Source organism: Polypterus senegalus, chromosome 9 (genome assembly GCF_016835505.1).
Source record: "Polypterus senegalus isolate Bchr_013 chromosome 9, ASM1683550v1, whole genome shotgun sequence".
Taxonomy (NCBI): Eukaryota; Metazoa; Chordata; class Cladistia; order Polypteriformes; family Polypteridae; genus Polypterus; species Polypterus senegalus.
Genome location: NC_053162.1, coordinates 115,966,244 through 116,110,422, shown reverse-complemented (window position 1 = coordinate 116,110,422; position 144,179 = coordinate 115,966,244). Strand labels below are relative to the sequence as shown.

The 144,179-nt window shown below is 38.7% G+C and overlaps 2 protein-coding genes across 4 annotated transcripts in view; both read right to left on the bottom strand.

The window, feature by feature from the left end:
* Positions 1–6,522, bottom strand: part of glg1a (golgi glycoprotein 1a) — a 247,916-nt gene extending 241,394 nt beyond the window's left edge. Inside the window, exon 1 of the mRNA XM_039762406.1 lies at positions 6,122–6,522. Within this exon, the coding sequence (XP_039618340.1) occupies positions 6,122–6,412 (291 nt within the window). The 5' untranslated portion in view covers positions 6,413–6,522. The remainder of the gene's footprint in view (positions 1–6,121) is intronic.
* A 17,582-nt stretch (positions 6,523–24,104) lies between these two features.
* On the bottom strand, positions 24,105–121,865 carry LOC120535646 (fibulin-7-like). Of its 3 annotated transcripts, none has more exons than XM_039763599.1 (9): positions 121,764–121,865; positions 100,361–100,469; positions 90,121–90,277; positions 62,821–62,991; positions 58,489–58,614; positions 55,295–55,420; positions 28,977–29,114; positions 26,853–26,991; positions 24,105–25,680 (listed from the first exon to the last, which is right to left on the bottom strand). In XM_039763599.1, exons 2-9 carry the CDS (start codon positions 100,421–100,423, stop codon positions 25,320–25,322), a joined length of 1,281 nt encoding a protein of 426 aa, XP_039619533.1. In that variant the 5' UTR covers positions 100,424–100,469; positions 121,764–121,865; the 3' UTR covers positions 24,105–25,319. The 3 variants fall into 3 exon arrangements, with proteins under 3 accessions (XP_039619533.1, XP_039619534.1, XP_039619536.1); XM_039763600.1 differs by lacking the exon at positions 121,764–121,865 and adding an exon at positions 118,338–118,407; XM_039763602.1 differs by lacking the exon at positions 55,295–55,420.
* Positions 121,866–144,179: the final 22,314 nt, after the last annotated feature.

Sequence of the window (144,179 nt, the reverse complement as noted above, 5' to 3'; positions counted from 1 at the left end):
ACCTCCACAGGCTAAGCAACAGTACCCTGACTGCAGTTAGGTACCGGCGTGAAATCCTTAGACCCACTGTTAGAACTTACGCTAGTGCAGTGGGCCCTGGGTTCCTCCTGATGCAGGACAATGCCCTGCCTTGTGTGGCAGAGTTTGTAGGCAGTTCCTGGAAGACAAAGGCATTGATGGCATTGATGCCATTGAATGGCCCACACATTCCCCAGACCTGAATCCAATTGAGAACCTCTGGGATGTTATGTATCAGTGCAACTGACGTTGCTAATTAGTGCTACAGACTCTCTAGGAGCTCACTGATGCCCTGATCCAGGTCTGGGAGAGATCCACCATGACACCATCCGCTATCTTATCAGGAGCATGCCCAGACATACTACCGAGTCACATTATGAGTTGCCGTGATGAAATTCACACAAGTTGGTTCACCCTATGATTTCAATTTTTGACTTTGATTTTAGGTGTGATGTGAATCCAGTCCTCAGTGGGTTGATGATTTTGATTTCCATTAACCACTGTTACATCATTTTGTTCTCAACAAAATACATGGTAAAGATTTTCCAGTTGAATATAATTTTGTTCATTGAGGATCAAAATTCCCTTAATTATTTTCACCAGTTTATTTTACTCATTAGTTGGTATACCTTTACTATTCTGTATACTTATTTTAAAAAACACATAAAAATAAATATCAAACTGAAGAACCAGATTTCCTCATTTTTGGAAAATGGGCAATGATTAAATGTTTTAGATATACTGTTGCCCTCAGTACTCTGTTCTGCGACTCCCTGATGGGAGAATGATTACAGTTGATGTAAATTATTTAAAAAAAAAATATCTATGTACTATAAACATGTAATGATCTGATTTCCACAGTGATAAATGAAATGTTTTGTCTTTCGTTAAATAAATCAGTCAAACAAAGAAGAGAGAGCCATGTTTACTGACGGGCAAACACAGATGCCAGCAAGACAAGCAATACATTGTAATAAGACGGGTGGCAGCTCAACATGGCCGGGACGCCCTGAGGAAGGGGAAGAGACAGCAGCTTTTGAACACTGCCTCCCCAAAAAACTAGTTGGCAGCTCCCCTGGGACAGAACGGTGCCCCAGATTCCCGCAGGGCATCCTGGGACTTGGGAGTGTATTTTCTCAGCCCTGTTGGGTACCGCCAGGAGGAGCTGTAACAGGACCAAAGGAGCCATGCCTCATTCATAGCCTGGAAGGACACATGAGTCATGAGGATGGGAGGTCTGATATAATTCCAAGCTGAAGAAAAAACTCAAGCCCTCCATCTAAAAAGTCCTAAAAAGACAAACTAGCTGGACTTCAAGACTACGGGGCATGAGCTTTCAGAAAAAAGTGAAGAAGCTGAGCCTTTGCATTTTAAGCAAAAGGAGTTAAAGAAGATAAATGATAGAAGTGTTCAGACTTATGAAGTTAATTAGTATAATACTTTTAAGCTGTTACTTTAAAATTAGTTTTTTTTTTAACTAGAATAAAGAGGATGCAGATGGAAGTTGTTTAATGATGAAATTTTTACTAACCCTAGAAGCCCGCCCAAAACAGAGAATCACAGAAGTAGTGTGATGAATGAAAGTATTGAAAACCAGGCTGAATATTAGTTTTTAAAGCATAATAGTTGGGTTATATTGGATTAACTGGCCTGTTTGCATCAAAAATGATTATATGTTCTTATATTATCATGTTTGGTATGATAATATATGATTATCATATTTTCCTTGGGTATAGTGTTCCCTGTAACTATACCCCTTTTACTTCTGATTACCTTTATGCATAGAAACAACAAGTGCAATTTCCAGTACCTAGAGATAAGAATATACTATAATTCACTACAGGCATCACTGTAGCTTTCTGATAGAAATAACACAAAAAATGCAATGAGCCGTCTGTGCATGCAACCGATTTTATAATTATTCTTGAAAAAGTGATTTTTTTGTAATAAAGACTCACAGTGTGATATTAATGTTGCAACACCTATACAGTTAAATTTACTTAATTTATTGAGCTTGCCAATGTTTTATTGGTGTAAAAGCATAAAGTAAGGAAAGGAAACAGTCACAGACAATGCACTACTCACACTTTCCTACTGGATACAGACACAGCTTTCCATACCAGATTAGTCAAGTCCCAGGTTAACAACGACCACCACCAGTACTGTTAGCCAAAAAGGTGCTAGCGGAAACTGGGCTGCTGATGGCCAAAGAAGGAGAGAAGAGGGGGAGATTTGTCCAGAAGAAAAAAAGGAGAGGAGAAAGGTAAAGAAAGTGGAACTGAGGGTAGGAACTTTGAATGCTGTCAGTATGACTGGTAAGGGGAGTTAACCAATATAATGGAGAGAAGGAAGGTTGATATATTGTGAGTGTAAGAGAATAAATGGAAGGAGAGTAAGGCCAGATTGATTGGATTGTTCTATCATAGTGTGGATCGGAAGAGAAATGGGTTAGGGGTTATTCTGAAGGAACAGTATGTGAAGAGTATTTTGGAAGTGAAAGAGTGTTAGACAGAGTAATGATTATGAAGCTTGAAATTGGAGGTGTGATGAATGATGGCAATGCATATCCCCCGCAAGCCGAGTGTGCTATGGATGAGAAGGAAGATTTCTGGAGTGAGTTGGATGAAGTGATGGACAGTGTACCCAAGGGACAGAAAGTGGTGATTGGAGCGGATTTCAATGGGCAAGTTGGTGAAGGGAACATTGGAGACGAGGAGGTGTTGGTTAGGTATGGTGTCAAGGAGAGAAATGAACAAGTTCGGATGATAATGGATTTTATTTCACATAGAGTGACATAAAAGTGGAGGAAGATGCAATCAAGTAGATTATATCCTATGCAGAAAAGTCAATCTGAAGGAGATTTAAGACTGCAAAGTGGTGGCAGGGGAAAGTGTAGTTAGACAGCATAGGAAGGAGATCTACGAGAGTGAGGGCAGAGCCAAGGATCAAATGATGGAAGTTGAAAAAGGAAGACTGCAAGGTTGAGTTTAGTGAAGAGGTAAGACAGGCACTGGGTGGCAACGAAGAGTTACCAGACAGCTGAGCAATTACAGCAGAAGTGTGACAGCAAGAAAGGTGCTTGGCGCGACATGTGGACAGAGGAAGGAGGAAAACGAAACCTGGTGGTGGAATGGGGAAATACAGGAGAGTATACAGAGGAAGAGGATGGCAAAGAATTAGGATAGTGAGAGAGATGCAGAAAGTAGAAAAGAGTACAAGAAGATAAGGTGCAAGGTGAAGAGTGAGGTGGCAAAGGCTGAAAAAAGGTGTATGATAACACTAAGGAGGGAGAAAAGGACCTGTACCGATTGGCTAAGCAGAGGGACCGATCTGGGAAAGATGTGCAACAGGTTAGGGTCATAAAGCGTAAAGATAGGAAACATACTCACAAGCGAGAAGGATGTGTTGAGAATATAGAAAGAGTACTTCGAGAGGCTGATGAGAGAGAGAGAAGCTTGGATGATGTGGAGATAGTGAATCAGGAAGTGCAATGGATTAGCAAGGAGGAGGTAAGGACAGTTATGAAGAGGATGAAAAATGGAAAGACCGTTGGTCCAGATGACATACCTGTGGAAGCATGGAGGTGTTTAGGAGAGATGGCAGTGGAGTTTTTCACTAGATTGTTTAATGGAATCTTGGAAAGTGAGAGGATGCCTGAGGAGTGGAGAAGAAGTGTACTGGTACTGATTTTTAAGAATTGGGGGGGTGGGGATGTGTACAGCTGTAGTAGCTACAAGGGGATAAAATTGATGAGGTGGTGAATAATGAGCAGCAGTATGGTTCATGCCAAGAAAGAGCACCACAGATGCAATGTTTGCTCTGAGGGTGTTGATGAAGAAGTATAGAGAATGCCAGTAGGAGTTGCACTGCATCTTTGTGGACCTGGAGAAAGTATATGACAGGGTGCCTCAAGAGGAATTGTGGTATTGTATGAGCAAGTTGGTAGTGTCAGAGAAGTACGTAAGAGTTGTACAGGATATGTATGAGGGAAGTGTGACAGTGGGGAGGATTGCGGTAGGAGTGATGGATGGATTCAACGTGGAGGTGGGATTACATCAGGGATTGGCTCTAAATTCTTTCTTATTTGCAATGGTGATGGACAGGTTGCCAGACAAGATTAGACAGGAGTCCTGGTGGACTATGAAGTTTGCTGATGACATTGTGATCTGTAGCAAGAGTAGGGAGCAAGCTGAAGAAACCGTGGAGAGGTGGATATGTGCTCTTTAGGAGAGAGGAATGAAGGTCTGTAGGAACAAGACAGAATGTGTGTGTGTGAATGAGAAGAAGGTCAGTGGAATGGTGAGGATGCAGGGAGTAGAGTTGGCAAAGGTGGATGAGTTTAAATACTTGGGATCAACAGTACAGAGTAATGTGGATTGTGGAAGAGAGGCGAGAAAGAGAGTGCATGCAGGGTGGAATGGGTGGAGAAGAGTATCAGGATTAATTTATGACAGACCGTTATCAGCAAGAGAGAAAGGAAAAATCTATAGGACGGTAACGAGACCAGCTTTGTTATATGAGTTGCAGACAGTGGCACTGAGCAGAAAGCAAGAGACACATGCTAAGATTTGCACTGGGTGTGATGAAGATGGTCAGAATTAAAAATTAGTACATTAGAGGGTTGGCTCTGGTTGGACTGTTGGGAGACAAAGACAGAGAGGCCAGATTGTTTTGGTTTGGACACGTGCAGAGGAGAGATTCATTGGGAAAAGGATGTTAAAGACAGAGCGGCCAGGCAAGAGGAAAGCTTAAGAGAAGATTTATGGATGTGGGAAGAGAGGACATGCAGGTGATGGGTGTGACAGAGCAAGATGCAGAAGACAGGAAGATAATAGATGGTAAAAGATGATGGCTGATTCCGTATGGGGTTTCCACAGCACAAAAGAAAATTTTAATATTCAAAACACTTATTTCAACTACTAAAGAAACAATAGAATGTACTGCATGAGAATTAAATGTATTCAAAGGGAGGAAGAAAATAGTTTTTTTCTCATGAGCTTCAATTAGACATTAATGTCTTACAAAATAAACTTAAAAGTAAAGTAAACAATGCCTTCCACAAAAAACTGCCAAACGGAGTATAATTATCATCAATGATGATGGACAAGAGTTTTTGCTGCAACAATGAAAATGCCCATTCATTTAATGATTAGATTTTTGTATTGCCAAACATTCTGTTGTATTTCACTCCACAAAATGGTATATACATTTTAATAAACTTATGATTGCTACTCAGATTTTGCTTATTAAAAAATAATGCATTGTTCCACGACTATGGGTTAGGTGGAATTAAAAAAAAAAAAAAAACGGTCAGAAAATTAATGGACGGTCTACTTAAAATTGACCAAAAAGTATCAGAAAACTTGCTTCGTACTCTAAAAACTATGCCCAATACATAAATATTTAATCGGATTAAGGACATATTCAAGGTTTTATTTAAGTAAGCAACTCTACTATATTTTGCTAAGGTGTCCAAGAATATTAGTGGCTGGTTATTCATGTGAAGGAAATAAGATTTGCTAACATCTTCACCAAAGCAAAAGAGGTGTTTGAGATTTCTTTCTCTGTCAGAACTTGATACGTTAAACAACGTGACGAGGCGCTTTAATTTTTCCTTTCTCCTCAACAAATTCTGAACACAGATAGTACATCTCGAGGAAAAGACCAAATTCCACACTCTCCAGCAACGTCACTACAACAAGGAAGTAAGGATGTCATGAGATACGCGTGTCTTCAGCAAATCAGACCGTTTTTGTAAAGTATTCGAATATAACTTCAATTTTTTTTGTCCCATCCATCCTTCAAGAACATTCCGTCTCACTGCCATAATCACAAACACTTCTATAAACAGGTAAAAGAAAAAGATTCAGACTAGAGCTATACGATATTAACTTTGGCTTCTCTTTCCCCTGTAACAGCTCGTCTGTCACCAGTATTCTCCGTTATTTAGCAAATTCAGTGGGGCAGACGAGCTTGCAAGTCCATCAGGCATCCGCCTATCCATAACTGTACAGACGCCTCACTCATTCACTTCTCGATTCTACCCCTGTTCGCCAGTGGTCACCGGCCCACCCTGCCCATACATGAGTAATTGTGAACTCACGTCCTTCCGATCTTGAAGACACTCGAGCACGGCAAGGTTGTTGCCCCAGGTATGTTTGGGACACAAACGGGTCAGGTCTTCACGACAGGCCTCCTCATCGGCCAGCTTCCAGGCGTTAGTCCGGCGAGTCTGGGTGACCGGGCCCACGACAGCCTGTTCGGAGTTGGCAGCATTTGGTTTAAAGTTCGCACTGTTGAGAGCATTGGCAAGGCTTTCTTTCACTTCACACACGGCAACTAAAACCACCATCCATAGCAGTGAAAGCAATTGAACACGTCTGCACCCCGCCATCTTCGAGGAAACAGCTCCAGCTACTCACCACTCTTGGTAGTGACGCTGATTACGTATGCACCACGGTTAGCACTATACAGCTGCAGCGGCTCTTCAGTCGCACAGCCCCCTTTACCAAGATGGCGGAAAGTCTGCCAGGCGCGCTCAGCGCGTCACCGAATTTGTAGGCAGTTGCATAGACAGGCAGGCAGTCAATCCGCACGCAAGTCTGCGCTCGTCATCTTTTTCCGGATTATATCAGGTTTTAAGATCTTCCGGGTCCTGTGACTGCGGCTTAGTTCAAAACGTTTTCATTACTAAAAGCAGACGTTGTGCTCTTAAATATTTAAGTTGTATGTGACGGTTCCCAATTTATTTGTTCACTAAATAAAAACTGCCAAATAATAAACCTTCTACGCAAACTTTCACTGTAACAATTTTACTATCTTGCTCCATTTCACAAAATAAGTGTTGCAGTAAATTGGGTTCAAAATATACTACACATAGTAAATAACTCGACTTAGTTCAATTTCTATGCATTCTTTTTAACCTGTACTTTCCTAATTTAACAAACAATATCCTCTGGCATAAAAGCCATGTTTAGTTTCCCCAGAGGCCAATCCAATATTAGCCTAAGACATTGCTCTTTGTTATATTACTTTCTCATATTTTTTATCACCTCAAATCCTTCATCTTTTCTTTAATGAGCCCCTTTAACCTTTGATGAGCCCAAGATTATGTCTGCATTGGTCTCTGTTTCACTAACTGCAATTTTTCCCAAGGATTATTCTATTCCATTACTCTTCAGCTCAGTTCCGATTGGAAGCTTCACAAATTATCAAGTAAAAATATGTTAGTACTGCAGATGTACAAGTTCATCCTTGCAAAAAATAAAATACATTTAAACATACTGTCCATCCATCCATCATCCAACCCGCTATATCCTAATTACAGGGTCACGGGGGTCTGCTGGAGCCAATCCCAGCCAACACAGGGTGCAAGGCAGGAAACAAACCCCAAGCTGAGTGCCAGCCCACCGCAGGTTGCACACATACACACCCATACACCAAGCACACACTAGGGACAATTTAGAATCGCCAATGCACCTAACCTGCATGTCTATATTTCTACCAATGAATCTACAGTATTTTAAAATGTCACAATATTTTTCAAGGATAAATATATCATATTGCACTATACTGAAATGTATTGTAAAGCACGTTCAATACTTCTGTTTTTTGTATCTTAAAACATATTTTCCAAAATATTAAAATATACTTCTCAATATATTTTTAAATTGTTGGAATAATATAATGTAAAATATATTATATATTGTATTGGTTATAAAGCCTTGGACTTCAATACCTGAGGTCGTGTAACCATGAGCAAGTCACTTGACCTGTCTGTGCTGCAATTGGAAAACCAAAAGAAATGTAACCAATTGTATCTTAAATGTTGTATAAAGGTTTCGGACAAATAATAAAATGTGATGTTTTTAAAAAGTGCTGTTATCACCTGGTTATACCCAGAGACTAGGTAAAAAATAGCACGAACAAAGTTTGTGCGTAAACAGATAATTAGACATATGTTGTTGATGCCACAATTCTTTCAATTTGTTTTGCTTTATTTTTGTAAATTTGCTTTTCACATTAATGTGAAACAAGGATAATACTTTCAAACAAGCATTAGAAATGCAGTTAGGGAAACTACTTTTACTTTCATGCTTGAAGTGTAAAAATGACTGCTTTTATACTTTTACTTAAGTAAATTGTACTGACTGGTACTTCAGCTTTTACTGGAGCATTTTTCCAGTGGGTATTTGTACTTCCACTTAAGTAAAGAATTTTCAGACTTTTGCCACCTCTTTATTTTGTGGCGAAAACTCTATGTTCCTGTGCTTCCTGTTTTCAGAAAATATTTTTTATTTTTCATTTATTCAGGAATATGACAAAATACACAACATAATTTATCTGTTGTGTACAATGTATGCAAAAAGTGTATTAAACTGAAAAAATCTGTAAAATGCTAAGAACTGGCATTTACAGGGGATGAAAATTCCCAACTTTATATTCTCAGGAAATAAATTAATTTCTTTTTTTAGTACTTGTTTCATTGGATAAAATGCTCTGCTTTAAGGTGTGACATCTTATTGCAAAAAATACATTCACAACTGAACATTAAACGAAGGTCCTATAAATTTAAGTATTTGGACAGTGACACAATTTTCATAATTTTGGCTCTGTACGCCACCACAATGGATTTGAAATACAGCAATCATTATGTTATTGAACTATAGACTTTCAGTTTAATTCAAGGGGTTTAACAAAAATGTTATATTATCTGTTTAGAAACGACAGACATTTTTATACATACATACCTAATCATAAATATAATTATCATTTTTAAAATTTCGTTGAAAATCCTTCTAAGTCAATGACTGCCTGAAGTCTGGTATCCAAGATCATCTCCAAATGCTGGGTTTCCACACTGCTGATACTTTACCAAAACTTTAATGAAGCTGTCACCTGTTGCTGCTTGTTCGTTGAACTTTCTGCCATTTGTTTTGTCTTTAGCAAGTTAAATGTCTTTACTTTCATGAAGTCTTCTCTTGATTGTAGACTTTGGCAATAACAGGTCTACATCCCAGAGAGAGTTTTGGTTTGGCTAAATGTTGTGAAGTGGTTCTTTATTACCAGAGAGAATTCTGCAATCATCCAGCACAATTGTCTTCTGTGGTTTTCCAGGCCTTCTAGTTAGTGCTGAGTTCATCAGTGTGTTCCTTCTTTTTAAGTATATACCAAATGGTTAATTTGATCATTCACTGTGTTTCTAATTATGGACTGTTTTTACTTGAATGGGCAGCTCTTTGGAAATTATATATTGAGAGTTCACAGTGACAGCTTCCAAATGTAAATTCCACACTTGGAATCAATTCCAGAACTTTTACCTACTTAATAGTTAATAAATAATGAGTGAACTGCTCCCAGTTGACTATGTAATAGCTTGTCAATCAATTGTCCATATACCTTTGAGCCCCTGGAAATGGTGGAACTATGCAAAAAAATGGTGTCATACCTAAATGGATCGTACTATATTTCTGGTAAATTCCTTAACTTAAAGCTTACAATATACACTTCAATCACATAATAACATAATGATTGCTTTATTTCAAATTAATTGTGGTGCCAAAATTATAAAAACTGTCCAAATGCTTATAGACCTCACTGTATATTTGGTTTCAGGAAAATATCCATCCATCCATTTTCTAACCCGCTGAATCCAAATACAGAGTCACGGGGGTCTGCTGGAGCCAATCCCAGCCAACACAGGAACCAATCCTGGGCAGGGTGCCAACCCACCGCAGGACACACACAAACACACCCACACACCAAGGCCAATTTAGAATCGCCAATCCACCTAACCTGCATGTCTTTGGATTGTGGGAGGAAACCGAGCGCCCGGAGGAAACCCACGCAGACACGGGGAGAACATGCAAACTCCACGCAGGGAGGACCCGGGAAGCGAACCCAGGTCTCCTAACTGCGAGGCAGCAGCGCTACCACTGCGCCACAGTGCCACCCTCAGGAAAATATGCTAATTTTAAATTATTGCTTTTGTCAATGAAAAATTGCAAAATGTGTGGCAGATGTAGCCCCCATTTGGATAGAGCTGGTATGCATTTTATTTAAATGGGAGGACACACATTATGGTAAAACTTCCCAAATATTAAACTCAACTCTTAAATAAATGGCCTCAGCCAGTACATTTGACAATTACATGGAGAAAGTGACAGGTCATCATAGAGCACACTCATAAACATGCATATACTTTTCCAGTTTAGCGTCATTCATGATAAATAATTGTGTTATATTTATTTATTTATTTTACAAGACAAGTGGAAAGCCTTGCTTAATTGATGACATTATAATAACATGTGGTATAAAACTGTGCGTTACTCAGGATCAAGCTGGAGACTATTTTATATATAATTTCTCTACAAGATATATCATTTTAGTCTAGGCTACTCCCCACTGTGAGTGTTTGTTCATGTACTGAAAAATTTCCAACATTAAGATTCATGGTCATCAAGCATCCAGTAAGATGTACCTTTTTTCCAACTCCAAGAGTTTCACATTAGTTACTTGCAACTGCAAAATGTATGTCACTGTGAGTCAGAGGGCCAAAATGAAACAAAACACTGGAAGCTAACATCTTACAACAGAAGACAGTCATTATGGGCAAACTACAAAAACAATCCATCACTGTTCTGCAGAGACAACCCCATGGTAAATGACTACATGCAATGTCATGGGATCAAATTTAACAAGAGTTCTAACAAAATTCACTTTATTTTCTTTGGTGAAAAAATATATCTGTTCAAGCTGTTGGACAAGTCTGACTTAAGTCTGACTGAAGGTTAAGTAAGCTGACCATGCCAATACAAGAAGAATTACTAATTTCCTTCACAGCCAATGTCCTTGACACAATAATAATTGGTTTTCTTCACTATACTAGAGGTGTGATTTCTAACATAAAAGTTGTTGTGTGAACTTGTAAATTTTAAAATCCACAGACTGCACTTCAGATTTAATTTGTAATGCTTGAAATAACCTTTTCTGTCTAAAAAAAGATTTGTTAAAGTATAAATAGAGATGCACAAATAGCATTTTCTATTTTGAAAAATGTTTGTGCTGTTCATTATCATTGGTAGGATAGCATAATGGCATACAATTAAGTCATGCTGTTTTATAGGTCCAGAGCTCTGAGTTTCAGGTAAAGCATTTTTCTCCCTTACTAACATTTCTCAATGATCCTACCAAAAACGAACATTGCCACAAAAGTGGCCTTGGATAAAGTGGAAGCCTGTCCAGTGTTGTCAGACTAAACACTGGCTCACTATGACTCTGAATTGGATAAAGACTACAGAAACTGTATTGATGCATTTTTTATTTGTTCCATTCTAACCTCCACCTCTCCAGCTGCTCATTTTTAGAATTGTACCTGTTACCCTTTTTGTTCAAGTGATCTTGTGTCTCTTTCCATCAGTTAATTTTTTGGCCTTTCATAGGACTGTCCATAGATAGAAATTGGTATTTAGTTTGAAGCTCATGTCTGAAGTTAAGTTTAAATGCCATGAGTACATAATAAAATGAGTCTCACGTGGATATCTCCTCCCAACATTAAAACAATAGCAACAGACACACACATATAAATTGTATATTTGTTCTTCTGTTCATACCTGCATGCATAATTTGTTCTCAATCAAATCATAAGAAATTTCCTCTGATTTTTTTTCTAATTTTAGACTAACTCTCAGATAATTCTAAAATTCCTGTATCATGTTCTGGTCAGAATGTAGACTTTTTATTTAGTTAAAAGCATTGAAGAGACTAGAACTTGGATGTCTGTCCTGGACAGGCAGAGAACAAAGAAAGCTATTCTGTTTTGGAATATTGTGTGGTTACATAATAAAGTGGATAAGTCCTTTCGTAACATAAAGAGGAAAGGCGATTAACTAGTAGGTTGTGGAAGAAATGCATGATAGATCAAGGACATAACTTAAAGAAGGAACTGTGGTGAAAGTTTAACCATAATGGAAAAAACATGAAAAAAGAAGAGCCACCCATAATACAACCAAAGCAGCAGAAAAAGCTTCTTGATGACGATGGCTTAAGAGAGGAGAATGATGAGAGGTAAAGTAGCTAACTGGCAATTTGAACATAAGATGGGCATTGATCAGCTCCAACTGGGTCTCTTGGAGGAGGTTATAAGATGATGAAAGATCTAAAACACCAAATGACTCCAGGAACATCACTCAGGATGTGTCAAGAGGTGTATCAGCAGATATGTTATTAATATTGCTGATTCATCAGTGATGTCCAGAAAAGACTGGTTGACAACCACAAAAAGGGTGGTGACAACTGGAGAGGCAGTGACAGCAAACAAAAATGCCAACAGCAGCAGAAAACAGCCTACAACTCAACATGCATTCTCTGTGAGGAGGAGTCCAAGCAATCTACAGAGAACCCAAATGAAATGTAACCCCAGGGGTGACTTGGGGGAATTGAGCATTCCATCAGGACAGATCCACTAGGAGTTAATGTCAAAGGACAAACAGCGATGAGTGAAAGATGCCCATGAAGGAATATTTGCATGATCGAGACCTCAAGATCTGCCAAGCTGAGATGAAGCGTATGGAGGGAAACAGGTGTAATACAATGCACATATATTCGTCCTGGTGAGATGCCAGGGGGGCTATGGCTGGAGTGCCCCAGAGTGCCCAAAACAATAATCTTGAGTATTGCATGCAGTTTTGTCCAAAACTAAGACTGAGAGGAGGTTGATCATGTTGCCAGGATCCATCCTTACATCATTGTGGAGCCAGTTTGATTAGAACAGATCTAATCTTGGACGTGACAGTGTGTGGAAATGTCGATGTAAAGGTTCAATTCTTGACTGCGATTACAAGGTGTCTCATGGCAGAAAGGTTTTGAGAAGTGGAAAGAAGAAGAGCCAAACAACCTCACAGCACAAACCAAAAGCGAAAAATAGATAAACAACATCAGAAAGGAACTAAAGTCTCTAAAGCACCAGTCAAAACTGGAATAAATGTCTGGTACCATCATCAGCTACTGTGCAGCTAGGTATTTGCTAGTCAGTGCAAGGCCAGGAAACAACTGAAAAAAATATTTTTTTTCAAACATACCTGTTCTTTCAGCACCAATACTACATGCTTCTTTGAAACAGGAAGGCTATGTTGTTGGCTTCTTTGAAACAAAACAGAAGGGATACATGTGGTCTTCCTTACCAGTTTTCACAAAATTAGTGTGTTCTTCCTTAGTGTTTGGTGAAAATCTAGATGCTCTTTAATATTTTGTGAATAATGCATTCCTAATATTGATCTCCTTTATTCTTTTTTTCTATTGAATGTGGCTACCTTTAAGTGAGCACATGGCACTGGACTTCTCATAACTCTTCAATGGCATGTTCTTCATGGCCTCAAATGGGACAAGTTTGAACCTGAAGTGCAAATATGCAATTAAAAAAACAATAACAAAAGGCGATCCTCATTTTAATATGGGTGTGTTAACTCTGAATTGGAAACTTCAAGTCGGACATGTGCATACATGCACAAAGGTATAGAGAACACTGGAGGGCCAATTGGTCCAGCCCCTCAGTAGAAAACAAGTTTGTAGCACTGGCCAGGAAGACAACTTCACATAGTATAAAAAGAAGTAAAAAAAAATATATTGAGCAAATGATGAAAAATAGGAAAAAAATGTTTAAGACCACAAAGTTGAGGTATGTTATAACATTTTTATAATAAGATAAAATACTGATGGAAGTGTATTATTTTGCACATCTAGAAGGGTTATGCTCCTTTGGCATCTAATACTGAAACACCACTGAATGGAAGCATGCGCAGATGTTACCAGAAAAATCAGATATATGAGTAAAATATGATAAATTATGATTTCCTCTTCTTTTCAAGGATTGTCGATTTGTTCATCTTGTTCTGGATATAATTATTTTCAGCACTTTTTAACAATCATTGACATGATTTCAAAAAAATACATCACACATATTTTCTAGCAATGGCACATAAAGAGTCTTGAGGTACTTTAGTAAACTGTTGACCAAGTAAGCAGACATTGTTCACTCTTAAAGGATACTTCAGTATTTTTATATTTATGGTTATTTATTCACAATTATGGTGCACTGTTATTTGCCCTAGACTCTTACTTAGTTAAGTAAAGGTACAATATATTTAATAATCGTATTAAAATAAACATCCCAAGTAGCTTACAAAAGTCCAAATGTGAAACAAAAAGCTTGGTACAAAATTATAAACTAAATTAAATATTAATCACCATTTTTCTGCCCAATGGCATTTATTTCCATGATTTCAAGTGTTAGTTGAATCACAGTAATAATGTAAATTGTACAACTGGTAGGAATCATAGTTTCAGATTTAAAATTAGTATTTCTGTTTTGCGCCCTCCCTCAGCATAATCTATCATTTATGGGGGAGGAGTGAAAGCTTTAGATTCCTGAAAAAAATTGATCTCTGATTTTCAACGGATCTCAATGTTTAAGGGTCCTCTGTTACTGAAAACATTGGTACCTTGATCATGGCTGTGTGTCTGTGTGTGTCATAGTTTCTTGAGGACAGTCTAGATCTAAAATGGCTGGACAGAAAAATACCAAAAATGAAACTGAAGCCTGTTATGAGATGACAATGTGCTGATTAGTTCTTGAATCAAATTATGCAAGTGAAAGAGGCACTCCAGAGGAACCCTCAAATACTATAATTCCTATAGCATGAGAATTATTAATTTTTCTGATCAATTGCTATTGTAATGACCTATTTTATGATCAGAAAGATCAGCTTCAGAGTGGTAAATAATTACTGAAATGTTATAGAATAGTTTGGGTAACTTGGTTCCTAGGGCGCAAAGCCTACTGATGCGCATGTCTGAATTTTTTTCCATCACTCAGAGAGCATATTTAAAAATACCAAAGTAGTATACAGAAATTTCAGAATTATAAGACAAACAGTTATTGAACCAGAAGGATTAGATTAGTGAATTTCTACTGAAATTGTACTTATCAGATGTGCTCAACTCTTTTCGCATTAAACAAAAAAAAAGCATAAAAATTATTTTAATGGTTCATCCCCTCAACATTCAATCTGAGCAGGTTTGAGACTTAATTGTTAAGTTAGTTTCGATCAGTTTAATTGATGTTAAACCTTATTAACCGTACAATATGTAAATCATTTACTACTGGACAGACACTTTATATTAATAATGGATATTAGTCATATAAAAGTTTGAAACTCGTTAGGTACTCACAAAGGTACTTTAAACATTTTTTTTATTTATCTGTTCTCACTGGTGTAGTTTTTACTTCTTCAGAGACTGTACTTCTTGGTAAAATTGCAATTTCTGCCTGAGATGTCCCCTCTGAGAAAAACTCCACCTTCAGTTCACATATTGTTTTTTATCCCAGAAATGTTCTGAATATTTTCAAGGTTTTTAGCTCTCCAAATTAAGGAGAAATTAAAAATAAAATAATTTACATAAATAAATACAATCAGATGTTAAAAAATCAGGTACTTTTTGTATGTTAAAAAAAGTGTTCAAATTATTGAGCCTCCAGCAAGTCAATTGAGAAATGAAGAGAGTCAGCTATTCAACTAAATTTATGCCTTTTGATTTATGGGAATAAATGTAACTGTTAAAAATAAAGACGTACTGTACACGGTACATGTGGCACACAACTGAGATTAATACTTAGTTAATGATAATTATAATAATAATACATTTTATTTATACAAAGGTGCTTTTCTAAGCACTCACGGACACCGAACAAACAATAAATAAAAAGCACATTATAAACAGAACTAAAAGTACCAGAAAATACAGAAAAAATAAGAAGTTAAACCCAAACAAAGCCATTGTAACCATAGAGAAAAAGCCATTTTGAACAGATGGGTTTCAAGTTTACATTTGAAAGTTGAGAATGATTCAGTATTTCTAAGCTTAGTAGAGTTCCAGAGCTTGGGAGCAGAACGGCTGAATGCTCTTCTCCCAATGTTGTTTAGATAGGTAAGAGGGAAAGTCAGGTGGATGGAGGAAGAGGATCTAAGTTTACGGAAGGGAATGGCAACATGAAGAAGGTCAGACAGGTATGGAGGGGTGAGGTTATAAATGGCCTTAAATGTTAACAGAAGAATTTTAAAATCAATTTGAAACTTAATCAGGGGCCAATGAAATTGCTGCAAGACCACAGTAATATGGTGAATAGACGGGGTTCGAGTAATGATTCGGGCAGCAGAATTCCGGACCAGCTAAGGCTTATGCAGAAATTTATTAGAGAGACCAAAGAGGAGCAAATTGCAATAGTCCAGACGAGAAGTAACAAGACTGTGAACAAGGATGGCAGTTGTATGGGGAGTGAGGGAGGGGCAGATGCGATTAATGTTACGTAAGTGGAAGTAGGCAGACCAAAAGATGTTATTAATGTCAGACTGGAAAGATAGAGTACTATCAAGGATGACACCCAGACTCTGACCTGAGGTGAAGGGGAAACAAAGAAGTTATCAATAACAAGTGAAAGATTATCTGCTTTGGATAGTGTTGATTTTGTACCAATGAGGAGAACCTCAGTTTTTTCACTGTTTAATTTAAGAAAATTTGAAGAAAACCAGAATTTAATTTCAGTAAAGCAATCAATAAATGAAGATGGTGGAAAAGAAGAGTTAGGTTTACTAGTAATGTAGAGCTGGGTGTCATCAGCATAACAGTGAAAATTAATGTTACATTTATGAAAGATATTGCCAAGGGGAAGAAGGTAAAAAATAAAAAGAAGAGGCCACAATACAAATCCCTGAGGCACACCTGAAGTAACAGCGGTGGGTTGGGATGTGAAAGTTTTAAGCTGAATGAACTGAAATCAGAAGAACTATTAGAGCTGTAAAATGTTAGAATGTGTGTTCGTGGGATGCCATTGTGGTGTTTATTGATAGCTGCCAGTGATGGTACAATAGTGAGCTCCATTTATCCTGCAAATATAAATATTTGTTTGCTTCTTTTCTGCACCATTATACCATAACCATTTAGAGAACGGTATACTCTTGTATTAACCATTTGAATCCGTACTTTGTTTTGCTTTATTACCATTTAAATACAAAACACTCTTTATTACTCTGACCATTTTTTCATCCTTATATCCATCCATCTATTTTCAAACTCCCTTAATTCACAGGGATTGAGTCTCAGGATCCTTGGCCTCTCCAAGGAGTATTAGCTACTAGCAAGGACTCAAACCTGGACAGTAGCCATATTAATTTATCATAATTAAAATTGTAAAGTTTAATACTAGTAAAGAGTTTAATAATTAGATTTTATGTGTTTTGCTGAAGAATTGTGCACCAACATTTATTGGTAAAAGAGTTTTGCTTTAGGAGTCAGGAAGACTATTAAGCAAGTGACTGAGTATGTGCTGACTTAAAAAATAGTCAGTCAAAATGAGAATGAAACCTAGACAGAAGTTCCGGAGTGTGGACATTATTGGAGTGTGGACCTTCACAGCTGTTCTCCCCCCAAAGTACCAATCAAAAACAGATTGTATCACATACACTTCTGACCCAACCACAGAGATAGGAGGCGGGAAATGTTTACACACATAATAGGACTATGTCTGGATTAATCCTGGAGACTGGAAATGTGAAGTGAACATTAAAATATGCTGGTAAAACCAAGCTACACAACACAGGTCCTATAAGTCTCCTACCTAATTAGGGAGCAATATATCATGATACCAGTTTGTAGGATGATACTTTTAGGCAGATATCCCATATGACAAGCACACTCTCTGTCCTGTTTTAAGAACTGGAGCAGCTGTCGCTCATCATCTTTTAGATTCTCTCAAACTAGCTGCCAAATACAGAGTAATTGATTGACATACTCAGTAATGCTAGCCACTGAAGAGGGATGTTAATAAAAATCTAAGAGATAAAGGTGAAAACTATATACATTCTCAAAAGGAGACAATTTTAGTGCTGAATCTTATATAATATTCCTGGTGATTTCTGCCAATGATAGGAAGTCACTGTTATCATTGACGAGAATTAATAGTAAACTGGAGGTATTTTTCTAAATCATGGTTTAGTCTCTTTGTTTGCCTATTGACCTATGGGTGAAAACCTGACATTAAATGAATTGTGAATTCTAAACCTTTGCAAAAAATTCTCCAGAAGTGAGACATAAGCTGTAGTCCATGATCAGAAATAATTGTATTATGGAAACCATGCAAGCAAATTATATGTTTAAGAAATACAGTATGTTGGATAGTTCTTTCTCTGAGTGAATTTTCTTTTGCGAAGAACTAAATAAGCATATTTAAAGAAATGGCCCACTGTTACAAAAAGTAGTAGCATATCTACATGTATTGGAAGGAGGAAGGACAGCAATAAAATCCATAGGCATTACCTCCAAGGGACATGAGGGACCTGGATGTATTGTAATAACCTGATTGGTAATTCTTGGAAATATTTAGCTCAACTGCAAATCTCACACACAGAAACATAATATTGAGTGTCCAATACATTTGGTTCCCATTTAAAATGCCTTTTGAAGTTACGTAGCTGCCGAGAAACACCTGGGTGACTAAACATATTACTATTGTGAATCTAGTCAAAAACGTGACCTTGTAAATCAGGCAGTACATAAAAATACCTGGGGTTAACTTGAAACATGGGGATGTTCAGTCTTTTTGCTAATTTCAAATGTCAGGTTTTTATGATCTATATAAATTATGCACAGATATTTTGCTCCTTCTAACCAGTGTCTCCATTCTTCCGAAGCCAACTTAATCACTAAGAATTCCCAATTACCAACATCATAATTTAAATCCATTGGAGACAGTTTTTTTTTTTTTAATAGAAGGCGCACTGAGGCACCAACCAATGATGTTAATATTTTTGTGACAACACAGCCCCTGCTCCAATACTGGATGCATCAGCTGGTAGGATTGGTCAGGATGTCTCAAAATGGGAGCACTCGAAAACATTACTTTTTATTTTTCAACGACAACAACAACATTTATTTATATAGCAAATTTTCATACAAAAAATGTAGCTCAAAGTGCTTTACAAAATGAAGAATAGAAAAATAGAAAAAACCTTTCTGAGCCTGATGTGCTCTTTTAGCTTTCCATGTTAATGAAGTAATAGGAGCAATTACCGAACTAAATTTTCTAAACTGCCTGTAGTAGTTTACAAACCCTATATGGCAGTGCACCTGTTAAACACTCTGGTATTTTCCATTGACAACTGCCTTTGTGTAATCTCAAAACCAAAAAAACCCTACTGGCATTTTTTTTTTAAATTTCATGAATAAATAGTTAGCTTATAAGTGTCTCAGCACTTACCTAACATGTGAAATATATGTTTCCACATCATTAAGAGAAAAATCTTAATCCATCATGCTAAATTTCTTGAATGTATACTTTCATTGCTAAAGACTCAAGTCAGTTAAGCACATATATTTTTCCTTTAGGAAGAAAAGCATCAAGTAACAAAGCTATCGGGTAGATAGATAGATAGATAGATAGATAGATAGATAGATAGATAGATAGATAGATAGATAGATAGATACTTTATTAATCCCAAGGAGAAATTCACATACTCCAGCAGCAGCATACTGATAAAAACAATAAAAAACAATATTAAATTAAAGAGTGATAAAATGCAGGTAAAACAGACAATAACTTTGTATAATGTTAACTTTTAACATTAACACCCCCAAGGGGTGGAATTGAAGAGTTGCATAGTGTAGGGGAAGAACGATCTCCTCAGTCTGTCAGTGGAGCAGGACAGTGACAGCAGTCTGTCGCTGAAGCTGCTCCTCTGTCTGGAGATGATCCTGTTCAGTGGATGCAGTGGATTCTCCATTATTGACAGGAGCCTGCTCAGCGCCCGTTGCTCTGCCACGGATGTCAAACTGTCCAGCTCCATGCCTACAATAGAGCCTGCCTTCCTCACCAGTTTGTCCAGGTGTGAGGCTTCCCTCTTCTTTATGCTGCCTCCCCAGTACACCACCGTGTAGAAGAGGGCACTCGCCACAACCGTCTGATAGAACATCTTTAGCATCTTATTGCAGATGTTGAAGGACGCCAGTCTTCAAAGGAAGTATAGTCGGCTTTGTCCTCTCTTGCACAGAGCATCAGTATTGGCAGTCCAGTCCAATTTACCATCCAGCTGCATTCCCAGGTATTTATATGTCTTCACTCTCTGCACACAGTCGCCTCTGATAATCACAGGGTCCAGGAGGGGCCTGGGTCTCCTAAAATCCACCACCAGCTCCTTGGCTTTGCTGGTGTTCAGGTGTAAGTGGTTTGAGTTGCACCATTTAACAAAGTAATCATATTTTCTATAATATGGTAATATTTGAGACAACCAATTATTGAATACAACTTGAAACTCTCTACATTGTGGTAGAAGAAAGTTAATATTGGAACAAAGGACTATGGGATGGTCATTGATTTTTAACTATTTAAATGGCACATAGGACTCCACCTTGTAATATCTTTATTTTTCCAATTAATACATGGATTACGTTTTTTCAACCGGATCTTAAATAAGTACAGATATGGAAGAATGAGTGACAAAAAAGGTTATGGTTTCTTTATAAAATAGTCTTACTTGCAATTGCACAGGCTGAGAATTCAATTCTAATGATCTATTACCAACAGGCTTTCCATTGATTGACATCACCTGGGATTTCACTTTTATTTCTATTGGATGTATAACAAGCTCTTGAAATAAAGCTGCACTAAAAAAATTCTCTAGTGTGCCACAATTAATAAGTGTGAAAATGTTAATGTAATTCAGACTTGCTGGTACAATAATCATACTTTTGTTTGACTCCCTAAATTCACTTTCCCAATATTAACTAAATATTTCCACTATTCATCCCTGCAAGTCAGATCCTTTCCCAGGTAAGTTGTTCTTGTTTCTAGCCTTATTTTCTATTTTTCAGTGCTTACTTTTTCTCCCTAGGTACATTGATTTCTTTAGCTGGGGAGACTAAACATTATATGAATTACTGTAAAACACTGAGCCAATTCCAGGCACTTGTTCTGTTTCTTCAAAAAATGAGTTAAGGGTAGATACTGGAAGTCTACAATGCCAAATTGCTAACTAAAAATCAAAGGAGAAAAGTTTAAAGTTATATTCTATTGCCAGGAGTCACAAAAAATGAATCAGGAAATGAATCTCAGATAATTCATGAATATATGTGGTGATCTTTATATGGTCACATCAATAACATCACCTGTCATGTACTCCCAGTGCATCATGATATAAAATTGAATTCCATGTACAGTATCTGAAAAAACAAAAAATAAAATTAATTTTACAAAAATGTAATGAAAGGTGCCATTCATAACAAAATGTTTTTTGACCTATGAATTTTGATATAAATTAGATTTTTAAGTGAATTTTTTAGCTTTCAAGACTATTCTTTTGTCTTTTACCATTTTCTCATTGCATTTTTTTCTGTCCCTAATCATAAAAAAATCTGCTAAAGGACGGGTGAATGGCTTTTCTGGATGCTTTGAGTATGAACAATATAATTCAGACACATGCAAAATAATTAATGGATATGTTTGGTATTTTTCAAGTCAAAATGATTTCTTTACAATTATTGTATATACAGTATTATTTTGCCACATAAAAAAGCATTTTGAAGTGACGGATATTTTATAAATTAAAAAAGTAACTCCCCTGCTCTTCAATTTTATAATTCAGCAGTAGCGTACCAGGGTTCCAATGTGAAAAAAAACATTAATACTTACCTATTATGTCCCTTTTTCAAGTCAAAAATGTTATTGAGTATTGATCTGTGTCTTGATATTGCAAAGCAGTGTATTCATGTAGGTTTAAGAAGGAAAAAAGCAAAACATGTTTGTGAGATTTGCTAATTGCCTTCCTCTGCGGCTTGGCCTGGGGCATGGAATAACCTCAGAAAGTCCTCTTTAAGAGTTGTTATTGACATTATTGAATGTTGATGCCTAGATGTGAAATGCTGTATCTGTTTCTCTTGACAACTAGCCAAAAATAACATAATTATGATCACTCACAGTTTATCACTATAAAGAAACTTATTTCACTATTTTGAAAAGATATGGCTGTTTTTGCAACCAGAGCAAAAATGAGTTAAGGAATTATATAAATAGCTTGAATTCTGTATCTGTGGTATTCATTTGTAATGATCAATTTTGTACCCTTGTCCTGTAACATCTATTTCCCAAACAACCCCCAGACTGATGTTTACTCAATTAGGTGGACCTCCTTTGTAAGTTCCTTTGGATAAAAGCATCCAATAAGCAAATAGATATGAATGTAAATATAAATTATAATGTACTTCGGTGTTCTAGCAAGAGAAAGATTGAACATGAACATAGTATGCAATGTGTTATAGTTTATCAGAGGGACACACTACAAAAAATAATATAGGTAACCAAATGAGAAACACCAAGAAACATGTAAAGATGAAAAACCAAAAGTCCATCCATTCTTTTAAAGTATGAAATCTGTAATCAAAATTCGAAGTCCCAAGAAAAGTTGTCAGAAACAACATAGTGCCAAAATAGCAAAAGGATTCTGTGAATACTTTTAAAATATCTGGAAACATTGATAGTGAAGGAACAAATAGAGGTGAACTTTATGCCCTTGATTCTGATTATTTAAACACAAGACTTTCATGTCAACTACCTAGCAACCTACCCAAACTAATAACTCACATGGAAATTGTTAAAATTCACTAAATGGCATTCAAATGCCGTAAGGTGTAATAATACCTAAAATTATAACACAAGTGGCAAGTACTGAAGACATTACAGGTGTACATTTAGTTTTAATCATCCTGAAGTTCATTAAGCTTAGTACATGTTTTAGAATAGTTAGCTTGGTAACAGAGTGGTCTTACCTTACAGATCCAGGTTCTGCTTAGAGTTTGCACATGTTTATGGATTGATTCATACCAATGAGTGCCAGTGGGGTTGTTCACTCAAAAGTGTTCTCAGTTCTTTTACTACAATATTCTCAGCAAAAGTGACTCATCATGTGTTAAAAGTTCAATAACTGTTTTTTCGTACTTCTGTCTGTTTCATTGTGGTTTAACTCTATTGCTCATGCTGCATTTTTTTCATTTTCTGCACATTTTGTTTTATGTGTGTGCATGCCACACCATAGAAAGTGCAACATGTAGGTGGGTTGGCTCTTTCAAAAATGTATGGCTCTTATTAAACTACTACACAGTGTAATCAGTTCAATTCATAATTATTGTTATTTGTAGAAAGTACCATGAAACTCTTAAGTGCACTCTTCACTACCATGCTTTGACTTGGCATGAATTTCACTATGTAGGCTACTGTATGTAAAATAACACAATGTAATAGGAGAAAAGTAGGAGCTGCTTAGGATTTAAGTGACATCTGTCTGTTGTTAAAAGCAGTAGCCAAACATAATCACTGAAGAAACAGAATTCTATTGTATGCTGTGTACAATATTTCATGGGCTCTTTAGAAGGTATAAAAGTGTTATGTGGAAATATGAGTCATTTGAAAGAGCCACTCAAATCAAATAACATTTATTGTAATTTATAATCCGTGGAACTAAAATCATTGCATATATTTTAAATGTTACTTGTTCCTCTTTTGCTGTGAAAGCAGATAAAATGTCTCTACTTTTTAGGATGAAATATGGATATATTGTATAGTATAGAATTACATGTTACATTACATATAATACTTATTTTCTATGAACTGATTAATCAGAAGTTAAAGTCTAGTTTACAACAGGTAGAGTGGCCGTCAGAGCACCTGCTCTGTTGACAGTTTTAGAAAGTAAATTTGTATTTGAGAATCCATTGACAGAACATGATAGGAGATTTAATTTGACATTTACAGTGTCTTTCAGAAAGCTTTTAGCTTCTGGATTTCAAATTTGTTTACAGACCAAGGAAAAAGTCTAAACAAGGCAGCACATGTGGCAAATTTATCAACATGTTTTTAATTTACATTAGTGGTATTTATTCTGTTACATTAAGTAAGTTTGTGATATTGAAGATGATATAAAAATTGCAAAGACAGCAAAAACCATTAAAAAAGACCCAGACAATTTTCAAAATAGAAAAATGCTGTTTAATTTAGATAAGTGCAAAGTGTTACATGTAGGAAAAAACGAATGCTAATTCTAAATATATAAGCAAAAGAACTATAGAAAGATTTTAGGACTTTATATCGTTAAAAAAAATGTATAGAAGCAATTTAGAAGCCAAACACAGCGTTAAGTTTTTTTAAAATATCAATTGAATATCTATCAATTAATGTTATTCTCAAATTTCCCAATATTCAGGTAAGGCATCTTCTGGGGTACTGTTTACAGTTTAGGTAACTCTACTGCAAAAAGACAACTCTTCTAGAAGCTGTACAGAACAGAGCAGCCAAGTGCATCTGTGGATTTAAGAGCATGTCCTACTACAAAAAACAAACATAATTATGAGTAAACCTCCTTAGTCTTGAGCATGTAAGACTACTTATGACCTAATCCAGGTCTTCAAATGTACACAGAAAAGTGTATGGAGTAAACTCAGTTAAAACAGGGAATTGCATACTTTAAAGTATTAGAGAAAATTAAGAGAATCTGCCTTCCAAATAGGAATAACACAGCTCTTCTTTACACTAATGGTTAGTGGCTTTGGAATAAGCTATCAAGCGAAATCAATAGCTTCCAAAAAACTTCTGTATGAGAGTATGAGTGAGGGCATTGGGGTAGTAACTAAGTGAAGAATTTTTTTAAAATTTACATTCATATGACATAGCTCTTTTAAATGACTCAGAGGAAAAAAGCAATACTCTATCTATACACTGAATCAGACATCTTGAGTAATTTATTAACTGATGACATTGTTTGCCATCCATTCTCCCAACATAAACCCACATAATACATTTTAAAATTGCAGTGAGCTGCAGCCAACCCTGGATGCATTGGATGCAAGACAGAAGTCAGTACTAGACAGGACAATGAATATTTGTTTGTACATCAAAGCAGGCTTATTCAGTCATTTTTATTTCTTGACTCCACATATTACTGTAGATGCTTTTAACTATAATAATATTACTCCAAAATATGTTTCAGCACCTCAGATTTGTATACATTTGTCCAAGCAAATGTAAACAGCATGGTCTGATAAAACAAATGTGTTTACTACACCAATAAATCAATTACTGATTGGTTTTACTTTTCAAGACTGACCTGAAATACATGCTCTTAAGATAATCTATATGAAGCACTTTAATATCTGAATCATACAAAACTTTGTTCCTTTACCAGTCTCTGCTGTCTTACATAATAAGATTAGAAATCATACTGTGAAACAAAGACAATCACTTTGGAAATATATCTGCCCAACAAAACTCGCTTATCATACTCTGTCATTTCAAAGTCAGCTTCTAAGACTGTGGGCCCCAATACAGGGCTGACTAACACCAGTTCCCCAGTTAGCCTGTTTGCTCTCTGCACACCAAAGTGCCTACGACCCCGTCCTCCAACCACAGCAAAACGCAGGCTATCACCATGCTGGCGGATTGCAGACATCCTGAAGAGTACATGAGGAGTGGTGTAGTTAGAAACCAAAGACTGATAGTGGAAGGAGATGGAGGAGGTAGACTGTGCACAGACTTTGTTGCCCACTGGACATGGATTCCTTTCACATCGTCTGAAATTTCAAACAGGAGGGAAATAAAACAAATTCCTGCTAAATGTCATTAGACTATATTTACAGTGCTTTAGAAACACATTTATTGAGGGCAATACAGTATTCTAAGCCAAATTAGAGTTCCAGAACTGGAATAAAATTGCCTTATTTAAAGTAAAACACAAAAATGAACTTCATAATATACTAAGCAAAATTCAACATTTAATTGTTATCAAAATTCTTTTTAAGAAAGTCAGATGACTGATATTTGAAGAATCAAAGAACCTGTGTTATATACTGAAGAAATATTTAGATTCAAATCTCTAATATGCCCAGGTTTAAGTATGTTCTGAGGAAGTCTGTATTTTACACAGAATATTTTAATTACACTTGAGAAATGATATATTGTATTTGTGTAAATACAGAAAATGGAAAGAAGCACTGAGACAATGTGATATTTTATTACTATTTAATTTAATATTGTTTCTTTGTATCAGTATACTGCTGCTGGATTATGTGAATTTCCCCTTGGGATTAATAAAGAATCTATCTATCTATCTATCTATCTATCTATCTATCTATCTATCTATCTATCTATCTATCTATCTATCTTCAGTGTCGTTAGATGTGCGTCAGAATGGTCCTCAAATTAAGCAAGCTAGCCTAATAGTGATTTTAATAATAAATAAAAAGTTAATAATTAATAAAAAAAATATTTTAATAATAATTTGAATATCATCTTTGAGGAAATGGCTTGTTAATAGCCCATTAATTTCAAAATGACAATTTAATGTCATGAAGTATTTAGTTACTCAACATTAATTATACAATTGTATTGCCTCACTGTGGACACATTGCAAACATATTTGTTAATTATTTGTTTGAGGTTTTGTGACCATTATGATCTTTTTCTTAAATCCTCTTTGCCATTTCTCTTATCGTTAGCCAGCTGTAATTTCAGGAGTTATCATTTTGCAAATCTGTTGCTTCTATCCATGGAATGAGACATCACGGTGACTGAGAACCTGATCTGACATAACATTTTACAACAGTTTACACAGTTAAACATCATAAAATACCTTTATAACATTCATACATATATGGTAGAAATTTGTAGAATACCTGGGTGTTATAGCCACCCACTTGGCCTACATTGGTAAACCTCTAACTTTGCTTTCTTTCTCTTTACTTACACTGGGGATGTCTTGACGTAGCTAGTGTTATGGCGCGTTTTTGGACATTCAGGTCGAACACATTCAAAACCTCCAAATGTGTTCACACACAGTTCATCCTGGCTGCAGTTGTGCTGACGACCAGCACACTCATCCACATCTGCAACATATTTAAAATATAGTGTGAACTTATACTTCAGACGTAGACAAAATAGTATGAATGAATGACAAGAATAAGCATTTTAATATTAATTAAATGTTTGCTAATAGTTTGTTCTATTTTTGAAGATTATAATTGAATTATGATGTGGGAAAAACTGTATACATTACATTTCATGACATTTATACTAAAAAGGTTAAAATAAAGTAAAAATTTCCAGATGCTTAGTAGAGACAATAAACCTTACAAGACTGAAAGAGCAATATCTATCTATCTAAAAGAAAAACATTTCCATAATTTGAAAGTCATCAATGACCTTGAAGCATATTTTGAGTCATCAAAGCCTTCAAAGGTTATGCGCCCTGAGGCACATAAAATATTGAGATAGGTAGGGTACAACAGAAAAGGTTGCAAGGCCAGTATTAAGCATGTTTCTCCACTGAAACCATAGCCTTCCTGGAAAAAAAGAAATTCTCTGGTTATTGTAGGACAAGTTAGGTGTCTTCCTAGCCTTCTTCTAAATAACTTGCCATTAAAGTTGAGAAATATTAGTATTAATAACTGATTGATTAACTGATTGAAAAGAATTGTGATTTAAGTGTATAAATACAATGATACCACCTGCAATAGGAGCATAGTTCCGGAGGGCTGGAAAGAAATTTGTCCACAGTTTGTTTAGAAATTCAAAAATATTTCCACTTTCAGTATTTTCTTTAATTCTCACTATGGGAAAAATGTTTCTGTGGGTTCTTCAGTTTAGCACCAAATGATACCACTGGACTCTACAGAGAGGTAATCTGTTGATCATGATGGTGCATTGTTTCCATCAGTGTTTGAAATTTAGAAAAATCTTGCTTTGCTCAGTTTTGATTTCTTTTATGTCATTTTGTAGAGTACCAAGCTCAGCCTGGGAGTTTCGCTGTAGAATATTAAAAAATGGTAGACAACTGGCTGGCCACAAACAGCTTCATGTGCATATTCACACTCTGTCCTTCACGGAGCTGGAAACCTTCTTGAACCATATGCCATCTTTTGATTCTAGAGTTTTTTATATAAAAATGATGCAACTTGGACGAGGATGAGAGGTATAAAATTAGGAAAAAGCAAGCATGGGTGGGAAACTGCCTTAATATGTGCCCATAAACCACCAAGGGACATGATGTCTATGAGATATTCATGTGTTAATAGATTTTGTTATATTTAAGGCACAAATTGAAATGTAACTGAAGGAGAAAATACTTAAATAGACAATTATTTTGGAAGCAAAATGTTTCATGCTGGAAAAACCAAGGTGACAGCAGGAGGAAAAGAGGCATGAAGCAAGGAAAAGGTGGGTGCATGGCTGTGCAGCATGGGTGGTAAAGGCGTTGAGAGAAACTCATCCAATACATTTATGAGGAGTTCAGAATACTAATGCAGTAAATATAAACTTTGATATTGACAATAGAGTTGTTTTGGAGTTAAGAGAGGTGAAAGATCTTATGTTGAGGAGAAATTGACAAAGATGGTCTGGGCGTGTTCAACAAAAGGCAGAGGGTGGTTGGGTGAAGAGGTGTATACTGATGAAAGTGGAGGGGGGATGATGTTAAGAGGGAGGATAAAGAAGATGTGGCTAGGCTGTGAGGAACTAGGACCAATCCCAGCAGCACTAGGCAGGGATAATCTCTGTTTGAGAACCAGTTCACTCATGCACATACTAGCACTTCCAAACTGTGGGTCAGTTTAGAGTTACTATCTTGAGAAAAAACAACACAGACTCAGGAAGAACATCCAGATTCCATATTCCTTGTAAGGCAACAGTGTTAATAATGTGTCACCATTTCATTCTGTAAAACACTGTTATTCAATTAATGTATTTACTATTTTAGTATGTTACAAATACAATTTAAAACAGACATTTACTTTTAAACAAATATTGGAAGACAATATTTCCTTAACAGATCCAAGTCTTTCTGTTTAAAGAAAAATATTGGAAACAAACTGACCTTTGCAGAAACGATACCCAGGGCCAAGGTTGTATCCTGGAGGACATGTGCACCGGTAGGAGCCAGGAGTGTTAACACATGCATACATGCAGATGCGGGATAACCGTCCAGACTGGTAGAGCTCACACTCATCGACATCTAAAATGCATATCATATGCTTTATGTCATATGATATATACTTTATATTTCAAAGACAAGAACTATGCTTCATCTATTATCAATAAATGTTGTAAGCACTTATATATTACAGAGACAGAGCAGCATTGCATTAACATACTCCTCTAAAAGGAAAAAACATGGAAGATAGATGGGAAATTATTAAGATGTTATGATTTTCTTAAAACACTCTGTTAAAGTAAATTTACAAGAATGTTCTTTTTCAGAGTAGAATTATTTTATATATTTTGTTTTTTTGTACATTGTAATATTTTTAACTCAAGATCATCTTCCTCAGAAATACACCAATCAGCAATCATTATGGAACCTACTGAATCTCAAACCACCTAGTGCACATACCCAAATTGTGAAAATTAGGGTTGTTTACAAAATGTTGCAGGAAGCAAAAGAATGATATCATGCAAGAATACTTCAGTATAGCCCAAACAAATATGACAAAGTAATTTTGATCATGTGCATTACTAAAGGATATCAAACTCGAATTCCTTCTAGCATCATAACTTTGGAATGGTATGTTGTTCATTAACCTACAAACTATGCTGTCAGAAGCCTTTTGCTCTTAGTAGATTTACCATTGGCAAATTGATCTAAGGAGTGCAACCACATCTAGAGCATAAAAATACTAACAATCATATTAATTATAAAAACCTTGATGAAACCTTGCCGCAGAACACTGACACCAGGAATCATCTCTGGAACCCTGCTCAAGTTCAGCCAGTTGACACTACCGGAAACTAACATTTGGGTTCTCCAACTGCTATTAGTTAGTTTAGTGACTTTCACTGTTTTCCAATGAACACAATTCATCATTAAAAGATAAATACATATTTTATACATATACAGTATATATATACAGTATATATATATATATATATATATATATATATATATATATATATATATATATATATATATGATTCTGATATCTGATTCGCAGATTTCTGCAGACAATGTGCCTTTTAATTTATGGTACATGCTTCCTCAGTTTGTTTGCCCAGTTGATTTCATACAAGGGACGCTATTGGCGGATGGCTTAGAAGCTACCCAATCAGAGCATGTATTACATATTAAATAAAACTCCTCCGCATTCTTTGAAGAGCAAGATATGTTTGCATTCTTTTAATTGTGAGAAAGAACTGTCATCTCTGTCTTGTCATGGAGCACAGTTTAAACTTTTGACTAAAGGGTGTTATTTCATGTCTAGAGGGCTCTAATAATGTTAACAGTGTGGGAGAGTTTATAAGGGCTTAAAATATATAAAATAACCAAACAAACATTTGGTTTCTACTCGGATTTTCATCTATCGCGGGGGTTCTGGAACGCAACCCCTGCGATCGAGGAGGGATTACTGTATATATATATATATATATACATATATATATATATATATATATATATATATATATATATATATATATATATTATATACATATATACTGTCATGGATGGCTGGGCCCCCTGCCCAGCAGGGACGCCTCTGCCTTGGAAGGGCAAGGGAACAAGTGTGGACAGAGCATCACCTCCCCCAGAACGCTAGATGGCAAACCCACAATGGCATCGATACCTCGGACTCCCGCAGGGCTTCATGGGAATTGGAGTTCATTACAGCCTTTTTGGGATCCGGGGGTGCATCCAGGATGTGCTGCAATTGTGTGGGCGGTTCTTCCTCTACACCCGGAAGTGCTGCTAGAAGTGGGTCAATGAGTATCTGGAGCAATTCTGGGTGACCTCTATAAGGGACCAGCAGACAATACAGTAATCTCTCGTTACATCGCGCTTTGACTTTCGCGGCTTCACTCCATCGCGGATTTTAAATGTAAGCATATCTAAATATATATCACGGATTTTTCGCTGGTTCGCGGATTTCTGCGGACAATGGGTCTTTTAATTTAAAGTACGTGCTTCCTCAGTTTGTTTGCCCAGTTGATTTCATACAAGGGACGCTATTGGCGGATGGCTTAGAAGCTACCCAATCAGAGCATGTATTACATATTAACTAAAACTCCTCAATGATATACGATGTGCTTCCCCGAGCGGATTGTTTGCTTTTCTCGGTCTTTCTCTGACATTCTCTGCGCCTGACGGAGGGGGTTTGAGCAGAGGGGCTGTTTGCCTAGAAGATATGGACGCTACTCTAAGAAATGCTGCTTTATCGTGGTGGCCCAAAAGCACGTATTGATTTTTTGATTGTTTGCTTTAATCTCGCTCTCTCTCTGACGTTCTCTGCTCCTGACGGAGGGGGTGTGAGCAGAGGGGCTGTTTGCACAGAGGCTGTTTGTTAAGAAGATACGGAGGCTACTATTAAAAATGCTGAAACTACCTTCACATTGCTCCTTTCTTTGCGGCTGCTTTATCGCGGTGCTCATACTTAAAAGCCCAACAGCATGTATTGATTTTTATGATTGTTTGTTTTTCTGTCACGCTCTCTCTATCTCTCTGACATTCTCTGCTCCTGACGGTGCTCGTTTAAAGAGAAGATACGTTTGCATTCTTTTAATTGTGAGAAAGAACTGTAATCTCTGTCTTGTCATGGAGCACAGTTTAAACTTTTGACTATAGGGTGTTATTTCATGTCTAGAGGGCTCTAATAATGTTAACAGGATGGGAGAGTTTATAAGGGCTTAAAATATATAAAAATAACCATACAAACATATGGTTTCTACATCGCGGACTTTTCACCTAAAGGGGGGTCTGGAACGCAACCCCCGCGATCGAGGTCGGATAACTGTACTCCTGAAGCCAGAGTCTGGAGGAGAGGGACTAAGCTTGCCGGAGAGGAGTGGAGGAGATAAGAGATTTGATTGGTATTTATTTGAGTTTGTGCTTAATGTGGGACTGTGTTGTGTCTGTGAGTACGGGGAAGACGTGGTCCATTAATGAGGAAAATAAAAGTTTATTTCTTTTATAAGTGTGCCTTCGGTGTCAGTCTGTGTCAGGTCGGTGCCAACCAAGCGCTTCTGTTACTAGGGTATTGATGGGTACTAATGCCTCTCTTTCTCTTCATCCAGAAACAAAGATGACAAATAACTGCACTTACCTCTGTTCCAGAATCCAAAATGGCCGTTCCACCTTTCCACTTCTGTCCCTGCATTGATGATGTCACTCCCGGTCCCGCCGTGATGACATCCCATCCCGTTATATCATTTCTTGTAACATTCTTTTTTTTGTATAAATACCCCTCTGTACCTGAACCTGATGTCGAATGTTTATTTTGGGCACTATTTAAAATATTATGTTGACCTGTCCACTGGACATTATACAATTCCGTAAAACTTTGTGATGCATTGGAGTCAATTATTTATTGTATTACAATGGTGTAGTCGGCAGGATCAATTGTTCAAGTATGGCAGAGGAACTAGACTTGAATACCGTCTTGAGCACCATCATGACTGAGCTCCAGACAGTTGAAGTTTAGCTGGGAGAGACGAGGACCCAGTTAGTTGAGGCAGAGGTGTGGGCAGCAGCGGTGGTAAGATCGGAGACTGCTTAGTCTCTACCCCCTCTGTTAACTTACCTTACAGAGGGGGATGATATTAAGTCTTAGTTTTTGATATCCGAGCACACTGCAAAGTGCAATGCATGGCCGGCGTCGGAGTGGGTGTACATTTTAGTGCCATACTTGAAAGGGGAAGTGCAGTGGGCTTATTATACTGACTGCAAATTATGCCACCCTGAAATCAGAGGTTTATAAACGCTACAGCTTGTCTGTGGCTCAGCAGGCAAGGGGTTGGCAGGAGTGGCAATTTGCCCCAGAGTGGCCAATACGAACCCAGGCCTTCGTGGTTTGGGGAAAACTAGGGCACTGGCTACAGCCAGATATCAACCCCGCCCAACAAGCAGTCAAGCAGCTAGCCTCTTGGAGAATCTTGCCCAGCAGGTCCATAAGCAGGTATATTCCAATATGGATGCCCTGATCGAGGTGGTGGAGCGTCATTGGGCGGTTTGCAAATTAGAAGGGTCAGAAAGGTTTGTTTGCCAACCCATAGACAGGTATGTGTTGCAGCCCCTGAGCCCTCCCGACAAAACAATGAGTCTCTGATTAAAAAGAAGGAGAAATCGTTCATTCATCCCCACTGTTTTAAGTGTGAGTGGACTGGACATATGTTCCCAGTCTGCCTGATGGTGGAGCCTATGGATTATTCTCATGGCAAGCGAGAGAGGTACTGTGCCTTGATTAACCCTTCATCTCTACCTTACACAGGAGTAGTTTTAATACATGGTAATTGAGTAACAGCTATGTTTGACTTGGAGAGTCCATGTCCATTGTTGCTCACCGATATGTTTTAACACGACAGTGGCTTAAAATTAAGACCAGTCTGAGATGTATACATAGGAATACCTGTTTTTACAAATTCGCTACCTGTGTGATAAAAGTGGATGGTGCTATGACTCGCCTGGTTGTGGCTGTTTTGCCTGAACCACCATTTCCCGTAATAAAGGGGCGGGACTGGTCTGACACTATAAGTGGTAAGAACACTACTCCTGTACAGAAAGTGGGTTTATTAATGAACAGAGATACTTCTGAGCCATGTACAATGACCACTAGGACCCAGGCGTCAACACAGTGTGACGGAGTAAAAGGACCCGTGGACAACCTGGAAGTTACTACAACAGCCGGCTCTTTGCGGAGTTCCTAAAAACTGCCCATTGAGGTTGGCAGGGTTCCCATCCAGCGATTAAACTCTCAGTTCAGGTTAATGCCATCCTCCTTTAAATGGGAGCAATAGAATGATGATTCCTTAAGAAACAGAAGAAATGCAGTAGTTTAAGTTAATTGACTAATGTCCCAAGCTCCCAATCCACAATTGCTCTGCGTCGTCATTGCAAATGATCTCTTGTATCGAGTGGCTGAACACGAGGGAGGGGGGGGGTGGGGGCTGGGGTGAGGTCATTGTTGCTTATTCCGCGCACTAGTTAGACTAAACTTCGGACAGAAAGGCCCACAAACAAACAGCAACTGAAAGCCGCTGCAATAAAGGCCTGCTAGAGCATTAAAAAGGAGGAAACCCAGCATCTGGTGATGTCCATGAGTTCAAGACTTCAGGCTGTTATTGCCAGCAAAGGGTTTTCAACCAAGTATTAGAAACTAACATTTTATTTCCAGTTATTTAATTTGTCCAATTACTTTTGAGCCCCTGAAATAAAGGGATTGTGTTAAAAAAATGCTTTAGTTGCCTCACATTTTTATGTAATCGTTTTGTTCACCACACTGAATTAAAGCTGAAAGTCTGCACTTCAACTGCATCTGAGCTGTTTCATTTAAAATTCATTGTGGTAATGTACAGAACCAAAATTAGAAAAAAGTTGTCTTTGTCCAAGTATTTATGGACTTAACTGTTGTCACACACGTGCACATGGGAGGCAGCTAAAGGGCTTGAGTGAAGGCAGTTCTGAGGCATGCCGGGATGTGGCAGAGTGCACTGACTCTTTTTCTCCCTTTCCTGTAGACCATTCCCAGGAGATTCCACCTGGCTCTCTTGACATCACTTCCAGGACCGAGCCAATGGAAGTAGACCTTACCAGTTCCGGCCCCTCTGACGTCACGTCCAGACTCGATCCAATGAATGAAGAACATGTGCCCGATCCTTATGACCTCACTTCCTGTCTTCCTCTTTAAAAGCCTGCCCTTTTCCTTTTTCCCTCAGTCTCGTTCTGGACTCAGTTGGATGCACATTAGTGCTGTGTATTTGATAAAAACGACTTTGCAGCCAGGATACCATATTATACGGGTGGCTGCCCCAAACCTTTATCTGTTTACGTCTCGTTCTTGTGACACTGTATATATATAGATAGATAGATATATATATATACTTTACAATAATGGGCGCTAGAACAGTAGTGCATAAACATTAGTAGGAACAGTCTATATTAAATGGCAAGGGACCTTGTATGTGGCTGTAATATGCGTCACTGTATTGTGTGCTTTTAATTGTCTCTCTCAGTAATACTGGTATGTATTTCCGTAAAATGCCTGTAATTTTCTCTGACAGTAATACAGTGGAACCTTGGTTCAAGACCATAATTCGGTCCAAAAGTCTGGTTGTAACCCGATTTGGTCGTGAACCAAAGTAATTTCCCCCACGTATGTAAATACAATTAATCTGTTCCAGACCGTATGAACTGTATGTAAATATATATTTAAGTTTTTAAGCACAAATGTGTTAATTATACCATCGCGCGCGAGAGAGAGACACACACACACACAGGCACGCATGCCTCTGTATCTGTGTGTGTGTGTGTCTCTCTCTCTCTCTTGCCTCTGTGTGTGTGTGTGTCTCTTGCGCGCCTTTGTGCGTGTGTGTGTCTGTCTCGTGCGTGCCTGTGTGTGTGTGTGTCTGTCTCGCGCACACCTGTGTGTGTGTCTGTCTGTCTCGTGCGCGCCTGTGTGTGTGTGTGATACTGTCTCGCGTGCGCCTGTGTGTGTGTGTGTCTCTCTCTATGCACAAGGAATGCACAGGAAGAGACTGAACATGTGCCGTGTGGCACACTTCACCAGAAGACACACACACACACACACACGGACACCTGGACGCACATAGGGGTTTTATTAAAGAGGATGATATATAAATATCATATATTATGCTCTCTTGGAGAAGAGAACTGTCCCCCCCACTATGGTCAAAGCCTTAGCTAAATGTGAGGCATCCTCAGACTAGCAGGTTATGAGGATAAAAAAACTGGCTATTTGACCCAGAGCAGTCAACCCAAAAGCAGGCTTTGCACTTTGGATGAAGGTAGGGCTATGGCTAAGGCCATTTTAAATACGACACCCTACAAATTGTGGAGCAGGTGGCCTGTTTCATATTAATGAATAGTTTACCGGAATATTTAACCAAGCTGGTCTGGGAAGAATTCAAAAAGATGAATGAGCTCATAGAGCTCATTGAATCATCTAGGATGGCCTCGCAATCTGGGAGAGCAGAATGGCCTTTCAGCAGATGCCAGAAGGATTATGTCCCAAAATATCTGCCCCTCCCTTACAAGCCGGAGCCTGTTCCGAAGACCCAGGATCTGTGGGCGCGCAACCTACTCAGGAAAAAGGTGGAATGCAGGTGGAGAGAGAAAGATGCGTTGTATGCACTTACAATCCCCCTGACAATATTGCATATAGGAGTGGTGGTTATAAATGGGTTTAAAGCAGAAGCCCTCTTTGATTCTGGCAGCAACATTTCCATTGTCGATTGCCGATATGTACTACTGCGACAGTGGGTGAAAGTTAAGACCAGTATAATCTGTATACACAGACAAACCCAGGAGTATAAAACCACCACCTGTTTCATCAGTCATGGAGGATTGCTAAAAAAATTTGCCTTTTCTGGTAATACTTGGATGGGACTGGTCTAAAATAAACTGCTGTTTAATACTTTCTACTCCCAAGAACAATTTGGGACTAATTATACATGGGAATGATCCATCTCAAACTGTCTCAACGCCATGTAATGAGCCGGTGGAGAGAGATACAGAAGAGCACAAGGGGGAAGGGGCAGTTTCTGGTCCATTGCTGGCAGAAACGTCATCAACCAGTTCCTCGGCGGAACAGGAGGAAACCCCTACCCTTGAAGTCAAACCGGACCCTCTCTGTGAGTTAAAATTCCATTTTAGAGAAACACCGGCTCCTTTCAAAAGGGAGCAGGGGAGCAACAACTCTCTGAAATTTTCAAAAAATGCAGTCATACTAGTCAATGGCCAACGCACTCATCAGTCTATGCCACAGGGTCCTCACTTTGTGTTAGAAAATGTCTTATTGTATCGGGTAATGGAGCATGAGGCAGCTGTTGGAAGATTTGTGAATTGGCACATGCCCTCCTCCTAGGAGGCCATTTGGGCAACAAGAAGACTTTAGAGCGTATTAAGCTCCAATTTTATTGGCTGGGAATTAATGAGGAGGTTCTCTGTTTTTGCACATCTTGTCCAGAGTGTTAATGGTGGCAAATTCCTAGGAGGGACTGAGCTACTCTTGTTCCCCTTCCACTGATTGATGTCCCCTTTAAAAGAATTGGGATCGATATAGTACAGAGGTCTCATGTTTTCATGAATGGAGTCAACAAGAGAGGTGTATGGTGTATGTAGCCACTTAGGTTCACTCTTATGGGGTCATTTAAATGTTCATCTGTCAGTCTTGTTCTGAACTTTGATTTCATGACATTCATGTCAGAAAAGACAGACTCACAGAGGTATGTAGACCCAACCAAAGCAGACATTTTCAGAGCTGCTTGGTGAAGATTCTTATAGTTATCTGGCGCTGCTAAGGTCCAGAAATACTGAGAATGCTGTTGAGTCTTTAACTCCACATTATTTTGAAGGTTTACTAATAAATAATGTATAAAATCTAATGTCTCTCTGTCTGTATGTATGTATGTCTGCTTTTCACGAAAAGAACTACTTAACAGATTTAGATCAGATTTTTTTTCTATAATTTGCTTGAACATTCCGCTTGAATTTGTGACTTCTCTCATTTTGCAATGTATCAAAGTTCGCTTGCAGTACCGATTTATTAGTGTGAATGCAAATGAAATGCAGCGGGCAGAGGGGAGGGGGTGAGGCCCTCCTCACTCACGCTGCAGCCTTGGGGCATGTTCCTTACCCCCACTTAACTAGCAAACGAGAGAACAAATTGAATTCAACTTTGTTTGATATTTAAAATAAAGTGTTACTTAGGTCTTGATGAGTTTGAGTCCAGAAATTCTCTTAAGTCTATGCTACATTGAAAAGATAGATTGCAATTCAGATTGTGGATTGTGATTTTGTGTTAAAAGGATCATGATAAGATTTTTTGGAAAGATCGCCCACCCCTAATTTGACTAATCAAGCTTTCAAATTTATGTAGGATTCATCAACTCTTTGGCGAGCTACTTGGAATGACGTGTTGGACACCTCTGATTTAGTAGGACCCCTAGACCCCTCAGCCCAATGACATAAATATATATTAGTTCTTGTGGATTATGCTACCCGATATCCTGAAGCTGTTCCATTGTGCTCAGTCACATCTAAAACTATCGCACGGGAATTGGTAGGGGTCTTTGTGTGATGCTGCATCCCTAAGAAAGTTCTCATGGACCAGGGGATGCCTTTTATCTCAGAGATGTTCAATGAAATAGCCAAGTTACTTAAAATAAAGTACTTGAAGACTGCAGTGTATCACCCTCAAAGCGATGGTCTAGTTGAGAAGTTATATTAGACTCTCAAACAAATGCTTTGCAAGGTTGTCAGCGGAGACAGCAGCAACTGGGATCAACTTCGTCCCTTTCATCCTTTTTGCTTATCGGTAAGTCCCATAAGACTGTACGGGGTTCTCATCTTTTGAATTATTATATGGATGACATCTCCGGGGCATATTGGATATTTTGAAAGAAGGGTGGGAAGGTGAGGCTCTTCCCTCTACAAATATATTGGAAAATATGGTGCAATTATGTGATAGATTTGGAAAAATTCAGCTCATACTGAAAATTTGGTGCAAAGGTGCAAAAAGCACAGGCTCGATATTATGATCGTGGTATGTCTCTTCGAGAATTCCACCTGGGAGATCGTGTCAAGGTCCTAGTTCCTACCTCACATTCTAAATTACTAGCCCATTGGCTAGTCAACTATTTGGTAAAACAACCTAATTTTTAACTGAGAGAGCAGATATATCATGTAAATTTACTGAAGCCGTGGAAGCCTTCAGTCCTGCTCATTCTTTGCTCATAAAAACACCCTTAACATTGGTGCAGAGTTAAATTCCAGACAGAGACGGGAGCTCAAAGCAGTTATCCTGTCTGTCACTGAGGTAGTGAGTGAAAAACATGGAAGGACCTCTCTGATTGCACACAATATTGTGACAGAACCTGGGGTTATAGACTGAGAGCACCCCAATTGTCTTCTCAAGGCAAAAAGAGCAGAAGGGGAGCATGAAATCAAGTGCATGCTGGAACTAGGAATAATACAGGAAAGTCATAGTCCCTGGTCCAGTCCAATAGTCTTGATTAGTAAGCCTGATGGAAGTTGGTGGTTTTGCAATGACTTCTGCTGGCTTAATCAAATTTCCCAGTCCGATGCTTATCCAAAGCCATGAGTGGACAATCTCCTCGAGAGGCTAGGACAGGAAAAATATTTGACCATGCTTGACATGACAAAGGGGCAGTGGCAGGTTCTTTTAATGGACTCCGCTAAGGACAAAACCGCATTTAGCACCCCTAGTGGACACTGGCAATATTGTGTACCTCCTTTCGAGTTACCTAGGGCACCTGCAACTTTCCAGCGTTTGGTGGATAAAGTGCTCCACCCTCATAACTTGTACAGTGCTGCCTACCTGTATGATGTAGTCATGTATTCTAGTACATGGAAGGAACATGTACAGCAGCTCCGAGCAGTATTGCAGGCACTGGGTGAAGCCGGGTTTCAAATCAATCCAAAAAAATGTTTTTTAATGGTTGAAAGAAGCTAAATATTTAGGCTACATGGTGGGTTGGGGTATTGTGAAGGCACAGTGTTCGAAGGTAGACACCATATTGAAATGGCCCTGTCAGCGAAACAAGTGGCAGATCCAAGCATTTCTTGGTTTAGCTGGGTATTACTGCCAGTTTGAACCTCAGTTTTCTGAGAGAGCAGCGCCCTTGAAGGATTTAACAAAGAAGAGGGCTCCAAACAATGTGGTATGGACTGATAAGACAGACACTGAATTTAGTGACTTGAAACAGGCCCTTATGTCAGCACCAGTACCGAAAGCACCTAACTTCTCTCGACCTTTCATTCTCCAGATGGACACTTCGGACACAGGCCTGAGAGCCGTGTTGAGCCAAAGCATCGATGTTATTTAACACCCTGTCATGTTCCTGAGCTGGAAACTGCTGGATCGAGAAACCAGGTATGCGGCAATGGAATGGAAGGCTCTTGCTATCAAATGGGTGATTACATAACTGAGGTACTACCTCTTAGGATGTGAATTTACTCTTGTTACGGATCATGCACCCCTACAGTGGATGGCCCTACACAAAGAGTCGAATCCATGGGTTATCAGGTGGTTTCTTGACTTACAGCCATAAGTTTTAGCTCATTCATCATAAGGGCTCTCTTCATGCCAGCACCGATGCACTTTCTGGAATTCACAACATCTCGGTCAGGTCCGCCCAACCTGATGGGCTTAGGCTAAGGGGGGCGGGCCTTGACACACACGTGTGAATGGGAGGCAGGTTATGGGCTTCAATAGTGATAATTCCACACCAGACCGGGGGTGGCGAGGTGCACTGACTTTCTCAGTCAATCCTCTGCAGACCATTCACTAGAAATCCCCCCGGGTTCCAGCGCCCATGATAACATTACTCCCGATCTTGGCCTTTAAAGCTGACATCTTTGCACTTATGAATCAATTCTGTTTTGGACTTTGTACCGAACACTACTCAACAAAAATTACCCATTTGCCGCTAGGGCATATTATACAGATGGCTGCCTCAAACCTTTGATGTCTTCTGTGTATTCTTATATATATATATATATATATATATATATATATATATATATATATATTCATAGCATTAGTAGTCTGACTCCTGATCTGATTGTATGGGTGGTTACCTACCAGGTAACGTATCTGGTTGGTCTTCCAGTTTGCAAACATCGGCCACGGGCCCTCTCAGTTGCGAGAAGCAGATCATAGAATGTTACATAGTTTACTGTCAAATAATGCAAAGAGTACATGGCACGTGTTTCAACATTATTTGGGCTCATCAGGCGTACACACTCCACTACATCCCTCGCGGGGATCGAACCTCGGATGTCAGAGGTGAAGCCTCTTTATACTGTACCACTGCGTGTAGTTAGTTTATTTGACAGCCTGGAGATCGGAGTAATTACATTCATAGCATTCGTACTCTGAGTCCTGATCTGATTATATGGGTGCTTACCTACCAGGTAACGCATGTGGTTGATCTGCCAGTCTGCAAACATCCGCCATGGGGCCTCTCAGTTGAGAGAAGCAGTCATAGAATGTTACATAGTTTACTATCAGTGGAGTGTGTACGCCTGATGAGCCCAAATAACGGCGAAACATGGGTCGCATACTGTTTGCAGGAGGAACGGAGGAGGGCTTATGCCTCCCCCAGACCACGTGGGGGTGACTGCCCTTGTGGCTATGGGGACCAATGCCTTTGGAGCCCTGGACCTCAGCACTTCCGCCACACCTGAAAGTGCTGGGGTGAAGAGGATTGGGGACACCTGGAGTGCTTCCGGGTGTGCAGCCGGCATTTCTGCCACACTGGGGAGTGCCAGCGGAAGATTTTTGGGATGCACCTGGAGCACATCCGGGTGACTATAAAAGGGGCTGCCTCCCTCCATTTGATGGCTGGAGTCGGGTGTAGGAGGACAGAGCTCAGGAGGAGAATAGTGGAGGCGGTCAGGAGAAAGGGGGCATTGGATAGAGAGGCCTGGACTCTGGGAGAGTTGTGGGTTGTGTGCACTTATTGTTGTATATAGTACTTGTAAAATAAATGTGTGGTGGTGCTTTTAAACATGTCTACCTGTCTGTGTCCGGGGTTCGTTCCACAATATGTATATATATATATCTATATATAATCTTCATTTGGATCTTGATCTTTGTTCGCGAATGAATTAGAAGAAGAAGCACTGGATGGCAGTAGAGAGACAGCCAAATCACACCTCAAAACACAGACATTCAAACTAAACAAATTGTTGTGATTTAAATTAACTAAAGAGATCTTCATTTATATCTTGATCTTTGTTTGTCCGTGAATTCCATGCATGCGTAGACCACCTTCCAGTTTAGTATGTCGTTGTTACTCACGGATGTCAACAATGTGCCGGAATAACGAAAGGGGTGGTGGACAGTGTTACGCTGGTTAGCTCCTGAGGCCTGGTTAGAAAATGAGATTGCCGAAGATAAAGTACATGCCTACGTAACATATGAATAAATGAAAGACAGTGGGTAAAATGAATGACAACGTAACAGCATGTTCCAGAAATTATTATTGTTACGTTGTAGTCGGCGAGTGCTGCGCATCTCACAGTTGTACCATGGCTTACTCACATGTCAGTGAAGTGATCCCTATTTATGCTTTAAAGAGCCTGGATACCTATGTGTCCCCCTTTTATAATCATTGCTCCGTGTATATTGCCTTACTCTTTGGATTGCCACAAAGCAACCTGTGAGATTGGAGAAAGGTTGAGAAGAGATCGTGAGAGGAAACAACAGCATCGTGAAAACGAGATGGACTGTGAATGGACAGAAGCAGAAATGTTCCTACACCACCACATAATTACGATTCGGACAGTGATTCGAGTAGGCCGCTCCTATCGAATCAATATCCAAGGGTTTTCTTTTGTAATTTTGTTTCCCTTATAAAAAATCATAATGCTGTGCAACGAAGGGCCCAGTTCACGACTGGCAGCCGAGTTTAAACAGGGAGCCCTGGAACGTATTTGGGGGCACATGGCTAGTATATATATATATATATATATATATATATATATATATATATATATATATATATATATATATATATATATATATATATATATATATATATATATATATATATACTAATAAAAGGCAAAGCCCTCACTCACTCACTCACTGACTCACTCATCACTAATTCTCCAACTTCCCGTCTGGGTGGAACGCTGAAATTTGGCAGGCTCATTCCTTACAGCTTACTAACAAACGTTGGGCAGGTTTCATTTCGAAATTCTACGCGTAATTTTCATAACTGGAACCTATTTTTTTCCATATACTGTAATGGAGTTCAGCTCAATGGCCGTGGGGGGCGGAGTTTCGTGTGACATCATCACGCCTCCCACGTAATTACGTGAACTGACTGTGAGCGCAGTACGTAGAAAACACGGAAGAGCTCAAAAAAGCGCTGAAGAAAACATGCATTATACAATTGAGAAGGCAGCGAAACAATGACGCAAGCGAGTGACACATACAAGCATATTCATGACTGCAGCTACTTCGGAAACAAAGCACGTTGTAAACCGCAAGTTTAAATTAAGTTCATAGACAGGCTGCCACTGGCGTTTGTCATGCCCACGACTAATGCGGGATACAAGTTTAATGAGAGGACGCAGGGTATAAACGAGAGTTTTGATCACTTTGTAACTAAGTTAAAATTGCTGGTGAAGGGCTGTGCTTATGCAAATTCCGAGACTGTGTTTGTGGGGGATTGACAGTTGAGGCGGGTGGGGCAGTGACATCATCCTCTCCCCTCCCATTCACCTCATTTCGCTTTGAGCTGAGCTCCGCGGCTAACGCGGTCTTACGGAAGCAACTTTGTCACGCTGCTACCAAATACTCACAGAAAAATCCACAAGTTAATACACACGCTGTCTCTAGAGTTTCTCCACATTCTGAATCCTCCAGGCACCACTTTCAAAAGGTTACATTGACAATCATGTTACGTTATTTTAAAAATGTTTCCTTTTCTTAGCACAAGCACAGCTGAGAAGCTTCGATGCATGTGCTCCATAACGCGTTAAAAAATAACACATTTAATCACACTTTGCATTCCAAGCAAACGGGAACTTCTCTCAATGCATGATTTCCTGGTACACCGATTACATTGATGCACACATCAGAGCTACAAAAATGTAAGAGTCAGAAGAAAGCGTGTTGCTAGGACTGATTGGAGGAAAATTTCATTTCAAAAGACTACCCGACGGAAGCCTTGATAAAAGCGTGGTTTTGTGCAAACTGTGCAAAAAGGAGTTTGCATAACACCGAGGCACTTCAACCTTACGGTACCATCTAAATGCAAAACATGTTACAGCGAACACAGAAACTGTGTATTCTGTTAGCACTAGCAGTATGAGTTTGAGTACCAACAAAAGGTGTCGGCAGCCCAAAACTGATGAAATGACTGGCTTCAGGACCAAAATTAGTAAGTCAACATCGGTCAAACTTACAAATTCTCTCGCAAAACGGATTGCTTTGGACTGTAGACCACTAACAGTGCTGGAAGATAGGGGGTTAGAAAATGTGCTACGCAGAACTACAGGGTCACACAGAAGCTGAAGCCTATCCTAGCAAGCATTGGATACAAGCCAGGAACAATCCCTTAACAAGGAGCTAGCCCATCACAGGCTGAAGACACATAGACACACAATTTGCCAATTTACCAATTTAGCATCCTTAATCCCTCTAACACAGGAAGATCATGCAAACTCCACACAGGGAAAACAGGATTTGAACCCTGGTCTCCTTGCTGTGAGGCAGCAGCACTACAACTCTACCTGTGTGTTTTTAATAAAAGGACTAAAAAACTTAAGTTATTTTTTATGAATAGAGTCAAATGAAAATGGTTGTCAAAATTACAGTGATGCCAATTTTATGCAACTATATTTATTAAAAAGAAGTGTTAAATGCTACATCTACAGCTATTTAGAGTTCAGAAATGGCAATATATTTGAAAAGTATCTATAGCCCATAAATATGTAAAAATAATTTGTTTATGTCTGTTCTTTTCTCTGTGTTGCTGTGTGTTGCTTGCATCTGTAGCTAAGCATTCTGTTAATATTTAAACACAGAATTTGTTTTAACAAGTATTCCTGAAGACAAATGATCAACTGTTGTTTTTAGTGATAAAAATGTTACTTAGGTAAGTTTGCTCTAGTTTATGTTGATTTTTTAACTATGAACTGGTTATGAGGCAAGCAATAAAAATGAATCATAGTAACTGGTAACTTAAACAGGTAATTATAGCATCTTCTGGTATGTGTTTGATTAAATCTTTTTCTTGCACTAGGTTAACTGGATTTCATTAACCTGTACATTAATTGTGAGTGGTATTTGTTTTTCGTACATGGTGACAGTGATGCACATCTTTCATATACTGTATGTAAAGCCACATATCCTTAATTGACTCACTGGCTGACAGACAAGACACTTTTGGCTACTTGCAAACAACTTGCAAGAAAAGAAAAAATCTTTTCATTTCTTCATCTCTGATTTTCCCCTGACATCCAGAAAAATCTGTTCTTGCCGAGAGACAAAGTGCTGTACTGTGCTCAGGGCAGGGACCAACCTTGGAAGTGGTGCCACACTTGGAGTCACACAAAAGGGCTAATTTAGAGTCACCAGATAGACTAACCTGAAAGTCTTTGGCATATAGGAAGTAAACTGGTGTATAAGGAAGTGCCAACACAGTTTTAGAAAGTAATAATTAAACCAGGTTTCAAACAAACTTGTGACCTTTGTAACTGTGGCAAGTCATCAATGGTGAGGGGGAGGGGGAGGGGGAGGGGGGAAGGTTTTGCTTCATATGCTCATTCCAAAATTTTATGTATTTAGCTGTATTTCTACATTGGCTATGCATAATCTCATTGACACACACATTTAGCAGGACTGCTGAAATAGTATACTTAATTCCTGATAATGAAACACAAAATATTAAATTTGTGTTGTTTGTTGGGTTTTGGAAGCCAATTGCTTGTTGGGTTTTTGTCATTGGTATGACAAATAAAATATGATCAATGTTGCGTTTGATTTCACAAAGGTAGTCTTAAAATTGTGACACATATATAAAAGAGTTGCAGAAAATTAAAGCATCAGTAGTTTGTGAAATTTGCATTTTAATTTGATTGGGCCATTAAATAGTCCTCATTAGTAAGTGCTATAACTGGTTAATGTGTTCTCCACATGCCAATGTAAACATAATTTCACAATAAAAATTTTCACAAAAATGACTAAGTTATTTTCTGGAAAAACTGATTTGAAATGTGTATGGTGGCAAAAACTTTAATGACTTTGTGCAAATAAAAATATCCTAAATTATTATTTATCAATTAATGTCAGCCTTTTACATAAAACCTATCACTGTTTATTATATAGCATCTTTCCATCAATCTTTCAATTATATAGTGTCTTTCTTATCTGTCTGTCTTTTACGAGCCTATCACTATCTATTGCACATTGCCTTTCAAATAACTGCATTACCTAATATGTCTCCAAAAAGGTAGACTGTGTTGTAAACTGTGTTCTGAGATTTTTGAGGTAAGGGAGACAGAAGTTTCAAGGTAAGGTAGTTCTTTTCATTAATAATGGTGCCGAAGAGTGGCAACATGTTGCATGTTAATAGGCACATGCAAATCAGAAATTCACTGTTCTCTATGCATTGGACAATAATTCATTTGAGCATTGTCTATGAGTTTATTATTAAGTGAGACTTTTATAATGACATACTTTTAATAGTTGTCAAGGAAGACATTTACTATGTATACCTATTGTATGAAATTCAATGCTAACCAATGCACGACAGTGTATATTAAATATAATGTATTGATTTGATATTTTGTGCTTGAGCAGGGCATCAAGAACACAGACCACCTTGGCCCACTAGTGAAAGATCAGTTTAAGAGCCAAACCAAGCCCAAAATGGATTGAACAGTCTTAAGCAATAAAATAAATTAAATAATAATAAAACTAGCATGTCATGATTAGCTACTGTGTTGGAAAATGTAAAAATTAAGCAATGAGCTGAACATGAAGGTTATAATGACAGTTAAAATCACTCAAACCAAACCTTCTTGCATCACCTCAGTCACAAAGGCATCACGTCCTAGTGAGCTGAACGATTTCCGGCCTGTCGCTCTGACTTCACATGTGTAGAAGACCATGGAGAGGCTGCTGCTTCACCACCTGAGGCCACAGGTCCACCACGCCCTCGACCCTCTGCAGTTCACATACCAGGAGAAGGTGGGAGCGGAGGATGCCATCATCTATATGCTACACTGATCCCTCTCCCACTTGGACAGAGGCAGTAGTGCTGTAAGAATTATGTTTCTGGACTTCCCTAGAGCCTTCAACACCATCCAACCTCTGCTCCTTAGATGACAAGTTGACAGAGATGGGAGTAGATTCATACCTGGTAGCATGGATCGTGGACTATCTTAAAGACAGACCTCAGTATGTGCGTCTCGGGAACTGCAGGACTGACATGGTAGTCAGCAACACAGGAGTGCCACAGGGGACTGTACTTTCTCCGGTCCTGTTCAGCCTATATATATCGCACTTCCAATACAACGCAGAGTCCTGCCACATGCAAAAGTTTTCAGACGATACTGCTATCATGGCCTGCATCAGGAGTGGGCAGGAGGAGGAGTATAGGAAACTAACCAAAGACTTTGTTAAATGGTGTGACTCAAACCACCTACAACTGAACACCAGCAAAACCAAGGAGCTGGTGGTGGATTTTAGGAGGCCCAGGCCCCTCATGGACCCCATGATCATCACAGGTGACTGTGTGCAGAGGGTGCAGACCTATAAATACCTGTGAGTACAGCTGGATGATAAATTGGACTGGACTGCCAATACTGATGCTCTGTGTAAGAAAGGACAGAGCCGACTATACTTCCTTAGAAGGCTGGCGTCTTTCAACATCTGCAATAAGATGCTGCAGATGTTCTATCAGACAGTTGTGGCGAGCACCCTCTTCTATGCGGTGGTGTGGTGGGGAGGCAGCATAAAGAAGAAGGATGCCTCATGCCTGGACAAACTGGTGAGGAAGGCAGGCTTTATTGTAGGCATGGAGTTGGACAGTTTGACATCCGTGGCAGAGCAACGGGCGCTGAGCTGGCTCCTGTCAATCATGGAGAATCCACTGCATCCACTGAACAGGATCATCTCCAGACAGAGGAGCAGCTTCAGCAACAGACTGCTGTCACTGTCCTCCTCCACTGAGAGACTGAGGAGATTGTTTGTCCCCCACACTATGCAACTCTTCAGTTTCACCCTTTGGGGGAGTGTAAACGTTAACATTATACAAAGTTATTGTCTGTCTGTTATACTTGCATTGTTATCACTCTTTAATTTAATATTGTTATTGTTACTGCTGCTGGAGTATGTGAATTTCCCCTTGGGATAAATAAAGTATCTATCTATCTAATATAAAGTGCTGCTAAAAAAGTTTAACTTTTAAACTCTTAATTTCAAAATAATTAACTATTTAATCATAACAGTGTGTTTAAATATTATTAAGTGTAGGACAAATGGAAGTATAAATAGAATTAGAAGTAGGAAAATATTACTTATACAAAGAAATTTTCATTTTAATAATACATATTAAGGATTATTAGACCTAAAAAGAAAATATCTGTCAAAAGAAGTATTACACCTCTACAGGAAACATCTTGGGTGGTCTAAATGAAAGGTAAGTAAGAAGTAAACAGTTCTAAATATTTTAAAGTAAAAAACGACAAAAACCCAATGAAAATCCTAAAAAGAAAAAAGATAATCTTGAAAAGAGAGAGGAAATATGTGTCCTTATTGATGAATAAGAGTATTATTTTCTTTATTACTTATTTTTTGCATTTCATCTTTTAACATTGTGTTATAGGTTTTGAGATGTAATAAGTGTAATAGACTCTTTCAATATTAATTTAGAAAAGATTCTTTCATTTTTTTGGTTTCAGTGGTTCAGGTTGGGGGGGTGTTAACTTAGAGGTTCTAGTGAAAGGTTAAGCAGGGTTACGACAGAGAGATAGACTTAGAGTTAGTGTGTCCAAGAGGGGATGTGCAGTATTGTTCAAAATGGAACTAATACTTTATTTAATTCTCTTTTTTGCTACTACCTTCAGGGGGTCAAGAGTGCATCTCATAACTAAACCTGCACTTTTAACTAACTTGTTGATTTAGTGGGCCTCTCTTGAAATGATGTTACCAGCCCAGGACACCACAACATAGAAAATTGCACAAGCCATCACAGAGTTGTTCAAAATGTGACATATGTCACTACTTACATTAAATGAACACAGTCTTCTAAGGAAAAGGAGTCTGTTCTATATTTCTTATTTAATTCCTCTTTTATACAGTATAATTCCTCTGTTATGAGACCTTTCCAACCTGTCATTGACCCCTAAGTACTTGTAGGAGTGAAACACCTGTACTTTCACTCCCTGAATAGTAACAAGACATGCAGCTTTGGTTGCAACAAAAGTTAATAACCAGTTCCTTGGTTTTGCTGATGTTAACTTACAGACAATTCTTTCTGCATCAAGAAACAAAGATATCCACCTAACTCCTATACTCTATCTCATGCCTCCAACTTTGTCAATACACCCTATAAGTGTAGAATCATCTGTGAATTTCTGAAAGTGATATGACAGTCCAGGACCACTATCTCAAAGGTCTTCATGATGTGAAAGTGTCCTGGTCTGCACTCATTGGATGAGACAATGGTCTGCCACAGGTAACCAAACCTGTTAACATCTCAAACACCAGGTGCTAGGAGGACCAGAGATTTGCCTCTGTATCTCTCACTCCTAGCTTGGGAAAGAGAGATGGATAATCTGGGAGTCCCTCCAGAACTGGCTGTAGACAGGGTATGGTAATCCGCCTTCCAGGAATTACCACTTTAAAGGTAAAAGAAAAAGTCCTAAGAATAGGGTAAAGCTGACTGTTACAGAATAAAAGTTAAAGCACTTACCTGTTTAAATTGTTAAAGAGTGGGGTGTCCTTTTGCGATCATTTTAACTTTGTCTTCATGAAGCAGTTTCACACAGCATGACGCTGGTGATGGGTCGGATGTGACTCCAGGTCAGGCATGCTGGAAGATGCTGGACGTACCCCATCATAAAGGCGAGTGCCTCTTTAGTCCCGGCCGTTAGCAATAGAAAAGGTGCAAAGTGTTTACGTTTGTGAGAGATTGGGATCCCCAAGAAAAAAAGTAACGTACTTTTGTACTTCTCACTTGTGCTCGCTCACGAGGCTGCTAGCCCTATTTAATAAATGCCTTGCAAGGATTGAGAGGAGCACCTGTGCAGACACCTGCATCTGTCGCAACTGGTGAAAAGGAGTAGTGTGTTGCAGGATTGGCTGAAAATTTGTTTCCAGGCTATAAGAGGCTCTTCCTGCCATGTCTTTAGACTCGGTGGTTGGTATAGCTCATTCTTTAGTATACCAAACAATGGCTTGTGCCTGTATTTGTAAATATTTTGTTATATAGATATCTTCTACTTGCAGTATTGTTTTGGTATCTTATAGTTTGGGTTCAAGGTGCACTTTTTCTTGTATATACTTTTTTTCCTTCAAAATATTTTTTGTGGATTCTTTGGCCTTTATTGTGTGTAGTTTCTTTCTGCTTGTTTTTTCTTTAGGAAGACTACAATTTGGTGTAGCTACTTAATTTTAGACAATTCATGCACCAAGCCTGACAGGTCCAGGAAATTGGCAAGTTGCATGAGTGAGGAGTCTGTATGAGAATAAATGTAGGTTCAATCCTTTGATTGTCAAGAAAAAGTCTGCCATTGAACTCTTAACAATATCCTTCTCTTTATTTTGCCTCCCTGGAGAGATTTCTCAAATACAGTGGTCATTATTCATCCAAAAGCCAGTGCAATTTCGGCATTGGAGAGGAACCACCAAGCTATTCAGGACTTTTAAAATAACTACAGCAATGCGTCAAAAAATTACTTATCATTTTAAACAACATGTTTGGTAAGGCACAAAAAGCAGAGAACATTTATTGAGGCTTACAGTCAATTGGTAAAACTCTCGAGTTTGCCTGACCAATTTATTGTGATTGTCTATGACCTGCCACCAAGACAGTGCAAAATATATGTTCATAAAGACTGGTTCTGGTTTGGACTGATTATTACTTACAGCAACTTCAAGAATGTTATGACATTTCATGTTGTCACAAAAAAGTTTTAACTCTAGAATCTTACACTATGGTATTGAACAACAAACCTTGGACAGTAAAATCTCAGGATTTCTCAAAAATAGCATATCACCAAGAAGATGTATTTCTGAGAAGGATTGAACTAAAAATGTTAAAGAAGGAATTAAGTTAATCAAATTAAGTAATAAGGATAAAACCGAATATAGAAAATGTGAATCTTGCTCTTCAAGGCCGTTGGTCAAAATTACTGTTGGGGGTGTGAAATTAAGGAAAGCATTGAACGAAGAATCCAATACTGACAAATTGAATCAGTTTTGTCTTAAACCTGACTTTAGTAACCAATTGAACGCTTGTATAAGCAATATTTCAGAATGGCATTAATATGTTTTTTTTATTTTGAAAATTATTTAGTCATATTTTGGAGAATACTGAAAATGTGTTCTAGATGACCATGCACCGTTTTTCTCTGTTACTTTTGAAATGTTAACAAATCAAAGCCAAAGTTCACCTAAGATTTTGAGGCATGACCTCAAAACAGTAGCATTCACCTTTGATTATGACATCTTTTGTACAGACTGTGAAATGAGAGGGAGTATACTAGTAAATAACTTATTTCATGCTAGTTACAGGGCAGCCAGGGGGTTTCAGAAAGCTAAATCATACTAAGTTAGCTTCATTCACCATCATCTTTAGCAAAGTAAAACATATGCCACAATGCCAAGTATAGACTTCTTTTCAGCACAAATCTTTTACCTACTTGTCAAAAAAATATTGTCTAATGTTTCTTTTGATCTTAATCTTGTCTGCTCGATTATTGATTTCCACACAGATACAACTCGATGATTACAGTAAACCATTTTTCTTTATCAAGTGGTACTGTTCCACTGGCTCAACTCTGGTTTGTATACTGTCTTCATTTCTGCCTGCTCTGTATACCAGTGATTAAAAGAATAACAACTTGTCCAGAAACTTGATTAAATCAACTGACCGTTATGTTGTTTTCTATTGTTAGCTTTCTGTGATCTGAAGCGGATAGCTATGTCCTAGATTGTAATTGGTTTTGCATCGTGGTATGAGTTTAATTATTTGAAGTAAAATGTCTCTAAAACCAAAGTCATGTTAGGAAATGTTCTCTTTCTCTTTATTAAAGGTGAATAAGCATATAAGTGAAGTAAACACTATGGCATCCACTTTCCAGAGAAACACATTTTATGGTGGATTATTTATTGTCAGTCATGTTCTACCAGTCTTTACTGAGTACATTTTAAACTTTGTGGAAGAAAAGTTTAGCATTTTTGCCTTAATGGGAGTGATTACATGGTTTAGCGCAGTTGAATACCCTGCAAAGAAGTTGTAGGATTAAAATGTAATGTCTCTGTAAAGTTATAATGTAATGTTTCTGTAAATTACAACTCTCTGTTATAAAAGAAAATCTTGAGATGAGATGAGACTATTGCCAAGAGATTTTTTCAAGTTCTGCCCTCCTCTCAACCATTTAGAGTTAACGGCCTACGCCCACGGTTCTCTCACCTAAATTTTTAAATTTTTCTCGCCTTAAGTTACCCAATAAAACAAGACTTATTATGTCCAAATCTTATTGAAGAATTTCATCCAGAAGGGTTATCAACAGAAGAAATGAGTACACGAGCAATCCTAGCACTGAGAAATGATGAAGTAAAGCGAATTAACATGAAAATTGTCGATCGGTTACACGGCAAATTGGTTAAATGCGTAGACTATGCTGAAACAGTTGGTAGTCATGGTGGGGAGGATGAAAACATCGACTTACAATATCCCGTAGAATATCTACAACCGTTAACACCGTCCAGTCTTCCACCGGCTGAATTACTGTTGAAAAGAATGTATTGTAATGCTATTGCATAAATTATGTATGAGTGATGAGCTATGCAATAGGAAAAGATTAGTTGTATTCAAAATTGGTCGAAAAATTCTGACATATAAAATTTTAACAGGCGACAAGAAAGACAATGTAGTACATCTTCCGCAGATAACATTAGACACCAAAAGAGATCTTGATATGCCACTCGTATTAAAACGTTTACAGTTTCCCGTTAAAATAGCTCTTACTATGACAATTAATAAATCACACGAACAAACATTTGAAAAAGTCAGTTTGTTTATTAGAGAGAAAGAAACAATATTCACTCACGGGCATATGTTGCGTTGTCAAAATGTAAGTCCAAACACAGAATCAAAATTCAATATGATTTTGCTGAAAAGTTAATTCCAAATATTGTTTTTACTGAAGTTTTACAGTTTAAAAAGTTTAAAAAGTATTTGCGTGTTAATTCCGAAGGCAAACAGAACGAAAATGTATAATGCAACGAACCTCTAACGCAACATGAAACATAAATTTTCTTTCAATTTATTACGTTTTATTATTTCTTACTATGGTTAATTACTCACTTTAATGTAATTTAAAATAGTTAGGTCTATTATGCATATGTAACAATTCCCATGAAATAACAACCTGTTTAAATTGTACAAAGTACATCCGCTTCCCCGTACCTGAGCGGTAGAGCTGTGAAGTGGCTAGCGCGTAGCGCCTGCCTGGGGGTTGGCGAGCGAAGTGAGAAGGGAGCAGAGCCCCCTAGTGGTTAAAATGTAACATCTTTGTAAATTATATTGTGTCAGATAAGAAAGAGTGGAGTGCTAAACATTCTTACACTGCACATAAACAGTCTGGACTTTAACCCTTTAGAATAAAGAACATAGAGTCAACAGCATTTAATCCGCAAATAAGCAAATCAATGAAGTATTTTGCATATTAAATCATGCTTCTGAAAGGATCAATCAGTAAAATGTTAACTTTATATCATGTGTTGTGTAAATCTATTCTGATAACAAAGTGGTTATAAATAAGATCTTGTGCCTCAGTCAGGGGACCATCCCTCCTGCTACACAGCTGATCACAGACATGCTCTCTTTTAATGTGAAGAAAATAAATGTGTGCTGACAAGCTTCCTCCTGTCTGAGTTTTTGTCTGTCTGACTTTCTTTTACACCTTTGCTTTGGTATGCTGTTACAAAAATCTGAATCTTGGGGATTAAAAAACTGGAGAGAATAAACAGTGTTGATCTTCAATTAGTTACAAAGCTTGTGAGATGGATACTCTATTTTAGTGGTTATATCAAATCATTTGTTCAATTAAATACCCCTCAAAATGTAGAAACAATTCTTCTAATTCCAAAATGAATAGGATTATGTTCTTATTGATAGCTATGACTGCACTTAACAATAGATAACTTTTATAATATGTATGGATATGTGCATTATTTTCTTTGTTTTCTGTTTTACTTTATGTCTTTACGTGTTGTTAAATGAAATATTAAATTACACCTAATATTAATTTCTTATTGTCAATATTTTTTGCAAATTGTCGTTTAACAAATGTAGCACAGTTGTCTGCCAAATTCAATAAAATCAGCTTCTGGAAGGTTTGAGAGTTACAGTATAGAGAATGTAGTATTAGGTAAGAGTAAAATACCAATGAAATAAAACTTCCAGTGACAGCAGAAATGAGGATGATATGAACAGTAACAAACAACAATATCAGACACTAATTTAATCACTACTTGAATTAACTGCCTGAATGCAATGTTTTCTAGCAAAACCATCTATATAGTACTCCATCTTATAATTAGAAGAACAGATGATGATTCCATATTAATGGGAATTACCTATAGTCTTAAAATGGCATTATAAGACAATACTATCAGGGGTTCACAGCCATTGCACAATGTTACTTAAAACCTTAGTGAAAACAGTGCCAGGGACCTGAAAAAAATTATAGCCCAAGAGCCACTTAAAATAATGAATTTACCCACAAAAAAAAGCTCATTACTTTAGGTAGATAAAATGACATGATGGTAAAATGGTAAAAGCAAGAGGGTTAGATACGTATGATCAAAGCTCAGTTTGGAGAAGTGTGCCTTCAGAGATATTTCAGAATGTTAGAATTGGAGTAAACATTCCCCTCTTGGAGATTTCACAACAGTAAAGAACATATACTGTACAAGTGCAGATAGCAGGGGAAGGAGTGCCAGATGAATGAAAAACATGGTAAAAAAGCAGTGGAGGGGGATTGAAAAATAGCCCAAAATACCATTTTGTTCTAGAGAAACTAGCCCAAAAACTGCAACCCGTGAAAGCCCAATTTTTCTTTCAAATGGCAATAAAAAATAGCCCAATCAGGCAAGAAAACCATGGATCTGGCAACACTGAACAGTGCCTACTATAAAATCACTATAATTGTTATAAATGTCTCAATCATAGACGAATATGGAATTAGATTTTTTTACCACTGCTAATCCATTGTACCATATATGCAAAGGCTATGTATGCAGTACATATAGTAGTATATGCTACAACACAGACAGTGCATAGGAAACTGATAATCCAATACCTTGGCAGAAGATTAGAGTACATTTTTGGTAAAACCACACTATGAGTTAAACTATAACACCAAACAATCTTTGAACCAGGATAGCAGTGAGGCTCAAAGAACACAAGTCTTACCATGGCATAGGTTACTGTCTCTTGCAGACATCTGGAAACCAACATCACAAGTACACTGAATAGATCCTTGAACAGATGTGCAATGAGGTTGTCTGCTGAAAGAAGAGTTGGTCCAACTAGCCCAATCTGCAGATACATTTGATCAATATATGAGGAAACCAAATCTGCCCAAAAAGTTTCATTATAAGGCAACAAAATAACTGATATCAAAATTCCATTTGGCATTTCTGTTTTAGAATTTGAGAGATTAGGAACACTTTTTATTTCATAATTTAGCTTAATGTACTCAAGGTAAATGCTGAATGTGTCAGTATATATTACAATCATACTTTTTGTTTCATGTGTTTGTTTTTTTCCCTGTCTTTAAAATGTAAATCTGCAAAAATGAAAAAAAGTGTTGCTTGGAATTTGGCAAAATGATAACATGTGATAATCTGCTATTATATTAACAATAATGTTGCTATCTTCTATTTTTTACAAATTGTTTTTACATTGTAAATCACTTGTATTTTTTCTCATTGACTTCCTTTATATGTAGCTAACTATTCTAGAAGTGTAAAATGCTTCATGAGAATCTACAGTCTTCTGCAATTCTAAATCTAGCTGCAATCTTATTAGTATGAATTTCTTTAATACTTATTTTTCAGTTAATTTCAACTTGCTCAAAAAGAGTCATGAGTAAAGTCATAAAACATTTGGTTGGAAGGAGTTTGCATATTCTCTCCATGTTTGCATATTTTTCTAGGTTCTATTGATTTAACTGTTAGTTTATCTGGCAACTCTGGTTGAGTGAGCATATTTGCATGTAAATGTGCCCTAAAATGCAAAAAAGTCCCATCTGGGATTGGTTTGGCATAAGGCAATTCAAATAATGGATGAATGGGTCTTCACTATTTTTCATATTACATTTACCCTCACACCTTAAAAATAAAAGCAAGTACATTTGAAAAAAAACCTTCTTTTGAAGTTGAATACTGGAATCCAAAAGAATAAATCTTCTAAAACTTAAGATTTTTATTCAAACAATGGTTTTTAGTCTATTTATTTGCATGAGTTCAAATGTTTGTAATGTTTCAAATTACCTTGCTCTATTACTCCTGTTTGGAAGCTGGTATTAATCTTTGAGATGGACAGCATTTGCATCCTGAGTTACATGCTGACTAAATCATTCACAATATTTCAAAGATGAAATTAAACAATGCTTAATATAGACAATATTATGCAAATTCTGAATTTAGTGATTTCTTATAAAACAACAGATGATATATTTTCCATTTAAGGGAGTAAAACAAATCACTGTAGAAAGAAAGAATCAATCAAAAAATAATCACTGTAGAATTTACCCATACTTCCTTATCAATTAAAATGATAGTTTGTTTTACTATATCTTACTGTGGTTGCACTCCAAAGCTGATATTATTCAACTGAGTTTAATTCAAATTATGTTTATATATTATAGTAACTGTCACATATACAAACACCAAGTATTCAAAATCTGGTAAATACAGGTAAAAGTAAAATGTAATAAAAAAGGAAAAAATACTAGACCTTGAATACATAAAATTATCCCGGTAAAGCACAAACATAAGTACTTAAGATGTACCTTAAATGTTCTTAATTTAATTTAATACATACTAAAAGTTTCCTTTCTATTAAAAAATGTCTCTTCTTGCTTTAATCCATAAGTAAAATTGCACAATTAGCTCATGTATCTATTAATTCTTCCATGCACAAATGTCCATAATGATTTATTCAGTTTAATGTGCTTTTCAAAGTATGTACATGTGTAAGCATGAATCGTGAAAATACTATAATCTTCTTTGTCTTAATGGAATGCATGGCATATATTTAACAAAGTGAAAAAAATGAGATTTACTTCTTCTTATTAATAATATATAGTGCATCACAGAATATAATTGTGCTTCATCTTTAAAATTAGGATGTTAGACAAAAGTCAGATTTAATGAAATACAACTACTAAATTCTTATTTGTAAATGAGAGTTTGGGAGATTTAGAATTTTGATTGACCATTATTGTACAATGTATTCTGAATTATTAGCTGGTGCTTTTCTATCAATTGGGTTTACAAAGTGCATATTAGCAAAATAAATAAATAAATAAATAAACAAATAAATAAATAAATAAATAAATAAATTGTGATGGACACTAACATGGGCAGGCGTCCCAGCCAGAATGGTGCATGGTTCCTTACCTGAAGGCCAGCCCTTTGGAGGCACAAGAAACAAGGCAAGAACTGTAATGCATCGGCTAGGACACAGGCAAGAGATGTATGTGTAGAAGTAGGTACACTGGTGTCCTGGAGGGCTGGACTGAGGAACAATATGTGGCCGGGAGGCCAGTGTGAAGGAAAGACAGGGGCTACATGCTCTCCCAACATATTAGGTGGCAGCATCACTGGGTGGCATTACCTGTACAGACACCCACAATACATGGTGGGAACTGTAGTCCCATGGGCAGCCTGGTCAGGTTCTGTGAGTGCCACCAAGGGTGCTACAAGGATCTCATCGTTACTGTGTACTCTAGCAAGGAAGTACTCCCTGGTCCATGATAAAAGTATCTGCTCGTCCTTATCCAGGTTAGTAACATTCAGGTGGAAGATGGACAAAGCTCACCTGGAGGAGTGGAAGGAGAAAGACAAGACAAGAGAAGAAGAAGAGAACTGTACTGGTGTTTATTATAACGAAGAAGCCTTTCGTATATATAAACATTGTATTTGAACCCATGTCATGGTGGCTGGTTTTGAGGTGTTGCATCTCATACTGCTTATATATGCTTAATTTAGACTGTTTAAGTAAGGTTCAGTTCAGGACATGTTTAAAATATGGTTTGTTCATTTAAGGAAAAACCGTCAATAATGATAATTGTAGCTTTATAGTTCGAGAATACATAAACTGCATATTCAACTTTTCTTATGGAATAAAAGTTTGTTTTTCATTGCTTCAGCAGAGCCATTTTTGTGCTACTACTCTCCATGTGCACAAATGTATCAATAAAGTGCTTCCTGAATTTAACTAAACTGATAAATAGAGTGTAAAACTCTTTTTCCTGCAGCGTAGAGTACACTGAACTTTAGAACAATACTCTAATTCAAATTGTATCCTTTTTCACGTTCAGCTTTTGAACAAACAGTAATTTTATGACCAAGAGGTCTAAATTTCAGTATTGTACTTACGGGAGTTAGTAGGATTCTGACAGTATTTTCCAGACCAGGCTCTGGAACAAATGCACAGAAAATGATTGTCATCTTCCACACAGGTTCCACCATTTAAGCAAGGTTTACTAGAACATCCTTCTATCTCTGAAAAACACGTATACACAAAAAAGGCAAATTGGAATTTCTGTAGTTAAAACATATTAGCAAGATTCTGCTTTTTCAGTTTATTATAAATACCAGTTATCTGAAAAGAACACCAGCTAACATTTTTTGAAAAAGCCAGTTTACTAGCTCAGTCTTTCAATCGAGTTTTAAAGTGACTACTCCATAACAATCTATAACAGACCAAAAAAAACCTTGTTTGGTATCCATCCATCCATTCATCCTCTTTTGCTTATCCGAGATCGGGTCGCAGGGCAGCAGCTTGAGCAGAGATGCCCAGACTTCCCTCTCCCCGGCCACTTCTTCCGGGAGAATCCAGCCAGGAGACATAGTCCCTCCAGCGTGTCCTGGGTCTTCCCCGGGGTCTCTTCCCTTTTAGACATGCCTGGAACACCTCACCAGGGAGGCGTCCAGGAGACATCCTGATCAGATGCCCGAGCCACCTCATTTGACTCCTCTCGATGCGGAGGATTAGCGGCTCCACTCTGAGCCCCTCCCGGATGACTGAGGTTCTCACCCTATCTTTAAGGGAAAGCCCAGACACCCTGCGGAGGAAACTCATTTCAGCCGCTTGTATTCGCGATCTCGTTCTTTCGGTCACTACCCATTGCTCATGACCATAGGTGAGGGTAGGAACGTAGATCGACTGGTAAATTGAGAGCTTTGCCTTTGCTCAGCTCCTTTTTCACCATAACAGACCAATGCAGAGCCCGCATCACTGCGGACGCCGCACCAATCCTTCTGTCGATCTCACTCTCCATTCTTCTCTCACTCGTGAACAAGACCACGAGATACTTGAACTCCTCCACTTGGGACAGGATCTCGCTCCCAACCCTGAGAGGGCACTCCACCCTTTTCCAGCTGATGACAATGGTCTCGGATTTGGAGGTGCTGATTCCCATCCCAGCCGCTTCACACTCAGCTGTGAACCGATCCAGAGAGAGCTGAAGATCATGGCCTGATGAAGCAAACAGGACAACATCATCTGCAAAAAGCAGTGACCCAATCCTGAGTCCAGCAAACCGGACCCCCTCAACACCCTGGCTGCGCCTAGAAATTCTGTCCATAAAAGTTATGAACAGAATCGGTGACAAAGGGCAGCCCTGGCAGAGTCCAACTGTCACTGGAAACGGGTTCGACTTACCGCCAGCAATGCGGACTAAGCTCTGACACTGGTTGTACAGGGACCAAGCAGCCCTTATCAGGGGGTCCGGTACCTCATACTCCCAGATCACCCCCAACAGGATTCCCCGAAGAACATGGTCAAACACCTTTTCCAAGTCCACAAAACACATGTAAACTGGTTGGGCATACTCCCATGCACCCTCTAGGACACTGCTAAAGGTTTAGAGTTGGTCCACTGTTCCACGACCAGGATGAAAACCACACTGTTCCTCCTGAATCCAAGGTTCAACTATCTGACAGACCCTCCTCTCCAGGACCCCCGAATACACTTTTCCAGGGAGGCTGAGGAGTGTGATCCCTCTGTAGTTGGAATACACCCTCCGGACCCCTTCTTAAAGAGGGGGACCACCATCCCGGTCTGCCAATCCAGAGGCACTGTCCCAGATTTCCATGCGATGTTGCAGAGGTGTGTCAACCAGGACAGTCCTACAACATCCAAAGCCTTGAGGAACCAAAGCCGTATCTCATCCACCCCCAGGGCCCGGCCATCAAGGAGTTTTTTGACCACCTTGGTGACCTCAGTTCCAGAGATGGGGGAGCCCACCTCCGAGTCCCCAGGCTCTGTTTCCTCATTGGTGGAATTGAGGAGGTCTTTGAAGTACTCCCCCCACCAACCCACAACATCCTGAGTCTAGGCAGGCAGCGCACCATCCCCACCATACACAGTGTTAACAATGCACTGCTTCCCTATCCTGAGATGCCAGATGGTGGACCAGAATGTCCTCAAAGCTGTCCGAACGTTGTTCTTCATGGCCTCCCCAAACTCCTCCCACGCCCGCGTTTTTGCCTCAGGAACCACCGAAGCCGCATTCTGCTTGGCCTGCCGGTACCTATCAGCTGCCTCCAGAGTCCCACAGGACAAAAGGGTCCTGTAGGACTCCTTCTTCAGCTGGACGGCATCCCTCAGTGCCGGTGTCCACCAACAGGTTCAGGGATTGCCGCCACGACAGGCACTGACCACCTTACAGCTACAGCTCCGGTCAGCCGCCTCAACAATAGAGGCATGGAAGATGGCCCATTCAGACTCAATGTCCCCCACCTCCCTCGGGATGTGGTCGAAGTTCTGCCGGAGGTGGAAGTTGAAGCTACTTCTGACAGGGGACTCTGCCAGACGTCCCCAGCAGACCCTCACAACACGTTTGGGCCTACCAGGCCTGACCTGCATCCTCCCCCACCATCGAAGCCTACTCACCACCAGGTGGTGATCAGTTGACAGCTCCGCCCCTCTCTTCACCCTAGTGTTCAAGACATGTGGCCGCAGGTCCGACGACACAACCACAAAGTCGATCCTCGAATTGAGGCCTAGGGTCTCCTGTTGCAAAGTGCACATATGAACACCCCTATGCTTGAACATGGTGTTCGTTACGGACAATCTGTGATGAGCACAAAAGTCCTATATCAAAACACTGCTCGGATTCAGATTGGGGGGACAATTCCTCCCAATCACGCTGTTCCAGGTCTCACTGTCATTGCCCACATGAGCAATGAAGTATCCCAGCAGTACGAGGGAGTCCCCAGAAGGTATGCCCTCCAGCACCCCCTCCAGGGACTCCAAAAAAGGTAGGTACTCCAAACTGCTGTTTGGTGCATATGCACAAACAACAGTTAGGACCCGTCCCCCCACCCGAAGGCGGAGGGAGGCTACCCTCTTGTCCACCGGGGTAAACCCCAATGAACAGGCTCCAAGTCGGGGGGCAATAGGTATGCTCACACATGCTCGGCGCCTCTCACTGATGGCAACTCCAGAGTGGTAGAGAGTCCAGTCCCTCTCAAGGAGATTGGTTCTAGAGTCCAAGCTGTATGTCGAAGTGAGCCCCACTATATCTAGCCGGAACCTCTCGACCTAGCTCAGGCTCCTTCCCTTTCAGAGAGGTGACATTCCACGTCCCAAGAGACGGTTTCTGTAGCCGAGGATCAGACCGCCAAGGTCCCTGCCTTCGGCCACCACCCAACTCACACTGCACCCGACCTCCTTGGCCCCTCCCATAGGTGGTGAGCCCATGGGAAGGGGGACCCACGTTGCCTCTTTGGGCTGTGCCTGGCCAAGCCCCATGGGTGCACACCCGGGCACCAGGCACTCATTGAGCCCCACCTCCAGGCTTGTTTGGCATGTTTCATTTTAACATTACATCTTTAACTGCACTCTTATAGAAACCCCTTTCTGGTGTGTTTTCAAAGAAACAGCATACCAGAATAAATGGCACAGAAACTGGATCACTGGATCCTGGTTTCACTGCCCTGAGCGGCATTGTTGGACTTGGTACTCCAGTACTTGTGGTGCGGTGAAGAAGATCAATCACATCCTCCTGGGCAGATGCTGGAGGCTCCTACAGAACTGCAGGGTCTACAGAAGAGCCCAGTTTGAGAATTCTGACCACAGACTTGTTGCTACTACTCTAAAGATTCAGCTTATTTCCAGTAGGCTACCACCTATTAGGAGAATAAGGCTGGCCCGAGTCCAAGATCAGGCTGTTAATAATGTGCTTGCATGCAGTTTGTGTGAAGAACTTGCAGACTTGGGTGTGACTACTGATCTATCCATTTTAATGTTTACTTAACTTGATATAGCATTTACATATAGTATGTAAAATTTAGTTAGGTTTGTACCTTTCATCATTATCTAACAATAGTATCTGATGGAGTGTCACCAGCAAAAAAAACTGAATTTCCCACATGGGACAAATAAAGTTCTACTTGTCTAATTGTATTAATATGTAAAAGATTAATCATTAATTTAAAAAGACTGAAACTATTTACAGCATATTCACAGACAATTAGCAGGTAATTCCTAAGCTGTTTCTTTCAATTAATGATCCAAGGCAAAACTGCTTCTTACATGTTACTGTTACATTCCATTTTCTCCTCTCTTATCATCTATTCACAATCATGTTTTAAGACTGATGTATATCGACATGCCACATTCACTTTTATTTTTCCTATTATAATTAGGCATCAAATAATTTTCAAATAATTTCATCTAAAGTTGTAAACTATTAGACTTACTTTGACAGTAAGGCTGTTGGCCACTCCAGTAGGCAGACTTCTCACAAATTCTAGTTTCTGACCCGATCAGCTCAAATCCAGGATCACACGCAAAATGTACCTCATGACCCACAGTGAAGATATTTCCTAGTTTCCTACTGTTGGCTGGGATCTCAGGGTCAGGACAGGTCTCTGCAGGTAAACACATTAAAAACAGTACAAATGTAATTTTTAGCAGTAAATAGTTAAATAAAAAATAGAATTAAATTTCTTTTAAATTAGTTATGTTCAATATCAGCAAAGACTTAATAGAATTGATTTACTTAATTGATTATTTTAGAATAAAGTGTTAACATTGAAAAAAGTATTCATAATAAATAAACTAGGAACATAAGTTTTCTAAAATGTATTTCTAAGCAATATATATTTTTACTCTCTGTTTACAGTTTGTTTTCTGTTGTATGCAATTCTTATTAATGTATAATACAATACAATACAATTTATTTTTGTGTAGCCCAAAATCACACAAGGAGTGCCGCAATGGGCTTTAACAGGCCCTGCCTCTTGACAGCCCCCCAGCCTTGACTCTCTAAGAAGACAAGAAAAAACTCCCAAAAAAAACCCAGTAGGGAATAAATGGAAGAAACCTCGAGAAAGGCAGATAGCCTTTCTTACCTTTTTTATACAGCAAATATTTATGGTTCAAAATGTTGGTACCATGTTGAATTTTTTGTAGTTACAGAAATGATAGACTCTTTCCAAGGACTGTGCTTACAATATGTTCATTTGTAAAACAAATAATGACAATTATATTGTGACTGAAATTTCAACCTGTTCATCTCATATTCAAACTCTTCATGAGACTTCCACCCCAGGACACATTCCAGGGCACACTCAACCATACAGTTTCCAAATATACATTTTTTTGAAAGTGGGAGGAAAACTAGAGTTCCTGAGCTAAAGCCCATACAGATATAGTCAGAATTAGCAAATTTCATATCAGCAGTGCTCACATCAGAATTCTTGAGCTGAGCAGAGAGGTTGCAATGTTAACCACTGCACAAACATGCTTTCCCTATACTCATCAAATCCAATTTCAGGATAGCATGGATTCATATTGCTTATATATATTTAATTACTCTCAAAATAAATCAATAAAACACTAAAAATCGTTATCTTAAATTTTAATGTCTAGAGGCATATATTCACTTGTTTATGTTTGACACAATGACATACAGAATATTTGGAGTGAAACATAAAATTCCCAATTCAGTTATTACACGTTGTAAGTGTATTCACATTCTGTAACTCTTTTGAGACAAGGCACACAGAATCCATTAGATACCACCCTCTTATGATGCTGCACCATTTTGACCAAAAAACAGGCAAGAGCAGCAAACAGATTTTAATTCACTGAACAATTCACTGGCATTAGGATCATATAGTATTGCTACTACTAGAGAAGTTCTACACAAAATGAAAAACTTGAACTTACCTATAAAAGAATGAATTGGACAACAGAATATCTGTACTTTTCTGAAAAGCACTCCTCCATCAAGAAAGTGTCTGGTGACTGTGAATACAGTAGTGAGAGACTACTCTGAGTTAGGTTTTTCCTCTGAGACTTAATGAGGGTCTGAATTAAAATCAATTCTTTCTGAATTGTATAGTTTAAGTAAGGTTCTGGGAGGCTTAAGATCACCAAAGTAATAAATTATATATTTTCTATCTTCACGCTTTCTGCTTTGAAGCAGCATACTGAACATTTGTTAGCGTTACTGCCTTACAGTTTGTACTGATAACACAATGTGGCAGTTTTTAGTCATTTACAATCAGGAGATGGATCCTAGTTTGGGAAAACAAACCAAAGTCATAATCAGGGAGACAAAAATCTAAATAACTAACTCCAAGTTGTGAAACCAAAGACAAACTGTTGCAAAAAATGTAATAGTGAGTGAGAACATAATAGTGATTAGTGAGCAAATAATTTCAGGACACACAATATCTTACAGTACAGTTTTTAAGCTGTACTTACAAACTTGGAAAACCAGGCAGTGTATAATACTAACGTTTATACTGGCGTGGTAATATTATCATGAGTCACCTGCTCCCAGTTGTATTTATTGAGCAATGGCATAGTTAATAGTGAAAAGTGGAACAAGTAAGTTTTGGCTGTCATGCAGTTTCATGAAACTGACACAAAAATTAGTTTGCAGGCAATTTCGCAATTTCAAAACATGAAACTCACTAACAAAAATTTTGCAGGGTTTTAAAGGTTGTTTGGAGTGGTAAACAAGAAATACTGCTCCCTAAAGCCTTGTTCACACTTTTGTGCTTACCTGTATTCTTTTCTACAGCTGCATAATGCATGTAAACTTTTGTACACCACTAAATCAATTCTACTTATGCCTCTCATCCTCATCATTGTTTCTAAATTTATTGTGACGAATTAAGAAAGAATCTGATGTTAATCAAGTTTGACAAAGTACCAAAGGAACACTTCAATTTTGAGTTCTGAAATAACCAGTGGAAATTTACTGAAAGTTTGATTTTTTTTTTTCCTCAAGGATTTTGCCTTGACATATTCTTAATAGAGCTGTGGAGCCAAATGGAAAAATCAAGAAGGGGACAAAGAAAAACAGAGAGAGAGAGAGAGGGCAAGAGAAAATGAAACAGAGATGAAAAGAGCTACAGAACAGCAGCCCCGTAACATGAATTCACATTTTCAGTTAGTATGGTAGCTGAAACAGTTTATCAATCCATTGAAGTATTTAGGAATTTACGCGTTCAACAGCTTTTTCTGAAAGTAAAATAATATAAAGTATTAATAGTAAGATGGTTCAGACCTAAGGTGGGTGAAGTAGGCTTAGCGCTGAAGGGCTGCAGGTCCTAATTGTGTCTTTTAGTGTAGTGCTTAAGTTATGACAGTAACCATAATGTTCTGATTAAGGAATACTTTGGTTTGGAAAATATGTGGACTTAAAAAATAATAGTAAAATAAATACACATGCTGATTTTAATGTTTTCTTTAGGGGTTTACAATTGGTTGTTTGAACATGTAGGATTGCCATAGATGGAGTAAAATAATAAATAACTACTTAACTTTAACCATGAAAATAAGAAAAGGAAGGAAAAGAAAAGAACGTGGGAAATTCAAAAGTATTAAACTGATTCTAGTGTTAAAGAGCAGGATCAATAGATTGGAGAACAAAGTGTCATTGCAATAAAGCACCCATGAAAAAACACTAACACAAAATCCAAACAAGGAATACATGTTCATATGACAATTTAAAAGAACTTTATCTTCCTGAAATGAAAAAGATGTCTAAAAATACATACAACACGGTGGAGAATATATCCATGATGTGACAGGGGTCAGGTATAAAATTTTTTGTTTATATATTTATATAGTATTAGCCAAAGTGCCCGGTGTTGTCCTGGTATATTTGTATAATGGATTAAGGTATGAAACCAAATATTTATGTGTTTGTTAAATGTTAACTCATTTTTCAAGTGTCCCATCTGTTATCTACGTATACTACCTGTCATGACTATCTGTTTCTCTGCTCTGCTGGATTGATGGATGCTGTTTTTTTTGGACTTCCTGGTTTAGTGTGGTGTTACATATAGATGTTTAATCACACATTAAGCCCTGTCCGGCTTTAAAACCCCCATATTCCCCCTGTTACCTCAATTCTTTTTTGGACTTATGTCTGTAAAGACCCATTATTCAATTTTGCCCTTTTTCCAGTGAAACTTTCAAGTATATGGGGTGGCTGCCCCAAACCTTTCTGTTGTGTCAAGGTGTGTCATTTCACAGTATATATATACAAGGTGAGTAAGGAAATTGAATGGTGAAAAGCTAAAAAGTAGTTTTAAATTATTTAGATACATTTTAACTTCATTTAAATAATTTATACTGTTAATAATTAAACACGTATGGGCATAATGGCATAGTGGTAGCGATGAGCTGGAGCACTGTCCAGGGATTGGTCCTGCTTTGCTCTGTGTGATTTTTGGGACTGGCACAACCCTTGATGGATAGAATAATTAAACATGTATTACAAAGATTTTTCAATATTCCTTAAAAATTTTGAAGAATCAGAGTTTTTAGAACATTAGAACACTTTTAAATGAGAACTGGCCATTCAGCCCAACAAAGCTCACCAGCCCTAACCACTTCTTTCTTCCAAAAAACATCAAGTTGAATTTTGAAAGTCCCTAATGTCTTACTGTCTACCACACTACCTGGTAGCTTATTCCAAGTATCTATCATTCTTTGTGTAAAGAAAAACTTCCTAATGTTTCTGCAAAATTTACCCTTAACAAGTTTCCAACTGTGTCCCCGTGTTCTTGATGAACTCATTTTAAAATAACAGTCTTGATCCACTGTACTAATTTCCTTCATAATTTTAAATACTTCAATCATGTCACCTCTTAATCTTCTTTTGCTTAAACTGTAAAGGCTCAGCTCTTTTAATCTTTCCTCATAATTCAACCCCTGTAGCCATGGAATCAGCCTAGTCGTTCTTCTCTGGACCTTTTCTAGTGCTGCTATGTCCTTTTTGTAGCCTGGAGACCAAAACTGCACACAGTACTCAAGATGAGGCCTCACCAGTGCATTATAAAGGTTGAGCATAACCTCCTTGTACTCCACACATCGTGTTATATATCCTAACATTCTGTTAGCCTTCTTAATGGCTTCTGAACACTGTCGGGAAGTCAATAGTTTAGAGTCCACTATAACTCCTAAGTCCTTCTCATAAGGTATACTCTCGATTTTCCGACCGCACATTGTGTATTCAAACCTAAAATTTTTACTTTTTATGTGTAATACTTTACATTTACTGACATTAAATTTCATCAGCCACAAATCTGCCCAAGCCTGTATGCTATCCAAGTCCATCTGTAATGATATAATGGATTCCAAATTATCTACTAATCCACCTATCTTGGTATCATCTGCAAACTTAACCAGCTTGTTACTTATATTCCTATCTAAATCATTTATATATATTAAAAATAGCAGCAGCCCTAGCACTGACCCCTGTGGAACACCACTCAACATCAGCCAATTCTGATGAGGTTCCTCGCACCATCACCCTCTGCTTCCTGTGTCTGAGCCAATTCTGCACCCATCTAAAAACATCACTTCTTTTAATTTGTGGCACCTTATCAAATGCTTTCTGAAAGTCCAGATAAGTAATATCAATTCCAGCATGTTAATAAAACATGACCTCCCTCTTCTGAACCCATGCTGACTATTCAGAATAACTCCTGAACTTGCCAGGTGTTGCTCAATCTTATCCTTAATAATTCCTTCTATTAATTTTCCAGTGATGCATGTTAAGCTTACTGGCCTATAGTTGCTTGGATCTGCCATGTCACCTTTTTTATATAATGGGATGATATTTGCCATTTTCCAGTCCTTCAGAATCTCTCCAGTGTACAATGACTTCCTAAAAATATGTGTCAAGGGTTTGTATATGTACTCACTAGCCTCCTTGAGAACTCAAGGATAAATATTATCTGGTCCTGGAGCTTCGTGTATAAACGGTGCATACGCTCAAAAATGTTGCGTACAAATGTTCCCACGCTCAAATCGTTATGTATAAAACATAAACTTGGCTTTATCATATACACTGAAACTAACTGCATATTGTTTATTAGTTTAAAGCATCTGATTGTAATTAACCTGTAAAAATATAATGGTCCAGGGAATCGCCAAAGTATTCTAAATACCATAGCTGCTTTAGCATTGTTACTCTCACTGCCCCTTCTTCTTCTTTCAGCTGCTTCTGTTAGGGGTTGCTACAGCAGATCATCTTTTTCCATATTACTCTCACTGCACCACTCGGAGTATTTATATCAGTATATCCATCCATTATCCAACCCGCTATATCCTAACTACAGGGTCACGGGGGTCTGCTGGAGCCAATCCCAGCCAACACAGGGCGCAAGGTACAGTAGGTGCCAGCCCACCGCAGTATCACTATATCTGAGTGGGGAATCACAGATCTACAGCAGCTGATCGGAAAGAGAATTATTGGTACACATCATTAAGCACACGCTGCCTCAGCCATACTGTCTATTGAACTGCTCTCATACGGCAAACGCTTCAAAGCATTTCCTGTACAGACCTCACAGTTCAGAAACAGTTTCATCCCAAGAACTATAAACACACTCAATCAGTCCATCAAGTGCTCCTTGTAGAACTGTTTGTACTTATAACTACAATTAGCTCACTGTAAACTTGCAGTACAGTTATAATATTGCACAACCTGAGCCAGTTTATAAAGCACATATTTACATTATAATGACCATATCATTTTTAAGATGAAATGCATCAAAATATGTTTATTATATTATACAGATAAAACTTTAACTTCATTTAAATAATCTATATTGTTAATAATTACACATGTGAGGACACGGTGTCACAGCTCTAGCGAGGGGCTGGCGCTCCGTTTACAGATTTTTCCTGCCTCACACTGTATTCTTGCTGGTGCTGGCGCAACACTGGAAGGATAGATGGATAGAATAATTAAACACGTACTACAAAGATATTTCAATGTTCCTTAAAAGTTTTGAAGAATCTGCATTCTAAACTTACAGATGGCTTAACGTCTATTACAGAGCTGATTGTGTGGCAATTGGGTATTTGGAGAAAGAAATGTAAGAACAAGAATTAGGGGTTAGTACGTTTGAAAGTGACAGTACTGCTGGAATAAATTATTTCATCGTAGGTCGCGCATGGCGCAGCAAGCATCTTGCGTGAGACTTGAACAATCACTGTGCCACCGTGTTCCCATGTTTAATAATATGCTTTATCTCCTATTATCATAAAAATGATATCACGTATACATCTCAGTATTTTAATTATTATTATTATAAGAGAGCTGTAATATTACGAATTTAATGGATTCTGTGTCCTGTCGGAGGAAGATAAAGCCCGGAAGCACGTAGTGATTCACACACATAGACCACATAGAAGATCAAATACAAAACAAAGCATTTAACGTGCTACTTTAGTTATGATGGGATTTGAGAAACTAGCAAATTAAACGATTTTAAGACATTACATGCTTTTTTCCCCACAGTGTGCCTTTTTTTTCCCTCAGTATCCTAATAAGCTTTCATATGACATTCAGACGGTGGGCTACGACTCGCCTCACAGCGACTTTCTTATGTGACAACTTCTTCTTTATTTTGGCACTATGACTTCTCAGACACTCTATGTCACTCAATCAACTTCCTTTTGTTGTTTATTCCTGTGGGATATTGATGTGATCAGTCAGGAGGTAGAGGTCGCTGTGAGGAAAGGGGTGGAAGAAGAAAGGAAGCGTGGAGGAAGGAAGTGTGAATAAAGTTAAAGAAGAACTGACTACATTGCATGGTCCATTTATTTCAACAATATATAACATATTGGCAACGAGGATGGCAACTTTTGGACTCTCGACCCCTCCTGTGTTTCTCGAAACTCCGGGTGAGCCTGCAATACCGTTTAATTCTTGGCTAAGGATGTTTGAGAACTATGTGCTAGCTCTTACTGACACGCCACTATCTGATAAACGTAAACGTGCCCTATTGATTCATTGCCTAGGGACTGAAGCTCAGCGTATTTTCTATACTCTTGCTATTGCTGATGATACATTCGGCGCTGCTTTGCTGCACTAAAAGATTTTTTTATTCCAAAAGTGAACGTTGTGACTGAAAGAAGTAAATTTCGCCAAAGAGCGCAGAAGCCTGGTGAATCTACTTTGCAATATGTTGCCCCACTGCACGAGCTCATTGCTAATTGTGATTTCGCCGTGCTAGCGGATGACATGCTTGGAGATCAAATCATAGAGAAAACAAATATGCCTCGCATTCGAGAACGATTATTGCTAGAGACGGACCTTACATTACAAAAAGCGATTGATATTGCTGGGCAAATTGAATGTGCAGTGGCTGAAGCTAAGGCTATGGTTACTAATAATGAATCGTCTGTTAATGCTGTACACACAAATTCACAAGGTACGGGACGAGCGAGGCAGGAACCTGTTTTTAATGCGCGTGCATCTGCAAAACAAACAGCAGCAACAGCTCAGGCTTCAATTGCGGTGCAACAGAAAACATGTTATCGCTGTGGATCTTGAATGCACCTGGCTAATAACCCCAATTGTCCAGCAAAAGCAGTAAGATGCAGACATTGCGGTAAATTTGGTCATTTTGCTAAAGTATGTCGTGGTGCCACATCCACTTATGCTGTGCAAGAAGTTACTGTGCCTGACCTTACTGTTCTTAGCATTGATGACACTACAATTGCACAACGAAGGAAGGGTCTCTGGTGCACAGTGTCCCTTCAAGCTGCCTGCACTCAAACAGTTCAAGCAAACTTACTTGTGGACTCTGGCTCAGCAGTTTCAATTCTACCAGAAGTATTCTATCGTCAACATTTTAGTAACATACCACTTGTTCAGTCAAAAGTGCAACTAAAGACTTATATGCAGAAACCAATTCCAGTACTGGGATGTATTACTCTTTTCATTACAAGGGATACAAACCATACACAAGCTACATTTTGCGTTGTGCCACTGGGAGCAGCTTTGTTAGGCATGGACCTTTTTATGGCACTTAACTTAGAAATTAGAAATGGAAAAATTGCATCCAAGAAAATGCCCAATGACCCTGTATACAAGATGACAGTAATGAATATTAAGAATACTCATACATTAGGTGTGACTGATAGATTTATACATAAGGTTAAACTACGACATGAGGTAATACCTGTTCAACAGAAACTTCGTCGTCTATCATTTTCTGTCCGTGAGGCTGTCTCTAAAGAACTAAAGAGACTTGAACAGGAAGACATTATAGAGAAAACTGATTCGTCTCCTTGGGTGTCACCATTAGTAGTAATTAAAAAAAAATCAGGTGCAATACGACTATGTGTAGACCTTCGTGAGCCAAACAAAGCTGTGGTGATAGATAGCCACCCTTTACCACACATTGAAGAAATGTTCACACAGCTTCGAGGAGCTAAAATGTTCTCCACCATTGATCTTCAAAATGCTTACCATCAAGTACCTTTACATGAGGATAGCAGAGATATTACTGCATTTATAACACATAATTTTCGTTTTAAAAGAGTACTTTATGGTCTGGCATCAGCTCCAAGTGCATTTCAGAGAATGATGTCCTTGATACTAGCAGGGCAGGATGGGGTGCAGTGTTACTTAGATGACATTATAGTATATGGGGACTCACCATCTGTTCATGAACACAGGTTACAAGCAGTACTTCATTGTCTGCATGACAGTGGGCTGCAGCTTAATATGGAGAAATGTCAATTCAGAAAAACTGAACTGACATTTTTAGGCCATAGAATTTCTTCTGCTGGCCTTCAGCCCAATGTTGAACACATAAGAGCAGTAACTGAAGCTCCACCACCTCATGATATATCTTCTTTACGCTCATTTCTTGGATTGACTGCTTGGTATTCTAAGTTCATTCCAAACTATGCCACTGTGGTAGAACCCCTTCGTGAACTGATTAGGAATTCTGGAGAATTTTCTTGGACAAATGTGGCACAAGAAAGCTATGATTGTATTAAGAAACTTATTGCTACCAGTCCAGTGCTTGCAATTTTTGACCCTTCATTGCCTGCAATTGTAACTACTGATGCTTCGGATTATGGTATTGGTGCTGTTCTTACGCAGAATCATGGTGGATTTGAGAAAACTGTTGCCTTTGCATCTCGTACATTGTCAGAATGTGAAAGACAGCACTCTACTATTGAAAAAGAGGCTCTTGCTTGCGTGTGGGCCACAGAGAAATGGCGTACCTACTTGTGGGGATGTCATTTTACCTTACGCACTGACCACTGTCAATTAACCACACTACTTACTAGCAAGGGGCTTGGACGAGCAGGCATGAGAATTGCAAGGTGGTCAGCGCGACTTATGTCATTCAACTACACTATTGAGTATAAACCTGGTCATGAAAATATCACTGCTGACTGTTTATCACGCTGGCCACTGTCTGAGACAGTATCAGAACAAGACCCTGACTTGGAATTTGTTGCACTGGTGTCTGTTGACTTTGCTGCAGTGACTGCAGAGCAGTTTCAAAGTGCTTGTGCATCGTGCCCTATTCTACAAAAGGTCAAGACTTATATTACTAAAGGATGGCCTTGTACTTCAAAAAGACTTGAATCTGATGTTATTCCATATTTTAGAATTCAGACAGAGTTGGCGGTACAAAATGAACTTATTATTCGTGGCACTCATCGGGTCATTGTCCCATCAGAATTACAGTCTAAGATGATTCAGCTGGCACATTCTACCCATCAAGGGATTGTACGAACGAAACAGAGACTCAGGGATTTATATTGGTGGCCTGGCATGGACTCCCAAGTGGAAGATGCTATCAAATTATGTACAACTTGCATACAGCATGATAAAACCGTTAACACAAATACAGCTCCATTACAACCAATGCCTATCCCAAATTCAGCTTGGAACAAACTTGCCATTGATATTGTGGGGCCATTTCAAACTGCACCATATGGCTATCGCTATGCCATTACACTTATTGACTACTTCAGTAAGTGGTCAGAGGTTGCTTTTGCATCTGCTGTGACTTCGGAAACCATTATACATTTTTTGTGCACTATTTTCAGTAGGGAAGGAAATCCACTGAAAATTGTTACTGACAATGGATCTCAGTTTACGTCTTCTGAAGCATTTCTTAGTGATAGGGACATCATACACACTCGCAGTTCTGTTTACTATTCACAAGCAAATGGTGAGATAGTTCGTTTTAACAGGGTATTAAAAGACTGTTTGCAAACAGCAAATATTGAAGGAAAGCCTTGGAAGTCATTTGTCACTGAATTTTTACAGACATATCGTGCTACTGCACATGCAGTAACACAAAAGTCACCTGCTGAGCTCTTACATGGTCGCCCAATGATAACTAAATTAAACATTAGAGACCTGCTTCCAACTTTGCCTTTGAAGCAACATACTACTGTGGCGCAGCATGTACAACAGAAACAAGAACAAATGAAAAAATATACAGATATGCGTCGCAGAGCAAAATCACCTTCTTTCACTTGTGGGAGTTTTGTGCGTATTAGGAAGCCAGGCATAGTCCAAAAGGATCACTTCAAATTCAGTCGCCCTTACCAGATAATTGCTCAGAAAGGCCCGGCCACATACCTGTTGTCAGATGGCAAGATCTGGAATGCAGTTCACCTCGCTCCAGCTACAGCTGTACAATCCAGTCTGACTTCAGACACACAACCAGAGGATTTATACGTTCCAACCCGTCCAAATCAGTCGGCTGCTATTTCTACTGGTACACCTGGGCAGTCTTTTTCAAATATACGGAGAAGTAGAGTGCGACAGGCTCCGGTGTGGACAAAGGACTATGTCAGATAAAGATTTACAGCATTTGGAAGCTACACGTGTTACCTTAACAGTAATAAAGGAATGGGATAGTTTAATTGGTTGGTTAGTATAATGTTGAAGATAAGAGATTACAGTTTTCTCTTATAATGTTTTAATATTATTAATGATTGTTCTTTTTTTTTGTTTTTGTTTTTTTGTTTTTTTCTTCAAAAGGGGGTATATGTGGGATATTGATGTAATCAGTCAGGAGGTAGAGGTCGCTGTGAGGAAAGGGGTGGAAGAAGAAAGGAAGACTGGAGGAAGGAAGTGTGAATAAAGTTAAAGAAGAACTGACTACATTGCATGGTCCATTTATTTCAACAATATATAACAATTCCACTGTTTAAATCCACAAATAGTATGTTTTTCCTTTGCCCCCATTTGGTATTTGCTGAAATTCTTCTATTTTCCACTGTGCCTTTGCCATTGTCTATTCACAGAAGGCTGAGCTTAAGGGTTATTATATTGATTTGCATATTCAAAGAAGCGTAATACTGGGAGGAGTTGGGGCGAGACAGCAGGCACATCTGGATTATTTTTTGCGTACGAACATTTCCACTTTTGTGCTTACGCCATATTATAGTGTGAGTTCTACGCACAGCGTTATACATGAAGCCCCTGGTGATTTGTTTGATTTCAGTTTATTTAATCTGAGCAGCACTTCTACCTCTACAATTTCCAAATCCTTCAGTACCTCCTTAATAATTGCATTTACCTCTGGGAGGTTATCCACTTGCTCACTTGCTCACACTTCAGGAAAATGTAAGTTTAGGGCATCCGCTATTTCATTGTCTGTATCTTTTAATTCCCCTTTACTATTTCTGATGCATTTAATCTCCTCCTTGACTATTCTTTTACTACTAAAATACTGAAAGAATCCCTTAGGGTCTTATTTCGCCTAATCTGCTATATTGCTCTCCAAATGTCTTTTAGCCTCCCTGATATCTTTCTTAATGGTTGCCCGCATGTTCTCATACACTCTATGATTCACTTTGCAGTCATTAGTCTTATTTGCCTTATAAAGAAGTTTTTTCCTTTGCAATTTCTTCCTATTAATTCCAAATGTAGGTATGTATCTGTCCTGCATTACATGTAAAACATTTTTAAACCTGTTCCACTGCTCCTCGACTGTCTCCACACTTAAAAGCTTATCCCAGTGTATCCTACTCAGACATTGTCTGCTCAAAATTAGCCCTACCAAAGTTCAAGTTAACAATTTTAGTCTTTGAATCTGCACTCTTACAAAATACTAAGAACTGTATAACATTATGGTCACTTGACCTTAGTGATTCAATCGCTTCTACACCCTCAATTCTATCTTGATTATTACAAAGTACAAGGTGGAGAGTGCAAGGCAGGTATAAAAGCCAATAACACTGTATAATGTTAATGTTTATCCCCCCGGGTGGAACTAAAGAGTCGCATAGTGTGAGGGAGGAACAATTTCCTCAGTCTGTCAGTGGAGCAGGACAGTGACAGCAGTCTGTCGCTGAAGCTGCTCCTCTGTCTGGAGATGATACTGGTCAGTGGAGCCTGCTCAGCGTCTGCCGCTCTGCCACGGATGACAAACTGTCCAGCTCCGTGCCTACAATAGAGCCTGTCTTCCTCACCAGTTTGTCCAGACGTGAGGCATCCCTCTTCTTTATGCTACTTCCCCAGCTCACCACCGCATAGAAGAGGGCACTCGCCACAACCGTCTGAGAGCATCTTATTGCAGATGTTGAAGGACGCCAGTCTTCTAAGGAAGTATAGTCGGCTCCGTCATCTCTTGCACAGAGCATCAGTATTGGCAGTCCAGTCCAATTTGTAATCCAGCTGCACTTCCAGGTATTTATAGGTCTGCACCCTCTGCACACATTGACCTCTGATGATCACAGGGCCCATGAGGTGCCTGGGCCTCCTAAAATCCACCACCAGCTCCTTGGTTTTGCTGGTGTTCAGTTGTAGGTGGTTTGAGTCGCACCTTTTAACAAAGTCCTTGATTAAGTTCCTATACTCCTCCTCCTGCCCTCTCCTGATGTAGCCCATGATAGCAGTGTCATCAGTGAAGTTTTGCACGTGGCAATACTCCGAGTTGTATTGGAAGTCCGATGTATATAGGATGACCAGGAACGGAGAAAGCACAGTCTCCTGCGGCACTCCTGAGTTGCTGACCACAATGTCAGACCTGCAGTTCCAAAAACAGGCTTCAAACCGTGTTGGTGCTTTAACACTTTGTGTTAAAAAACAGTCACTTATTACTTCTAAAAACTCCTTTTCTTGTGCTCCTCCATCTGCAAGGTTATCCCAGTTAATATTTGGATAATTAAAGTCCCCCATGACTATAATATCTCCCCGTAAATTTGCCTTTTTGATATTACTAAAAAGATGTGTGTTGAACTTACTGTCTGAATTGGGTGGTCTATAACACACTCTTAAAATAAGACCTGTTTCTCTAATATTTTCCAGGCGAAGCCACATGTCCTCACTAAGATGGGGTTCATCATCTAACTGAAGTGGACTTACATTTACATTCTGTTTGTCATAAACATCAACCCCATCTCCATTTCTGTTCTGTCTATCCTTCCAAAAAAATGTGTATCCCTCTATGTTACACTCATCTCCATCTTTGTTATTTAGCCAGGTTTCCGTTATTGCTATAATATCATAATTATGCTCTGCTACATACAACTCCAACTCACTTACCTTATTTTTGATACTTCTAGCATTAAGGCAAGCAATTTTTAATATGTTACTCCTTCTATATTTAAATGTTTGCTTAGAATTTACATTGCTATGCATTTTTATTTCTAAACCATTGTTTGTTCTTCCATGTATAGATCTAAACATGGCCTGTCCTAAACTGCCTGCCCCCCATTCCCTCATTTAAACAATCCTCGACTACACATACGCCTCCCCAATACAGTGCATCCGGAAAGTATGCACAGCGCATCACTTTTTCCACATTTTGCTATGTTACAGCCTTATTCCAAAATGGATTAAATTCATTTTTTTCCTCAGAATTCTACACACAACACCCCATAATGACAACGTGAAAAAAGTTTACTTAAGGTTTTTGCAAATTTATTAAAAATAAAAAAAAATTAAAAAGCACATGTACATAAGTATTCACAGCCTTTGCCATGAAGCTCAGAATTGAGCTCAGGTGCATCCTGTTTCCCCTGACCATCCTTGAGATGTTTCTGCAGCTTAATTGGAGTCCACCTGTTGTAAATTCTGTGTCTATATAAGGTCCCACAGTTGACAGTTCATGTCAGAGCACAAACCAAGCATGGTCAAAGGAATTATCTGTAGACTGACGAGACAGGATTGTCTTGAGGCACAAATCTGGGGAAGGTTACAGAAAAATTTCTGCTGCTTTGAAGGTCCCAATGAGCACAGTGGTCTCCATCATCCGTAAGTGGAAGAAGTTCGAAACCATCAGGACTCTTCCTAGAGCTGGCCGGCCATCTAAACTGAGCGATCGGGGGAGAAGGGCCTTAGTCAGTGAGTTGACCAAGAACTCGATGATCACTCTGTCAGAGCTCCAGAGGTCCTCTGTGGAGAGAGGAGAACCTTCCAGAAGGACAACTATCTCTGCAGCAATCCACCAATCAGGCTTGTATGGTAGAGTGGCCAGACGGAAGCCACTCCTTAGCACTTGGAGTTTGCCAAAAGGCACCTGAATGACTCTGAGACCATGAGAACCAAAATCCTCTGGTCTGATGAGACAAAGATTGAACTCTTTGTGAAACTGGCCAAGGATAGGTGTGCCAAGCTTGTGGCATCATATTCAAAAAGACTTGAGGCTGTAATTGCTGCCAAAGGTGCATCGACAAAGTATTGAGCAAAGGCTGTGAATACTTTTGTACATGTGATTTCTCAGTTTTTTAATTTTTAATAAATTTGCAAAAACCTTAGGTAAATTTTTTCACGTTGTTATTATGGGGTGTTGTGTGTAGAATTATGAGGGAATAAATGAATTTAATCCATTTTGCAATAAGGCTGTAACATAACAAAATGTGGAAAAAGTGATGCGCTGTACATTAGTGCCCCTCCAGATGTAACCTGTCATGGCGGAACAGGTCCAATCTTTTCCAAAAGGAGTTCCAATACCCCATAAACCTATACCCTTCTACCCTGCACCAAGATTTGAGCCATGCATTAAGCCTTCTAATCTCCTCAGTCTTACCTGGACTGGAGTGTGGCACAGGCAGAACTTCGGAGATGACTCTCTTGTCAGTTCTGCTCCTCAGCTTGGCACCTAACTCTTTGAATTTGGATCACAGAACGGACAGACTACCCTTATGTATTTCATTTGTTCCATCCTGAACAATGACAACTAGATCCACCCCGCTCTGGAAAAGAGCCTATCTACCCATCCAGGGAGGTCTCCCACCTGTGCTCCTGGAAGGAAACACACCGTGTGAGACTCTCTCTCTCTGGAGCGCACCTGTGCTTCAATCCCCTAATGATTGAGTCCCCAACTATTACTATCTCTCTCTTTTGGGGAACTGGTTTTAAGGTGGCCCGTTGGGGCTCCTAATCCCTGCCTCCCACCTCAGAATTATCAGAGACACCGTCCAGCTCCGCAAGGACATGATAACGGTTCTAAACTTACAGGTGGTTTGGCATTTATTACCAAGCTTATTGTGTTGTGATTGGTTACGTGGTAAAAGAAAAGGAAGAACAGGAATTGGGGGATGGTATGTTTGAAACAGACAGTACTGCTGCAATAAATTATTTAATCTAAGGTCGCACACATCCCAGCAAGCAACTTGCGGGAGGCAGGAACAATCCCTGGATGGTGTGTCAGCTTATCACTACCACTGCACTACCGTGCCCCCATGTTTAATACATGTTTTAATGCATTTCATCATGAAAATGATACCAAGTATACATCTTAGATTTTAAATTGTTTAGAGGGCTGTAATATCATGAATGTTATATATTCTTTGTGGAGATCTGTGTCTGCGCGCGGTTGTTGGTGTATGAGGAATTCAGTTTAAGAAGCATGTAGTGATTCACACACATAGATCACATACAATACGAAGCATTTAACATTCTACTTCAGTTACAATGGGATGTGAGAAACTCTAGTAAATTAAACATTAAGTTTAAGGTGAAGTTTATGATGTTCTACTTTAATGACAAAATAAACTACGAGATTTGGAAAGAAGTGAAAGAAGAGAAGTAAAGTCGACATTTCAACATTTTTTCTTCAACGTGTCCTTATTTTTGTCTTTTCTCTATATCCTAATACGTTTCCGTATGACACTCAGACTGTGGGCTATGACTCGCCCTTTCACAGCGATTTTAATATCTGACCATTTCTGTTTTAGTTTCAGGCACTGTGCGACTCTCTGAACTTCTCTGTATTAGTTGATGAATTTCATTTTGTTGTTTATACCACTGCTTAAGCCAACAAATAGTATGTTTTTCCTTGCCTTGACTTCGCATTCACTTTTTTCATGTGCTTTTGCCATTGTCTTTTAAGCAAACACTGAATGGAAGTTGATATTTATATTGATTTGCATATTAAAATATGCAAAATTCTGAGAGGAGTCGGTGGAGCTGTAGGCCCATTCATGTGCATTAAATTTCATGTTCATTGGGATTTGTAAAGGGTGCGTGGAACTTGACGTTTGCACAGATTTATGCATCTGGATTTCCACTTTTGTCCATACGCCATGTTTAATTGTGAATTCTACACATGGCATTATACATGAGGCCCCTGGTGTGGTTCAAAGCCAAAACAAGAATTGTGACAGAAAAGTCTTAATTAAACAAAAAGTTAAATGCAATTGGTGAGAATAAAATCCATATTTCTTTTTTGAAACACAAACATGCTTATCATCACATTACATATTGTTCATTGTTCATCACATACACATTGTTCTCTGTCAAATGATAGCAATGTAGTATTTCATACCACTCACTATTTCAAAACTAGGTCTCTTACTAATTTTACTAAGGTATTGTCTCCAAACTTCTTGTAAATTTAAAATGAGAAAAAAAACTATCGTGTTAAAACAAAATATGATTAATGATTACAATTCATTTTGAGGTTTGAGTAAGCAGTGGGTGGGTTAAAACCATTTGCTTCAACACCAAGCCCTCCAGCTCAACTCAAGGCTGCAAGTTATAGATAAAATTATAGATTATAAAATGGTTTATGCATATTCATTGGTAACAGAGAAAGAGTGCCAGGGCCATGACAAATTAGTGAGCGAAATGCTTGGTTAAAGAAAAAGAGAAATCTAATGGCCGGAAATTAAACCCCAATTTCTTGGTTACAAAGCCATTGTGGTAGCCATGATAATCTGAATGGCACAGGTTCTCTGCTGACAGATGACACTGCTGTATTTCTGTACCAGACCTTTGGTAGAATCATAGTATAGCATTTTTATTTTCTTCGTGCATATGTAAATTACTCTTAAGGTACTCTTGATTTCCTCCCTCAAACCAAAGACGTAAAATTTACTGGTGTGTGTGAATGTGCTGTGGGATGAACTAATGGTAGGTTTAAGTCTTTGTTATCAAACAAAATGTATAGAGAAGAACTCTATTGTGAATTACAGTCAGACTTTGAACAGAAAGTTTATCTGATTTATTATTAAAAATATGTTTAAACAAAGACACATGATTTTGCCATGTCTACCAGACCTGAATCCAGTAGTTGCTCAGCCAAAAAGGGTATAATTAATACATTTTTATTAAATGGAATTGTCCTAAATTGCTTACAACAGTTATTACTCAACCCTTATTACAGAGATAACCTTTAGATGTGAAATGTTATAACCTTGTTCCATATTTAGATTTATTATCTAATGTTTTACTGAAAAGCACAGCCTCCAGGAGACTTTTTGCCTGAATGCAACAGGTACAGTGCATCCAGGAAGTATTCACAGCACATCACTTTTCCCACATTTTGTTATGTTAGAGCCTTATTCCAAAATGGATTAAATTAATTTTTTTCCTCAGAATTCTACACACAACACCCCATAATGACAACATGAAAAAAGTTTACTTGAAGTTTTTGCAAATTTATTAAAAATAAAAAAATTGAGAAAGCACATGTACATAAGTATTCACAGCCTTTGCCATGAAGCTCAAAATTGAGCTCAGATCCATCCTGTTTCCCCTGATCATCCTTGAGATGTTTCTGCAGCTTAATTGGAGTCCACCTGTGGTAAATTCAGTTGATTGGACATGATTTGGAAAGGCACACACCTGTCTATATAAGGTCCCACAGTTGACATTTCATGTCAGAGCACAAACCAAGCATGAAGTCAAAGGAATTGTCTGTGGACCTCCGAGACAGGATTGTCTCGAGGCACAAATCTGGGGAAGGTTACAGAAAAAATTCTGCTGCTTTGAAGGTCCCAATGAGCACAGTGGCCTCCATCATCCAAGTGGAAGAAGTTCAAAACCACCAGGACTCTTCCTAGTTCAAAACCACCAGGACTCTTCCTCTTCCTGGCCGGCCATCTAAATTGAGCGATTGGGGGAGAAGGGCCTTAGTCAGTGAGTTGACCAAGAACCTAATGGTCACTCTGTCAGAGCTCCAGAGGTCCTCTGTGGAGAGATGAGAACCTTCCAGAAGGACAACCATCTCTGCAGCAATCCATCAATCAGGCCTGTATGGTAGAGTGGTCAGACAGAAGCCACTCCTTAGTAAAAGGCACATGGCAGCCTGCCTGGAGTTTGCCAAAAGGCACCTGAAGGACTCTCAGATCATGAGAAACAAAATTCTTTAGTCTGATGAGACAAAGATTGAACTCTTTGGTGTGAATGCCAGGCGTCATGTTTGGAGGAAACCAGGCACCACTCATCACCAGGCCAATACCATCCCTACAGTGAAGCATGGTGGTAGCAGCATTATGCTGTGGGGATGTTTTTCAGCGGCAGGAACTGGGAGACTAGTCAGGATAAAGGGAAAGATGACTGCAGCAATGTACAGAGACATCCTGGATGAAAACCTGCTCCAGAGCGCTCTTGACCTTAGACTGGGGCGACGGTTCATCTTTCAGCAGGACAACGACCCTAAGCACACAGCCAAGATATCAAAGGAGTGGCTTCAGGACAACTCTGTGAATGTCCTTGAGTGGCCCAGCCAGAGCCCAGACTTGAATCCGATTGAACATCTCTGGAGAGATCTTAAAATGGCTGTGCACCGATGCTTCCCATCCAACCTGATGGAACTTGAGAGGTGCTGCAAAGAGGAATGGGCGAAACTGGCCAAGGATAGGTGTGCCAAGCTTGTGGCATCATATTCAAAAAGACTTGAGGCTGTAATTGCAGCAAAAGGTGCACCGACAAAGTATTGAGCAAAGGCTGTGAATACTTATGTACATGTGATTTCTCAGTTTTTAAATTTTTAATAAATTTGCAAAAACCTCAAGTAATTTTTTTCACATTGTCATTATGGGGTGTTGCGTGTAGAATTCTGAGGGAAAAATTAATTTAATCCATTTTGGAATAAGGCTGTAACATAAGAAAATGTGGAAAAAGTGATGCGCTGTGAATACTTTCCGGATGCACTGTAAATATCTAATACTAGAATTCCTGAAGCCTACAAAAAAACGTGTAATCCTAGCCCACCTTAAATCCCTCTGCACCTCTACCAAAAATCACACTGGATATCTATACCGATATGGACTGGGTAATGTGTTAGGAATGAAAGGATGCCACATCGTTTGATGGAAATGAAAATTATCAACCTACAGAGAGCTGTATTCAAAGATACTACAGAAATCAAAGTGAAAAAATGATGTGGCAGGCTAGTCCATTTTGCCAAAATTTCACTGCAGCAACTCTAAATCATACTCAGTAGTTTGTATGGCCCCCATGTACTTGTATGCATGCCTGACAATGTCGGGGCATGCTACCATTGAGACGATGAATGGTGTCCTAGGGGATCTCCTCCCAGATTTGGAGCAGGGCATCACTGAGCTCCTGGACAGTGTGAGGTGCAACCTGGTGGCGTCGAATGGACTGAAACATAATGTCCCAGAGGTGTTCTATTGGATTTAGGTCAGGTGAGTGTGGGGGACAGTCAATGGTATCAATTACTTCATCCTCCAGGAACTGCTTGCATACTCTCACCACATCAGGCCAGGCATTGTCATGCACTAGGAGGAAACCAGGACCCACTGCACCAGCATAGGGTCTGACAATGGGTCCAAGGATTTCATCCTCATACCTAATGGCAGCCAAGGTGCCATTGTCTAGCCTGTACAGGTCTGTGCATCTCTCCATGTATATGCCTTACCAGACCTCAGTGACCCACCGCCAAACTGGTCATGCTTCTCCAGACCCTTTCACATTGGTCACATGTGCTCATGGTGAACCTGCTCTCATCTGTGAAAAGAACAGGGTGCCAGTGGTGGACCTGCCAATTCTGGCATTCTATGGCAAATGCCAATTGAGCTCCATGGTGCCGGACAGTGAGCACAGGGCATGCCCACTTTCATCTTTCTAATAGCATGAAGCACTCTATCTCCACCATCCCATCTTAATCTCTCTCTCTCACTTCCCCTTGTTTCACCTATTGACAATGAGCACTCCTCCCAGCTCACTTACTGTCTCTAAGTTTATTAAAATTGTCTTTAAACTCCCTTCCAGGGTAACTTCTAGATGAGCTCTGTACTTTGTGATTCAAAAGTGCCTCTACTTATGCTTCAGATATAAGAGTCATGGACTTCTATCAGGAGCCCATGGCGTCCCTGCAGCACTAATTCCTCAGGAGACCTTAAAGGAGCTGTTTTTTTTTTTTGTTTGCTTTTTTGATATCCATCCTTACTTCTCCAACTTAAGATCATCTGTGAGTATGCACTTCCTCCACTAACCAAGTGGTTTTCCAGGTTCCTGACAACATTCAGTGCCTCACCAACACCTTCTTTCTCACAATTTGTAGAGGACAAGCTCATCTGCCCTCTATAGAGTCCCTGTGGAACATTGCATTTTTCCATTAACATCACAATCTGTATGACCTGAGATGACATCCCAGGCTGTTAGGTTTCAGGGAAGTTTGCATGACAACATCTTGTTCCTGTTTAGCAGCCCTGTATTTCGGGACTAGCATATCTTTTTGTCTCGTGTGGTTCTGAGGTTTGCTCTTTGCAGATATTTAACTTGTCCGGTACAATCTTGTTGGCGTCATTGGCCCTGACAACTAATAAACAGCCAAAACACTGCTCACCAAATATTCAGGGAATATCAAAAAAAAAAAAAACAAAAAAAAAAAAACAGCCAAACATCCCTCACCAAATAATATCCATCCATCCATCCATTTTCTAACCCGCTGAATCCGAATACAGGGTCACGGGGGTCTGCTGGAGCCAATCCCAGACAACACAGGAACCAATCCTGGGCAGGGTGCCAACCCACCACAGGACACACACAAACACACCAAGCACACACTAGGGCCAATTTAGAATCACCAATGCACCTAGCCAGCATGTCTTTGGATTGTGGGAGGAAACCGGAGCGCCCGGAGGAAACCCACGCAGACACGGGGAGAACATGCAACTCCACGCAGGGAGGACCCGGAAGCGAACCCGGGTCTCCTAACTGCGAGGCAGCAGCGCTACCACTGCGCCACCGTGCCGCCCTCACCAAATAATACTAAATATCAAAAAAAAAACAGAAATACTAACTGAAATTGCACCTGTATTTGGTGTTTTATTGTCATTTTTCTGAAAAATGGCATTTCACTTATATATTGCTGTTTTGCCATTATTAAAGCTGAAGAAAACCCTGACACAATTTGTCTTAATTTAAACTTTAATTAAAACCTGAACAAAATCTGAAATTTAAAGGAGGATGGGTTTTATTATGCATCCATGCTTTCAAATAGTATTTTATGCAAAATATATTGAACTGAATTCCCAGCTTTTTTGTCTCAGTTGAAGGGTATGACTGTGACAGTGATGGAATAATGACTGAAACATTGGACGAAAATGAAAATGAGAATATGGAAACAGGTGTCTGTAAGTACATGAATCCTATTTGTTGTTTTAAGACATCATTTACAAAATATAATCATGTTTGATTATTTCTTGGAATCATTCCATCTTGCTTTTCATTTTTAGATTGATGCAACACCTGTACTAAGGTCGCTTGAAAAAGGAAGACATTATCTTTTAATTCCTGGTTGCCTCTGTGTGCTATATCTTTTTGAAGTTTCAATGTATAATTAAAACTCCTTATAGAATGTTTTGAAAACACTGACAAAATGATGATGATATAATCTGAAATACTCAATGTCCTTAATGTGTATATTAAGTCAGTCATGTTCATTTTTAATATCAGTTCATCCTTTGTCAAACCTGCTTTATCCACTTCAAAGTTACCGGGACCAGTGACTTTGCAACAGCAGGTGAACAACAAGCGACAATGAAGATAAAGGTGTTGCTGTCAAAAAGTCTCATTATTATCAGACTAAATGCCTTGCATAATGAAAGAAATATATCTGCTACAATGTATTTAGGTGAGGTTGTATTTACAAAACTTCCACATAGTACCTGGTGAAGTACATTAGACAGACAAAAACGAAAAGAACAAATTGGAATGGAGTGCCAGTGAAATCACTACTATTGACACCTTCCTTCCAAATGAGCTGAATATATTTTACTCTGCCTCTTCAGTAAATCCTCCCATGGATTTTCTGCAAACATAACGTTCTCTGGACTTTTTCAAGAGAAACACCCAGCCCTAAGAGTTTAGTAGGACTGTCAGGTTACATTATGACTGATAACAATTTTGCCTCATCCCAGCATGCAGCTCAGTATAGTCTGTCAAGTTCAGGGATCAGGTATATTTTCTATCTACATATATGCTTATTTATTACAGTTAGTTGTGTATAACTCATAGTATTTATAGCTTTGTTTATTCCAAACATTCTCTAACTAGTGTAATTAATTTTACGGCTACCTATGATGGAGGCTTTCAAAGCAGCAAAAATGTAAAACCAACTCCTAATGGAGTGCTAGTCCATTGAAGCACTTACTGTATTCATTTACACACTCACACAGGGCCATTTCAGAATCATCAATTAGCCTAAACATGTGCGTCATTTGTGATATGGAAATAAAGATGAGTACCTGATCAAACTCCACAGAGGGGTGGGATTTCAACCAAGGATGCTGCATCTGTTAAAGAGCAGCACTAACCATTTTGCCTCCAAGATTCACATGTATTTGTTCAATGCAGTTTAATTAATTCTCATAAAATACTAAAATGCACTTCCACTGATAAGCTGAGCATGCTTTATACTAATCACAAATATACTGTAGTACAGGCAGAAATACAACACAAAATGATATACAGTACAACAAAATATAGCAGACTGTTAGGTAAAAGGTTTTGTTTTAAAACTTTTTAAAAATGATTTATAGAAATTAAAGTCCTTTAGCCCCAGATTCCTGTTTGCTAGGACAATCTTGAGTGGAGCAGACAAACGGCAATGATAAAATCATTATATCACACATGAAGGTCTGAAAATAAGTCAGTCATTTCAACATTAAAACAACCTAGACAAGAACAGGCCATTCAGCCCAACAAAGTTTGCTAGTTTTATCCACTCAATTCTTCCAAAATAACATCAAGTCTAGTTTGGAATGTCCCTAAAGTCCCACTGCCTGACACACAACTTGACAACTCACTCAGTGTACCTATAGGTCTCTGCGTAAAGAAACACTTCCTAATGTTTGTGCAAAATTTACCCTTAACAAGTTTCCAACTGTATCTTGATTAACCTATTTAAAAATAACAGGCTCAATACACTGTAGTAATTCCCTTCATAATTTTAAACACTTCACTCATGTCACCACTTAATCATCTTTTGCTTAAACTGTAAAGGCTCAGCTCTCTTAATCTTTCTTCATAATTCATCCCCTGTAGCCCTGGAATCAGTTTAGTCATTCTTCTCTAGACTTTTTCTAGCGCCTCTAAGAGCATATCCTTCAACATATCCTCATTGGACTTGTACTCTACACATCGAACTATATGACTAACATTTTGTTAACCTTCCTAATGGCATCTGAACACTGACTGAAAGTTGAAAGTGTAGGGTCAACTAAATCTCCTAAATCCTTTTCATAAGATGTGCTTTCTATTTTTCAGGCTACCCATTGTGTATTTAAACCTAACATTTTTACTTCCTATTTGTAATACTTTATATTTACTGACATTCAATTTTATCTGCCACAAATCTGTCCAAGCCTATATACTGTCCAAGTCCCTCTGTAATAAGTCAACAGATTCTAGATTATCTGCTAATCTACCAGTCTTGGTGTCATCTGCAAAATTATCTAGCTTGTTACTTAAATTCATATCCATATCATTTATATATATTAAAAATAACAGATGCCCTAGCACAGACCCCTGTAAAACATCACTCTTAACATCAGCCAATTCTGATAAGGTTCCACATACCATAATCCTCTGCTTCGTGTGTCTGAGCCAATTTTGCAACTATCTACAAACAGCATCTTCAACTACCATTTCTTTTAGTTTGGTGCCCAAACTCTCATGTGGCATCTTATCAAATGCTTTCTGAAAGTCAAGATAAGCAAGATCATATGCTCCACATTAATCATACCCTATTGTTGCATCCTCAAAGAATTCCAGCAAGCTACTAAAACACAACCTCCCTTTTCTGAACCCATGCTGACTACTCAGAAATACTCCTGTACTTGCCATGTGTTGCTCAGTCTTATCCTTAATAATTCCTTCCAATAATTTTCCTGTAATGCACATTAAACGTACTGGCCTATAATGGCTTGTATCTGCCTGGTCATCCTTTTTATATAACATGATAATATTTGCCATTTTCGAATCCTTTGAAATTTTCCCTAGTGCACAGGGAAATAAGCATGAAGGGTTTATATTTATACTCACTAACCTCCTTACGAAGTTTAGGGTAAATATCTGGTTCAAAGATTTTTTTGATTTCTGCCTATTTAATCTAAGCAGTACTCCCTCCACAATTTCTAAATCCCTCAGTACCTCCCATTTATTGCATGGAAGTTATTTACTTCCTCACTTGTGAAGACCTTAGAAAAATGACAGTTTAGAGCATTCACTATTTCACTGTCTGTATTTTTTTATCCCCTTTACTACTCCCAATGCACTTCACATCCTCTTTTACTACTAAAATATTGGAAGAATCTCTTTAGGTCATCTTTCACCTTATCTGCTATATTCCTCTTTAACTGTCTTTTAGCCTCCCTAATATCCTCCTTAATGGTAGCCCTAATTTTCTCATGCACCCTACGGTTCACATTGCAGTTAGTCTTATACACCTTATACAACTGTTTTTTCCTTGTCAGCTGTGGTGGTTGGCGGTGGGCTGTGCCCAGCTGTGACACCTGGACGGACCAGGAGAGGGACTGTGCATCCCCCGGACCACAAGAGGGCAGCCGCCCTGGTTGGTATGGAGGTCATTGGAATAGAGCATGGAAGCTTAACCCTATAGGGGCCCGTGGCCACCGCCAGGGGGTGCCCGGACTAGTGAGGAGCCCTGGATGTCAGCACTTCCATGTGCTCATGCGGCACTTCCGCCACACCAGAATGTGCAGCAGGAAGCTCATCAGGGGGCACCTGGAGCATGTCCGGGTGGAAATAAAAGGGGCTGCCTCCCTCCAGTCGTCAGCCGGTCAGGAGGAAGAGGACGAAGCTCGGAGGAGAGGAGTGGAGGCGGTGAATAAAGGCTGGAGTATTGAGAGGCCTGGACTTGGGGTGATTGGTGTAAGGACACTGGGTTGTGTGCGGGACTTTGATACTTATAAATACTGTAAATAAACGTGTGTGTTTGGAACTGTTGGTGTCTGCCTGTCTATGCTTGAGCTTGTCTTCCACACAGCTTCTTTTATAACTCTTTATTAACCCACTACAGAGTTTTTTAAATGTCCCCCTAATTCCAAATTTAGGTATGTATCTGTCCTGCATTACATGTAAAATGTTTTGAAACCTGTTCCACTGTACCTTGATTGTCACCACACTTAACAGGTTATCCCAGTCTATCCTTCTTAGACTTTGCTCCAACTGCTCAAAATTTGCCCTATAAAAGTCTAATGGTTTTAGCATTTGCACTCTTCTAAAACACTGAGAATTATATTATAATATGGTCACTTGACCCTAGTGGTTCAATCACCTTTACACCCTTAATTCTCTCCTGATTATTACAAAATACTAAATCTAGACAAGATTTACCCTACGTTGGTTCTTTAACATACTATGTTAAATGAACAGTCATTAACTACTTCCAAAATCTCCTGCTCTTGGGCTCCGCTATTTGCAATATATATATATATATATATACTGTATATATATATATATATATATATATATATATATATATATATATATTTATGTTAAGTATGGTAGTTCCATATTATATTAGTCGATTAAAAATGTTTGACTTGCTATTCTCCTAGTTCCTTAGTTTTGAGTTGTCCATTAACTAAACTGGATTAACTCCAGGCATGAAAACTGAAATTTTCAGGGGAAACAAACAAGTAAGTGGCAAGAACATGCAAACTCCTCATAGGCAGGGACTCACTCAAATTAGGACTTCATAACTATGAGGGTGCAGCAGTAACCAAGGAAATACTATGCCAAATTGATAGACAAAAATCGGGTCTAGATCTGTATACTCTAATATTTACTACAACTGTTTCAAAGATTGTGATGTTCTTGAAAATATTATAAAGCAAAATCATTTATAATCTTCAGAATATGAACTATTTAAAATGTTAGTCAGTTTAACAGAAGAGGTAACGTCTCTGTTTACATGCATATTTACTCAAGTATCAGCTTCTATCCCTGCATTTCCTGAATAAAACAATATATTTGCTTATTGTAGAGTAATATTATTTTTTCACTCTCTTCAGGGACGCACCGTTAACTCTGGAGATATGTCTGTGCATGGTGGCTTGCAGCAGGTTCAATTTCTTCCTCATAGTGCTTAACTTCTGAAAGTAAGATTCTTCATGACCAGACAGCAGTTTCTGAATTTGACTTAAGGTGACCAGGATCTGCTTGTTGCTAGGGCAGTCCTAAAACAAAAAAAACGGTCAAATTTAATGTGGAATATTACACTAAGCTGACCAATTGTTAAACCGAAGTGCTGAGTTTGGGAAACAAGTGTAGGAGACAGCTTTTAAAAGGACAGAATCAGTTAATTCAACTTCTGCAAGTTATTCACCCTTCATGTAGGTTTCACTAATGGTTTATTTAATAAGTGAACTTTGGTTTCAAATTTGGATGGGTCAATATGGGGCAAAATGAAGGGGGTGGGGGGATAAGAAGGGGAGAAAGAGAGCAAGTTATATCTAATCTATCCTTTTAATCTTTATAATTATAACTACCAATGTAACAATAGGGTGCATGGCAATAACTCATGGGAAAACTAGAAATTAAGGTTAAAGCTGTCTCACTTCCAGTTAAGACTACAAAATGACATAAAAAATTCAGAATCAATGTCTCCATGATGGGGCAGTTAACTTTGTGAGCTGGAATGTTAGAGGCCTGAATCACGAACGCTAAAATAGTATTTTTACAGGAGACCCACTTATTAAGCAAGGATCAGTTCCGGCTGCAAAAAGACTGGACTGGCCAAATGTTCCATTCCAGCTTTACAAAAAAAAAACTGTGGGAATTCTTATACATAGAACAGTTTCATTTGTGGTATCAGATTTAGTATCTGATCCTGGAGGGAGATATGTGATTGTCATGGGCAATTTATTTAACTGTAAAGTGATTTTGATAAATGTTTATGCACCCAATGTCGATGATAGGGAATTCATGCAAAATATATTTGCATCCATTCCCAATGTGAATACTTATAAAATTATAATGGCTGGGGACTTTTATTTGTGTTTGGATAGGTCTCACATTTTCTTGAATGAGTGCCGCATTAATAGGAATGTTTCTTGAACGAGCATCACTGAACCACATAAAAAGACTTTTTTGGCAACTTCAAATGAAGCAGTTCACATACATTTGCAACCAGAGATTTTTCTTCTTTTTTTAATTGGTCTTTCAAGAAAGTTGACGGTATCGATGGCGAAATTCTGAATTCATTGGCAACGTCTTTTTTCTTTTTGCCGCAATCAAGAGCTGCAAAAATGTGAAGTTTTTTTTTCCTAATATAAACTGTTATTGTTTTTTCGTGTCTGTCATTTCCATAAGAGGGTGACAATGAGATAAATTCCAATGGATGTGTTTCAAATGTTGACGAGCAGTAAGCAAAAGGTATGAGGAAAGACCGAAGAAAAAAAAAATTAAAATGTTTCTGTTTGGGGATCGTTGTGCACGACTGAGCTGCGACCACAGAACTAACTGCTATGTGGATGATTCATTCAAGCATTTCAAGGTCACTTTGTTGTAATGAAAGTATCTGCTGAATGTACTTCGTAGTACTGAGATTTCCATAGGCTTGTGTCATATGGGGAAACTGTCGAGACCATAACAATACTTAATTGTAATGAAATTTTCATTGCAAAGATATTCATTGTAACTTAATTTTACCTGTAGTTAAAGTTGTTTCAGTTAATGTATGCATGTACATATTTAAAAAAAAATACTGTAATGACCAGTATTAAACAATGCAAATTCATAGATGTTTATCCAAATTGGGTCATGATGAGATCTTATTTTGATTGTTCTATATTTTGAGTAGAGGAAATTGTGGGCAAACTTGGTGATTTAATTGGTACATTGTGGTTTTTCTAGCCATGGTTCTTGTGTAATTTAAAACAGCTGGATTCACGGAAAAGTATTATTTTAAAAATATGCACTACTAAGAATCCCAGAGTAAATGAAATTTTTAATAGGACATTAGTGAAATAATAAGGTAATAGCTCTACTAAAGAGGACCATTCTCTGAAGCAAATGCAAAGCCCCTTCCCCCTCATTACCCTGAAATGGATTAGGCAAGCTTGAAAATGTTATGTTAAAATAAATTAAATTCTCATTAATATCAAATCTGGATATGACAGTCCTTTAATTCAATGTGTCATGTCACTGCTACAAGGTATGTTACATCAGCTTCATTCGGCAGCCTATAGTTACATTATCTTCATGGCTATATACAGTAGATTGCTGGAATCTGACCCACTGGATGAATTCACAATGATTTTTTACAAAACACCAAAAAATGGTATCTGAATAAATGTGAAAAACTGCTGAATTACACTAAAGAAGTTACTATTGTCAGTAGGTGATCCGCTATATCTTTGACTTTGTCTAAGTGATCCTTGGTGCCAAACATTCTGAGGACCACTGTTATAGAGTGTCTGCATGAGCTATAAAAGCCTGATACCCTGCATAAGCAATCTTGAGACAAACACAGCATACACATTATACTGGGAAATAATTTTGACTAAAACACTTGAATTCATTACTTTTGTGTGGCCAGATCTTGTTACAGTATCCTCAGTATAGATTATTCATTTAACCATTTAATCTACAACGTTTGAGTCTTGGCAATCTATTTACAGTATATATGACAAGGTGTTGTATAACAACAACAACAACAACAACATTTATTTATATAGCACATTTTCATACAAATAATATAGCTCAAAGTGCTTTATATTATGAAGAAAAGAGAAATAAAAGACAAAGTAAGAATTAGAATAAGACAACACTGATTAACATAGAATAAGAGTAAGGTCTGATGGCCAGGGAGGGCAGAAAAAACAAAAAAAAACTCCAGACGGCTGGAGAGAAAAATAAAATCTGCAGGGGTTCCAGGCCACGAGACTGCCCAGCCCCCTCTGGGCATTCTACCTAACATAAATGAAACAGTCCTCTGTGTATTTAGGGTTCTCTTGGAAGGACTTGATGATGATGATCATGTAGACTTCTGGCTTTTAATCCATCAATGTAGGACATCACGGTGCTTTGATTATTTGCGGGTGAATGCAGACAGAGGCCATTTATCTGTTCTTATCCTCTTAGATCTGAGTGCTGCATTTGACACCATTGATCATAATATTCTTAGAAATCGCCATAGTCAATGGGTGGGCCTCTCTGGCAGTGTCTTAAATTGGCTTGAATCCTACTTGGCAGTGAGAAAATTCTTTGTTAGTTGTGGTAATTACAACTCAAAGACACATGATATCCAATAAAGTGTTCCAGAAGGCTCTACCCTGGGTCCGCTGTTATTCTCAATCTACATGCTTCCGTTAGGTCAAATTATCTCAGGCCACAACGTGAGCTACCACAGCTATGCTGATGACACACGGCTGTACTTATCAATAGCACCTGATGACCCCGATTCTCTTGACAGCTTGATAGTCTGACTTGTATCTCAGAATGGATGAATAGTAACTTTCTCAAGTTAAATAAAGAGAAAACTGAAATCTTAGTGATTAGCAATAATGGATACAATGAGGCTATTAGAAATAAACTGGATACATTAGGATTAAAAGTCAAGACGGAGGTAAAAAGCTTAGGGGTAATTCCATCCATCCATTTCCCAACCCGCTGAATCCGAATACAGGGTCACGGGGGTCTGCTGGAGCCAATCCCAGCCAACACAGGGCACAAGGCAGGAACCAATCCAGGGCAGGGTGCCAACCCACCACAGCTTAGGGATAATTGTTGACTGTAATCTGAATTTTAAATCACATATTAATCAGATCACTAGGACAGCATTTTTTCACTTAAGAAACATAGCTAAAGTTAGACCTCTTATATCACTGAAAGATGCTGAGAAATTAGTTCACGCGTTTGTTTTCAGTAGACTAGATTACTGTAACGCACTCCTCTCAGGACTACCCAAAAAAGACATAAATCACTTGCAATGAGTGCAGAATGCAGCTGCTAGAATTCTAACTAGGAAAAGAAAATCCAAGCACATTTCTCCAGTTTTGATGTCACTACACTGGTTACCTGTGTCATTCAGGATTGACTTTAAAATTCTGCTTATGGTTTATAAAGCCTTAAATAATCTCGCCCCATCTTATATATCGGAATGTCTGAATGAGTATCTCCTTAGAATTCTCCTTAGAATTTTAAAGAACAAAACTTAAAAGAAGTGGTGAGGCGGCCTTCTGCTGTTATGCACCTAAAATCTGGAATAGCCTGCCAATAGGAATTCGCCAGGCTAATACAGTAGAGCACTTTAAAACACTGCTGAAAACACATTACTTTAACATGGCCTTTTTATAACTTCACTTTAACTTAATCCTGATACTCTGTATGTTTAATTCATCATAATAACTATTCATGGTGGCTCTAAAATCCGTACTGACCCCTACTCTCTCTTCTGTTTCTTTTTCCGGTTTCTTTGTGGTGGTGGCCTGCGCCACCACCACCTACTCAAAGCATCATGGTGCTCCAACAATGATGGATGGATTAAAAGGCAGAATTCTACATGACCATCATCATCAAGTCCTTCCGTGAGAACCCTAAATCCAAAGAGGACTGTTTCATTTATGTTAGGTAGAATGCCCAGAGGGGACTGGGCAGTCTAATGGTCTGGAATCCCTAAAGATTTTATTTTTTTCTCCAGCCGTCTGGAGTTTTTTTTTGTTTTTTCTGTCCACCCTAGCCATTGGACCTTACTCTTATTCTATGTTAATTAATGTTGACTTATTTTATTTTCTTACTGTGTCTTTTATTTTTCTATTCTTCATTATGTAAAGCACTTTGGGCTACTTTTTGTATGAAAATGTGCTATATAAATAAATGTTGTTGTTGTTGTTGTTGATTAGGTGGTGATGGTGCAGATCGCCACCACAGAAAACCGGGAAAAGAAACAGAAGAGAGAGTAGGGGTCAGTATGGATTTTAGAGTCACCATGAATAGTTATTATAATGAATTGAATATACAGAGTATCAGAATTAAATGAAGGTGAAGTTATCAGAAAGCCATGTTAAAGTAATGTGTTTTCAGCAATGTTTTAAGGTGCTGCACTGTATTAGCCTGGTGAATTCCTATTGGCAGGCTATTCCAAATTTTGGGTGCATAACAGCAGAAGGCTGTCTCACCACTTCTTTTAAATTTTGCTTTTGGAATTCTAAGCAGACACTCATTTGAGGATCTAAGGTTACAATTTGGAATATAAGGTGTCAGACATTCCGATTTATAAGATGGAAAGAGATTATTTAAGGTTTTGTAAACCATAAGCAGCATTTTAAAGTCAATTCTGAATGACAAAGGTAACCAGTGTAGTGACATCAAAACTAGAGAAATGTGCTCAGATTTTCTTTTCCTAGTTAGGATTCTAACAGCTGCATTCTGTACTAGTTGCAAATGATTTATGTCTTTTTTGGATAATCCTGAGAGGAGTGCGTTACGGTAATCTAGTCGACTGAAAACAAAAGCGTGAACTAATTTCTCAACATCTTTCAATGATATAAGAGGTCTGACTTTGTTATATTTCTTAAGTGAAAAAATGCTGTCCTAGTGATTTGATTAATATGTGATTTAAAATTCAGTCTACAGTCAACAATTATCCCTAAGCTTTTTACCTCCGTCTTAACTTTTAATCCTAATGCATCAAGTTTATTTCTAATAATCTCATTGTCTCCATTATTTCCAATCACTAAAATTTCTTCTTTCTCTTTATTTAGCTTGAGAAAATTACTATTCATCCAATTAGAAACACAAGTAAGATATTGTGTTAGTGAATTAGCAGCATCTGGGTCATCAGGCGCTATTGATAAATACAGCTGTGTGTCATCAGCATAGTTGTGGTAACTCACGTTGTGCCTCGAGATAATCTGACCTAACGGAAGCATGTAGATTGAAAAGAGCAGCGGACCCAGGATAGAACCCTGTGGAACACCATATAGGATATCATGTGTCTTTGAGTTATAATTACCACAACTAACAAAGAATTTTCTACCTGCCAGGTACTATTCAAACCAATTTAAGACACCGCCAGAGAGGCCCACCCATTGACTAAGGCGATTTCTAAGAATGTTGTGATCAATGGTGTAAAATGCGGCACTCAGATCTAAGAAGATGAGAACAGATAAATGGCCTCTGTCTGCATTTAACCTCAAATCATTTACTACTTTAACGAGTGTAGTTTCTGTGCTGTGATTTGTTTTAAAACTTGACTGAAATTGATCAAGAATAGCATGTTGATTGAGATGGTTATTTAACTGCATAATGACTGCCTTCTCTAAAACTTTACTTAAGAAAGGCAGGCTAGAAATGGGTCTAAGACCCCCGTATCTAATGACGAGTTTACAATGTCAAGAATATACAACATACCTTGCAATTACTAGGACATGCTTTTTATTATGGTCCAGGGTAAATGTATACATGAATGTATCTATGTATGTTTGATTTGTTGTTCATTGTTAACCAAGGTAAATTAAATGTTGGACATTACTTACTATAAATATATATAGCAGTCACATATATACTAAATATATATACTTAATATATATGTGACAGATGATCCTAATGTGATTTGGGAGACCTTCTGTGACAAGACCCTGAAGGTTGCTGAGGGTTGTGCTGGTGTTGCCAATGCTCCCAGAAGGAGGTGTTTCATCTCACAGGGCACCCTGGATATCATCGAGAGGAGTCGCAGCAACATGGCTTGATAGCAACTTCAGTCTGTACTGGGAACTGAGAAGGATGGCTGTGAGGGCTCAGAGGGCAGATAAGGAGGAGAATATTATAGAAATCTGTGAGCAAGTGACACAGCATCTAGTGACCCATGTCCTGCTTAAAGAGGAATCAAAGCTTTATGTACATCCAAATTTGTTCCTCGGTCCTCCCAAATGACGCTGCATTGTGACCTGCTGGGCAGGTTACTTTGAGCAGCTGTTTAAAGCTGATATTCCATATAGGATGTTGGACATCTCTGGGTTCATGGTTCTTAAGGCTCATTCTCCAATTAGCTGTTAACCACCCAACCAGCTGAGGGTAGAGAAGGTTGCAGGGATCTGTGGTATCTTGGGTGAACTTTTCCAGGCTTATTGTCTCTATCTGGAAAGGGAATGGTGATTGCCTATATTATGGCAGCTACAGGGGTTAACACTACGCTACTACACTACTACCAGGTAAGGTCCTTGCTAGGGTTATTCTTAATAGGATCCGTGATCACTTGCTCACCTATCAGAAACTGGAGCAATCTGTTTTTACACCTAACACGTCTACCATTAACCGCATCCTGGCACTAAGTATTTTCATTGAGTGCAAATGCAAATGTTGGCAGAGTTTCTTTGCAGCATTTGTCAATTTTCATAAAGCATGATTGAGCTGCCATGTGGGACATCCTGAGATTTAATAGGATCATGCTGCATATCATGGCTGGCCTGTATACTGGTACTGTGAATGCTGTGTAGAGTGGAGGGAGACCTCTGCGTTTTTCCCAGTTGATTCTGGGTTCGTCAGGGGTGTGTTCTAGCTTCTACTCTTTCAATGCTTGAACGGACTGGGTGTTGGGCAGAGCTGTGGGGTCCATCAGATGTGGGGCATCTGTTGGTAAAGAAAGATTCACTGATCTTCACTTTGCCGATGATGCTGTGATCTTTGTGGAGTCAATAGAGGCTCTGATCAGGGCTCCTGAGAGACCAAGTGAGGAATCTGTGTCTGGGCTTGAGAGTGTTCTGGATAAAAACCAAGATCCAGGGCTTTAATGACCTCTTGGGTATAGCCATCAGCCGTGTGTCTGTCTGTGTAGAGAATGTCAACCTTGTTAACAGCAACATTCATCTCTTTGGTGACTCTTCCTATTAAGTCAGTAGATGGATTGGGAGAGCATGGGGGGGCCATGACATTGCAAGAAAGTGGTGTGTGGCGCTCCTGATATATCTGCAAAAGGACGAAGGTCCAAGTCTTTAGAGCCTGGTTCTTCCTGTCTTGCTGTATGATTGGAAGACAGGAATGCTATACAGTGAACAAAGACAAAGACTGGACTCCTTCGGAAATGTGTCTCTTCTGAGAATCTTTGGGTACCTCTGATTTGACTTTGTGTCGAACAAGCGGCTGCTCATGGAGTTCCAAAAGAGACTGTGATGGACAGATGGCATTTCAGTCTGGCCGGGTAGTCCCTCAACTGGAAGATAGAGCCTTTTTAGGGCACTACATCCCTCGGGATGCTAGATGGCAGCTCCCCTGGAAGAAAATGGTTCCCCAGATTCCCGCAGGGCAGCATGGGACATGGAGTCCAGTTCTTCTGCCCTGTTGGGTGCCGTGGGGGCCGCCAGGGGGAGCTCACCAAGAACCAGGGGGACATTATCATGATGTTAACCCGGAGGTACATAGGAGTCACGAGGGCGGAAACCCACAGTATTTCCGGGGCACCTGAAAAAGACGTTTGACCTGGAGAGGGAATACTTCTGAGTCATGGATTATAAAGGATTGTGGGAAACCCCAGCAGATTGAGCCAGAGTTGGGTGGTAGAGGATTATATGTGATTATTGTTATTGTATCGCCTTATTATTGAAGAACTGTGAAGTGTGCGGTGCTTTGTGCACTTTATTAGAGGAAAATAATTAAAGAATTCTATTGCTTTTACATGTGTGTCTGGGACATCTGTCTGGTGGGTTCGGCGGGGTGACAGTGACCCCTAGCGTCCACAAGGCACATTACCTGCATTGTGAGGAAGCATCAGTTGCGGCACTACTTTCATGTGGTGCGATTCCCCAAGCTTGATCCAGCTTGCAGGATCCTCATTTTTGAGGACCTAGCAGCTGGACCAGGATAAGGAGATGCACACTTAACACTTGAATTGCGCAGATTAATTGTCTACCTGGGGGGTTGCCAACCAGGATCCTGGCTGTTTTGTTATGTGGTGGGTGCAACAACGCGCTGTACGAGTGCATGCTCCCCAACTTGATCTGATCTGATCTTACCTTACTATGAAATTTTCAACCTCAGGTCCTGGAAAGCTGAATGTATTTGTTCTAGCCATTTTCATAATTAGAAGCCAATTACTGTTAACGGAAAATACATTTATCTTAATTTTAGCTGATTGCTTTTTGATATTTAGAGTCCTTAAGCCACCAGTTAACAACGCGATGCAAACCCACATAACTTTGTCTCATCTACATCTTGTTCATCACACACTGCTTCAATAAAACCTTTGTAAAGAAAAAATAAAATACTAAAAATACGAATCTCTTCTGATTCACAAAAATGTAAATGATGTTAAGGAAAATTAAAACAAACAGTAATAGGAATATCTGTTTTAATGGAATTTGAGCATCAATACAACAAACAATTATATAACAAGTTTCATAAACTGACAGAATTTGCTTCTATTTATAAAACTGATTTAAGTGAAAGCCTCCATTAATCAAAGCTGACACCCCTGTGTATCTGTGGTGTAATGTAAGATGTACAGCACAAAAATGCTACATTTGCTTTAATAACATCAACCAAATAAAATCTACATCATTCAGATACAGCACTCTTAAACATTTCTGCTCATACAAGTTATACATCTGTAGAGAGTGGAAACAAAATTCTACATTTACAGATGGCAAAGCGCCAATTTTCTAAGAGGTCACCACATGCAAAAAAATGAATGTGAAATGAATGTGTGTGTGTGTTTTAAAGCAGCTGGATTCTTTTTATTATTTCAGTTAACATGCTCAACATTATTCTACACTAAAACCCTCAGTGCTCAATGTTAGGGGTCAAAAAATAAGTGACTTCTCATTATGAGTTTAGCTTGTTGTAAAAAAGACTTAAGAAAGTTAATACTTAAATGGAGTTTAGGACGTATGTAGTGTAGAATTACATTTTATGCTTTGGAAAAGAGAAAAATAGATCTATTTATTTTAAATATTTTATGTGCTGTTTATATTTGCTTGTATTCAATGTAGGGGAAATGGTATACATTTCTTAACATTCATTATCTTTCATCCTTTATTCTGGATATTTTGATGTATTGGTCTCTTAAAATGTGTTCTACAAGGCCATTGTTGTTAACTGCATTTGTCAGTTGCACATTTGCTCCGATTACACAAGTGATACAACCCCTTATTTGAAATCAAACAGGACGCTAATCCATGTTTCTGCCATTAAGACGTATCCTTTCAGGCTGTTAAAAAATCGTAATTTCCCAATAATCACATAAAACTAAACCTATCTGACCTCTCCCTAATCCTTCGCCCACTGTCCAATGACCAGTGCCACTAGTGTCTTGTGTCACTTACCTGGGCAGTGCAGCTCCAAGACTGCAGAAAGAAGAAACCCAGAAAAAGGACGCTCCAGATCATCTTTGATGGGAACGGGAAGAAAATGTTTCTCAGGTACACTTTAGGGCTGTGGGGAGCAATGCAGGATGAAATTAATTACGTGACTGTACTCTAAATGTATTTGCATTAAGCTGTACAGTATTTGGAAAAGACATATTAATGACACCGTTATAAAAACGGTCCCAAACCATGAAGTAATGTAAAGCTTTCTTTGGACTTTGAATCTTTCCTGGACTGAACTGAACCTACAAGCAAAACTTGAGGGGTAAAAATCAATTCATGATGTGAGGGATGTGCATCCCACAAAACCACATTAGGTATAATGGAAAAATAAAACCAAATAGTTCTGAATAACAAGCAGGGACAAAGAGCCGCGAGAACACAGCGCCCAAAGTATAAAAAACATTGTTATGAAAATCCTCTAAAAGCTTTTAAACAGAGGCTTGACACCGACTTAAAGGTTTCCTCCTGAAGACGACACAAGGCACTTGAAATAATCCCTGAAACTGGAAGGCGCGACAGCAGATTAAGTGACATCGAAAGCAATATCAGAAAGGATTCATCGCAGTGGACACCAGCTTGACTAGAGCTGCTGGAGTGGGAGGGGTCGATGGGGGAGTGTTTATCAAGACGCCCCCCAACATAGAGACTTTACGCAGCATTGTACTGTCATATATTAATTCAAGTTTGACAGCTAAATTGGCAGTGCGTCCTCCAGCGTGTATGAAAAGGGCTTCGGCTTTGAGTGGGCTATTTAAGAGTTAACCCGTGTTTGTCATAAATGTAACAATTTTTTATATTTTTTTTGGCTAATTTTATAGACATAGGTTATCATGACATTTACTTTATGAATTAGATAACATTACACAAAAACATACACAATTGTTACAAAGCGCATAAGTTTAAGTGTGAAGTATAGAGGTGTAGCGGCTGGAAGTGCTGCGCCTCTGAAGACACAATTCACATGCACTTTAATGTGCGAGGAGGCGGAGTAATGAGGGAATAGGAAACGGTTGTATATAGTTAAAGCACGTTCAATAAATAGTCAGTAGTTTTTACCTGCGTTAAGAAAACGTTGTCTGGCACTAAAGTTGTAACCCCGACGCTCTTGGACGATTCCAGAATTACGATAATCACGTTTGCCAACGCGGTGGCGTTAAAGTTACCAGAGTTTTGGGAACAGCAAGCTGCAGCGTGGTTCTCCCAAGCAGAGGCACAATTTGCATTGCAGCACATTACTGCATATGACACGAGGCACTTATACGTCGTTGTAGCTCTCAGCTGCTCTACAGCGTCCAGCGTGATGAATCTGCTTGAAAATCCCCCAGACACAGACAAGTATGTAACTTTAAAGGCATACATTTTGGAGACATATGGCTTCACAGAGTCAGAGTGAACATGGCGACTACTAACATTACCAGGCCTCAGAGACGTGAAACCCTCCACGTTGATGGACCACATGTTAGATTTTCTACGTAGCTATAAACCATGTGTTATATTTAGAGAGCTGTTTCTCCAACAGATGCCGGAACAAGTCCGCACTGCCCTGGCCAACATGACCATCATTGGATACCGAGAGCTAGCCAAGATGGTGTACAGCCTTCATTCTGCTTTGCAGAGCTATCTTCCACCTGCAACCCTTGTCAGTCCCATTAGCAAACCTGCATCTCATACTGCTCATCCCCTTCCTGCCACCATGCAGACAACTGACCCGTGTTTTTATCCATGCCCGATTTGCAAGAACGCAAAAGAAATGTCGCCGTCCTTGTAAGTTTAATCCACCTGGGTCAGTCAACACTATCTCATCAGAACTTGCAGACCACCTATTCTACATAACATGCCCAGTCCAGCCGCCGTTTTCTATGTGATACTGGTGCACAAGTGAGTGTGCTTCCTGCATCACCTATTGATGTGGCTTCAGGGAGAAAAGGGCCCATTTTGGAAGCTGCTAATGGCACAAGGATCCCCACCTATGGAGCGCAACGCACAACTTTATCTTTCAGTGGAAAGCGTTTCACTTGGACATTTGTCTTGGCCAAGGTGGCCAGGCCGTTGCTGGATGCAGACTTCCTGTGTGCGAATGAGTTACTGGTTGATGTTAAGAACTATCGCCTTGTAGATGGAAAGGACTTTGCCACCCTTCCCTGCACACTCAGCAGTATCACTACCTCTGCCCTGTAAAATATGATAGATATGACTTGCGAATTCACCCACCTTCTCAACAAATTCCCCCAGCTATCAAACCCCACTTTTTCCACAGCAGAAGCCAAGCATGGAGTGGAACACTACATTTCTACTTCTTGTACACGCCCACGCCCGTTGGCTGGCCTCTGACGATCTGGCTATTGCGAAGGCTGAATTTGCCAATGTGGAACACCTAGGGATCGTGTGCCGATCCAACAATCTGTGGGCATCGCCCACCCATATAGTGCCCAAAGCAGACTGAGGCTTCCGAGGATTACCGCCACCTAAACGATCACACTGTCCCAGACCGCTACCCAATTCCACACATACAAAATTTCTCAGCACGGCTCTCTGGGAAAGTAATCTTTTCAAAGGTAGACCTGAGGCTTCATGTATAACGCCGTGCGTAGAACTCACACTATAACATGGCGTAAACACAAAAGTGGGAATGTTCGTAAACTTCCACGTTCTTCTGCTACATAAATTCCGATCAGCGTGAAAAGTAACGCACGTGCCTGCTACCCCACCCCAACTCCTCCCAGAATTACACGTCTTTGAATATGCAAATCAATATAAATAACCCTTAAGATCAGCATTCTGTGAAAAGACAATGGCAAAAGTATGAGGGAAAATAGAAGAATTTCAGCGAATACCAAGTGGAGGCAAGGAAAAACGTACGATTTGTTGGTTTAAACAGTGGTATAAACAAGAAAAGGAAGCTGATCAAGTTACATAGCGTGCCAGAGAAAGTCGAAAGCTCAAGTTTACAAAGTCACACAATGCCCGAAATATCATCACATATCAAAGTCGCTGTAAAATGGCGAGTCGTAGCTCACTGTCTGAGTGTCATATGAAAGCTTATTAGGGTACAGAGAAAAAAAAAAGACACACAGTGTGGACAAAGCACAAAATGTCAACTTTAATCTCAAAATTTCCACTTTAATCACGTAGTTTATTCTGTCATTAAAGTAGAACATCATAAATTTAATGTTAAAATTATTTAATTTACTAGTTTCTCAAATCCCATCGTAACTAAAGTAGTACGTTAAATGCTTTGTTTAGAATTTGATCTTCTATGTGCTCTATGTGTGTGAATCACTACCTTCTTCTTAAACCGGCTTTGTCTTCCTCCGACAGGACAGAGAATCCATTACATTCGTGACATTACAGCTCTCTGAATAACTAAAATACTGAGATGTATACGTGATATCATTTTCATGATGATAGGAGTTAAAGCATGTTATTAAACGTGGGAAGACGGTGGCACAGTGATTGTGTGTGAACTTCAATGAAATAATTTATTGCAGCAGTACGTCTCTTTCAAACGTACTAACCTCCAATTCTTGTCCTTCCTTTTCTTTCTCCAAATACCCAATCGCCAGACAATCAGCTCTGTAATAGACGTTAAACCATCTGTAAGCTTCTAACGCCGATTCTTCAACACTTTTAAGGAACATTGAAATATCTTCGTAAGTACATGTTTAATTATTCTATCCTTCACGGCAGTCCCAGTGAAGCATACAGTGTGAGGCAGGAACAATCCTTTGAACGGAGCGTTTTATCTGTATAATATAATAAACATATTTTGCTGCATTTCATCTTAAAAATGATATCGTCATCATATGTAAATATGCGCTTTATAAAGTGGCTCAGGTTGTGCAATATTATAACTGTATTACAAGTTTACAGTGAGGTAATTGTACTTATAAGTGCAAACAATTCTACAAGGATCAGTTAATGGACTGATAGAGTATGTTTAGAGCTCTTGGGATGAAACTTTTTCTGAACCACGAGGTCCGTATAGGAAAGGTTTCGAAGCGTTTGCCGTGTGAGAAGCAGTTCAAATAGGAAGTTGATCCGCTGTGGCAATCCCTAACGGGAGCAGCTGAAAGAAGAAGAAGAAGGTGCAGTGAGAATTGAAAGAAGAAGAAGAAGGTGCAGTGAGAATAACAATGCTTAAGCAGCTATGGTATTTACAATAGTTTGACCATTCTATGGGCCATTATATTGTTACAGGTTAAACTAATAAACAATATGCAGTTAATTTCAATGTATTTATAAAGCTGCGTCAGGGATGTGGATCTCAAATAGAAAGATAAACCACACAGGAACAGTAACATTGCTTTGACGCTGGGTGTTGCCAGTCTGCAAAACCAAGCGGAGAACTTGCGTACGACAGGGTATGAGCTACTGTGGAAATGTGCGTGGCTTTACGCCAAGTTTAGGTTTTATACATCGCGATTTGACTGTGGAAACATTCGTACGCAACATTTTTTGTGCGTATGCACCATTTATACATGAGGCCCCTGGTCCATGGCTACCACCAAAACTGCAGTAATCGCCCACATCAATCAATCAATCAATCAACATTTATTTATATAGCACATATTCATACAAAAAATGTAGCTCAAAGTGCTTTACAAAATGAATAGAAAAATAGAAGACACAATAAAAAATAAACATAAGTCAACATTAATTAACATAGAATAAGAGTAAGGTCCGATGGCCAGGGTGGACAGAAAAAACAAAAAAAAACTCCAAAGGCTGGAGAAAGAAATAAAATCTGTAGGGGTTCCAGACCAAGAGACCGCCCAGTCCCCTCTGGGCACTTCGGATTATTTGAATTCCTACAAACACCATTCGGACTTAAAAATGCTGAACAAACATTACAGAGGTTGATGGATTCTGTCCTCAGCGATTTTTGACTTCCGTTTTGTCTACCTGGATGACATCTTGGTTGCAAGTTCCTCCAAAGTGGAGCACTTCGCCCATCTCTGAGCCTTGTTCGAGCGCCTGATTCTGCATGGGTTGATTATCAATCCCGCTACGTGTCTATTTGGAGTGCCTGTCATAGATTTCTTCATTCTTTAGGCAGCACTCATTATGCAACCTTTATCTGAGGCACTACAGGGCCAGTCCCTGAAATCCCCTGTCTCATGGTCTAAAGACCTGGATGAGGCATTTACAAAATACCAAACGTGCTTTGCCAACATGCTCGCTCACCTGCTGCCTGACGCTCCACTTGCTCTTACAACTGACACATTGGACCATGCAGTGAGGGCGGTGTTTGAACAGTGGACAGATGATGCATGGCAGCCATTGGCATTTTTCAGCAAACATTAACGGCCCAATGAACGCAAGTATAGCACTTTAGACCAGGAACTTTGTACTTGGCTATACAACATTTTCTCTTCTTGCTTAAAGCACGGCCATTCATTGCATTTGTCGACCACAAACCACTTGTTCTCGAAATGTCCAAGGTCACTGAGCTGTGGTCTACCTGACAGCATCGACATCTAGCTTACATATCAGAGTTCACAACAGGCATCCAGCATGTTTAGGGTAAAAACAATGTGGTGGCTGTCGCTCTCAGTCCACATTAGCAACCATAATTGGAATTGATTACTCCCAAGCTGGCAGCTGACCAAGCTGAGGACCCGGAGGACCAAGCTCTTCACTCGGCAGACACCGGCCTGCAGTTGTCAGAGGTTCAATTACACGTTAGCATCACTAAGCTCCTGTGTGACACTAGCAAAGGTTACCTACACCCAATTGTCCCCAGTAACTGGAGATGGCGCATCTTTGACACCATTCACAGCCTCTCACATCTAGGACGAAAGGCAACCCAGTGTTTGGCAGGGCCTCTCTGGACTGCATCCTCACACCAGTCTCTGCTCCCAGATACAGCAGTCACCTTCCAGCTGGTACCCCTTGCCCAGCATGGCTTTCCTTACTCCATGTTTCCATGCCACCTGCAATCAGCAAAGTTCGTGTTTGTCCGGCATGAGGCACATCACAGCTCACTGAAACCACTTTATGATGGTCCTTTCCAGGAACGCAAAGACAAAACGGTAGTGCTTGACATCAGTGGCAAACAGCAGACTATTTTGTTTGACCGTCTCAAGCCTGCACACTTGGATTCCTCTGATGTTTTTGACTCTTTTCCGGCACCTGTTGGTGACCTGGCACCTGCTTCCCCTAAAACACTTGTACCCACCGGGCATTCAGATGTTAGTTCTCCAGGTCTGTTCATAACCCCGCCTAACTGCAATCGGACAGGGCACATAGTGCATGTCACAACAAAGTTAATGTTGCCTGTGCATGTGAATTCTAGGGGGACCTGTGTAGCGGCTGGAAGCTCTCCGCCTCTAAAGACACAATCATATGTACTGCAGTTTGGTAGGAGATGGGGTGATAAGGGAATAGACAACGGTTGTATATAGTTAAAGTACGCTCGATAAACAGTCACTAGTTTTTGCCTGCATTAAGAAAACATTGTCTGGTGTGTTTTCTTCCCTTGCAGGGCACTACAGTGGCATCTGCACTGGGTTAAGTGTCTTCAGTGCCGACCTGAGACATGCTAAGTATTAAGGGGTGTATCCCCGCTGTCTTCCTAAAGACTTACATGTTACACTAACTCATCTAGTCGAAACTGACCTGGTCAGAGTAAGTGTGGGTATGTAGTAATCACTGCCATCCTAAAATGGGAGCATTTCCTTTACAAACAGGTTCCATTAAATCGTATTACAGGTATGTGATAACATCTACTGTTGAATTCTGCTCTGCACTTGTATAGGAATATTTCTATTGCATTATTTTGTATTGAGGATTACTTGTTTTCTGTTCTGTGTATTGTGTTGTAGCCACTGCACGCCCAACCTACCTGGAAAGGGGTTTCCCTTTGAACTGCCTTTCCCAAGGTTTCTTCCATTTTTTTAGTTTTAGTTTAGTTTTTCCCTCCTTAGAGAGTCAAGGCTGGAGGGCTGCCAAAAGGCAGGACCTGTTAAAGCCCATTGCGGCACTTCTTGTGTGGTTTTGGGCTATACAAATATATTTTGTATTGTATTAAAAGGCATCTTTATATTTGATGAAGTATGCCTTGTCCTAGTCTTCTATCCTCCTTCAGGGTTCCTGACTTGTACATGTTTGCTGAGGCCAAGTGTGACCCAAAGTCACTTTGATAGAGTGTGTAAATGAAATGGTTAATAATAAAGATGCCTTATTTCATATGCTAAGACTAACAGGACTTTTTTTCATTTGCCACTGATCTTGGGATCAAATAGCCCAAGCTAATGTAATTGAGAAATCTATGATACATCAGGAGAAGCTAAAGCTTTTTTTAAAGACATGAACAATTTTCAAAACATTTCTAAATCTAACTGGATTCTAATGAAGTCAATTGATGTAGTATGATTATAAAAGTTGTAATAGTTGTTTTGATACTCCATGCTACTGCATTGGGAAATGAACACATTCCAGTAGCAGAAAACAAACCATTAGAATAACTCCTCCCTGTCAAAGGCATGGTTTAAGTTGTAGGTATCCTGAGCCATAAGAAATCACTTTAATTGTTACATATTGTGAAGTTACACAAAGGGAGTCTTTCACAATAAATTAACATTAACATCCAGGTGAAGATCTATCAAGTTAAAACTAGAGTGTCAATTTCCAGTTGTTAACTTAATATATTCAGTTCAAAAATGTACGCGCAGTTCTATAGAGATTTTTTGGATTCTTGTCCTTGTCCAATCAAGTGAGAAACACAGGGAGAAATTAGCTTTACATGGTAATAAGGTTTAAAAAATGAAAATCACTTAATCTTAGATTGTGACTTGTGGGTATAGTTTTATGTTTGGTAACACTGTCACCCTGATAAAGTTACCATTGGAAAATTGGGTTATGATTAGGAGTCAGACAAAGACAGATACAGAATGACCCTGGTTATGATTCACATAAAAACAATGTGATTAATGAGTACTGGGATCCATCCATGGGGCTAAGGTAGTTTTGTTATCTGGTGAGTGACTGGTGGCTGAATGAATCACATATACTGAACTGGCTGTAGTTGGCCAAGATTGGTACCAAATAAAGAAATCAGGAAAGAACAGCTTGCTTGATTAAAAGTGGTGACCAATTAAAAGCAGAGCTGTTTTAGGATGCAAACCTGTAGCCACAGGGAGGTGTCCCAGGACTAAACATACAAACTACTTCTCTAGAATCAAAATTCATGATCTGGAGCCTCATGCATAACTCTGTGTGTAGAATTCACACTAAAACATGGCGTACGGACAAAAGCTAAAATGTTCGTATGCACAAAAAAATCCATATGCATAAATTTGTGCATATGCCAACTTCCGCATTCTTCCTTCCCATAAATTCCAGTCAGCATGAAAAGTAACACTTGTCCATGCGTCTGTTGCTCCACTCCGACTCCTCCCAGAATTACGCCTCTTTAAATATGCAAATCAATATAAATAGCCCATTATGTTTTGCGTTCTGTGAAAAGACAATGGCAAATGAAGGGGGAAAATAGATGAATTTCAGTAAATACCAAGTAGATGCAAAGAAAAAAGTGCTATTTGTTGTTTTAAGCAGTGATATAAACAACAAATGGAAGTTGATCAAGTAACAGAGTGGCAGAGAAACTCAAAAGTTCAAGTTCAGAAAATCGCACAGTGCCCGAAATAAATTAGAAGTCATCCGATATCAAAGTCGAGAGTAAAGGCGAGTCGTAGCCTATGTCTGAGTGTCATATGGATGCGTATTAGGGTACAGAGAAAAGAAAAAAAAAATAGGGACAGCGTGGAAAAAAAGGTACAAATTTCCACTTTAATCATGTATTTTATTTTGTCATTAAAGTAGAACATCATAAACTTCATCTTGAAACCATTTAATAGTTTCTAAAATGCCATTGTAACTAAAGTAGCATGTTAAATGCTTAGTATTCTATGTACTCTTTAACAGGCTTTCTCTTAAGCCGACAGGACACAGAATACATTACATTCATGATGTTATAGCTCTCTGAACAATTTAAATATACTGGAAAAATTTTTCATGATGATAGAAACTAAAGCATGCATAAAACATTGAGGCACGTTGGTGCAGTGGCATCGACTCACTGGCGCCCCTTCCAGAGATTGTTCCTGCCTCCCGCAAAATGCTTGCTTCCCCGTGCACGAACCTCAATTAAATCATTTATTGCAGCAGCACTGTCTCTTTCAAACGTACTAACCCCTGATTCCTGTTTTTCCTTTTCTTTCTCCAAATAACCAATCACCAAACAATCAGGTCTTTAATAAATGTCAAGCCACCTGTAAGCATAGAACGCAGATTCTTCAAAACTTTTAAGGAACATTGAAATATCTTCGTAGTACATGTTTAATTATTCCATCCATCTACCTATCCAGGGTCACACCAGCCCCAGCAAGCATACAGCGTGAGCCAGGAACAAAACCTGAATGGGGCGCCAGTGAGTCCTTGCATATTAATCAATAACATCCATCCATCCATTATCCAACCCTCTATTATCTGCTGGAGTCAATCACAGCCAACACAGGACGCAAGGCAGGAAACAAACCCCGGGCAGTGCACCAGCCCACCGCAGTCAATAACAATATTTAAATGAAGTTGAAAATGTATCTGTATAATATAATATATATATATTTTAATGCATTTCATCTTTAAAGTGATATCAAGAGCTCCACGAAGATAGCGCCTGGAAATCTAAATCGACTTAGAAGCCAGTCGTCATCATTTGTAAATACACGCTCTCAATTGAATTGAAGTCCTTTATTGTTATTGTATGGTACAATGAGATTCAAAATGCAAATTCTCCATAAACTTATTTTCCTATAAAACGGTAAAATAACAACAAGAACAACAACAACAAAAACAATATAATAATAATAATAATAAATAATAATAATAATAATAATAATAAACAGTAAAAAATATACAATACTAGCAGAATACCCGCGCTTCGCAGTGGAGAAGTAGTGTGTTAAAGAAGTTATGAAAAAAAAAAGGAAAAATTTTAAAATAACGTAACATGATTGTTAATGTAATTATTTTGTCATTGATATGTGTGTTTTTTTCATATATATCTATATATATATATATATCTATATATCTATCTATCTATATCTATCTATATATATATATATATATATATATATATATATATATATATATAACAATGGTAGCTCGGTAAACGTCTGCTTTGGAATAAGTCCAACTTGGTATACGTCCTGTTTAGAGGCGAAATATTTTGCTTGGTATACGACCTTTGTTTGGAATACGACTCGTGTGCTAGAACAACACGTGTGGTATACCGGGAGCGCGCCTTCAAAAAAAAAGGGCCAAATTTTAACCTGTACAGTAATCCCTCGCTATATCGCGCTTCGACTTTCGCAGCTTCACTCTATCGTGGATTTTATATGAAAGCATAACTAAATATATAACGCGGATTTTTCGCTGCTTCGCGGGTTCTGTGGACAATGTGTCTTTTTACTTCCTGTACATGCTTCCTCAGTTGGTTTCCCCAGTTGGTTTCATACAAGGGGCGCTATTGGCGGATGACTGAGAAGCTAACCAATCAGAGGACGCAGTTAAGTTCTCCTGACTGAGAAGCTAACCAATCAGAGCATGCAGTTAAGTTCCTGCGTGCTGAATGCAGTGTTAACCAGGAAGTCTCGTCTCGTTCATTCAGCATCAACGTGTTTTGCTGTGCAAAGAGTTAACTTTTGTGCTCTTTTGTGTTTATCTTTGTGCATAGTCAAGCCCTTCATTATGGCTCCAAACGATCTGCTACTGCTTCAGGGGCCGTGCCCAAGCGCAAACGGAAGATGTTAATGATTGCCGAAAAGGTAAACGTTTTGGATTTGTTGAAGGCTACGATTCTTTTTATTTAAAAAGTAGGAAAGGAATATAAGATCTACGGCCGCAGTGTCCTTTTAACCAGGGTGCAAAACGAGTTGTATGTGGATGTAATAAGGCAGTAATCTGGATGGAATTTGCTTTACGGATTTGGATTGAAGACTGCCAGAAGAAGAACAATGGCAGTGCTTCACAATCGCCTGAAGAGGCTCCTTTGGAAGAGCTGTAACGCTCTCCTTTGTTGTGCAGTAAAATTAAACTTATTGTTATCGGACAAGTCATTTTCATTTATTTCATCTAATTGCTTTTGTATTTATGTATTTTAGTATTAAGCAGTGTTTACATTATTTTATACAACCCCATCAATGTATAATATGCCAATAACAATAGGATTTTTTTTTCATGGGAACGAATTAATCATTTTCCCATTATTTCTTATGGGAAAAATTCGTTTGGTATAAGTCCTGTTTGGTATAAGTCCAAGGATCTGGAATGGATTAAGGACGTATACCAAGGTACCACTGTATATATATGGCAAAATACCTGCGCTTGGCAGCGGAGAAGTAAAAAGAAAAGGAAACATTTTAATAATAACGTAACATGATTGACAATGTACATGTGTACATATATACACACACACATATACTATGGGGTGCCAAACAGGCAAATACATTGATTTTGTGAATATATGAAGTCGGCGTCAGAATATATAAAGTCAAAAGTTGAATATATAAAGTCAGCGTCCGTATACATAAAGTCAAAACTTTTTTCTGAATATATAAAGTCAAAACTTGAATATATAAAGTCAGCGCTTTTCTGTGTTAGCCTCATATTTTTCTGTGAGTATTTGGTGGCAGCGTAAGACTGCGTTAGCTGCGGAGCTCAGCTCAGAGCGAAATGAGGTGAATGGGAGGGGATATGATGACGTGACTCCCCCACCCACCTTAACTGTCAATCCCCCACAAACACAATCTCTCGGAATTTGCATAAGCACAGCCTTTCACCTGCAATTTTAACTTAGTTACAAAGTGATCAAAACTCTCGTTTATATCCTGCGTCCTCTCATTAAACTTGTATCCCGCATTACTCGTGGGCATGACAAACGCCAACGGCAGCCTGTCTATAAACTTAATTTAAACTTTAGGTTTACACCGTGCTTTGTTTCCGAAGTAGCAGCACTCATGAATATGGTTGTATATATCACTCACTCGCTTCTTATTGTTTTGCTGCGTTCTCAATTATATAATGCATGTTTTCTTCAGCGCTTTTTGGAGTTCTTCCTGGTTTTCTACGTACTGCGTTGACAGTTAGTTCACGTGATTACGTGGGAGGCGTGATGATGTCATACGAAACTCCGCCCCCCACGGCTTTCGAGCTCAACTCCATTACAGTATATGGAGAAAAATAGCTTCCAGTTATGACCATTACGCGTAGAATTTCGAAATGAAACCTGTCCAACTTTTGTAAGGAAGCTGTAAGGAATGAGCCTGCCAAATTTCAGCCTTCCACCTACACGGGAAGTTGGAGAATTAGTGATGAGTCAGTGAGTCAGTCAGTGAGGGCTTTGCCTTTTATTAGTATAGATGAAAGCATAAGTGGCTCAGGTTGTGCAATATTACAACTGTAATGCAATTTTACAGTGAGGTAATTGTACTTATAAGTACAAACAGTTCTACCTGGAGCACTTAAAGGACTAATTGAATGCATTTATAGTTCTTGGGATGAAACTGTTTCTGAACCGCAAGGTCCATACAGGAATGGCTCTGAAGTGTTTGCTGAATGGAAGAGGTTCAAATAGACTGTGCGCATGGCTGAGGCAGTGTGTGCTAGAAGCTCTATCCCGATATTTCTCCCCACTCTTGACATAATCTGCAGTAGAGCTTTCCAATCAGATACTGTACAGCTGTGATTCCACACTCAGATACAGTGGGTTAAATACTCTGAGTGGCGCACTGACAGTGACAGCGCTAAAGCAGCTACAGAATTTGGAATAGTTTGGCCATTCTGTGCACAATTATATGGTTACGGGTTGATTACAATCAAATGCCTTTAACTAATAAACAATATGTAGTTAATTTCAGTGTATTTGATAAAGCTGCATCAGGGATGTGAATCTAAAAAATAAAGGGAAACCACACAGGAACAGTAGCACTGCTTTGACACTGGGTGACACCAGTTTTCAAAACCGAGAGGAGAACTTGCACGCACAAGGGATTGACCAGGCGTGAAAATGTGCACGGCTTCATGCCAAGTTTAGTTTTTATACATTGCGATGAGAGCGTGGAAAAAGGTGTACACAACATTTTAGTGCATACGCAGCATTTATACATGAGGCCCTGGATATTACCTATCCTCTTTGGAGTTGCCTCATGTAATGGGCTTCAGATAGGTGTGGAATTATTTGTAAAAAGCTGACTGAGTTCTGTGCAGTTCTAGTTTGTTCTGATGAGCAAGAGGGTCATAGCAAGATGGTTCCTATTCCAATTTAACCTTGCATAGCACTCTTGAATGAATATGAGCTCAGATAGCTTACATAGAGTTACAAATGTGCTATGGTTAAAGTAAAGTTATTAGTCATACAAATTTACATAACTATCCTACTTAATAAGATAAACAAACAAAAAATCGGATGTGTACAGCTATTTATAATAGAAACAAAGGTTTGCCAATATACGTACTTTTACAAGAAAAAGTCTGTGAACCCTTTAGAATTATCTGAGTGTATGTACTAATCTATATATGTTGTCACACATGTGTGCATGGGAGGCAGCTAAAGGGCTTGTGTAAGGGCGGTTCCGAAGCATGCCGGGATGTGGCAGAGTGCACTGACTCTTTTTCTCCCTTTCCTGTAGACCATTTACGGGAGTTCCCACCTGGCTCTCTTGACGTCACTTCTGGGACCGAGCCAATGGAAGAAGACCTTGCCGGCCCCAGCCCCTGTGATGTCACTTCCGGACTCGAACAAATGGCTGAAGACCATGAGCCCGATCCCTATGATCTCACTTCCTGTCTTCCCCTTTAAAAACCTACACCTTTTCCCTAGTCCCTCAGTTCTGTCTTGGACTCGGTTGTGTGCACATCAGTGCAGTATTCATTTAAAAACGACTGTTGCAGCCAGGAAACCAAATTATACGAGTGGCTGCCCCAAACCTTTCTATCATTCTGTGTGAGTTTTGTGACAATGTATAAAATGCAAAATTGACTGACTCACTCACTCATAGACTCGTGAACAAAAGCACCATTTCTCATTTGAAATAAAAACTGAAATTTGGCAGGACTGTACATATTGGTCAACAGGCATCTGCTACGAAATGACATTTCAGTATATCAATATGTAGGGGTGAAAACAACTGCAACAGTAAAAAAGCAAGTATCTCAGAATAACGCCTGGACTGAATTGATTAAACTTTGTTGACATTATAGAAAAAAAAAATAGCTGACAGGTGTTTTTTTATTTGAATATATTACTGCAGCAAGTAGGCTCTGCTAACATGCCATATAAATGCTGAAACTGAACCTAGCGGGCTGTTTGAAGCTTGCCAGTTTATGTGAATGAATACCCCCAGCAGAAACAATTGGTGGGATGCACAAAGAGCAGCACTGACCAATAGATTGATGGATGAGCAGAGACAGGGAAGTCTTCTTGACTGGAAAAAAGTGATGGGATAACATGTGGTGTTTAGGGTGAGATCTGAAGTGCAAGGAGAAACATACCGTGAAGCTCAAGAAAGGCATTGTTAGGAAATGTGCTATAAAGGTTGAGTGTGGGTGCCACATACTATGGTGGTGAACTTAGGTATTGCTTTACAAAAAGCAGAGGAGGAAGTGAAGTCCTCTGGTCCAAGATTAGCTGAGAGCAACAGCATCCCTTGGTCTATTTAAATGGCACTTCAGCTCAGTTAATGGGTCCCCCAAAACCAGAACAGAGGAGGGGTTGACACTGTACATAGTTTTCAACATTATTTCTTTTCACCTGTTCTTTTCCATACAATCTTTATTTCTCTCCTGTTTTTAGCTGCTCCTTCATAAAAATTCTGCTGTTCATTATCTACATTTGTGACTCCCAGGTTTTCTTTCCTCTACTCGCAAAGAGGTCACTACAACATAGTTAAAGGGTCAAAACAACCGCAAAATTAAAAATGTTCAATTAATTGAATGTGTTGGTAAATGTTGATCATGTAAACACTATTACTGTTTGTAATAATTTGCAAGTAATAATAATAACTTTTTAATAAGCTGTAAATCATAAATAAACATGATTCAGTGTAAACTGTATTGTATTGATATGGCTTTCAGAATTAATCCATATTAATTAAAATTTAAACAAGAAAACAAATGAAAATCCATCCATCCATTAACCGACCCCCTATATCCTAACTACAGGGTCACAGGGGTCTGCTGGAGCCAATCCCAGCCAACACAGGGCGCAAGGCAGGAAACAACCCCTGGGCAGGACGCCAGCCCACTGCAGGGTGCACACAAACACACACACACCAAGCACACACTAGGGACAATTTAGAATTGGAAATGCACCTAACCTGCATGTCTTTGGACTGTGGGAGGAAACCGGAGCACCGGGAGGAAACCCACGTAGACACAGGGAGAATATGCAAACTCCACGCAGGGAGGACCTGGGAAGCAAACCCGGGTCTCCTAACTGCAAGGCAGCAACGCCACCCACTGCGCCACCATGCCACCCCAAATGAAAATCATAAATATCTAATAATAATAAAAATGTATACTCAAAATACACATTATTTCTACAGATTACCCAATTCAATTAAAAAAATATACCCAATTCAATTAAAAAAATACATTTTCCTGTAAAACTGTGTTTTTTCATTCACTATCTGTAAAAGCCAAAGTCTGTCAATGGGAATAGCAGAAATTCATCCATGTCAGGAATGTATTACTCATGGGAACTGTGTATAGAATGTTCAAAAGTAAGTAGTATAAGTAAGCAGCAGTTTAACAAGGCTAAGAATATTCTATTTTCTGACATCCATAGATGTTACCAAGTAATGAAAATAAATACTTGAAGGTAACAAATCACCTCCAGCTTGGTTAGCCATGGGAAGCAAAGTCCTCTTAGTTTACTTTTCTTTGTGACCGAGTTACTACTAACTATTGCCTATTTACTATAAACATGGTACTACATAATTTTCTCAAAATATGATACGTAGGTAGGAGAAACCAAGATGGCCAAGATGCCAGTAATCCCAGCTGTTCCTGCACATGACACTAATACATTCTAACCTCCTTCTTTAACCTACACAATATTTGCTGTTAACAGAATTCACTACTCTATGTGTCCTAACCTTTGTACACTTCTGCTTTAAATAGATAACAGGTACAGTAGAACCTCTGGTCATGAACGTTTCCAAACATGTACACATCGGGTTACGATCAAAAAGTTTGACAAAATTTTGCATCTGTTCACGACCACACGCTCTGTGGTGAACAAAATCACTGGCGGCCAGTTTACCTACGTGCGTTCGTAAACACCAATGATTTCCCATTCTCCTTTTTCCATTTTCTTTTGTTTGCGTATACAGGGCCTAACAAAGCAGCTGATGCTGCAAAAGGATTTACAATGTTAACCAAGTGGAGGCCTCAAGTGCTGGAAGAGGTGGAAAAACTGTTGCTAGTGTGGTTGAACGAGAAGTACCTTGCAGCGAGGCGAGGCGATCATATGCGAGAAAGACAGGAAGATTCATGGTAATTTACTGAAAAAAAAATCCCTCTTCGGGTGGCGAAGGTGAGGAATTTAAAGCCAGTAGAGGATGGTTTGAAAAGTTTCGCAAGAGAAGAGGCATTTCATTTTTTTTTCCCTGTGCTTAAAACTAATAAAAAAAGTGTTTACAGCGAGCGGTTCGTAAGGGTCTAGCGCGAACTCTTACAATGTTAGTTTTCTTTTTGTTCAAGGTTTTCTCAGTGTTATTCAATGTTTTTACATTTAGTTTACTATTACACTATGCATTCTATGGTATAATTAACTATTTTTTTGCCTAAAACGATATATATTTATGTGCAGTTTGTACGGTCTGGAATGGATTAATTGTATTTACATACAATTTTAGGTGAAATTACATTCGGGTCACGACCAAATTGGGTCGCATTCAGAGTTTTGGAACAAATTACAGTCGTGACCAGAGATACCACTGTATGTATTATTTTAACAACTAAGCTTCAAATATAATTTTCCAATATTACTTTTTCAACATAATTTCCCAAAAAGAAACTTGATCAACCTCCCTAACCTTTCATCATATCTATGCTTGAAATTATACTAGTTGATGAAAGTATGAGCAGTATTTTCAGATTTTACTATTGTATTTCAGAGAGATGACATGTAGATTCCTTCCAGGAATTATAGGAATGGGACATTCAATTACAATCTCAGAAATGGAATTTTTCCATTGACAAGATAGATTCTTCTTTAATGTGTGCAATGCACAGTGTAAACCAACTAAAACTTGTATATTGCACATACGTACCTCAACTAAACTCACTCATGGATAAGACCTAATCAATGAATGTTTTTGAGGAAATAATTTTGTTTATGTGTCAGATAGTATTGGATTTACTCCTACTCTAATATTTTAATAACATTATTGGACTAATACTACTGTATGTTGGGTAACATTATTCAAAGAAAAATATGTTGTGTGTTCCTATACAACATTGCTTATGTGTAAACTTATTTCACTTAAAAGGAAGAATCCTAAACCCCTTTCATAACTCAATGAAAAAGTGATGTGTTATTTTGTAACAAGAATGTTTTGGTGTTGCCACACAAGTTGGTATTTTCTGCAAATTTGACAGGCTTACATTTTTTATAGGCCTTCTAACATCTGGTCTGAAGCTACTCATTTGAATAATGGAATGCCAAATCATACTGCTAGTGACTCATTACTGATGCAATCTTCATACTGATGCAGCTTGCCAGCGCCATTACAATATTATCTAAAACTAGGAAAAATCACATTTTCTCTGTAAGGGATAGTTTACAGCTTTTTAGAATTTGGCAAGAATTAATTAATGCTGTTCTAAAATAAACACCTCACACCTCTGCTTGAAGTTTTTAATGTCTTACCTTACATGAGGAATTATGTCATATTTGGGCTTCAGCTGTGGAATGGCCAAATGGGGGAGGCAGCTTTATGGATGACGTGTCCAGGACTATAAACAAATCCAAATCATATTATGTGATGTCATCCATTGTTAAATTCTGCTACGTACTTCTAAAATTTTTATTTTTATACTGTATTGAGGATTTGTTCTGTTCTGTGTATTGTATTGTATTGTCCCCCTTCTTTTTGACACCCACTGGTTTTGACCAACCTACCTGGAAAGGGGTCTCTCTTTGAAATGCCTTTCCCGAGGTTTCTTCCATTTTTTCCCTACTGGGTTTTTTTTTGGGAATTGTTCCTTGTCTTCTTAGAGAGTCAAGGCTGGGGGGCTGTCAAGAGGCAGGGCCTGTTAAAGCCCATTGTGGCACTCCTTGTGTGATTTTGGGCTATACAAAAATAAATTGTGTTGTATTGTACTTTTCCAACTAATATAATACAGGAAACGATCACTTATCCACTGTTTTAATTCATTGAGGCAATTAATTAATACAGTAAGAAAACTATTATTCTGCCTGATTGATATGCAGACTCTACTTTCAGAGTCATTTAAAAGGGAGTGAAACTGAACAGCATGTATTTAGATTTTATGTTCCATTGGTAAATTTTGAATAAAAACAGCAACAATCCATGCAGTGAGTCCAATGGAACACCATGTCAAAGAAAGTGACTCTCTACACTTAATATGGACATTTGTTTTAAAATATTCATTGATTTACCTTTGGCATACTGTAGGTTGCACTTAGCTTTACCTTAGATATAAAAACAAAAAGGTATTTTGGGCTTGTTATATAAATATAAAACATAAATGTTAGATGTGAGGTTGCTGGTAAGTCCTAGCTGAGAGAGAACCTGCCATCTTAGGACAGAGTCTGTGAACTCTGGGAGCCAAACCATAGAAATAATTGCTTGGAGTTTAAATACAGATTTCAGGCCTGTTACAATTTCAGAATTGATAAAGAGGAGTGTATGCAGTTTTAGGATAGTTGGGAGTAATACCGTTTTTCCCTGCGTTGGACTTGGTAGGAAAAGCAAGTTATATTTTTTATCTTAAGTAATAGAAGAGATTATGTATTCCTTATAGAACCTCTCTGGTGACTTTTATTTTAGGTTGGGGATTGCCTGATGAGATGGCAAATCTTGGTGTTAAACAATTTGTTACTTAGGGGGAGATAAGTATAAAGCTTTTTGTGGGTGGCTAGTTAATGTCAGTCAGTCATTTTGTCAGTTTCTAACTTACTTTGTCCTGAGTAGGGTTGCGTTGGTCTGTCGCAGGCTATCTCAGCTAGCATAGGGAGCAAGGAAGGAAACAAACACTGGATAGGGTACAATTCTATCGCAAGGCACACACATACCCCTACACACCAAGCACACACTATGGTCAATTTAGGATTTCCAGTTCACCTAACTGTATGTCTATGGCCTGTGGAAGGAAACCTACTCAGCCTAGGAGAGAAATTGCAAAATCCATGCAGGGATGACCTGGGACACAAATCCTGGTTTCCTTAGTGCAAGGCAGCAACACTACCACTGCACTACTGTGCCACCCCGACTGGATAACAGATATATGGATTATGCAATATGAATAAAGTGAGATTTTGTTTTGTTTTACCCATGGCCATTTTTCACATCATCTTTTGCCATTGTACAGTACTAATCAATATTGACTTATATCCATTCAGCTTGAAAATATGAGATTAATTTTTTTTTCTCAACCACCAGTATAAAATACATGGCGAAAGTAACATTTTAAAAAAAATATTAATTTTTCGGTGGAGTGCTTATTTAAATCATTGCTGTGTTGTTGCATATTATAAGAATCAATGTGAGCTGTACAAAGATATTGAGACCAGTACCAGGTTGTGGACTTTTGCATTCACCTGTTCTCCAGCATGAATACTGCTGATCCGCTGAGGATTGATGACCTGGAAAAAGAACCATCTATCCTGCTATTAGAGGTTTTAAGTGCTGACATGTCAAAGAAGAGTGGAAAGACACCAGTACCAAACTACACTGTTATCATTGATATCTTGAAGACCAATGATTCCATCTTGTACTCCTAGCTAACATGTCTGCTGGCCTGGTGCATCAACAGTGGGGATATGCCAGACCAATGGAGGACACTGACCACCTTTCTCATCTTTAAGAAGTGTGAGAAGCACAGAATTAAGAGTATAGACCAACTTCACTACTTTTATTAATGACAAAGTATTCACAAAGGTGATCGTGGAAGAAGAACAACTAGTTGGATAAGCAGAATTCTGAATGAAGTTCTGACACATGGACCACATCTAGATGATTACAAACCTAATTGAGACCAGCCATTATTTGGTACTCACATTTATTGACTATGAGATAAGACTTCTGACATTGTTGAGCATTGAGAGATCATCTGGATGTTTCAAAGGCAAGGAGTTAGCTACCAAAATGACATGACACCAGAACTATCATCTAGTAGTGTGAATAACCTGTCAAGAAGGGAGTCCTCTAGGGGGACACCATTAGTTCCCGACTTTTCTGGTTATGCTTGAAAAATATTTTCCAGGAGCTCTGAATAAGATGACCCCAGGAGCTCAAAATTGGATGACCTTGGTGTTAACTTCGATGCTTGGAAGCTGAGCCATCTACGCGTCACAGACAACATTGTACTCATTACTAAGACATCAGAGGAAGCCTCGATGCTGCACTCCATGCCTACCAATGCAAGACTGAAGTGATCAGAAACCTCTTTGTAGACAGCAGTCCACTGATGCTTCATGAAAATAACATTGACACCAACAACTGCCACTACCCCATGTTACAGGTGAACATTTTCATTTCCTCTATACTTTCCAAACTCTGCTGTGCAAATAAGTCTTTGGCAGAGACCAAGGCATGACAGGATTCACAACAAACTGTAACACCACCTGATGGGTTATGCTTTTTAGAAGGCAGCATTCAGAAGGTCTGATCAGCAATAATTTGTCGCTGGCATTGCAATACCTGGGGTCATCCTTATTAGATGACCATGGCTAGGAACTAATCACTCTGGAGAACCATCCCAGTGCTGAATAAAAAATAATCTAAGTATCTACATAAGTAAGTAGCTTTACACTTGTAAAGTGCATTTAAAGGATGTTGTTTGCTATAGAAATAAAATGTCCTACAAAATAAAGGTTGTTTGTTAATATACAGTATCACACCAGTTGGTTATTGCTACATAGTATGTTAGTACTGCAAACCTTACCAGGGTAAGCCTATGACTTGTCAAAATAGATTGCAGTTTGGCCAAACAGAAACAAACAAAAGCAGCTTATAATTTAGAAATTTTCACAAAAGCAAGGCCTTAAAGGTGAAAATGTTTTGAATAGTATAAGTTATTTTCTGTTTATTTAAAAATAGGAGCACTGTACCTGCTTGAAACGAGTTGCGTTGCTTCTATAACGTTTCCTCTCTCCCCTCTTTGCTATAGTGCAGACTTGTTTTTCATTTTCCTGTTTGACTTGGAATGTGAAATTTCGTCTCACGAAGTGGTTTGTTTATGCTAATATCTTTTTTCACTTCCCATGCATGAATGTGTTTGTGTTGATAGCAGTGCTGGTCCCACATGTTACAATGAGAGCCTTTCATGAAGGTGTCGCCATCAGAGACTTAATAGAAATGTTCTCCAGGTCTTTTTTTTTCTGGTATTTGCACTTAAATACTAGATTCCATAATGCCCTAATAAAAGCTGCACAAAAGGCCTCTTCTACCTCTAAAAGTCAGTGTGCAAATGAGTAACTGCCCTTGAAATGCATGATTAATCCTTTAACATACATGTAAAATTTGGGTCTGCAGCTAAAATTTTATTAAGGTTTTATATAATGTGTTTATGAAGGTATTATATGTGCAGTCTTCAGAAATCTAAATGTTTTAATTACACAGGTTAAAAACAGAATGAATACCTTTTAATGACTGACACTGAAGTTTCATATATTTAAATTTAAACTTAAAAATTCAAAGGATTTTCAATTATGCATTCTAAATGTCTGATATGGTTTTACTGTGTATTTTATTTAGTATGTTATAGAATTGGTAAAGAAAAATCCATCCCTGCCTTTTCTTAACCTACTTATTCCAGGACAGAGTTGAAAAGTGTAGTAACCTAACCTACCTTGTCTGTGACATGCTATATTCTATGTTCATGCACAGAATTACACTCAGAGAAAAGGAGCTAATTTAGAGCTGCCCATACTTGTTTCTGAGATTTAGAAGGATTCTGGAGTACCTGGAATAAGCCCACAGTGACAGATGGAAGACATAAATGTTCCACACAGACACTTATTAAGCTGGGAATTGAATGCAATTAGTCCCTTGCGGAGTGCTGGCTCTGAGACTAGGGATCTGCACTGACAACCTGGTTCAAATCTCATAAATGCCGGAAATGACTCTACTCCGTTGGGCCCTTGAGCAAGGCACTTAATCTGCAATTGCTTCATCCTAGCTGTGATGTTAATCTGCATTTGTAGTACATAATTTTTAGCATTACTTTTATTTTGTATGTTTTTTTTTAAATGTTATATTTTGTTAATTTTGCAATGCCATATTGGGTGTCGCCATATTGAATATTGATAATTAGGACATTGTCTCCTTTTGTTACCTTGTGTGTGAGATTGATGTATAAGATTGATGTACAATGTAATGTCATTAGTCTGTCTGGTATAAAATGCTCACATCAAGAACTTTTAAGTATTAATGGCTGACAATACCTTCTTCCAAACTCTTATTTAACAAAAGAATGCTTAGTCGTTGATAAAATCATAATGACCCGTTCTCACACTTTACCAAGGGATAGTTATAGTTTTTAGTAAAGACCATTATACAACAATTTGTTTAATCATAGGTTGCTTTTGATATTTACTTGTGCACCAGTTTATTTGAAAGTCTTTGCTTTTGTCTTTGAATAGTTTAATGAGCTAAAGTTTGGATGCTGTTTAATTTGGGTGGCAATCTTCTATTTTATGATTGGCCAGATATCTGCATTTTAGCATCATATTAGCATCATATTAGCACCAATACAGCATCACAGGATATAATTATGCAAAATGGTGGCACCAATGAAATCCAAAAATGCAAAATGAAATAAAAATAAATGCACAAATGACAATAAAATGGCATAATCAGAATAACAATAAAAATATACATTCAAAATAAAAATAAAAATGAATATCTCTTAGAAACAAAAAAAAGAATTAATAATGCATTCTTGACAAATTCTATCACCCCCCTGAAGCACAGGTCACACACATTGAAGAATAGTTTAATTCTGAACTCTGAAAACCTTCAGCAAGGGGTGCTTAGGCCACTTCTTTTCCTTGTGTGCTCAGTTCTATGCCACCATATATGACAGAAACTGTATTAATAAGTTTTCCAGTGAAGATCTGATAGTATCTTCACTTTTTTGAGTAGTATGGGAAGGAACAAGCTGACAACAAAAATCCTGATTAACATGTACACATACAGAGTGGAGTGCATAATGACTAACTACATACAGTACAATATGTCACCGTCTGGCATGGTAACTACTACAGTACAACAGATCAGAACACTCTGCTGGAATAGTCCAAATTGCTAGGTTCATAGTACTTGCTCACATGCACAAAGGACACTCATATTTTCTTGAGATGGCCGAGCACATATTGAGAGTGCTGGCACCTCAGGTGCTGCCTCCCAAGACCCAAACAACAAACATGCTAGTAAAATCCTGGAGTTTGATATAATAAATGTCTATCAGCACACTCAAAACCCCAAGGGGGATCCCCTGACTCTTCTATGTAATATAAGTCTATTAGCACACTTGAAACCCCAAGGGGGAGAGCTCTTTGATATGTGATATCCAAAGGGGGGCCCCTGTGTCTTCATTTTATTGTACATATATCTTTGTACACACACTGATTGCACAGAAAACTCTGGGATAAAGCCTGGAAAGAATAAGAAATGAATTAAACACATTTAAGCACATTTATGTTAGGTAGATTGCCCAGTAGGAGCTGGGTGGTCTTTTGGCCTTGGAAACCTTGCAAATTTAGTTTGTTTTTTCAGATTAACTGGATTTTTTATTTTTTGTTTTCTTTCTGCCCTCCCTGTCATCTGACCTTATCATCATACTCAATATGATATTATATATAAGGACGCTACTTTTCTACTACTGTATATACAGTGCATATATCTATGTTATATAAGCGTGAATGGATTTATCTATTTATTTTATTCTTTTATTTCTTTTTTGGTTACTTATTCATCGTTATTCTTATCTAATTTTATTTTCTTTTTTTCCTTGCAACTTTTTCTTAGACATCTTGTAAAGGACTTGGAAATACATTCTTTGTATGAAAATATTCTATACATTGTTGTTGTTGTTATAGAGAATTAAAAAAAACTGAGAGTAGCAAAAATGATTTGTTTCCACTTCAAGCGCTGCTTCAAAACCTGCAGTACGTAGGAACAAACTGCCTTATTCATTCTCCTGAACAAGCAATACCTGTGAATTTAGCATTGTACCCCCAGACTTGCAAAGGAAATTAAGCTGCAAATTTACATGCCTGACCTGATCTGTGCTTAACACTAATCTGTAGAAAGCATCTGCACTAACAAATTCTTTTCAATTTTTTATATTATTAGTAATTTTTCACTTTATTTACTTGTAATATGCAGTCGTTGCTTGTTCTATGTAGTAAAAATTGCATATTTATATATGGTAACTCTGTCTTAAGTATTTTCTTATTCTGCTGCATGCTTTACTTGATATTTGTTGCCAATTTATATTTCCTTTGTCATGTTAACTGACTAGTATTTAAAGTAATTTGTTCTAGTAACGTGCAATATTCTGACTGAATCTTTGGTATTTCTATACCCACATAAGTTGAAATACAGTAAGTATATCTCACTGTATTGTATACATTAATGTTAATTGCATTAAATATCCCTACAACAAAGTGCAAAGTAGGAACTAACCAGGATGGCATGCCAATACTTTGTATGTAGCACACATGCACATGCTAACACTCAAACATACTGGGCTAAATCGAGGTAGCCAGCCAATTGAACATTAATGGATTTGGAATATGGTGGAAAAACCAGTGAAAGATACATGAAGAGAGAGAAATAATGTACAAACTACTCAAACATGCAACCAAGTCATGTTCTCATTGCAAAACATAACTTTGAGATATTACAGTATGTCTTTAATCCCAATTACAGTCCAATAACTTTATTCATGTTGCTTGTATTCCAGTATCCATTCATAAACAAAATGGGACATTGTTATGCTTATAAAGTTTTAGTAAGAATAATGTTGGAAGAAGGAGTAGAATGTTAGGTTAGGAATTAGGAATTAGGAATGTTATGTTAGGTAGATTGCCCAGAGGGGACTGGGCGGTCTCATGGTCTGGAACCCCTACAGATTTTATTTTTTTTTCTCCAGCTTTTATAGTTTTTTTTTGTTTCTTCTGTCCACCCTGGCCATCGGACCTTACTCTTATTCTATGTTAATTAATGTTGACTTATGTTTATTTTTTATTGTGTCTTCTATTTTTGTATTCATTTTGTAAAGCACTTTGAGCTACATTTTTTTGTATGAATATGTGCTATATAAATAAATGTTGATTGATTGATTGATAGAACTTTTCTTGTAGCATTTATAAAGTATTACTTAAACTGTACCTTAAGGACTTTTATTCCTTTTCATTGTTAAGACATTCTTCTGTGTATTGTTTTATAAGCAACTTGTACCTTGTTTGTATTTACTTTCATAATCAGAAAAGAACTGTTTGAATATTTTAATATGTAGTTAAATGAAAAGTGTCACAGAATCTGCAGCAGTGTAAACACAGAGTTTTAGGAATGTTGCTGTGTAGGATATTGTTTGGCTGTGCATGTTTTTGCTTTTAAGAGATAAGAACTTGTTGAAATCAAAAGCATAACCAAAACTACTGCTACAAAACTCAAATGGCGTTTTTGGTTTTCTAAGATATTTCTAAGTTATACAAGCGTGCTGCTTCTGATATCATAAGTGTGAGGTATAAAAGTGGCTGATTTTGGAAACAGGATTTTAATTTTATGACAGGATCTTAGCTGAATATAGCTATACAGTATAAGATGACACAAATATGCTGATTAGAGTGAAGAGAGGAAGTCAATTGAGAATGCAGAAACTTGAAGCAACAAGACAACCTCAACTTGGACACCAGCACACATATTGGATGAGCTGCTGATCTTTATTTGCTTACAGAACTACAGGACAATCCTGTCATGACCTTTACTTTGTTTTATATTTGTTCAGCCCATTCCTTGGCCTCCAAAAATAATGGAGATATCATTCAGGGAGAATTGGAGGTAAAGGAATTAAAATATCAGATCTTTATTTTGATGTAGAATATTTTTGAAAAAATGTTTGAAATATATCTTGCCAAAAGGACCATTTTTTATCAGAATCTCCATCATTTATTCTTTGTGATGCAGGGTGTAGGAATGGAAAAATGAATTTTAATTTGTCCACCCAGGGACAGTCATAATAAGGTGGTAATTTATTACGGTAAATAAATTGGCAAGGTTCCTACTTTATTTACCTTACCTTTCTCTGTTGTGGGAGGTGAGTCTATGGCCTTTAGACTTACAGTATATCAAGGTAACCGTGGAACATTTGTTTTAAGAAACAGAATAATACAATTTACTGATAAACACAAGGATTATAGAAATATCCATCCATCCAGTATCCAACCTGCTATATCCTAACTATAGGGTCACGACGGTCTGCTGGAGCCAATCCCAGCCAACACAGGGTGCAAGGCAGGAAACAAACTCTGGGCAGGGCGCCAGCCCACTGCAGTATAGAAATATGATAACTGCATGCACTGTATATCTATACTAATAAAAGGCAAAGCCCTCACTGACTGACTGACTTACTCACTCACTCACTTACTGACTGACTGACTCATCACTAATTCTCCAACTTCCTGTGTGGGTAGAAGGCTGAAATTTGGCAGGCTCATTCCTTACAGCTTACTTACAAAAGTTAGGCTGGTTTCATTTCGAAATTCTACGTGTAACGGTCATAACTGGAACCTACTTTCGTCCATATATATGGCTATAGCCTGCAGCTCGGAGTTGTGCCTGCCCATATAAGGCCGTTCATCAGCAGCTATCCAATAGACACACTGTCGCGAAATATTCGCGGGTGAAGGACTGTGCTTATGCAAACAAAGATGAGATGGTCAGGCACAAACTCAGCGAAAGTGCGAGAGAAAATTTTAAGTGCCGGATCTTAGCTAACATTAAATAAAGCCGTGGACATCGCAAGATCGCACGACATAGCACAAGCACAGCTGAGAACCTTCGATGCATGTACTCCGAGCGGCTCACGTGAACTGACTTTGCAGGACTGGGAAAGGTAAACCCGTGCATGCAGTGTGTGATGTAACAACCCTTTGATGCTGAACAAACCTTTTGTACACATATCAGTAGGAAAGCAAGGTCTAAAGCTTAAGTTTAAATTACGTTCATAGACACGCTGCCACTAAATATTCGCAGGCAAATCAACAACTTAATACTGGGAATGCCTGTTAAACATCTTAGATTCACGAGTACCGATTTGGGTAGTGATCACTTCGATGAATGAAACCTGTTCAAAAAACACATTACTCAATTGAGAAGGCAGCAAAAGAATATGAAGCGAGAGACGCATACAAGCATATTCATAAGTGCAGCTACTGCGGAAACAAAGCACGGTGTAAACCTTAAGCTTAAATTAAGTTCATAGACAGGCTGCCACTGGCGTTTGACATGCCTACGACGAATACAATATTTGCGAAATACAAGTTTAATGAGAAGACATAGGGTATAAACGAGACTTTTGATCACTTTGTAGCAGAGTTAAAATTGCTGTAATGGAGGTAAAATTGCTGGTGAAGGACTGTGCTTATGCAAACGAATAGGAAAGCAGGGTGTAAAGCTTAACTTTAAATTAGGTTTATAGACACGCTGCCGCTGGCGTTTGTTATGCCTAAGACGAATACGATATTCGCGAGATAGATCGCACTAGATATCACAAGCACAGCTGAGAAGCTTCGATGCATGTATTCCGAGCAGCTCACGTGAACTGACTTTGTTCTGGCTTTAACTACTGTGAAATAAACAGACATAAATTGGAAGCGTGAGTCTGTGCCTTTTAATAATCTCGAGAGAGAAACATGGTGGCAGCGTAGGTGACGGAATTGCGCCGAAAGTCACACCAGTTTGCTGTTAAAAGTTCAGGACGCGTAGACGCTCACACGGAAGGAAAATGGAGGGTCTGAGACCGCCACTGACTAAGCCTCGATGCTAAAGACCTGGCAAAGTCATAGAGAACATGGAAGGATGAGTTTAGGTTATTCACAGAACTTGCAATGCCAGAGGCAGAGGAAAACACTAAGGTCAGATTATTCCGTTATTTTATTGGAGAGAGCGGCAGAGAATTGTGTCAGGCACTGATCGGTGATGTAAGACCTGATGAGTTCACCATGAGCTTGATGATACATAAATTTGATGAACATTACAACCCGAAAATAAATGAAACTGTAGAGAGGTACAGAGTTTTTTCAAGAAATCAGGCAAGGGGAGAAAATATAGATGACTACGTCACAGATCTGAGAGTGTTAGCAGGTACATGCAATTTTGGGGAGATTAAAAGTTCCCTTATATGTGACCGAATTGTGTGCGGAACCAGTGATGCACATTTAGAGAGGTGCATACAAATATGTAGAGCCACAGAACTGTAGAAGGAGAACAGCAGAACAGTCACACGGGGTTCCCTATTCTATACTTCTCCCGGTGCGTCTCTCTAAACCATCCGTGCGGGAACATTATCATAAGGCTTAACAATCCTTTTGTTACACTTTCTACGTGCACCCAACCATCCTTATTACGGAGTCTTCCTTGCTTTACCGCTGGCTGCTTCTTTCCATTCACCTTCCCAGCTCTTTATTTAAACAGTTTTCCTTTTCACTTTTCTGCTCCTTCTCTGTCTTCTCCCTTTTAGTTCAAAATACGCACCTCCTTGCCTTTAGTGATTTGGGTAGTGAACACTTCGATGAATGAAACCTGTTATCTTTACAACGGTTGACAAACACGGAATGTAACTTGAACACAACACATCCTCCAAATACGAACCTGATTGAAAGAAATAATGATAATCAAATCCTTGATGACAGCAACACTCATAACAGTCACAAAACAATTACATTGACAATCAGGTTATGTTATTTTTTAAATGTTTCCTTTTCTTTTTCATAACTTCTTTAGCACACTACTTCTCCGCTGCGAAGCACGGGTATTTTGCTAGTGTAGACATACAGTATAAGACAGGAAGCAGACAGAATAGACAAACATTTAACACAGAGAGGCTGGTTGTTTTTTATTTACAGTTCTGATATATCTTGGCACATATAGTTTTACGATACCATGTCTTTAAATGATGTCTGATGTGCGAAGTTGTTGCTTTGTTGTTGCCCTGAGTTCAAGTGGCACTCTTTCTCTTTGCTGCATTGCACAGATACAGCTTTATCTGTGGTGTGCTCTGCTTTCCTCATTTAGGCCTTTTGATGAATTGTCACAGCATGGGGAAAAGCATTACTCTTTCTGGCACAAGTGTTTAGATGTTTAAATTTGATTTACACCTTTTGATCAAATAAAGAATGGGCAGATCTTGGTACAAGCTGGTGTTCAGTCACTTAGTCTGCAATGTACGTGGGGAAGGTGCAGCTGGATGTCTGCTAAATCTGCTGCCTTAACAGGCCTGGTGTGCCATGAAAGCCTAGCAGAACAGGCAGCACTGACTTTGTTCTACACCATGGCCCATGTCTAGGATCTTCAGCTATGTGCAGGAAGTTTGGTTTGAAGAAAAGACCTGAAGGCTTGATGAATTGTTTAATTCCAGGATGGCAATTCCTAAATATAATATACAGATTGTGTGAGCAAGTGACTTTCTTATCATTTTATTTATTCATTGTTTGCAAAAATAGTCTAATAAATGATCTAAATCACTTATGTCACTCCCTTTCTCCCTGTAACCAAAACAATTCAGTATATTTTGTGCTTGATGTTTAGCTTTAATTTTGTTTTATGACTTGTCTCTTATAGCTCATGTAATTGTCTCATATTCCAAGTACAAGCTAAACTCATTTTATATGCATGTGTAAAAGCAAGTTAAATCTATGTGCTAATATATGTTGTAAATACAGCAAAAAAAATGATGTCTGCAGACATCATTTCAAGCATAAATCTCAGTGATGTACCAATTTTTGATTACTTTGGCTACACAATACAGTACTTAAAACCTATATGATTTAGATTAGATTAGGGCTATATCTTTATTTATTTAATAAATACATAGAGAGGTACATATATATTTATGCCCAGAGTATGCCGTGGACACACATCAGAGTGACTAAAAAGATTTTTTTATTTAAAAAGAAAGAAAACTTCTCACTTTGCAGTCACAGTCAGTCAGTGAGGCATTATGTAGGAATATGAGCCCCACATGACACTTCTGCTGAATGCTTCATTGGTGGAAAGTAATCAGTGTTAATGTGTCAGAGAGGATGTGTAGCACTGCTCATATTGGCACTTATTTTTTTTGTTTTATTTGGCTTGAGTGCTGTATGTAGTTTAGTTAATGTGGATGAAAGATATCAGTGTATTAGACAATCTGAAAGTATTTTTAAGATTTAATCAAAGGTATGCACCTTTATAAGCTACTCCAACAAATATAACCCCTCATCCAGTAGTGGCTCTAGAAGAATCTGGCATCAACATATACGACCATATTCTTCAGCATACACTGTTATACACAAGGTATAGGAATTAGTGCTGGGCGGTATGACGAAAATTCTAAATCACAGTATTTTTCAAAATTATACCGATTTCACTGTATTCAACGGTATTTTTTTCTCCATGCATGAGTGGATATTAACCACATTTTTCACTGCAATTACTGCAGTAGACTGGCTAAGAATAACTTATTCCACTGTCATGAGAATTGTACATTGTACAAAAAACATTTTAATATTAGTATTAATACAGGATTGCATGGCCCCATAAAGTGATAGTTTTCATGCATGACAGTTGCAGTCAAAATATAGAACCTCTTTTTTGAACACATTTTGCAGACAACTTAAACTATAATTTTTACAACATATTTTCAACCATCCAAAGAGGCATTTAGACTTAGTAAAGTATCCAGAGGTGCTTGTCAAAAGTTGCATTGCAGTGATCATGTCTTAGAAAAGGAATAAATCGTAAATATTTTTTGTAAACCAACAGCACTTTCTGTTAACACTCTCTGTCCACTGACATGTTAGCTATATGGATTGTAATAGCGTTGGTTATCTCGATTCACCTCTTGCTTTTTTTTTCATAGGCAGTGCCTCTAGCAAAGTGACATCTGACTCAAGTATCCTCTAGCTTTTTCAGTTTTACCCGAGGATGTGGCGGGTGGCAATCTTAGTTCTATACATTGATGGTACTCCAAAGCATGTTTGTGGCTAAGGTGGTGCAGCAAATTACTGGTGTTGCTGCCTTTGGTGACAACTTTAGCTCAACAACATTTGCAGTAAATAGTTGTTTGGTCCACATCCGACCTTTTAAAACTAAAGTATCTCCAGACAACAGACATGGCTCCTTTTGTCAGCAAAAGTTCTTCTGTGTCATCATGTTCAATGTTATCTTCTGCTACAGCTTCAGTTTCGGAATGTTCTCTGTCCATTTTCACCGCTCAAGACCTCCACTAACGTATGTACTCCATTGCATGCGTGTTTAACGGTGTAGCAGTGAAAAAGGTACCCCCCTAAACAGTTTCCCACTGCGCCACGTTCTGAACGGTGTTTAGGCTATTTAAACCGGTGTTGCAGTATAAGAAAAACTGAAAATATAATTTTCAGTATGAACCAGTATACCTCCCAGCACTAATAGGAATATTCTTACCTAATCTTATTTGTTTTCTCTTTTCTCCTAACTTTGTCTTTGACATCTTGTAAAGCACATTAAGCTAAAATGTTTGTATGAAAAAAAATAAATGCTATATTAATGAATGTTGTTGTTGTAGTCATTTCTTTCCATTATTCATTGGTTTTTTTATGTATCTTTTTTTTTTTTTTTGCTAATCTATAACACGGATATAAGCCACAATATGAAATAAAAAACAAGGTTTTGATTTAACCTTATTAGGATTGTTCAATCTCTAGCAGAAATAAACAGCATAATGACCTTCAGGATTTAGTTAATAATAAAATGGCACAGCTAGATACGTTACTAGTAGCGAAAACAGTGTGGCTAATATTGAGTCCACATATCCTGATTTTGAGTTCTTTTAAACATTTTGTATGTTTTAAATTTTTAAAGTAAGCTACTTTCCTTGTACCAAGACTTAAAGCGGATGAGACATAACTACATCGCCAGTTAAACATAAACATTATCTTTCCTCAAGAACTATTTGTCTCCCAAGGTATATCTTTTTCAGGAAATGTATCTAATAAAGTTTTTGTTTTCCTATCCATCATAGTGACATGACTTTATATTAATGTGCTTCACCTTACTTTTATGCCTTTAGGTGGTTTAAAACACATATCTATTAATGTCTATGTGTAGGCACTATATACTAATAAAAGGCAAAGCCCTCACTGACTCACTCACTCACTCACTCACTCACTCACTCACTCACTCACTCACTCACTCACTCACTCATCACTAATTCTCCAACTTCCCGTGTAGGTAGAAGGCTGAAATTTGGCAGGCTAATTCCTTACAGCTTACTTACAAAAGTTAAGCAGGTTTCATTTCGAAATTCTACAAGTAACGGTCATAATGGTCGATAACGGTCAACAGCGTCCGCCATGTTGAACTTTCTTATTTATGGCCCCATCTTCACAAAATTTGGTAGGTGGCTTCCCTGCGCTAACCAAAACTGATGTACGTACTTATTTCAGTGGTATGATGCCACGGTTGGCCGCCATATTGAAGTTTCCAATGTCACTAATTCTCCAAATTCCCGTGTAGGTAGAAGGCTGAAATTTGGCAGGCTCATTCCTTACAGCTTACTTACAAAACTTAAGCAGGTTTCATTAGGGTCCCCCATCCCAACGCCTCCCATGTTGTTGGCTGCCTGCCTATATAAGGCCGTCCGTCACTCCAGTCTCTACATTCCCTTCCTTGGTTCGCCACGGGATTCACGTCTCCCTGCTGATAACTACAGCCTTTTCATTTAATCCACGGCTTCTCCGCTGTTTTATTGTTCATTTATTACGATTATAGTTATTGTGTAGGTAATTTAGACTTACTTTACATTGTTCAGGTACCCATTTCCTTTATCATTCCAACCGTACCCCCATTAACATGTCTATCGAGGTGATCACCATCGATCAAAGAACTGTCACTTACCGAGTGGTTTCCATGCCTGGAGATGGCACCTACCTTTTCCATTCTCCTTGTTACATATTGCAAGGCCATATCAGGCTCACTCTTGAGGAACATTGTGTCTTATGTATTGAATGACTGGGACAGGTTCAAAGTGTGGACTGATGACAGTACAGGAGATAATTATACTACACAGGAGCACCATAAGAGTGAAATGCTTAAGCCCTTCACCTATGCATCTGCATGTGAGTTGATGGCTGCCGGTGAATTGTTCGGTTGTTGCTTTCAAGTGTACCGAAATGGCCAAATATTTTACACCTTTGGACAACCGCCAATGCCTCTTAAACATCTTAGATTGACAGGTGACGATTTCAGTAGTGGACACTGATGTTTATGAATGTTTAAACTCTCAAAAGCTGGATGTGAAGTTATCGTTGAAACTGGTTGTATACTTACAAAGCTTGACAGATGCCGAATGTCTCTTCAACACAAGTCCTACAAATACTATCGTAATTTAAACAAACCATGAAACTCAAACTGATTATGACAGCAGATTTGAGATTTGAAACAAGATTACTGTTCACATGGCCAAATGTACAATGCTTGCTCAAGAGTAAGCTCAGCGCACAGCTTGGTCATATTACAACCGGAGGGCCGAACTCACAATGTGGTATACAAAGAGATCCTTAACAAATAATTGTTGGTATATTTTCCCTCAGTTTAAAAAGGTTTAATTTTCTTCTTAATAAAAATTTTAAGGCAGTACTTTGCCGCTGCAAAGCATGGGTATTTTGCTAATACTACATATAATGGAAGTATTTTACCATTAGATAGATAGATAGATAGATAGATAGATAGATAGATAGATAGATAGATAGATAGATAGATAGATAGATAGATAGATAGATAGATAGATACTTCATTATTGACTTGCATTTGTAAATCTATACTGAACTTTAAACTTGCCCACAAAAAATCAGTATTTTTGTATTTTTTTAACCCAGTAAATAGATTTATTATGGTCCTCAGGTTTCCAAGCTGAGACTAAACTAATTTAGTTTTCTAGGAAGAGATTTCATAATAAATGTTTTCAGTGGATTTGGAGAATTACTGCTACACAGAGAATGTTTTATGTAATATTTTGGTTATATTAAAAAATAAATAGACAAGGCTGAAATGCTTAATGCATTGCCTTTTACTCAGTTTCTTGCAAGCGCACAGTGTCATGGACACCAGGTATGAGCTGATGTTCTGGCTTGGATGGTTCAAGGTTTCTTAACCAACTGGTAGGCCACTACAAAGGATGAAGAAGTGGAGACCAATCACATGGACTGTTTGCTCAACCAACACAACTGGATGGCAGTCTCCCTGGGCTACAGTGCCTGCTGCATACCCTCAGGGCAGGCTTGGAATTGCAGTCCTGTTAGACAGCCCTGGAACTTTTGCCTGACCCGGAAATGCTTCCTTCCTGTAGTATAGTAATACCAGAAGTACTCCTGGGTCTGGTAAAAACAAGCAGCTCAACCACATCCAGGTTAATCAGAGTCAGAAGAGAAACTTGACAACATTCACCTGGGATGAGTAGAAGAAAGAAAGAAAGAAAGAAAGAAAGAAAGAAAGAAAGAAAGAAAGGAACATTTGTGATTGTGCAACTTGGAAGAAGCCTCTTGTCAGGTATTTGTAAAAATAAACCTTGTGTTTAATCTTTCGTTGGTGTTGGTGTGTTGGACGGTTTGGAGGCTCAGTGGCGTCCTCTAGAGGGCACAACAGTATCCAATAAAAATACCAGCTTATGCAATAAACTTTATTAATTAAACAAAAGAAGTTTGTTTAAACTATGAAGAATAAAAGAATAAAGGCATGTCACTCTAGGGAGTCTCGCACTGTGTGTTACTTTCCAGGTGTGCAGGTGGGATACCTCTCTGGGAGATTTGACAGGATCTTGGCCAGAACATTGCAGCTGCGTTTTCCCAAAATTACCAAAGTTCAGCAGCACTAGCATAAAAAAATGGGATTTAACAAAAGCTTGACAGGCAAAAATTACTCCACAATCAAAATATCTTTGTTTTTAAAGGTTTTTGTTAAAATTCAAAGTAAAACAGTTCACACAAAATTGAGAAAATTGAAATAGCAAAAAGAAAGAAAAGTTCTTTAAAAACTTAAACATTGTTACATTTCAAATTGTTACAAATCGCCTGTTCTAAACAACAACTGACTTAATTATCACACTGTATCTTAATTAAAGCAAGAAAGGTCTACGTCTTATTAATTTACAGGGGTAAAAGGCTATACCATTGTCTATGACTATGACTAAGCAAACACTAATATAAATTTAACTTAATTTAAAGCATTACCTTCTAGGTTTGTTCTTACAGACATTCATAAGAGTAGTCTGTCAATTAGGTTAGGTGCCAGGCTGAGAAGCAGTCTTCTCCAAATGTTTGCCTATGTCACACACCACTACAGGTAAGACTGAGGAGAGTAAAAGGCTTAACACAGAGCACATATCTTGGTGTAAGGTAGAAGGGTATAGGTTTATGGGGCATTGGGACTCCTTTTGGAACAGATGGGACCTGTTCTGCTGCAATGGGTTACATTTGAACTGAAGAGGCACTGTTGTGTTGGGGAGGCATATGAATACATTAGAAAAGGATTGTTTAAACGAGGGAAAGGGGCAGGAAGGGAGTTTAGGACAGGCCAGGGTTAGAACTATACATGAAAGAAAGATTTCAACAATAAATATGCCTAACAATGTAAATTCTAACCTAGATTTTAAATGCAAGTAAAATGAGTAACACATTAAAAACAGCTTGCCTAAATGCTAGATGTATTAAAATAAAAAAGTGAGATGTAATTGTATTGAGCTGGGCATAATTATGATATTATAGCAATAACAGAAACCTAGGTAAATAGCAAAGATGGGGATGAGTATAACTTAGAGGGATACACATTTTTTAGGGTTAGGGTTTTTCTAGGGTTAGACAGAACAGAATGATGAATCCCATCTTAGTGAGGACATTTGGTTTTCATCTGGAAAGCATTAGAGAAAGAGGCCTTATTTTAGGAGTGTGTTGTTGACTCCTAATGCAGACAGTAATTGCAATGCAAATCTTTTTAGTAAAATTAAAAAGATAAGTTTACACGGGGATATTATTGTCATGGGGCACTTTGATTCTTTTTATTTTAAAAAATATTTTATTGATTTTAATTAGAAACAGATAACATTCCATACAATCAAGTCAAATTCAACAAATCAAAGCAATATTCAACCCCCACCCAAGAGAGGGAGAGAGGAGTCAGCAGCCGAAGCTACTCTATAAAGAGAGCAAGAAAAGAAGTGTATCCATTTCCCAGAAATGGAAGCTTATTCTAAAATTTTATTGGTTAGATTTTGCCATATTTCTAAAAGGTTTTGAAAAGATCCTCTAATTGAGAATTAGATTATTTTCAGTTTCAAATAGTAGATAACATCGGTTACCCACTGACTTAGGGGGTTGGTGGATTCTGCCAATTCAGCAAAATAAGTCTATGTGCTAGTAGTGGAGTAAAGGAAATTACAGTTTGTTTGTCCTTCTCCACTTTGAGGCTGTCTGGAAGTACACCAGACACAGCTGTTAATGGGTTTAGAATGATTGTGACACCAAGGCTGTCTGATAGGCATGCAAAGATTTTTGTCCAAAATGTTGTTTATTTAGTGCCCACCCAGAACATGTGCCCCAGTGAGGCTGGAGGTAGATTGCAATGTTCACAGGTTGAATCTTGCCCTGGAAACATTTTGGACAATGCTAAATGAGATAAATGCGCTTGTTAAAAGATTTTAAGTTGAATGACTGAATGCTTTGCACATATGGAGCTTGAGTGTATTCTGTGCATGGTTGCCTTCCACTCCTTTTCTGAAATATTGTGTGACAGATCCTTTCCCCAATGTACTCTGGGGTCTTTGAAAGGAAGAAACTTTAAAATATTTTAGTGAATTGTAGAGATTCTATCCGAGTAATCAATAATTCTTCTGGAATAGAATAAGGTGGAAGATGAGGAAAATTGGGCAGGTTCTGTTTAGCAAAGTATCTAGCTTGAAAGTAGTGGAGTAATTGTGTGGATGAGAAGTTGTATTTGAAGTGTAATTGTTTGTAGGTTCCAAAGACATTATCTATGTACAAGTATCTAAGTGTTTTAATCCTGGACATTTTCCAGACATTGAATAGTGTATATGTTTGAGAGGGTGAAAATGGTTGTTGTTACAGAGGTACAACAGATAAAAGCCTTTCTGCCTTAAAGTGCTTCCTACATTGGTTCCATATTTTGAGAGAACGATGGATAATTGGATTTTTAGTGTAATGATGGTAGTTTGTATTAACTGAAGCACAGAGCAGGAAATATAAAGAAGTAGTGCAAGATTTTATTTCTATTGCAGAACAGGTTTGTGGATTTTCATCAAATTGTGTCAATGTCCAGTAATAAAATTGAAACTTGGGTAGTGCTATGCCCCTTCTGCTTTAGGTCATTGTAGAGTCACCCTTTGGATGCATGGGTGTTTCAAATTCCAAATAAATTAAGTTATGATAGAGTCTGATATCTTAAAAAATGATTTGTTAATTAATATGGGGATGCTTTAAAATAGGAAGAGCAGCTTAACAATGTTGATTCTTCCTGCTAATCTAAGGAGGACGGTAGATCATCTAGTCCTGGCTTGTTTAATTTTTTCCATGTAGACAAGAAAGTTTTATTGAAAATGAGCTTTATATTTAATTGTAATATTTAGCACTAGATATTTAAACTGATCTGCTAAGATAAATGGGAAGATGATTCACTGGAAAAGGCACACTTTTATTCAAATTGATTTTAATACCAGCTATCTTTTGAAAATCTGCTAATGCTTTTAAGACTGCTGGACCAGACTTTTGTGGGTCTGATAATATAAAGATACTGTATATACAGTATATAACAAATCATCTGCATATAGTGATATTTTCTATTCAAGTCCTTCTCTGAAAATACCTTTAATCTCTGAATCTTCAAAAGTATACAGCCATCGTTTCAATAGCGATTGCAAAGAGCAAAGGTGATAAGGGGCATCCTTGTTGAGTACCACGTTCTAGTTTGAAGTTCTCTGAAATAATGTTGTTAATAACAAACTGAGGCTTCTGGGCTAATATAAAGTAGTTTGAACCATGCACATATGTTTCGGCCAAACCCAAATTTGTGCAATATGGTGAATAGGCAGTCCCATTCAACCATATCAATTGCTGTTTCTGCATCTAAAGATAATAGGATCTCTGGGGTGTGAGATATAATAAGTGAATATGTTCTATTGAACAAACATCAAAGGTTAGAAGTTAAGTGTCTGCCTTTAATAAATCATGTTTGGTCTTGTGATATTACAGAAGGAAGCGCTTTCTCAATCCTTGTGAATTGGCCTGTATGATGCACATTGTAGTAGGTCCTTGTTTTTAGATAGATAGATAGATAGATAGATAGATAGATAGATAGATAGATAGATAGATAGATAGATAGATAGATAGATAGATAGATACTTTATTAATCCCAAGGGGAAATTCACATAATCCAGCAGCAGTATACTGATACAAAAAAACAATATTAAATTAAAGAGTAATAATAATGCATGTAAAAACAGACAATAACTTTGGATAATGTTAGCATTTACTCCCCTGGGTGGAATTGAAGAGTCGCATAGTGTGGGGGAGGAATGATCTGCTCAGTCTGTCAGTGGAGCAGGACAGTGACAAAAGTCTGTCACTGAAGCTACTCCTCTGCCTGGAGATGGCACTGTTCAGTGGATGCAGTGGATTCTTCATGATTGACAGGAGTTTGTTTAATGCCCGTCGCTCTGCTACAGATGTTAAACTGTCCAACTTTATTCTTACAATAGAGCCTGCCTTCTTAACAAGTTTGTCCAAGTGTGAGACATCCCTCTTCTTTATGCTGCCTCCCCAGCACACCACCACGGAGAAGAGGGCGCTCGCCACAACTGTCTGGTAGAACATCTGCAGCATCTTATTGCAGATGTTGAAGGACGCCAACCTTCTAAGAAAGTATAGTCGGCTCTGACCTTTCTTACACAGAGCATCAGTATTGGCAGTCCAGCCCAATCTGTCATCCAGCTGCACTGCCAGATATTTATAGGTCTGTACCCACTGCACACAGTCTCCCCTGATGATCACAGGGTCCATGAGGGGCCTGGGCCTCCTAAAATCCACCACCAGTTCCTTGGTCTTGCTGGTGTTCAGGTGTAAGTGGTTTGAGTCATACCATTTAACAAAGTCTTTGATTAGCTTCCTGTACTCCTCCTCCTGCCCACTCCTGATGCAGCCCACAATAGCAGTGTCATCAGCGAACTTTTGCACATGGCAGGACTCCGAGTTGTATTGGAAGTCTGATGTATATAGGCTGAACAGGACCGGACAAAGTACAGTCCCCTGCGGCGCTCCTGTGTTGCTGACCACAATGTCAGACCTGCAGTTCCCAAGATGCAGCTATTGAGGTCTGTCTGTAAGATAGTCCACAATCCATGCCACCAGGTGTGAATCTACTCCCATCTCAGTCAGCTTGTCCCTAAGGAGCAGAGGTTGGATGGTGTTGAAGGTGCTAGAGAAGTTCAAAAACATAATTCTTACAGCACCACTGCCTCTCTCCAAGTGGGAGAGCAATCGGTGTAGCATATAGATGATAGCATCCTCCGCTCCCACCTTCTCTTGGTATGGGAACTGCAGAGGATCGAGGGCGTGGCGGACCTGTGGCCTCAGGTGGTAAAGCAGCAGCTGCTCCATGGTCTTCATCACATGTGACGTCACAGCAACAGGCTGGAAGTCATTTAGCTCACTAGGACGAGATACCTTTGGGACTGGGATGATGCAAGATCTTTTCCAAAGCCTCGGGACTCTCCCCTGTTCCAGGCTCAGGTTAAAGATACGCTGTAGAGGACACCCTGGGCGGGGACTGGGCGGTCTCATGGTCTGGAATCCCTACAGATTTTATTTTTTCTCCAGCTGTCTGGAGTTTTTTTGTTTTTTCTGCCCCCCCTGGCCATTGAACCTTACTCTTATTCGATGTTAATTAATGTTGATTAATTTTGTTTTCTTACTGTGTCTTTTATTTTTCTATTCTTTATTATGCAAAGCACTTTGAGCTACTGTTTGTATGAAAATGTGCTATATAAATAAATGTTGTTGTTGTTTTGTTGTTGACACCCCAGTTCCAACGCACAGGCCTTCAGCAGTCGTGGCGATACACCATCTGGACCCGCTGCTTTGCTGGCACGAACTCTCCTCAGCTCTCTGCTCACCTGTGCTGCTGTAATTGTGGGTGGGGATGTCTCACCTATGCTGGTATCAGCAGAAGGATGGTTGGAGGATGAAATACTCCAAGGTGAGTGTGGGTAAGGTTGGTCAAACCTGTTAAAGAAGTTGTTCATTTGGTTTGCTCTCTCCACGTCTCTCTCGATGGTGGCACCCCGCTTCGAGCTGCAGCCAGTGATAATCTTCATCCCATCCCACACTTCCTTCATGCTGTTATTCTGTAACTTCTGCTCCAGCTTTCTCCTGTACTGCTCTTTCGCCGCCCTGAGCTGGACTTGGAGTTCCTTTTGCACGCGTTTGAGCTCATGCTGATCACTGTCTTTAAAAGCCCTTTTCTTCTGGTTCAAAAGGCCCTTGATGTCACTTGTAATCCATGGCTGGTTGTTAGCATAGCAGCGTACTGTTCTTACAGGAACTATAATGTCCATACAGAAGTTGATGTAATCAGTTGTGCAGTCAACAGCCTCTTCAGTGTTTTCAGTATGTAACCCCAGCAGTATATCCCAGTCTGTAGTTCCAAAGCAGTCTCTCAGACCCTGCTCTGCCTCAGGGTACCACTTCCTGAATGAGCGTGTAGTTGTAGGTATTTCCCTCACTCTTGGTTTATAGTGAGGCTGAAGTAGAACCAGGTTATGATCTGCTTTCCCAAGCACCGGCAGCGGGGTGGCGCTGTATGCGTCTTTAACGTTTACATACAGTAGGTCAATAGTCCTATTTCCCCGGGTGTTACAGTCCACATAGTGGAAGAAGGCAGGTAATGTTTTATCCAGCGTTACATGGTTAAAGTTTCCAGAGATTAGCATTAGCGCCTCAGGGTGCTACGTTTGTAACTTATGGATGTTGTTACCCGCTATCTCCGCATTCGCTTGAGGGGGGATGTAAACAATGACAACAATCACGTGCCCAAACTCTCTGGGCAAGTAATAGGAACGCAGACTTACGGCTAACAGTTCGATGTCCCTGCAGCAATTGGAGATTTTAACATTTATATGTCCAGAGTTGCACCACCTTGTATTCACATAGAGAGCGAGTCCTCCTCCTTTCCGCTTCCCACGGGTATTTGCGTCTCTGTCTGCTCTAACTGTGCTAAACCTGGGTAGCTCCACGTTAGCATCTGGGATGGTAGTTGTTAGCCACGTTTCACTAAAACACAGCAAGCTGCATTCTCTGTAGGTTCTGACATTTTTCACCAGCACAGCCAGTTCGTCGATCATATTTGGTAGTGAGTTCACATTTCCCAGGATCACAGAAGGCACCGACAGTTTATAACGCCATTTTCTCTCAAGCTGCTTGGCTTTTATCTTATCTTTTATCTTTGCGCCGGCTTGGCTGCCCCGATATCGTCTTCTTACCTCGTTAGGTAAATAGGGAACCACACCGTTATGGGCATTTCTTCTCAGTGCTTTAAGTTGACTATTTGAATAGGTGAGTCTCAGCGTGTAAAAATCCATGTCAAGTAGTAAAAATAGTAAAAAGTGTCCAGGGAGCAATTCCACATAAAAGAAAGTGGTAGAAGTGATCAGTGAAATAGAGAAAAATAGAAAAAAAAAGGTAAAAAGATAAAGTCATACACGGAGCTGCTTGAATTGCTGCCACTCGTTGCGGTGCCAGAAACTAAGACTCTTTTTAAGACTAAGACTAAAACTATTTTCTTAGGAAGGATGGCAATTAATGCTTGGCAAACAGTTGAGCTAGAATTTTTTCATCTTTAGAAACTATAAACATTGCTAATAAAAGTGGAGCTAACTTATTTGACAATTTTTTATAAAATTCCACTGGGCAGCCATCAGTGCCAGCTGTTTTCCCACTTTGAAGTGAGTTTATAGCATCTAGCAATTCTGAAAAAGTCACAGGTGTATCCAGTTCCACACCACTAAGAGTATCTAGCTGTGGTATCTCTATTAAATCAAGAAACTCATTACATTGTGTCTTATCTTCGATAAACCAAGTAGAATATAAGGACTTACAGTACTCTCTAAATGTATGAGTTACAGTATATTTTTATGGCCAATAATGTTATTTCCATCTGTGTTGTTAATTGCTGTTATTACATTAAGGACTTTCTGCTTGTGGATTTGTTGGGCCAAGATCTTATTGCCCTTTTCTATGTGTTCATAATAATGATGTTATAATTTAAAGATAAGCTGTTCAGTTTCTTTAATAGTCAAGAGGTTAAGATTCAAGCTATGATTATCTTTGCAGCATTAGATGTTATCACCATTGTATCCGATGATCTATCCAGGTCTGGGTTTAAAACACAATTAAAGTCTCTGGCCATTATAATTTTGTGAATGTTCACATTAGGGATAGATGTATTCACAATTTGGAAGAAAGCTCTATCATCCATGCTAGGTGTATAGATATTAATCAAAAATCATTTTAGTAATAGGTTAATTGCTGTCACTATGACATATAGCCCTTCAGAATCAGATATTGCATCTGACACTACAAATTAGATAGTTCTGTGTATTAAGATTCCCACACCCATGGTTTTGTTTGCATAGCTAGAGTGAAACATTTAGCCAAACCACTCTCTTTGCAACCAAAACTGGCCCTTGCTTAATAAGTGAGTCTACTGTTAAAATACAATCTTGGAATTTTGACTCAGTTCATGATTGAGACACTTGGCATTCCAGCTCACAAAGTTCACTATTTGGTCATAGAAATATTCCTCCTGAACTTTTGTTGACATTTTGTAGTCTTAGGTTAAAGTAATACATTGTACATATTATAGCTTTAAAATTGATTTCATATTACTGCCAAGTGATATAGCTTTGAAGCGTATTGTTATGTTGTCACTAACGGTTATTAGGGTATGTGGGATAAAATAGACATAGCATTGCTCTCTTTCACTCCACCCTCTAGCCACCCCCTGCTCTCACCCGCCATTGTGCCTTGGCAAGTGAGGCAAGCCACACTTCACAAAGTCCCGATCTTGTGACATGCCAAGAGAAGGGGCACATCTAGAGCAAAATGAGCCCCCTAGCAGTGGTGTGAAGGTTTAAACTGAGATACTGTATCTTGTATCTTGTGAAGATACAGTCCAAATACAATAGATATAATGTTGAACTGTCCAAATATAATAGACCA

Coding starts and splice junctions, on each gene's coding strand:
- LOC120535646 (XM_039763599.1), bottom strand. CDS start 100,423: ATGATCTGGAGCGTCCTTTTTCTGGGTTTCTTCTTTCTGCAGTCTTGG. Junction 29,115..55,294: donor AGACAGTAACCTATGCCATG/GTAAGACTTGTG, acceptor TATGCATTTTAG/ATGTCGATGAGTGTGAGCTC. Junction 26,992..28,976: donor TGGGTATCGTTTCTGCAAAG/GTCAGTTTGTTT, acceptor AATATGTTGCAG/ATGTGGATGAGTGTGCTGGT.